This window comes from Impatiens glandulifera, chromosome 5 (assembly GCF_907164915.1).
Source record: "Impatiens glandulifera chromosome 5, dImpGla2.1, whole genome shotgun sequence".
Taxonomy (NCBI): Eukaryota; Viridiplantae; Streptophyta; class Magnoliopsida; order Ericales; family Balsaminaceae; genus Impatiens; species Impatiens glandulifera.
The window spans coordinates 46,443,017-46,587,195 of NC_061866.1; the positions used below are offsets into that span (position 1 = coordinate 46,443,017).

The 144,179-nt window shown below is 30.6% G+C and overlaps 11 protein-coding genes and 3 pseudogenes across 11 annotated transcripts in view; 3 read left to right on the forward strand and 11 right to left on the reverse strand.

The window, feature by feature from the left end:
• Positions 1–10,289: 10,289 nt before the first annotated feature.
• Positions 10,290–11,455, forward strand: LOC124939503 (transcription factor MYB41-like). The gene is made up of 3 exons (XM_047479973.1): positions 10,290–10,471; positions 10,539–10,668; positions 10,756–11,455. The coding sequence occupies exons 1-3, from the start codon at positions 10,348–10,350 to the stop codon at positions 11,453–11,455; spliced, it is 954 nt and encodes a 317-aa protein (XP_047335929.1). The 5' UTR covers positions 10,290–10,347.
• Positions 11,456–13,740: 2,285 nt separating this feature from the next.
• Positions 13,741–14,679, forward strand: LOC124940438. The gene is made up of 2 exons (XM_047480957.1): positions 13,741–14,029; positions 14,109–14,679. The coding sequence occupies exons 1-2, from the start codon at positions 13,799–13,801 to the stop codon at positions 14,577–14,579; spliced, it is 702 nt and encodes a 233-aa protein (XP_047336913.1). The 5' UTR covers positions 13,741–13,798; the 3' UTR covers positions 14,580–14,679.
• A 661-nt stretch (positions 14,680–15,340) lies between these two features.
• On the reverse strand, positions 15,341–17,773 carry LOC124939505 (G-type lectin S-receptor-like serine/threonine-protein kinase At2g19130). Its single transcript, XM_047479974.1, has one exon. The coding sequence runs from the start codon at positions 17,771–17,773 to the stop codon at positions 15,350–15,352; it is 2,424 nt and encodes an 807-aa protein (XP_047335930.1). The 3' UTR covers positions 15,341–15,349.
• A 1,997-nt stretch (positions 17,774–19,770) lies between these two features.
• On the reverse strand, positions 19,771–24,666 carry LOC124939506 (G-type lectin S-receptor-like serine/threonine-protein kinase At2g19130). The gene is made up of 4 exons (XM_047479975.1): positions 22,197–24,666; positions 21,305–21,308; positions 21,060–21,119; positions 19,771–20,185 (listed from the first exon to the last, which is right to left on the reverse strand). Exons 1-4 carry the CDS (start codon positions 24,664–24,666, stop codon positions 19,771–19,773), a joined length of 2,949 nt encoding a protein of 982 aa, XP_047335931.1.
• Positions 24,667–40,338: 15,672 nt separating this feature from the next.
• Positions 40,339–43,668, reverse strand: LOC124939507 (G-type lectin S-receptor-like serine/threonine-protein kinase At2g19130). The gene is made up of 2 exons (XM_047479976.1): positions 43,530–43,668; positions 40,339–42,671 (listed from the first exon to the last, which is right to left on the reverse strand). The coding sequence occupies exons 1-2, from the start codon at positions 43,666–43,668 to the stop codon at positions 40,339–40,341; spliced, it is 2,472 nt and encodes an 823-aa protein (XP_047335932.1).
• Positions 43,669–48,170: 4,502 nt separating this feature from the next.
• Positions 48,171–50,781, reverse strand: LOC124939508 (annotated as a pseudogene).
• An 18,027-nt stretch (positions 50,782–68,808) lies between these two features.
• LOC124940587 (PHD finger-like domain-containing protein 5A) lies at positions 68,809–69,232 on the reverse strand. The gene has a single exon (XM_047481113.1). It carries the CDS (start codon positions 69,205–69,207, stop codon positions 68,875–68,877), a length of 333 nt encoding a protein of 110 aa, XP_047337069.1. The 5' UTR covers positions 69,208–69,232; the 3' UTR covers positions 68,809–68,874.
• Positions 69,233–72,252: 3,020 nt separating this feature from the next.
• Positions 72,253–74,034, forward strand: LOC124939509 (annotated as a pseudogene).
• Positions 74,035–74,658: 624 nt separating this feature from the next.
• On the reverse strand, positions 74,659–77,216 carry LOC124939510 (annotated as a pseudogene).
• Positions 77,217–82,584: 5,368 nt separating this feature from the next.
• Positions 82,585–85,044, reverse strand: LOC124939511 (G-type lectin S-receptor-like serine/threonine-protein kinase At2g19130). The gene has a single exon (XM_047479978.1). It carries the CDS (start codon positions 85,042–85,044, stop codon positions 82,585–82,587), a length of 2,460 nt encoding a protein of 819 aa, XP_047335934.1.
• Positions 85,045–98,995: 13,951 nt separating this feature from the next.
• Positions 98,996–104,996, reverse strand: LOC124939512 (G-type lectin S-receptor-like serine/threonine-protein kinase At2g19130). Its single transcript, XM_047479979.1, has 2 exons — positions 102,553–104,996; positions 98,996–99,089 (listed from the first exon to the last, which is right to left on the reverse strand). The coding sequence occupies exons 1-2, from the start codon at positions 104,994–104,996 to the stop codon at positions 98,996–98,998; spliced, it is 2,538 nt and encodes an 845-aa protein (XP_047335935.1).
• A 21,573-nt stretch (positions 104,997–126,569) lies between these two features.
• Positions 126,570–129,011, reverse strand: LOC124939513 (G-type lectin S-receptor-like serine/threonine-protein kinase At2g19130). Its single transcript, XM_047479980.1, has one exon. The coding sequence runs from the start codon at positions 129,009–129,011 to the stop codon at positions 126,570–126,572; it is 2,442 nt and encodes an 813-aa protein (XP_047335936.1).
• A 6,994-nt stretch (positions 129,012–136,005) lies between these two features.
• LOC124937924 (G-type lectin S-receptor-like serine/threonine-protein kinase At2g19130) lies at positions 136,006–138,703 on the reverse strand. Its single transcript, XM_047478260.1, has one exon. It carries the CDS (start codon positions 138,555–138,557, stop codon positions 136,110–136,112), a length of 2,448 nt encoding a protein of 815 aa, XP_047334216.1. The 5' UTR covers positions 138,558–138,703; the 3' UTR covers positions 136,006–136,109.
• A 5,018-nt stretch (positions 138,704–143,721) lies between these two features.
• The window catches only part of LOC124940082 (5' exonuclease Apollo-like), a 2,940-nt gene continuing 2,482 nt past the window's right edge, over positions 143,722–144,179 (reverse strand). The window contains exon 4 of the mRNA XM_047480564.1: positions 143,722–144,179. This exon is cut by the window's right edge and continues 632 nt beyond it. Coding sequence (XP_047336520.1) covers positions 144,116–144,179 — 64 coding nt within the window. The 3' untranslated portion in view covers positions 143,722–144,115.

Genomic DNA, 144,179 nt, shown 5'->3' on the forward strand with positions numbered 1-144,179 from the left:
AAAAATGACATATATTAATTATTACTAAGGAATCTCAAATTCAAACCACATCTTACCCACCACTTTATTATGTTTAGAGATGACATTTAATTACCCATTTTTTTTTGTCTTTTTCTTTTAATAACAGATCGTCTAACATACGTAACATATGGTACCGTACCGTACCCAAACTCAATATGTATTGAAAAATTCAATATAAGTAAATTAATTTAGTGGTAATGAAGTTGGCTAAATACTTGCCACTTCAAGTTTCATGACAAATATTTACATCTTTAAGTTTCATGATGATGGTCTTAAAAGGGAAGATCAAGTCAAGTGTAGAGAAAATAAAATTGAAAAAGGTTAAATCAAATATAAGTTGCAGAAATTATATAAGATTAACTTAATTAAGTTCATATGTTGGAGTTTTCATACTTGGGTCACTAAGAAATATTCAAAAATTCATAACCTTTCACTTCAACTTAATAAATTATGTGGGTTATTAAACCACTTAAACTAAGTTAATGAGTTTAAACTATCAATATTAAAATATAATTAGTTAAATATAATTAAATAAACATAGTATTAAAAAATATAAAGATTAAAAATTAAGATATTAACCAGAACTCTTAAAAACAATAATCTTCCAATAACTCTAAAAAGACTAGAATATTCTTAATTTTTTTTAATATTAATTTTTGTTGAGAAAATTACTTTATAACAATGGTAAAATAATAGTTTTTTTAATGCCACAATGAGATAATTGAAAAAATCAAATCAAATCTCAAACAATAAAATCAAATACATAATGAGTTATATTAAAATCTTTTCAAACACATTAAAGATACACTAATACAAAGGCATCTGTTAATAGTGGACTATGAAATAAGAAAAATCTCACCGAAGTGAAATAGTATATGAGAATAACTCAAACAAAGATATAGACGAATCATTTGGTAGAGAACGCCAGGATGATTCCTCATATGTGATTCGAGCCAAAATCGATACCGATCTACTATCTAATTGTCTCGCTAAAACTCTAAATATTTAATCATTACTTTTGTTTATGTTCTCAATCTTTCTATTTTTTTATTGAGAAATGATTGAGAGAGGAAATTTGAGGGAGGAAATGACGTGACGCAATTTGATTAGTAAAAAAATAACAAAATTTTTCTCTTTTCTCTCTCCTCACCTTTTATTCTTTTTTTCAACAGTGATGTAATGACATATTATTCCCTCCCTCAAATTCCCTTCCCATGTCACTCCTCTTTTTTATTATTATATATCTATAAAGGACTTCTTCTCTAAATAAGAAATGGCTTTTTACTTTCACCTCATTTTGTCCAAGCCCATATCACATGAGTTAGTCCCAACAATTTTGGGAAATTGGACGAAATGACCCTAAAAATAGGCCTATTTGCCTCCGTGGTCAGGTTTAATAATATTTGATCTGGTGACCACTTAATTTTTTTGGGACGAAATTACCCTTTTCGCGTAACGCGAAGGGACTTCGCGTTTTGCGAAGTGAGACGCTGTGAAAAGTCCAGAATACCCTTACTATATAATAAAATTCGGCCATCTTTTTTTCATTTCTTTTCTTCCCTTCTCTTTCTTCCCTTCCGCTTTTCTCCTCCTTCTCTCTAATCTCGCCGGCGACGGAGTTAAACGACGACACTCAATGAGCTCCACGACGAGCACAAGCACTGTAACAATTGGTAATTTAATGTATTTCAAGTTTATTGTTGTTCATTTATGCATTTTCGAATCACTGTGTTGTTTAGGGTTTCATCTGATGATACTTCCCGTTTCGTTAAGTGCTTCCCGTTTCGCTAAGTGCTTCCCGTTTCGCTAAGTGCATCCCGTTTTGCGAAGTGCTTCCCGTTTCGCGAAGGGTTTCCATTTCACAGTATTAATTATCCCGTTTCCATTTTTTCTTGCAGCCGAAGTTTTCGTTTTTTATAATGGAGAGTGGAAAGCTGATGCTAATGGAATATGGTTTTTTGATGCCTCTTCAATCAAAACATTGGATTTACCCCAAAGTACTCGTTATGCTGAATTAATTGATAAACTCCATTAAAGACTTCAAGTGCAGAAATCTACGTATGATTTAGTGCTGCAAGTGAAGTATGATATTCCGAATATCACAAATCCTAAACCCGTTTTTATTGAAGATGATGAGGATCTGAACATATATTTATCACGCTTGATTTTGGGTCGAACTGTGTCACCATTGTGTGTGTCTGTAGTAGAGAAGTCACAATTTACTAAAGAAAAGATACCACTACTTACCTACCCAACTCAAGAAAGTATTCTCTCACAATTTACTCAGAAAATTGTACCAGAAGCTTTACCCTCGGAGGTCTTTGTTGAAAGTAATGAAGCCGAAGATAACTCTTTGCCTCACATCCCACTTACTCAGGACTTGCATGCATCGATACCTACACCACATAGTGCGAGAAGAGCATCAACGGGTACACCTACTAGTGCAAGAAGATCATCATTGGGTACACCATGTAGTGCAAGAAGATCATCATTTGGTACACCATCGACAGACATATCACCGACAGACATATCACCGACAGACATATCACCGACAGACCCCTCATTTGCGTTGGCGTTAACTACTAAAACCGTATTGGAAGTCGGTGCCTTGTTTGAAAATAAAAAAGAACTACAACTGATGCTATATAAATATGCGATGACTAATCATTTTGAATTCAAGGTGGAGAAGTCAAGAAAACATCTTTGGTATGTGAAATGTTTGGATGAGAAATGCAAGTGGAGATTGCGTGCCGTGAAAGGTAAATTATCTGAGATGTTTGAGATCCGGAAATTCGACCAACAACACTCATGCTCAGTTCTATCGAGGCTAGAGAAAAAAATGCAAACACCAACATGGGTTATTGGGCAGTGCGTGAAGAGTAAGTATATGGACCATCACCATAATCACTTGCCTAAGAAAATAATTGAAGACATGCAGGCAACTTATGGGGTAAATTTGACTTATAATAAGGCTTGGAGGGCTAGGGAAATGGCATTAGTGGCGGTGCGAGGAACGGTTGAGGATTCATATGAAAAATTACCCTCATACCTTTACATGTTGGAGAAGCATAATCCTGGTACCATAACAGACATCCAAACAGACGAGGTCGGGCACTTCAAGTATATGTTCATGTCCTTAGGCCTCTCTATTAGGGGTTTCAAAGCATTTTGTCGTCCCGTATTGTGTGTTGATGCCAGTTTTCTTAAGCACAAGGTGGGAGGTCAACTATTGGTGGCTATTGCATTAGATGCTAATGAACAATTATATCCTGTCGCATTCGGAGTTGTTGATTCAGTTGGACTTATTTTATGCAAAAATTGAGAGAAGCAATTGAATTAGTTGATGATCTCGTCTTCGTATCCGATAGACACCCAAGCATCGCCAATGCCTTATGTGCTGTTTTTCCAGAAGCATACCACGGTGCGTGCACATATCACATAAAGATGAATATCAACGCGAAATTCAAAACTGATAATTGTCATATGGAGTTTGATATGGCTTCTCGTGCGTACACTGTCCACGAATTCAATCGTTTTTTGACAAGATAAGGGTTAAAGATAATAGGATTGCTGCCTATTTGGAAGAAATTGGATTTCAAAGATGGAGTAGAGCATTTTTCCCCGGTAAGCGATACAATCAACTAATAAGCAATTATGCTGAGAGTTTTAATAGTCAGAGCAGGGAAGCCAGAAAGTACCCCATTTCCTCAATGGCCGAGTATTTAAGATTGACAATACAAGGTTGGTTTAATGAGAGAAGAGAAAGAGCGTCCAACCACCGAGAAGTGTTATCTCCAACATATGAAAAGTGGTTACGTGAGGGATTCGAGAAGGCTAGATTCTATACAGTATCATCGCTTAACCGATTCGAGTTTTATGTGCATGACAATCAGTCTCATTTTAAAGTCAATTTGAAAGACATGAACTGCACTTGTAGGGTATTTGAAGTTTCTGGTCTTCCTTGTACTCATGCAATGGCTGCTGCCCGTCACCGCAATTTGGTTTGTTATGACTTTTGTTCAAGGTATTATTCAGCTCACATGTTTAATTTATTTAACCAATTGTTTAATCATTTTATTTTCCATTCTTACAGGTATTACACAACTGAATCTTGGATGAATGCATATGCGGAGACATGTTACCCTGCTGGTGATGAAGACGATTGGGATATTCCCGAAATGATCAAGGAACGCGTATGTCTAAAACCACCTGTCAAGGTTAAGAAAGGGCGCCCACAAACAAAGCGTAGGTCATCTCAAGGTGAGGTACGTAAGGCTCCGAGACGATGCAGCTCATGTGGTGGACTAAGACATAATAGGGCCACATGCAAAGCAGTCATGCCTGCACCATCTACTGCAAAAACATCATCATCTAAGCATCAAGACTCATCTTCTCAACAGCACGAGCCATCATCTCAACAATATGAACCTTTAGATTGATTGGGATAAGTTGTATAAGTGTTTTGGATAAGTTGTATTATGTTTTGGATAAGTTGTATTATGTTTTCGGATAAGTGTTAATCGGATAAGTTGTACTCGGATAAGTTGTACTCGGATAATGTTAATCGGATAAGTTGTAATCTGTATGTTGTATCTAGTTTATCTGTGTACTGAAGGAGTACTTAACGTTTCGTTAAGTACTTATCGTTTCGTTAAGTACTTATCGTTTCGTTAAGTACTTAACGCTTCGTTAAGTTAAACTTGGTTTAAGTTAAAGTGAGTTTAAGTTAGTTACTTGGTATGATTTATGTACATTGATTTATATGTTCAATTCTTTGGTATGTAAATATCAGACTACCAACCAACCAGACTACATTAAAACTACAAATATTTTAACATGAAATGTAACTTAAGTTGAAGTTCTACCCAAAAAGTAATACAAGTTCAGAATACATAAGCACAAGTCAAGTTCTATCCAAAAATCAATAAACGATTACAATACAAACTAAGGTTCTGTAATTTGATGAAATAACCGGACCGCCATCTTTTGTCGAAAAAACTCCATTTCATTGGAAGTCACCTTCTCTACACCTAAACCAACAGTCAAGTATTCCATGTGCATAAGCATAAATACACCACAATCCCCACTTTCTGCTGCTCTAGGGACTTCCCCATATTTGGCGACTGCATTTTTGGCTGGGTGTGGCAACCTTTTATATGTCAGTTTCTGGAAATTGAAATTAGGATACCGTTGTAGCTCAGCATCACTGGCTCCCATTGCATATATTCGTGGAAACATCTCACACAAAGGTCTCAGGTATGGATCGAGATTCCTATAAATACTCGAGTCGCAGTCATAAACGTCAATGTGATTATCTTGTACACGAACGACGCACAGTACCCAATGCTTGTTGCCAATGTTTAAAGGCACGTAAATATCGTCTACTTGTGGCCATTCTGGCATATGTCTATGGTCCGCACCCCAGAAGTACTGAGCAAATACCTCTGATATTGGAAAATTTTCAGGATCTTTTTTAAAGTTCGGGTACTCTCGCCTCATCATATCTGCTAATAAGCAATCCCCTATTGATACTTTACAATGTTTATATGTCTTGGGATATTGCTCAATCCTTTTGCGTAACAAGTGGCAGACTGCGTCGACTTCCTACAAAATGGGGGAAAATGCAGCATATATCAAAAACCTTATTCATAAGTTAAAGAATTAATATGAAATGCAAGACTTACAGGATCTTTAAGCCATGTGCACTTTGTTAGAACTCTAACAAACAACTTCTTTCGTGCTTCGCAAGTAAACACAGTCTTTGTCTCATCATTGGTGGCTACATCTTTCAACCAATTCTGTAATTGAACCAACAACTCATCATCAAATTTTTGAAGGGGATTGATAGTTAATGGATCATTCGTCTTTGGCTGTTTTGACAAAGAAGGGTTGGTGTAGTCTTCATCTTTCTTCTACTTCCTCACTCTTTTTTTGGGAACTACTCCTTTAGGTGGAGTGTTGTATAATTGGAAATCATCATCATCGTTCTCATCCTTCCCATCCCTCGAATCCTTCCCATCTTTCCCATCGTTCTCATCCTTCCCATCCGTGGCATCCTTCTCAACCTTGACTTTCTTCTCAACCTTCCCAACCTTGAGTTTAACCTTCCCATCCTTGGCTTTCTTCTCAACCTTCTCAACCTTGACCTTATCCTTCTTTTTCTCAATTATTTCTTGCATCATATCGGAGAGCAACATCTCCCCACCATCCACCTTCACATCAGTCTCAATCTCCCCAACATGCACCTTCACCTTGACATCATTCTCAATCTCACCACCATCCACCTTGACATCATTCCCAATCTCACCACCATCCACCTTGACATCATTCTCAATCTCACCACCATCCACCTTCACATCAGTCTCAATCTCCCCACCATCCACCTTCACATTATTCTCAGTCTCCTCCACCTTCACCACACTATCCTCCACCTTCCTATCCTGCAAAAATAGAATAACAGTGTGGTCAACGTTTACTTCCCAAAACATTTGACTTTGCTAATCAAAACTTACCTCAGTTTTATCCTCTACCTTCACACTCTCCTCCTCCACCTTCCCATCCTTCATCTCCATCTCATTCGTCTTCATCTCCTCCACCTTCCCATCCTTCATCTCCATCTCATTTGTATTCATCTCTATCTCATTCGTCATCATCTCCTCCACCTTCCCATCCTGCAAAAAGAAAACAATAGTGTGGTCAGCGTTTACTTCCCGAAACAACATTTGACTTCGCTAATCAAAACTTACCTCAGTTATATCCTCCACCTTCTCACTCTCCTCCTCCACCTTCCCATCCTTCATCTCCATGTCATTCGTCTTCATCTCCTCCACATTCCCTTCCTGCAAAAATAAAACAACAGTGTGGTCAGTTATGAACAACAAAAGATAAGTACTTAACGAAGTGTTAAGTACTTAACGAAGCGTTAAGTACTTAACGAAGCGTTAAGTACTTAGCGAAGCGTTAAGTACTTAACGAAGCGTTAAGTACTTAACGAAGCGTTAAGTACTTAACGAAGCGTTAAGTACTTAACGAAACGATTAGTATCTTTATCTTACCTCAGTCTTGCCCTTCTTTTCCAATTTGCTCTTCTTCTTCTTCTTCTTCTTCCTCTCCTCCATACTATCTAATTTGCCTATTAACGTGGCCATCCTTTGGTTGGATTTGGCTAATAACTGTTCGCACATACTAACAACCAACTTTTTCATATAAGCCTTGTGATGTGCTTGAGTTTCTTCGTAAGCTGTTTTCATCTCTTTGAGCTCCTCCTTCACCTCTTTGATGAGCTCCTCCTTCAGCGCTTTTACCTCCTCTTTCAGCTCTTCACATTTACATCCAACAGAAGATGTTGGAGGTAATCCAGGACTAGTAGCGGATGGGGGACTAGGAATGTTGGCAGGACTAGATTCATAAGCAAGCTTCCTCTTCAGGTTTACTGCTTCTTTGAGATTAAGCACAGCCTTTCTCTTCCGGGTGTTTGGTTTGGAAGTAGGTTCTTCTTGATCATCCTCAGGTTCACTTCCCTCCTCTTCATCATCATAATCCTCCTTCACTAACTTCCCTTCTGTAAATCGCTCAAAAAATTCATCAGTTGACTCATCTATTTGTTCAAAGTCCTCACCACTGTATAACCTCTTCTTCATGGAGGACTCTTCCATCTCAGTTAGATCCGTTGTCTCCAGGGCAGACTTTATCTCGATCAAGGTGTTCTTCCTGTTGGAATGATAGACTAACAACCTTGGGCGTAGAGGATCATTAAGCTCATTCTTTCTAGCAAATTTAGGGACAAAACCTTTGATGACCTCATATGTCCACACTTGAAATGCCAGTGCAAACCCATAAATGTTATAAGCAAAAGGAGCATAAGGATCAGTACTCTTTTTCTTCTTCTTATAATATTTGTGACTGAGATGTCTCATGTTCTTGTTCAAACCCTTGAGGGTGGCTCTAAAGGTCACCTTCCCCCAAGGAAATCGGAGGAAACTTTCCTCGTCTTCGACCATGTGGAGGATTTTTGCAAATACCACCCTCCTTGGGTCAAATGAAAATAGGTACTAGCAAATCAGGCATACCAGCCCCATCTTCCAGGCATCTTCCTTATCTCTACATTTCAAAAAAGCAGTCTCCAACTCTTGCATTACTACACTCGTCTTCCCTTTAAAATATTTTACCAACAGAGGTGGACAACCTCGGCATTCTTCTTCGTTCACCTCAGGAAACCTTCCGAAGTTTAGGCCCGTCACCAAGGCGTACTCTTTCATACCAAACACAAGTTGTTGCCCATTGATATTGAAAGTTATCTCCTTGGAGGTTGAGGTTACCCTCCTAAGCAACATGTGATGTACAATAGTTCCTGAGAACTGCAACACTGGCGCAGAGACTATATATCTGAATTGGGTATTGTACACCTTCTCCACAAGATCCATTTCCTCAAACTTCATAACAATCTTCTTCAGGCAGAGGGCGCTTTTCCAAGAAATCCGTCCAGGGAAATCAGGAACGGTGGTTTCTGCCATCTACAAAAGGAACAACAACAAAAATGTAAGATCATATACATAGACCACATCAAACGTTAAGTACTTAACGAAGCGATAAGTACTTAACGAAGCGTTAAGTACTTAACGAAGCGTTAAGTACTTAGCGAAGCGTTAAGTACTTAACGAAGCGTTAAGTACTTAGCGAAGCGTTAAGTACTTAACGAAGCGTTAAGTAATTCGCGAATCCCTAAACCAGAAACAATAACCAACAACCAGAAACAAACATGCAAATATAATGCAATAATCAATAACCAGAAACAAACATTAAACGCTAAACCTAACCAAATAAACTGAAACAGCCAAAACCCTAAAACTAAACATGCAAATATGAAAACCCATAACCAAAAAAAGACATGCAACAACCAAAAAAAACAAACCTGAGATTTATGGGGAATCAATGATAGAGAGAGAGGACACGAGGGGGACGGGCAGATCGGCCTTGTCAAAGTCTTCAGTGAGACGGTTGTAGTAGAGAGAGAGGAATCGAGAGGATTGAAGAGGGAAAATGGAAGAAATGAATGTCGAAATGTTTTATTTTTTAAAATATATGGTATGGCGCGTGCATATACGCGCGCCTCTTCGTCTTCCTACGCGCGCGTGCAGAAACGCTAAGTACTTAACGAAGCGTTAAGTACTTAGCGAAGCGTTAAGTACTTAGCGAAACGTTAAGTACTTAACGCTTCGCTAAGTACTTAACGCTTCGTTAAGTTCTTAACGCTTCGTTTAGTAACTAGCAGAAACGATATCATCTGCAAATATCATCACAGCCAAAAGAACAATCAATAAGATGAACAAACTAATAAACCAATATGAACAAATATGAACATATATGAACAAATATGACCCAATATGAACAAATATGATTCAATATGAACCAATATTAACCAATATCACCAAAAAGAACATATTTAGGGTTAGGGTTTCATTAAGAAATACAAATAAGAACATAAATCTGTTATATAAACATAGATTCGGGGATTAGGTTTCTTATCTTGTAGATTTATACTTTAGGGCTCGCCGTCGCCGGAGTTTACGCCGCCGGCGACAAACTCAGGAGGAAAGAAAGCTTGAGAGAGAAAGAAAATGAGAGAAATGAAAAAATTTGAGTATATATATCAATACTGTTTCACTTCGCGAAACGCGAACTCCCTTCGCGTTACGCGAAAAGGGTAAATTTGTCCAAAAAAAATTAAGTGGTCACCAGATCAAATATTATTAAATCTGACCACGGAGGCAAATAGGCCTATTTTTAGGGTCATTTCGTCCAATTTCCCACAATTTTAAATGTTTTTTCTATTATAAATTAATGACAATTATTAATATTAACTTATTTTGTAATAGTGTGAATAGAACACCTCTGGTAAAACTTGTATCAATTAGAAAAATCTATTTTCTTTATTTGAAAATATGTACAAAATCTTGATAGAACATACATGTTTATTAAAGTTGATATATAATAGAAATCAACCAAATAAGCTTAATTATTTTTTTAAAATGTTTTATCAATTGCATAAAGAAAATAAAAATTATATATATACCAATTTTGACATTGTTCTATATACTCCTCAATATCATCAAATTTTAAAAATAATCCAAACTCAGCTGTATTAAACCAATTAATTATAATAAAGTATTTTCTTAATTTTCAAATCCATAAATAATAATTTATGTATATATATGAGCTATAATCAATACTACCCAACCACTGCTGGTAAACATTGAAGTTTCTAAATTAATTATTCTCCTGCTAGATAGCTAGCTGTTATCCTCATAATTTAAGAATTTGGTAGCTATGGAAAACTCAAGCTCAGGCCTGAAAAAGGGTCCATGGACCCCTGAAGAAGATCAAAAACTCATTCACTACATCCAGATCCATGGTCGTCCTTCCAATTGGCTAGCTTTCCCTAAGTATGCTGGTATGTATTTTAATTCATCATGATTAATAATATCCTACAATATCTAATACAAAAAATCATTTATTAGGTCTTCAAAGATGCGGAAAGAGTTGCAGACTCCGATGGATGAACTACTTAAGACCCGGAATCAAGAGAGGAAGCTTTTCATTAGAGGAAGAAGATGCTATTATCCAGTTACATAGAGCCTTGGGGAACAAGTTAAGGTTTTTTAATTGAAAACACTTTTGGGGCCTTATATTATACAAAACTAAGTTGATTTTGCATGTTTTTATATTATATTATAGGTGGTCTACCATTGCAGCTCGTCTACCGGGGAGAACAGATAACGAAATAAAGAATTTTTGGAATACCCATATTAAGAAAAAGCTTATAAGCATGGGTTTAGACCCGGTTACTCATACTCCTCGACTCGATCTTATGGACTTCACCTCACTCGTTGGCTCAGGTCAGCTTAGTCTTACAAGTTGGCTTGGACTTCAAGCCCTAATAAACCACCCCGAATTGCTACAAATGGCTGCAGCCACTCTCTTGTCAACCGAACCAGTACTACTACCAAGATCTAATGAAGATATTCAAAACATTCAATTAGACAACATGATTGCACCTTCAAATACACAAGTAGCACCCTTGATCACGACCGATCATGATCCTAATTACACGACTACTAATGATTATGTGAATGATCGGTGTTGGAAGGATATTATTAAAGATAATGAATTGAAATTACTTTCTTCTGTTGACCAAAGAAGCAATAATAATGTTTGCATGAATGAATCATCTGATTATGGTTGTAGCACTAGCTATAATAATCCAGTAAGGACAGATACATCTGATAATTTGTTCTTTGGATCGTTGATCAACTCATCATGTGATCATGTTGAACATGCCATCAACCATGATGATCATTATTTTACCAACATGTTGCAGTTTGATAATATTCCACAAAACCAGCAGCAGGACTTTGATGATGATTTCATGATGTGAAAATTGGTCATTGTAATATTGTAATAAGTAATTTGTTGTATTTTTAGACTGTTTAATATAGAATAATATTGTGTAAATAATAAATGACAATAGAATAAATAATTAAACTATTAATTATATATATAGTCACTTTGATGATGAATATTTTAATAACAATATTTACTTGTATGTCTTTTTTTTTGCAAAACATCTAATAATTATAATTATAGTTGTATAATAAGTATTATTTATATTGTTATTAAGATTTCATTTTTTAAAATTTGTTTTGAAATGTCGGTGAAAACAGTGGCAAAGCTAATTACTCTTATCGAGAATCTCGAGAATATACCAACTCGAAAATATATATGTCGCAGCTAAGAGATACTTTATATTTTTTTATTCTTATTTTCATGGATTGTAATTTTTTATTTATTTTTATTATGTACTTAAACCAATCTTATTGTTTTTTATTATACATTTATCATATATATATATATATATATATATATATATATATATATATATATATATATATATATATATATATATATATATATATATATATATATATATATATATATATATATATATAAAGTAAAAGAATGCTAAGATGAAAAAGCCCATTGGACTTGAGCCCATTGGACTTGAGCTTAATTAGGCTGGTATTTCTCTCTATATATATGAATAGAAGAAAAAAAAATGTCTCTTCCAAAGATGAGCCATTATTAATTGACAAGTATTCTAATGATTAAAAAAATATGATAATATCATATGCAAGATCAAAAACTTTGTTTTTATTCTTAAAGACGATGTAAATGGGGGATGACGTTGGTGTAACACTTGCACAAAGCTTTCTGTTTTACCTATATAGTCTATCATCACTTTATTTTTATTTTTAAACACAGAAGGTAATCTCTTTTTTGGGATTTAAAGAGAGCCACAAATGGGAAAAAAAGATATCAAGATTTTGTGATGATGAAAAAGAAGTAATTAAAGAGTGTTAGCTTTAGTGGTATCTTATAATTAGTAACTTTATTATAATATATTCCTATGAATCTTCCTATATATCTAACTTTTTATTATAAAATTTCACATTTTCTATAACATTTTAACACTATATATATGTATATATATTAATAATCTAATGTTATATAATATGTAAAAGTTGTAATAATAAGTGATGCCCTCCATAACATCTATAAAGTGTGTATGTTTCATATATATATCCCACATGCTTAATTTGTTTTGAATATAATATATATATATATATATATATATATATATTTGAAGATTAAATATATCTTTCTCATTTAAAACACATATTAAATTTGAAATGGATATATCAACAATATTTTAAATACTACTTTTATTGTTCTATTTCTTTCTATATAAAAACAAACTCCAGAGAAGTTGAAAGTCAAATTTTATTTAGCATCCTTCAAGGATTTCTTGTATTTTTTCCATGAAACTCAAATTTAAATTAATGTTATGTTTTGTTCGGACCGATATCATGTTTAGTCGAATTTATTTTTTTATCTCTTGATTTTTATAGTTCAAATAATACTCACACTCATTGATGGTCGTTTTTGTTCGTACGCTCCAATTGTGTTAGTGATCATTCATCGAATTGTGTTCGTCCCCTTTTTAGCACCAAATGAGACAAATTAATCGGATTTGAAGTTATTTTTATTTTTTTCAATAAAAAGTTAATTGATTAGATCTCTCATATAGAAAACCTCTTACATATATCCTCCCATAGTCCAATTTTTTTTTTATAGGTTTCTCACTTTTTTTTGCCATGTAAATATTCTATTTTCATTTGACAGAATCTTTTTCAACGTGGTTTATCAATCGTCGGCTAAAAATAGTTTTATTAACGCTCATAATTTTCGGTATAAATTTTTTCGACACCGTTTCATTGACTTTACTTCAATCGTCATTATTCAATAACACAAAATTAGTTCATATATGAATCTTTTATATTAGGAATTTTATTTTTATAAATTATTTATACAATTTGATATATAGATTTATTATTGAGTTTTACATGTTATTTTATATTATTTATTAATTTATTTTTTATTAAATAAATAAATAATTGAAATAGATCACTCTGTATTAAAATATATATATTTGTTTTGTAAATATATGAAATTAATGCGAGTCATTATAATATAATAAATATAAAATTTGATCCTTAATAAAAGTGGATTTTATTATTATCTGAACACGACGAAGATGGGCCCACCAACAACGGTGTATTTAAAGAGGACACAATTTTGACTAAAACAACGAATAGGATTCTAAGCATTCTGCTATTAAACTCTCGACCAGTTTCCCAACGATTTCAAAAAAAGCAAAACCATGAAGAACAAATTGTTGATCTGCTTCAGACCCGTCGCCGCCGAAGAAGAAAACTCCGATGACCCATCTGCCGTTGATCGTTATCGTTCACTTATCCCTCTAAGAAAATCCAAGAGTTTCACCATTACAGACTTTCCCGACAGCAACAGCTTGGCTAAGAAGAAGAAGAAGAAGGAGACGAATCGGTCGATTTCAGGCTCTTTCGAAGCAGCCATGTTTGCGCTTTCATTTGTAAGTTAAAAAGCTTGATTTCTTCACAAAATAATCTCCTGATTTGATTCTATATATTTATATCTGTAATCATGTGCAGTCACAGAGGAAAGATTCAAATGGAAAAGTCGATTTGAGGAGGAACAGATTGACAAGTAAAAGTAGCCGTTTCTCTTCTGAAAATAGATGTTGGAATCCAAGAATCAAGGAGAGTCCATCAGAGGCTTCGTTAAAGTTGGGTTCATGTTTGTTGGATCATGAAGAAGAAAAACAGAGTATTATTAAGAATTCCGATGATGAGGAGAAGAAGAAGAAGAACAGAGTAGTGGTAGTGTCTGATTCGAGTTTGAGATCGAAGTGGGGGGTTTATTTGATTGTTGTGATGAGTGTTTTTATGATTGTTTTTTATGGTCGGGTTTACTCCTTAGTGGTCACATCATGTTTAAGTTTCTGTTTTTTATGTCGCCGGAAAAATTTGAAGATATTGCCGGCGGAGAATCAGAGATTTGTCATGATGAAAAAAGATACTTTGAAGTCGGCAAACCCACCAAAAGGAATAGGCTTCCATTAATGTCGATATTAACTTTATACTTGTGACAAAATCACTTTTCCCGTGCTTCATGTTCAACTTTCTAGAAAGTTACTTCAATGCATTTAAGAACCTTCATGGATAGAAACCACTCTTCTTCATATGCATGAGCCGTGTTTGTTAGGGTATAAATTATAATGCTAAACTTTTTTTTACTTTACTATAAGTCTACATGCAGGTTAATATCATAAGGGTTATTAAAAAAAATGTGGGTATAAAAAAAATATTCGTGTAAAAACTCGAACACATAACCTAGATTATCGTCTTTATTGCATAAAGTAACCTAAGATTCAAAGTGGTTTGAGAGTAGTGGTTGGATTCTCAAATCTAAACCACCAGTCTTGATGCTTATTTGAGAGTAGGTGTAACATTTATTTATTTAATTAATATTAATATAACTTGTCAATAAATAGGTCCACAATGATAACTTTTTTCTATGGGGAATTTCATTGTTAATTCTCAATTTAAAAAAAAAAAAAGGTTAATGGGTCCATCCATGTACACACAATAACTATATAATTATTTAATATTTCAATTTGTGTGCCAATTTTGAAAGTCCATACTTAGAACTTAGAAGTAGTGCATGGCGGCTGAAATAAAGATACTTTTCATTAATCAAAGACAACATGACACATGAAAAGTAACATCTTATTATTATTTTGATACCAAATATGTAATTTCACACTATATTGGACTAGCTTCTTACATTAAAAACAAAATAAGTTTCATAAATGTTGCTTCCAAATAACATATTATATGTGTTCCTGGTTGTTTACAATGTTGGTTTGAAGAGACAGAGGAATTGGAGGGCGGTTGACATCAACAATCCCTTCAAGGATCAAAACCACTTGATTCATTGTCGGCCTATGATCTTCCTCATCTTGTATGCACCAGCAAGCCACCCTACAAATTCTCATAACTTCCACAGGCTCGACGTTATTTCTATCCAATCTATCATCCAATAGGCTAAGAATATCGCCCCCTTCTACTACCAAATTTGCAGCCAAAGTTGGGAAGAACTTAACCATCCCATTTCCAGATGAATCAGAGTTCCTTTTTCCTGAAATTAACTCGAATAGAATCATTCCGTAGCTGTAAACATCGGCTTTTGCTGTTATAGGTACACCTGATATCCATTCGGGAGCAAGATAGCCTCTTGTAATTCCTCTCATTGTCGTGAGCATTCGGCTGAAATCTCGACCAATGAGGTTTGCCAGACCGAAATCAGCCACCTTGGGGATGAACTTGGAATCTAGAAGGATGTTTTCAGGCTTTATATCGCAGTGAATGATGCAGTCGCTACACTTTTCATGTAAGTAAGTCAAGCCACGGGCTATTCCAATGGCAACTTTGTACCTGGTTTTCCAGTCTAAAGATTTGGAATAGTTTTGATTGAAAAGAATAGAATCCAAAGAGCCATATTTCATGTACTCGTAAACTAGCAACTTCTTGTTGCCTTTGGAGCAGAATCCGTGAAGATGGACAAGGTTAACGTGTTGAACGGTCCAGATATTTCGCACTTCAGTTCGGAATTTCTTATCTCCTTGGCTGATGCCGTCGAGCTTCTTAACCGCTATCAGTGTTGAATCAGACAACATTCCTTTAAAAACAGAACCAAATCCTGTTCCTCCTCCAACTCCTAATTTCTCTGAGAAGTTTTTGGTGGCAGTTTGTATGTCCTGGTAGATGAACGTGACTAAAGAGCCTTCCACCACCTTTGATATGCCAAGCAATCTCTTCTTCCTCCTTTTTATTATAATGAAGAAAAGGAGTCCTGAAACAGCTATAATAGCACATACTGAACCTACAATGGCGCCTATGTTTGTTCCGGTTCTTCTACTCTTACCACTGTAAAGATCTTCGGCAGAAAGTCTGATATAAATACTCTTGCCATTACCCTCGTTTTGATCGAGCTGTTGTAGATTGAACAACTCTGCATTCCAAACCAAACATCTGTCATGAATGTTGTAAGAATAAGCAGTGCAAGAGCAGTCATTCAGACAAATAGATGCACAATCCTTCATATCCTCTATTTGAATGGAAAAAGACTTTGGATTCTTCGGCAATCTCATGTTGGTGAACAACATGAATCTGTCTTTATTGCCATTTTCGCATTGCAAATCAAACTTCCTAACACAGCCACCTGAAAAATCATTGAGATCCCAATCAGCCTGTGACTTGGGATGGAACCCATCCAAGCAATTGCAGAATGGAGGAGTGATCTCATTGCAGGCTCCATTTCCTCCACATAAAGCATAAACCTCACACTGTGTTCTTGGCTGGTTCCAGAACAAATTCCATCCAACACCCTGCACCCAAGTTAATACCCTGATTTGCCCCCCTACATCCAAAAAGAATCGAGAAATACCTTTAGGATCATACATCTTAAATATGAAGTAACTCTCGTTCTCGTTGCTAACATAGCTGTAGTTGTAGAGGAAGTCAAGCCTCATCTCGGGCACCAAGCTGAATATCTTCCCATTCCCATTCCACGGGCCGCTAGACCAGTACTGCTCTGATCCATTCCACTGAATAAGATATTGATTGTTAATTCCATCAAGTTCAAACGAAAATAACCCCTTAGAAGGGTCCTCAGAGTTTTTCCAGGATGTGAGGATCTGGCTCGTTTTAGTTCGTTTGTTATATGAAAGCTTTGCACCAGGCAAAAATGTGTGGGTTGGGTAATCAAAGCTCTGCCAAATTGTGGAATTTGAGACGTCTTTTAGCACCAGATTGCCATCATCACCTAGGGTCGCTTCAATCGGAGATGATGAAGAAGAAGATGATGAGATGTTGGTGGACCAGATGGGTGTTTGAGATTCGTTGAGAAGCGCCAAATTGTTGTTTAAGATTCTGAGTTGAGATGAATACCTATCGGAGATTGGGTTATCTCTGTTAGCTACCCAAACCACAGTTTGAGTAACAGGGAGATTGTTATACCATATTCCTATGTAGTTTTTGTTGGAGTCCTTACCTGGTCTGAAGAAGCCAAGTGCGAAGATCCCACCTGCCGACACAATGGTTTGATCTCCGGAAAGCAGCGGTTGATTTGCAGAGATGGTGTTAGCAGCAGCAGCTCCATGGGAAAGCGGATGATTGTTGCTCCAAGAGAAGCTGATCATCATGAGAGATACAAAGAAAAAGACGCTATTTTTATTCTTCATGATGCTCATCATGTACATATACAACAATGACAGAGAACGGAGAAGAAGGAAGATGTTTTAAAATTTAATCTGTTCTTTCTGTCCTGTTATGCCATGAAATTGAAGAGTGTTGTTCTTGGCGGCTTTTCTGCTAAATGCAAGTCAACAAGACCTATGAATAGACAGACCGATCATGCCTTTACTTTTCCACGGCTATCTTTTCAATTAAACATGTTTGACCAATACATCAACTCAAAAAAAGACCACTTATTTTCCATATCCATAATCAACTCTTTGCATTATAAACGGAGTAAATTCGAGTGAATAAGTTGAGTATGAATGTTAGTTTTTTCTTTTTTAATTTTATTTCATTCAGAAATATTAAAATACCCTTAAGCATAATTGTTCAGTATCTTCTTACCAGTTTTCATGTACCAATATCCAAAGTGTTCCCTAGCCTCATCAATCCTCTTAAAGATGTTATTGTTTTATTATTTGAAACACATTGGTATATGAAAATTGGGACAGAAAATTTTATCTCCTCTTTTCATGTATCAAATTAAATCAAATTCATTAAGTAAATATTAAAATATTATTTATTTTAAATTTTTATTTTTTTATTCATATATATATTAATATATATATATATTAATACATCTAAGTCTTTCTACCAAAAATAAATAATCACGTCTTCTTAATTATTACCTATCATTATTTTTCTCAATAAGCCCTTACTTAATTTAAAAAAAAAAAAATTTAATACAAAATAATATTTTAATAATTTAATACTTAAACCAATTTGGGACAAATTCTTGAATTTATCAATAATCAACTAAAATAATTATTTCTTATACATGTGATTGAAATAAAATATTATTATGTTTTTATTATTATTATTATTATTATTATTATGTTTTTAATTTATGAAAAATTATATCAATATATATATTTTTTTTAATTTAAAACATTTTTTTAAAGTATAATCTACATTTTTAATTTGAAGATTATATTTTTAATTTTATAATTAATTTTTTATATCTAAACTATTTTTTGTCTAAAATTTCAGGATAAAAAATAGCAATCAAATATTTACCTTAGAAATTATTAAATTGATCAGATAATTTTATCACCAAAGGACTGGTTCGATTTTGAGTTATTTTAATAACAAAAAAAAATCAAAAATCACTTCATTCTTTGGTTATTCATCAAATCAATCAATTTATTAATCAAAATACTAAAATACAATTTATTTTTTATTTTATTTATATATATATATATATATCAATACACTTTAAATATTTTAAAAAAAAAACATTTTTACCTCCTCAAAATCATTATCCATCCTTTTTTATTCAATTTAGATTATTTCAATAACCCAAAACGAACCAAGCTCAATAGAAAATTTACAATTTGTGCATCACTTCTATTTTAGTTAAAAAAAAAGTATTTTTTCTCGTCATTTTATTTAACAAAATAAATAGCAAGGGGCGGAGCCAGGATGAAAAATTACCTAGGGCTGACTCCAATTTGCACCTCAGATTTAACTTTCTATGCTCCGCTTTTTTTTTTCCTGTAATTGATACAATAAATTAATAAATTCAAACATATAAAATAAAAGATGTATGAACATTTACTTTATGAAATTATAAAACAAAACAGTACATTTAAAACATTTAGCATACACATTATTGAAGTTGTGCCTTTCTATTCTTCTTAGAATAAAATTATTTAATTATTGTATTATTATCAATGTTTTTAGACAACTCTCGTTCAATATAGACGATCATAGAATATGTTAAAAACTTTTCTTCCATCTTGTTACGAAAAGTTGTTTTCACGAGCTTCATAGCTGAAAATGTTCGTTCCGTTGTTGTTGTAGAAACGGGAAGAGTTAAAACAAGACGAATCAACCTGCCAATTAAATAAATATATTACTATAAGTAAACAATATATGTATATTTCATAAATTATAACAAATGATAAAATTACCTATCAATCAAATTGTAGGTTTTTGACTTATTTGTCTCAACTCATCTTCGACATAATTCAAAAATAGTTGATAAATACTGAAATCTTTCATTGACGGGCATGTCAAGCTCATAGTGAGCCAATTGTGTTCTCAAGTGGTGCAAATCTTGGGCATCAAAATCTAGATGATAAAATTTCTCAGCAAGTTGATAGATGTGATCAACATTAAGAAGTTTAAAGTTGTCTTTAGGTTCCAAAGCACCACTGAGCTTAAGAAGTTCGACTGCCTCGTCCTTGAATTTACTATTGAGCTCTTCAATTTGAAAATCTATTCCAGCAATAAATACATCAAATTGATAGTGGTGCTTAACTGTAATCGAATCATTTTGTTGACAAAAACGACTTCTACTAGATTTGTAACGAGCTTCCATCTGAGGTATCTCAATGTCATACTTTTCAGAAACTTCTTCCACGCAACTGAGTAAAATATCAAATATAATGATTATTTTGTTGTTCTTTGAGGACTGTTAATGGATTTTAGACATAGTCACACACTCAAATAATGAAGAACAATTAAATTCCGTACACAAACCAGAGAGTAAACAAACAATAGGAAAATTCCATATACAGAATTTGTGGCATGAGAAGTTGGACACATCAAATGAAATCAAAAGTGCTAGGTGCTTTGATCCGTTTGCGATTGATTGTTGATCAGAATTTAAAATATAACAGAACAGATTACAGATAAAAGAGATTAAGAGAATGAAACTTGTAATGGAGGAGGAGAGTTAAGCCGATCTTGCAATGCGTAACATTACTTCAACTTCCACTTCCTCCGGTAATGATCATCGATCATATGTGCTCGGAAGATTTGATGGATGAAAGAAGTTTGATCATTTGATCAAATGAATAAATGTTTAAAAAGGAAGAGAGATAGTTGTTTATTCACTTTGCCCTATTTATTTTTTTAATTTAATTGGGGCTGGAGCCCACCCTAATCTAAGGATTATTTTAATTTAGGTGGGACTGAAGCCCACCCTAACCCATGCGTGGCTCCGCCCTGTCAATAGCATTTTCAAAATCAAGAACAATCTTATGTTGCAAAATTTATTGTTACAATAAAAGAAAATTACATTTGAAAAATAAAAAAAAATAGTAGCACAATTAGAAAAATTAACAACTTTTCACATATGCCGGAGCGGAGCCAAGATTTGAAACCTAACCGGGCTAATTTTTTATTAAAAAAATTTATCCGGGCTAGTTTTATAGTTTGCTGTCACCAATGCCTTTTAGCGACGGAAAATAACCAATAACGACAGTAATTTACCGTCATTATTAATAAAATACATACAGGCTGTATAAGGCTACTCGGGTTACTGTAGCCCGGGCCGGCTTGTACTTGGCTCCGCCCCTGCACATATGTGTTTCATTAAATAAATAAAGTTCAATCACATTTTACTTTAGATCCAAAACATTACAAATTACTTTTGTTTATAACTTTAAACAGGATTGTTATTGAATTGTTGATGATAAGCAAATATTACTTTTTTTTAAACTCAATTATTTTTTAAAATGGTCTGCTAGACTCAAACTCACAATTCTGCATCATAAACTTTACAATGAATGAAGGTAATTAACCTTACCAAAATGTTAAATTTATTAAATTGCTCATTCTAGATATAGCCACAATTCAATTTATTTATGATGTCCACAATTCAACTTATTTATAATGGATTTATGGTGATGTTTGAATTAATTAAAAAGAATAATATATTTTTTGGATTAAGAGATCGATAGAATTTCACTAGTAATGAAATATGTAACTAGTACCTTACATTTTCCCAATAAATATTAACTCCTTATGATTTTTTTCTTAATTTTTATTACTTCATTTGATCATCAAGTTTTTAGAGATAAATTTTTATTAGGAAGATTTTTACTGCAGATTTATTTTCCAAATTAAGTTTGCACTATCTCCAAAAGTAATGATATGAAACTACATACATTTTATAGCTCTACAAAAGAATGAGTTTACAATAATTTTCAATTAAATCCTATAAACTATAAATAATTATAAAATGAAATAATTAACCAAATAAAATAATAATTAACAGTCTTACAAAATATATATATATAGGGAAATCTACTTGGGACAATGCAATCTTCTGATCACTAATTTTCTTTTATGAATAATGTGTCTAAATCATTTTGTGCATAAGGTGATCATACAATTAAATCACAAAAACAAAACTGCCCATATATATGATTCTTTTGCAAATGAAAAAAAGTGGAAGATTTTGTGAATTGCAATAAATTTGGTAACAATACTTTATCATTAAACAACAGACACTAATAAAAAAAATACAAAACCTTTATAATAATATTTAACATAGAAAATATGGTAGTACAGAGGAATATAGTTAATTAGTGGCATGATCTATTTATTCAAATTAACTTAATCAAACCCTAGACGAATAAACTTAATTACCTTTAGATGAAGAAATGCTCTTGGTATGAGAATGGCCAGAAGAAGTGTCGTGGGCTTGTGCGGTTTTATTTGAAGAAGAAAAAGATATTTCTTCGAAGAAAACTAAGCTTTCATCGTCTTCAACCATGTTTTGGAGAACCCGTGGAACCGGAGGTTGTTCCACGTCTATAACCCCTTCAAGGACCTGAACCACTTGACCCATTGTAGGTCTATGTCCTTCCCAGTCTTGTATGCACCAGCAAGCCACCCTACATACTCTCATCACCTCCTCAGGTTCGGCACTTTCCCTATCCAGTCTAGCATCCAATAGACTCATAATATCTCCCCCTTCTAAGGCCACATTGGCAGCCCAAATGGGGAAGTACTTCATTCTCCCATCTCCAAAGTTCCTTCGTCCTGATATCAACTCGAATAGCATCAGCCCGTAGCTATAAACATCCGCTTTTGCCGTTATAGCTACTCCCGATATCCATTCCGGAGCAAGATACCCTATTGTACCTCTCATACTCGTCAGCACCCGGCTGAAATCTCGACCCATGAGCTTCGCCAGGCCGAAATCTGCCACCTTGGGACAGAACCCGGCATCTAGAAGGATGTTTTCGGGTTTTATATCGCAGTGGACGATGCAGTCGCGACACTTCTCGTGTAGGTAAGCCAAGCCCCGAGCTATTCCAATAGCAATTTGGTACCTGGTTTTCCAGTCCAAAATAGATTTTGAATCGTTTGGACGGAAAAGAATGGAATCCAGGGAGCCGTTTTGCATGTACTCGTAAACGAGCAACTTCTTGATTCCTTGGGAGCAGAACCCGTGAAGACGGACAAGGTTAACATGTTGAACGTTCCCAATCGTGCTCACTTCCGTCCTGAATTGCTTCTCTCCTTGGCTGATACTATCGAGCCTCTTAACCGCGATCAACGTTGAATCAGGCAACGTCCCTTTGAAAACAGAACCAAAACCTCCACCTCCTAGTTTCTCCGAGAAGTTTTTGGTGGCCCGTTGCAAGTCCCGGTACATGAAAGCAACCAAAAAACCTTCCACATTCGACCTCTTTTTCCTCCTCAGTATAAGGAGGATAACGATGCCCAAGACAATTACAACACCAACCGAACCTATAACAACACCGGTAGTCTTTTTGGCGCTTCTCTTGCTACTAGCAAACTCTTCAAATTCTTCGGCAGCAAGTCTGATATAAATACTCCTTCCATCACCCTCGTTTTGAGCGAGCTGTTGTAGATTCAACAACTCTGCATTCCAAACCGAACATAAGTTATTGTGGTAAGAATATGCAGAGCATGAGCAGTCGTTGAGGCAGGAAGATGCACATGTCTTAATATCCATTTGGTCGGGCAGAGACATTGGATTCCCGGGCAATCTCATGTTGGTGAACAGCTTGAACCCGTCTTTACGTTTATTATTATCAATATTTCCACATTGCAAATCGAAGTTCCTAACACAGCCACCCGACAAATCATTGAGATTCCAATCATCCTGTGACTTGGGATGGAACCCCTCCAAGCAATTGCAAAATTGCTGTGTGATCTGATTGCAGACTCCATTTCCTCCACATAAAGCATAAACCTCACACTGTAATGTTGGCTGGTTCCAGTATAAATTCCATCCAACACCATCCACCCAAGTGACGACCCTTAATTGTCCGGTTACATCCATAAATGCTCGACAAATGGTTTTAGGATTGTACATGTTAAACGTGAAGTAACTCTCGTTCTCATTGTTAACATAGCTGTAGTTGAAGAGGAAGCCAAGATTCATCTCGGGCAGCAAGCTGAAGTGCTTACCATTCCACGGGCCGCTATTCCAGTACTTCTCGGATCTATTCCGCCGAATAAAGTATTGATTTTTTTTTTCTTCAATTTCAAACGAAAATAACCCAGTTGAAGGATCCTCAGAGTTTTTCCAGGAGATGAGGCTCTGGCGCGTTTGAGTGCGTTTGTTGTATGAAAGTTTCGCACCAGGCAACCATGTGTGGACTGGATAATCAAAGCTCTGCCAAACTGTCGAATTTGACATGTCCTTTAGCACGAAATTACCATCATCACCTAGGGTCGCTTCAATCGGAGATGATGAAGAAGAAGATGATGAGATGTTGGTGGACCAGATGGGTGTTTGAGATTCGTTGAGAAGCGCCAAATTGTTGTGTAAGATTCTGAGTTGAGATGAATACCTATCGGAGATGGGGTTATCTCTATTTGCTACCCAAACCACAGTTTGAGTAATAGGGAGATTGTTATACCATATTCCTATGTAGTTTTTGTTGGAGTCCTTACCTGGTCTGAAGAAGCCAAGTGCGAAGATCCCACCTGCCGACACAATGGTTTGATCTCCGGAAAGCGTTTGATTTGCAGAGATGGTGTTAGCAGCAGCTCCATGAGAAAGCCCATGTTGGCTACAGAAGAAGAAGCAAATGAGGACATAGAAAAAGAAGCCAATGTTGTTCTTCATGATGTACATCTACAATGAGCGGCCAAAGAAAGAGAGGAGGAGAAGAAGAAGAAGAAGAAGAATGGAGATCTATTATGTGTTCTTCTGTTATCCCTTCATGCCACTTAATTATATAGAGTATTTTTGGCAAGTTTTCTCTTTAATGCAAGGAGTTGTTGTGTAACAAGGATAATTTAAAAAGTTATGATGAACATGATTTTGAAAAATTATAGTTCTTTTTGATACAAAGAATTTAGGGTTATTTTCCTAAGTAGTATGGGTGAACATTGTATGATAATCAACGGAAAAAAAAAACTTAATTAGTTAATAATATTTTAAAAAGTAAATATACCTTGATTATGCAAAGTAAGATATAGAAAAGATAAATATAGGTAGGTTAAATTATAAATTAAGGTACTAATTAAAATATAACATTTAACAAATCACCCCACCATTCACAAAGCTTAACTTCAATTATAAAAAAAATGTATAGTCGAGATGCATAAAAGATTAAATAACAATTTGACCTACATTAAAACTAAAAATATTATACTACATTTTAAGGTAATTATAAATATTAAATTGAATGTAATGTACTTACAATAAGTATATATATATATATATATATGAGATGAATATAGTTATGGATGAGAAGCTTAAAGTACTCAACCATACTATTAAAAACAAAATCATATTATCCAACAAATTAGAATGAATAATGGTTTGGTAAATTAATATAAAAGTTAAAATGATAATATTATATTAGAAGAGCCAAATTTTAGTTTGTACAGTTAATCTTCACAATTAATTCTTTAAGGCACTCAATGTAAAAATATAAAAATCGTTAATATTTGAATGATTCTTTACTATTCATGGATGTTACAAGACTGGAAGCATAAATTCTAAAAATAAAATAATGGAAGAAAAACATAGTTTAACCCGTAATTAATTTTTTCTAGAGTCATAATGACTTTCATGTTGAGAGTAGTAATGATTCTCCTTCTTGTCTTAGAATTTATTAATTCTCATTTTCTCATTTTCTCATTTTCAACTACATTCTAACATTTATAAAATCAAATTCAGATTCATATATATATACCCCTCATGCACTTCAGATTCACTTACACATTTACATATACTATCATCCAGATCATTTATCTCATAAATTCATACTCAACGTTATGACTTGAACTTAAGTCTTAAATTTAAAATTAAAATGTAATCAATTTAATTATTAGACTATTTGTGATTGTTAAATTTAATTTATAATTTTATGGATATATATATTTAATTATTATTGAATAATTGTTTTTAATTAATTATATAAATGATAAATATGTGGAAAGAAGGTATAAAAAATATAATAAATTATTTTGGAAATTTTAATTAGATAATAATGTATTTTTTTTTTAAATTAATTATATAATTATATATTATAAAATAATTAATACAAGTAAAATTATTAATTTATATATAAAATTATTTATCAAAAAATTAGTGAAATAAAAAATTAAGAATAATTATGCATTTAATAAATATGGAGATACATAATTTTTTTTAAACTTAAATAAATAAACATGGGGAAGACAAATATATTATTATAAAATACGAATCAAATAATCAAACAAATTAATTTATTTTTATTTAAATATATGGCCAATTAATTTTTAAATAGGTTGTTATAATTATAAAGATCATAAAATAATATATCTAATAAATATGAAGAAAAGAAAAAATATTAATATAATTGGGAGATAAATAATTATTTTATTTTTATTTAAATATATCATAAATTGAATTTTAAATATGTTGTTATATATATATATAATTATGTAAATTATAAAATATTAATACAAATAAAATTATTAATTTATATATAAATTTTTTTATTAAAAAATATATAAATTAAAAATAAATAGATAATAATTTTTGACATTAGTAATGAATTAAACATTCATTTTTTTTTTATCATTTTTGATTAAATAAAAAAAAATAATAAAAAGACCTTCAGTATTACTTATATAATTAAGTTGCAGGATATTTTTTTTTATCACATCCCTCCTTGTTATCATGTTTTTTCTATCAAAAAAAATTAATATTTTTTTTTTTTTTATGTATATATATCATTTAATGAGTAAAATACACACGAATAAAATCAAATTAATATTTTTTTACATGTAAAGCAATATAATATCTGTCAATATTACCAATTTAGTTTATTCAGCCGATTTTATCGATTTGATTCACTATTTCACTTTGATCGTGACAAAATTTCTTTTTACTCTTGACCCGATTAGTTTAACAAGAATACTTTTCATAACCCAAATCAAAAAAATTATTTAAATAATCATTATACCACTAATAAGTTATTGTCATCGTTAAAGATTAGTTATTTTCTATACCCAAATGATTCACTTATTAAGCTTATTTTATTTTACTCTTTAGTTAATGATTCACTATTAAACTCTTTTTATTTTTTGTTTATTTGAATATGCTGTTTTTATTTTATTTTATCATCAATGAAGTGATTAAATAGATGGTTGAGATAAAATATTATTATGTTTTCAGTTTTGTAGTCATCATTTTATCTCTACTAACTAAGAATTAAGAGCATATGAACTTATGACCTTAGAGTAATGAGTTAGAGTCTTTTATTCCTAACCATTTTCAAAAAAAGGATTACAAGACGGGTCAAGTAACCATGTGTGGACTGTGGATAATCAAAGCACTGCCAAATTTGAGATGGTCTTATCTCTATTTGCTACCCAGACCACAATTTGATTACGAGAGTGTACCATATTTCTATGTAGTTTTTGTTGGGGTCCTTACCTTGTTTGAAGAAGCCAAGTGCGAATATTCCTCCTGCTGACACAATGCATGGTTTCATCTATGAAAGCGTGCATCTTTGACTTAAAGATTAGTTTGATGATCATTCAACTTACAATTTCAATTTTTCACTTCGTACTACTACTAATTATTATCTCTTATACTAATTTTAATTAATAAACTAGCAATTTTATTTTATTATAATCAAACATATTTTAAGTATAAAACATAATTTTCTCTTTAAATTTCTTTTATAAAATTTAAATTTATAATTTCAAAACATTTTTTTTCTCTCTTTATCACCTTTTAATTTTTTTTTTCATTCATTCTCTATCTTCTTATTTTTCCTCATTTCTCTCTCTAATATTTATATATAATTTTATTTAATTACCAATTAATTATATATAAATTTATTGAATTACTTATTTATATAAAATCATAATAATAATAAAATATAAATTATTACATACTTACCCAACTACACTACATTATACATAACAAGAGTACAATTATTCATACCAAAGTTGGTCAAAAACATATTCAAAAATTATTTCTTAATCTTTTGTTTCAATTTGAGACTCATAATTTTTTTTTAAACGGTTAAAACATTTTCATTAAAATCCTAAAAGTGGGAGGGTCAATAATTAAAACTAGATAAATTCTAGTTATGATTAAAGAATAACAATCAAACAACCCTAACGAACATAATTAGTAACAATCAAACATACAAGAAACAAATATTACAAACTATATCAAATTCTAGCTATCTCAATCATGATTGGTTTGTTACGGTGTTTTTGTAACCCGGTGGAAGCATCATGTATACATCCTCTTCTAACTTTTCATGTAGAAAATCATTGTTTATGTGTACGTGGTCTAATTTCCAACCTTTGTAACTAGCTAAAGTTATTAGTATCTATATAGATACTATTTTAGCTACTGGTGCAAAGTTTTTATTAAAGTCAACCCTTTCTATTTGGTGATATCCCTTTGCTACTAGTCGCGCTTTATACTTTTCTATTGAACCATTCGGGTGTATCTTTGTTTTATACACCCATTTACAGCCTAATGACTTTTTTCTTTTTGGTAGTTTTGTTAACTCCCATGTGTTGTTTAGTTCTAAAGCTTCAATTTCTTTATTCATTGCTTCATTCCATTTAAGATGACAACATGCTTCTTTAAAATTGTTTGATTCTTTGTTATCATTTAAATTTGACAAAAAATTTATGTATTCCTTGTCATTAGTTTTAGTTTCAAATGGAAAAGTGCTTGGTGTATAGTTGTCTTTTCCTTTTATATTGGATATATTATTTGCAACATAGTCATTCATCCATCTTGGTATTTTTGTATTTCTGCTACTTTTTCTAGTTCGAATTAAATCATCTTTGTTGGTTATGTTTGTTTTAAGTCTAGAATTAGGTTGGGTTTTCTGTTCTATTGTTTCAAGTATATTTTCTTCTTCATTATTTTCATTATCATTTTGAGTTTGTATTTCTTCATCTTCATAGATGATTTGAGGATTAATGTTATCCTTTGAGTTTTCTGTTATGTCCTTTTTAAAAGGAAATATATGTTCATAGAACTTGACATCTCTTAATTTGAAGACATTAAAATGAATCTTCATAAAAATGACATCTCTTATTTGCAACATGTATCCTTTTCTATTTTGTGGATATCCCATAAAAACAAATTTTCTTTCTCTTGGATCAAACTTGGTTTTATGTGGAGACAAGTTTCAGGCATAACATAAAGTACCAAATATTTTTAACTCTATATAATTAGGTTTTGTTTTATACAACATTTAAAATGAAGAATTCCAATTTAGAATTATTGTAGGCATTCTATTTATCAAATAAGTTGTTGTTAGTAAAGAGAATGGCCAAAATTTTCTAGGTGTATTTGAATAAAACATCAAAGCTCTTACTGTTTCAGCAAGATGTTTGTGTTTTCTTTCGACTACGCCATTTTGTTGTGGTGTGTAGTTACATGTTCTTTGGTGTATGATTCCAAGATTATGTAACATATTCGAACATTTTTTTTTAACAAACTCAGATCCATTATCATATCTTATTATTTTGACATTTCTTTTGAACCGTGTTTCCACAAATTTTAGGAAATTTTTTATTTGTTCATGGACTGTTATCTTATTGATTAACATATACGTCCATGTTGATCATCCACTATAGTTAACATATAAGGTGTGTTTATAATGCATTCTTCTTTGTAAGGTCCCCATAGGTCAATGTGAATTAATTCAAATGGTTCTTTCGCCCTGTTTGTACTGTCTAAAAATGGCAGTCTCTGCATTTTTTTCATTTCACAAATTTCACAATGGGATAAACTTATCTATTTATTCCCAACTATTATTCTCAATACTGTTTCAAATGCATAACCGATTCTAGGATGTAACAAATCAACATCTAATTTGGTTGAAACATTAATAGGAATTGCAGTTTTACATTGATTAATATCAATGTTATCATTACAGACGATAGTATTTTTGGAATTCTAAAAACATGAATTCTTACTGGAATTACACTCATTTGCTAACATGCATTTATTTAACAAAGAGAAATTTTGGTCTTGATTACAATATAGAAGGAACAGATTAATGTTGAGTTCTCTTCCAATTGCAATTGTTTCTCAATCTTTAATATCATGCATTAAGCATTGTTTTTCAAGAAAAGTACAATTTATATTGTTATCCTTTAATAGTATAGAAACTAATAACAAGTTGTATTTAAAATCTGATGCATATAAAACATTATCAATAGTTAGTTTAGATCTTATATTGACCATTCCTACTTGGTTTATTTTTTAATGGACTCATCTAGTAGAAATAAACTATCAGGTTCATTTAATGTTTCTAAATTTACCATCTTTGTTTTATCATGACATATTTGACTACTGGCTCCAGAATCTATTATCCAAAAGGAGACATTTTCATTATTGTTCAATTTGTTTAGACTCATACTATATATTAACTGTTTTGAGTGTAGATTTTAATCTTACCTGCTGAATATTAGAACTAGAGCTGTTCTTCATAGTTTTCCAATATGACTTGAAGAGTTTGAAGTCTTCCATTGAGGGACTGTTGCCTTCAGTATCCATAGAGCATGAACCCATAGAGCATGAACTACTACTTGGGCATGTGCAGTTGGTTGTTGCATATTTTTCTTTTTATGTTTAGGTTTGATCCACCAGTTTAGATAACCAACGAGTTTGAAGCATCCCTCCTTGAGGTGGCCTCTCATGTTTCAATGTTTGCAGTGTAGTTTCTTTTTGTCATTTAGAACCTATTTTGAGTCAATAACACTACAAATTTTCTGGTTTGACTCATTAGTTTCAGCTACATTCATCACAGTATGAGAATTGTGATACAATATATTCAGTTCTCTTTTCTTTTCGATATTCAATACCATGGTGAATGCTTTGTGAGCAGGTGGAAATGAATCAGAATTTAGAATCTGATCCTTAACATGTTCTATGATTCATTTAGTCCTAAGAGAAACTGCAGCAGTTTGCGTTTTCATCAATTAGATGGAACTTTCTAATTGCTTTACAACCTAGACAATTTGCTATGTTTGAACCATCACATTCACATTTGGGCAGAGGACTAATACCATACATTTCTTCCCATAATAACCTAATTTTCGAATAGTATTTTTCGACAGTCAAGTTACCTTGGTTGATGGTTAAAATGTCTTTTGCTAGGCCATATAGAGTCGGTCCATTATTCCCTTTGTAATGTGCCATAAATCTTGAGTTGTGATTGTTCCTTCAAAGTTCGCACGGATCTCCTTAGAAATAGTGTTTAGAATCCATGAGCGAACCATTTCATCCACCACCATCCATTGAGTTGCTCCATCATCGTCCTTTGGTTTTACGCCGCTTCCGTCGAGGAAACCTAGTTTAACCTTGACTTGAAGAGAAAGTTTGATGCTCTTCGTCCAAGAGAAATAATTGACTCCAATTAGAGTTATGGAGCTTAAAATGGTGTTTGGATTGTCGGCGCCATGAAGGCTTAAAGGATCCACATTGTATTTCTTTCTGATTAGAACATCTTTCAAAGTATTGCTTGATCCTGCGACATTTAAGACTTCACTGCTTAATCCATCCATTTTTATTTCCCTAAGCTCTCTTAGTGCTCTGATACCATGAACGGAAGAATCTAGAATTGGAGAGCGAGAGAAGATGCTAGGTTTGAATTAGGGGAAGGACATAATACTTTTATTTTGTTCGGTTTGATTTTATTATATAACTAGTTTAGATACAATGTCACGTGACTCCTTAAACTCTTAGAATATTTACATAACAACCTAAAACTAATTACAATTAAATAAATCATCTTAAATCAAATTAAACTAATTCGATATTCTCATACAATATATAATGTTCTACCCATTAAACCTGCAAAATGACTAAGGGTTTCAAAATTGTATATATGTGTGGGTATATTATAGAGGTTGAATCATATATGTACAGTTTCCTTTGGTTTACTCAATAAGTTCAAGTCTTCAGACTATTTTTCCAACTTCATGCAGTTAGATCCTATATATGTGTGCCAATTTTCTAGAATTTCCTCGATATTAAATTCCTCCTTGAATTTAAGGAAATATAGATCATGGACATTTGCTAAAATCTTCTCTAGTCTTTTTCCTTCGCATTGCTTCAATAATGCCTTTTTAGTCATTGGGAAAGATGTTTTGATTTTTTCTATGTAGTTTCCCATAACTATATTTTCTCATTCCTTTATACATTTTTCATCTACTTCAGTAGACAATTTAAATTCAAATGGAGAATTCAGTACCTCCACTTTTGTTTGTGTATTGCCCAAGTAGATCTTCCCTTTATAGACATGATCTTCTATTTTTTTTTTGCATTGTTGTTCTTTCAGACTTCATTAGTTTTCCATGTCGAGTTGATCTTGATAGTATATGACTTAGATTTGAGAGTCTTAATCAACTCCTTCATTGTAACAATTGACAATTTTCCAATTTTTTCATATTCTTCTTTTTTCAGCAGATTCCAGTATTGATGATTGTGGATGTTGAGTTGAATTGTAATCTGTTGTGCTTTCTCTTTATTAATGACAATTTTTCCCCTTTTGGAATGCATAAGGAGCTTTATAATATAAATCTTGAGACCAAACAAATTAGTTATTTTATTATAGCGTATCTTTCAAACTCCTTCATTATCCTTTGTTTTCCTGCATTATTTTTTACAGGAATTTCCCAGCAGCAGTTGGAGCAGATTGCTTACTTGTGTTGTTATTCTATTGTTCTTTGTTGACTTTTTCAACAATTCTTTCAATTTCTTTGATTGTTGCTTCCTTAATTCTTTTGAACACAAAATCTCTAACTTCTTTAAATTTATTACTTTTGTTCTTCCCTTTTCATGATAGTAGAAACAGAGTAATATAACAGAGTAATTGTAGAAACCTTAAGAGATTATTATAGATAAACCACAATCGAAGAAAAATTCCAGCGGCGCTTACAAATGCACAAGACACCCTAGACTAGCGACGCTTAATGACTGACTTATGGCGCAAGACAATATCGTGTCGTCCGTGCCGATCATGTCATGCCGCCTGTGCCTATCGTGTTGATCGTGCTGTGTTGTCTGTGTTGATCGCGTTTCCTTTAATCAACGGTGATTTCGACACCAATTTAATAACTTACATGTAAGACAATATCAACGGTGTCGCTTGTGTCTATCTTGCCGTGCCGCATGTACCGACTGCGCTTCTTTGATCTAAGGTAATTATGTATAATCTCTACCACTTTTCTCCATCCTTATGCTTCAGATCTCCAGAATTTGTAATTATGATCCACAATTATTTTCAAATTGACTATTATATAGATATATTTAATATAATTTGACCGGTTTATTATACATAACACTATTATTATTATATTTTTTTAAATTTATTTAAACTGAAATCTTTTATTACTACATAATTTATTGACAACATACCTATTTTTATATTTTAAACAAATTCTAAAACACTTAACATTAAACAAGTTTATAGATATTATTTTTGTTTAAATAATATATATTCATTATTAGGTATATTTTTGTTTATAAATATTTTATTTTTATTTATTAATTAATTATTTTTTATTTTAATTAAAATTGAATATTATATATGAAAACATTTAAAAAAAAATAATATATTCATATAATTTATTTTAAAATGAATTAGTTTTTAATTTAAGTAATTTATTAATATTTAGAGTTAAATTAATAAAAAAAAATATTGTGTAAAATTAAAGGATATTAAGCTTATAAATACATAATTAAATAATAATGATTTTTAAATAAAAAAGTAAAGTGATTAATAATTTAATATATATATATAACTTGGCATTTATATATATAACATTGAATAATTTATATATTAGAATAAGCTTAATAAACTTGTGAAATATAATTTAATCTCCTTAGCAAAAAAAATTTTATAAAGAAGTTGTAAAGACATCTTGCTTTTTTTTTTGTATTATTTAATTTTTTATTTATCAAATTTGAGTTAGTGTTGTGTTTTTGTTCGGTACGTCAGTCTATTCAATCCGATCATATTTGTTATTTCGGATTTTTGTAATCCGAATAACACTCTTAATATTTAATGGGTCGTTTGCTACTCATACCCTCAAATCGTTTGATAATCATTTATCGAGTCCGTATTAATATATATTTTTTCAGTAAAGGAGATAATATTATCGGATTTGAAAGTTTTTTTAATTTTTTTTTCTTATAATGAGTTTTTAGAATTTATCTTTTATCTGGAGGCTCTTTGACATTATCTTCTAATGATACGAGTTTCTCGCTATTTTGAGTATATTTGTAGAAAATAAGTTATTATTTTACAAAAAAAACTTTTTTAGTGTTAATTACCAATCCTCGAATAAAGATAAATTTTTCCTGTCGTTCAGAATTATGGGTAGAGATTCTGACGCCTCTTAATTAGTTTACTCGACTTGTTATATTTTATCGCTCATTATTAATGAATTTATCTGGAAAAAAATAGCGTGATTAATGGAAAAGTTTCATTAGAATTTTAATTTTTTTGTATATTTATATTATGTAACATCTATATTTGATTTTTTAAATATTATTTTCTATTATTTATAAATTAATGTTCTATTTGTAATTCCTTTTTTAATTTAATATAAATAATTTCTTATAAAAAAAATAAAAAATTAATTTGAAACCTACTTATAAGAAACTGAGTATAAGTTGAATCAAACTAAAGAGATGATGATGTAATTAGCTTCATTTCTAGTGTTCCCTCCAATTAAGTTTTTCATCATGTCCTAAAAGATATTTAATATTATGAGAAAGCTGTTTATCATTGTTATTAGATGATATAGAATTCACAACATTCTTTATTTTCTTGTTATCCTACCAGTATAGAAAATCAATTAGTCTGTAACACCCTTCTTTCTTTAGAATGACCTTTCATATATTGAAGTGTATTTAAATTTCTTCTTTTGGGGCTGAAAAGCGTAGAAAACTATAAGCCCTACCATCATTTCCTTTGAATCACATTAAACTACCTTTGAAGTCTCTTAGTGTCATGACAGATGGTAGGTTTGATTGTTTATTTTGACAATTTATCAAATTCTTTAATTCAATATTCAAGAACATCTTGAAAGTCTTATATACACTTGGAAAATGATTCACAACTAGAATATTGTTCCTTAAGAATCATCTAAATCCATCAAGAAGAGTAACATATTGTATTTTTCATACCAAGTCAAAACTTGTTTTTCAGTTTGCATTACACACAAGTTTCAACTTGAAATTTATCATAACATACCTGATCTGGTTCAAGATACAACAAACAACTCATCCCAATTTAGATGTACCATAGAATACTCGCCTTAACTTCCTTCCATAACTTTAAAAGATTAGTTGTGTTCCGAAAGTGATTTCTCTTCTTTTTGTCAATTGTGTTCATTATTTATGACTGAACCATTACATCAATCATTTTCCAACGAATAATATCTTAAGGTTCATTAATGATCCATTAATGTAGCGCATCTTTATTTCGTAGTAAGTGTCAATTGCATGTTAGTAATTGCATGTTAGTAGACCATTCAAAGTAGTCCTGGAAGGTTAGAACTGTGTGAGTCAAAATTCCTCATGGAATATCTTCAATATCTTCAAGATGAACATAACGCGGATTTGATCCATCAATCACTCTTTAATAGTGCTATTGGTGGAAAATTTGAACATGAACTTGAAATGGAACTGGACCAGATCAATTAAGTGTTCTTGATGAACTTTAAAATTAGGGTTTAGTTAACGCGTTGACTCGTCAAGGAGATCACCGTTATCAAAATTAAATAGACCATTGCTTTCCAAAGATTCTTTAGGGTGCACAATCATCTCCTGCCTGATATCATGTCAAACTTTAATAAAAAAATCAGAACAATAATGCAAGAAAGGTAAAAATCCATTATATTTCATTAATTAGAAAATGAATCTATTACAATATCCATTTGAGAATAGGGAATAGGAGACATATGATTGATCCTCATATTATAAAATACAAACTAGTCCTTAAATAGTGAAACAGATTAAAAGTGGTGAAAAACTTATATAATGTCTTATTTGAAATTAAAAATAGTTAAATATGTAATTATAAAAAAGTAAAGATAATTAGTATAAACCAATAATTAAATAGATAAATGAACTTATCTTAATATGTTCTCTAAACAAGCACTCAACTAGTCCTCTAATGAGTCGAACTCGAGTAACTCGTGAGCCAAACTAAATACATACAAACTAAAAATATATTACAAAAATAACCCAAATATATGCTAAACTCGAGTGTGGAACTGTTCGACTTGGCTAGGCTAGGCTCGGCTCGGCTAGACTCGACTAGACTCGTTTATTACCATTGACACCCAATTTATCCAACTACATACCAAATATCTATTTTAAGAAATGAATTTTTTATAGATATTTATGATAGATATCTATTTATTTTAGGAAATGAACTATTTTTTAAGATTAGTGCACATCTTTTCAAATTTTAACATTTTTAGCAAAAATATAAAATACATATTATATTATAGGACAAAACTTACCTGAGTAAAGATACAATAGTCAAAATCGAAATTTATTTAAAATTGTTAGTTGATTTTAAACTCATAAAATCGAGAGTTTATTAGAAATTGTAAAAGTTTAATTTTAAAAAATATTATTTATATATAATTAAGTATTTTATACATTAATTTTTTTAAATATATATTTAAATATAAATTAATTAAAAAATAATTATAAATAAATGATACTATAAAAATAAGTTTACAAAATTAATTACATTAAATTATTTGAATAAATAATATTTTTTTAGTTTATAAATATAAATTTATTTATTTTTAATGTAAAATCGTAAAATTGATATATATATATATATATATATATATATATATAATAATGCTTAATTTTCAAAATTTTCGAATTATCAGGTCGAGAGCTGTAGTTAATTTGGATATATATGTGAGAGTAAATAGATATTTGGGTTGGATTTTGGATTGACCCGCCCATAAATTTAAAACGGTTAAAATTAAAAATACTATAAATATGTTTCGAACTTGCAACCTAACAAAAACAAGTACAACCATTTAACCAACTAAGCTAATAAAACTATATATTTTGAATTCAACACCAAATTTGATGAACACGAGACGTTTTAACAATATAAGTTCAATTTTTTAACTAACTAATATATATATATATATATTTATATGATGCTTAATTTTAAAAGTGTCAATGCTATAGGTATGTTTCGAAAATGCAACCTAACAAAATAAGTACAACCATTTAACCAACTATGCTAATAAGGCTTTATATTTTAAATTCAACACCAAATTTGATGATCGCAGAACGTTTAAACAATATAAGTTCAACTTTTTAACTAACTAATTTATATATATATATATATATAATGATTCTTAATTTTCAAAGTGTCTGGAATGTCGGGTCGAGAGCTATGGTTAATTTAGATATATATGTGAGAGTAAATTAAAAATGTTATCATACTTTAAACGTAATTTTTTTCTCGGTTTTCATATCATTACCCGTGCAAATGCAAGTGCTATAGGCTAGTCTATATATATATATATAATTATGCTTAATTTTTAAAGTATCCTGATTGTCGGGTCGAGAGCTGTGGTTAATTTGGATATATATGTGAGAGTAAATGGATACTTGAGTCGGATTGTGGGTTGACCCGCCCATAAACTTAAAACGGTTAAAAATAAAATAAAAAATGCTATAAGTATGGTTCAAACTTGCAACCTAACAAAACAAGTACAACCCTTTAACCAATTAGGCTAATAACACTTTATATTTTAAATTCAACACAAAATTTGATGAACGCGAGACATTTTAACAATATAAGTTCAACTTTTTAACTAACTAATCTATATATATAATGATGATTAATTTTTAAAGTGTCCGGATTGCCGGGTCGAAAGCTGTGGTAAATTTGGATATATATGTGAAAGTAAATTGATACTTGGGTCGAATTGTGGGTTGACCCGCCCATAAACATAAAAGGTTAAAAATCAAATTAAAAATGCTATAGGTATGATTCGAACTTGCAACCTAACAAAACAATTAGTACAACCATTTAACCAACTATGCTAATAAGGCTTTATATTTTAAATTCAACATAAAATTTGATGAACGCGGGACATTTTAACAATATAAGTTCAACTTTTTAACTAACTAATCTATATATTGCCAGGTCGAAAACTGTGGTAAATTTGGATATATATGTGAGAGTAAATGGATACTTGGGTCGAATTGTGGGTTGACTCACCCATAAACTTAAAAGGTTAAAAATCAAATTAAAAATGTTATAGGTATGGTTCAAACTTGCAATCTAACAAAATAAGTACAACCCTTTAACCAAATAAGCTAATAACACTTTATATTTTAAATTCAACACAAAATTTGATGAACACGAGATATTTTAACAATATAAGTTCAACTTTTTAACTAACTAATATATATATATAATGATGCTTAATTTTTAAAGTGTCCGGATTGCCGAGTCGAGAACTGTGGTAAATTTGGATATATATGTGAGAGTAAATGGATAATTGGGTCAAATTGTGGGTTGATACGCCCATAAACTTAAAAGGTTAAAAATTAAATTAAAAATGATATAGGTATGGTTCGAAAAATATGTTAAAGTAAATGGATACTTAGGTCGGATTGTGGGTTGACCCGTCCATAAACATTTTTACCGTAATATTTTTTCACAGTTTTTTATATTATTATTCGTATAAATGTACAGGATATATGCTACTTTCACTAATAATAAAATATGTAACTAGTACCTTATATTTTTTCCAACAAATATTAAGTCCTTATGATTTATTTTCTTAATTTTTATTACATCATTTAATCATCAAGTTTGTAGTGAGAAATTTTTAGTAGGAAGATTTTTACTACAAATTTATTTTCCAAATTAAGTTGCACTATCTCCAAAAGTAATGATATAAAACTACCGGTGCCGGATCTGAGATTTCGAGGCCTAAGGCGAGCACAAAACTTAGTGCCTTCAAAGTTTAATATTCATACATATATTTTTTTATCGATTTAAATATAATAATATTTGTAACATGAATTCTAAAAATAAAATATCATCAAAAATAATATGTCATAAGTAAATACTAAAAAAACAAAAAAGATCCAAACAAAATATAAAATTCATGTTCCGAACTAGTACAAAGTCAATTGAATATTACTCGTCTCGCATTTTTTGAAGCGGATTTATTGATCAAGTTTGCATAATCAACTTTCTCAATAATTTTTTTCTCGATAGATAACATAGCTAACTCATTTAGTCTTTTTGCGACATAGTTGATCGAGGCAATTGCCTCACTTATTACACAGGTTCGGGCCTGGAAACTACATACATTTTATAACTCTACTACAAAAGAATGAGTTTCCAATAATTTTGAGTTAAATCCTAAAGTATAAATAATTATAAAATGAAAAATTAACAAAATAAAATAAAATAATAGTCTTAAAAAAAGATATAGAGTAATCTACTTGTCAGTGTAATCTTCTCATATTATATATATATATATATAATTTTTGTTAGGATAAATTTGGCAGTTAAAGATTCTATCCAAGATTTCGTTATTTGAATTAATCATTATTCATTATATATTTGTCACGAGAATGTTGAATTGACAAATTACTTTCTTTTGCGTTGTTGAATCGACAAAATCACTTTCTTTTGCATTGTGGAGTATCACTGAGATTAATTGAGTGATGTCCGAGTATTTGAGTAGTTGTTGAAAAATTTGGATTGATGTGACTAATATAACATACATAATTGAGTTATCATTCTAATTATTTTTTGGTAAAATATCTGAAGAGAAATCGTCAAACTTTCACTGATCGTAGTTATCCGATGAGTATCATTTATAATGTTGTTATTATAATGTTTTTTGAAATTAATTCTGGAAAGTCGATAAAATCCGTCGGGAGTTAATCGTTCTTCTTAAGGACTTACGAGCTCGAGAACTTATTGAGTAATATTTTTTTATTTTTTATTTTATTTAATTTCTCTTAATGTCATGTTTTTGTCATTATTCTCAAGTAATTTTGACTTTTCAAATCAAACAAATTCACAAAAACAAAACTGCCCAATAGCATGCTCTCTTTTTGCAAATGAAAAAAGTGAAAGATTTGTGAATTGCAATCAATTTGGTAAAATACTTTATCATTAAACAATAGACACTATTTAAAAAAAAATACAAAACCGTTGTAGTAATATTTAACTATAAAATATGGTAGTACGTAGGAATATAATTAATTAGTGGTCTATGTATTCAAACTTAATCAACCTTTGGACCAAGAAATGCTCTTGGTATGAGAATGGCCAGAAGAAGTGTCTTGGGCTTGTGTGGTTTTATTTGAAGAAGAAGAAGATAATTCTTCGAAGAAAACTAAGCTTTCATCGTCCTGATAAAAAATGACTTGGAGAGCCCGTGGAACCTGATACTGTTCCACGTCTATAACCCCTTCAAGGACCTGAACCACTTGACCCATTGTAGGTCTATGCCCTTCCCAGTCTTGTATGCACCAGCAAGCCACCCTACAAACTCTCATCACCTCCTCAGGTTCGGCACTTTCCCTATCCAGTCTAGCATCCAATAGACTCATAATATCTCCCCCTTCTACGGCCAAACTGGCAGCCCAAATGGGGAAGTACTTCATTCTCCCATCTCCAGAGTTCCTTCGTCCTGATATCAACTCGAACAGCAGCATCCCGTAGCTATAAACATCCGCTTTTGCCGTTATAGCTACTCCCGATATCCATTCCGGAGCAAGATACCCTATTGTACCTCTCATACTCGTCAGCACCCGGCTGAAATCTCGACCCATGAGCTTCGCCAGGCCGAAATCTGCCACCTTGGGACAGAACCCGGAATCTAGAAGGATGTTTTCGGGTTTTATATCGCAGTGGACGATGCAGTCGCGACACTTCTCGTGTAGGTAAGCCAAGCCCCGAGCTATTCCAATGGCAATTTGGTACCTGGTTTTCCAGTCCAAAATAGATTTTGAATCGTTTTGACAGAAAAGAATTGAATCCAGAGAGCCGTTTTGCATGTACTCATAAACGAGCAACTTCTTGTTTCCTTGGGAGCAGAACCCGCGAAGACGTACAAGGTTAACATGTTGAACGTTGCCAATCGTGCTCACTTCCGTCCGGAATTGCTTCTCTCCTTGTCTGATACTGTCGAGCCTCTTAACCGCGATCAACGTTGAATCAGGCAACTTCCCTTTGAAAACAGAACCAAACCCCCCACCTCCTAGTTTCTCCGAGAAGTTTTTGGTGGCCTGTTGCAAGTCCCGGTACATGAAAGAAACCAAAAAACCTTCCACATTCGACCTCTTTTTCCTCCTCGGTATAAGGAGGATAACGATGCCCAAGACAATTAGAGCACCAACCGAACCTATAACGACCCCAATAGTCTTTTCGGGGGAGCCACTAGCAAACTCTTCAAATTCATCAGCAGAAAGTCTGATATAAATACTATTTCCATTACCCTCGTTTGGAGCGAGTTGTTTTAGATTCCACAACTCTGCATTCCAAACCAAACATAAGTTGTTGTCGTAAGAATATGCAGAGCACGAGCAGTCATTTAGGCAGCAAGAAGCACATGTCTTAATATCCCTTTGGTCGGGCACAGACTTTGAATTCCCAGGCAATCTCATGTTGGTGAACAGCTTGAACCCGTCTTGACGTTTATTATTATTATTATTAATATTTCCGCATTTCAAATCGATGTTCCTAACACAGCCACCTGAAAATTCATTGAGATCCCAATCATCCTGTGACTTGGGATGGAACCCCTCCAAGCAATTGCAAAAATTTTGTGTGATCTGATTGCAGACTCCATTTCCTCCACATATAGCATAAACCTCACACTGTGATGTTGGCTGAGTCATGATTAAATTCCATCCAGCACCATCCACCCAAGTGACTACCTTTAATTGCCCGGTTACATCGATATATCTTCGAGAAATGGTTGTAGCATTGTACATGTAATACAAAAAGTAACTCTCGTTCTCGTTGTTAACATAGCTGAAGTTGAAGGGGTAGCAGAGGATCTTCATCTCGGGCACCAAGCTGAAGTACTGACCATTCCATGGGCCACTAGTCCAGTACTGCTCGGATCCATTCCGTCTCATAAAATATTGATTGTTAATTCCATCAAGTTCAAGCGAAAATAACCCAGCTGAAGGATCCTCAGAGTTTTTCCAGGAAATGAGGATCTGAGGAGTTTGAGTGCGTTTGTTATATGAAAGTTTTGCACCAGGCAACAATGTGTGGGTTGGGTAATCAAAGCTCTGCCAAATTGTCGAATTTGAGACGTCTTTTAGCACCAGATTGCCATCATCACCTAGGGTCGCTTCAATCGGAGGTGATGATGTAGAAGAAGATGATGAGATGTTGGTGGACCAGATGGGTGTTTGAGATTCGTTGAAAAGCGCCAAATTGTTGTTTAAGATTCTGAGTTGAGATGAATACCTATCGGAGATGGGGTTATCTCTGTTAGCTACCCAAACCACAGTTTGATTAGCTGCAGGGAGATTGTGATACCATATTCCTATGTAGTTTTTGTTGGAGTCCTTACCTGGTCTGAAGAAGCCAAGTGCGAAGATCCTGTTGGAATTTTTAAACTAGTTCTATAAATTCCATTAATGAATGGAAATTAGAATATGGATAATAAAATCAAATCAAATTCACATGAAATTCAAACGTGAATTAAAGGGTGAAATTTGATCCGAATGTATAATTTAAATCAATTAATTTAAATTAATTGATCTAAAATGCCTTGATGACCAATTAACAAAATGTTGTTAATTTGTAGTGTAACTTACATGAATTTGTTATTATTATTATTATTATTATTATTTGTTATGATAATTTATATTATTATTAACAAATTGGAAAACCATGTAATGTTAGTATTAAATTGTAAATGCCTTAATTGTTTTGGCAAACAATTACTCTATAATGAAGAGAAAAACGTTAAGGTAATGAAGAGGCAGACAATGCCAACCGTTGGATCAAATGATGATTTTATTTAATGGTTTAACTTTCAACAATATAAGACCTCTCATCTCTAATCAAAAACAACCTCTACATTTTCATTCTTTCTCACTCTAGAATTCCAAAAGTCTTCTTCCTGTTTTGTGAGTGTTCTTCGAGTTCTGTGTTCGATTTTTCCGTTGAAACCCGGTGATAGTTCAGGTACTTTATCAAGCTCGTTGTGTAGTGATTCCGGTGCTGAATCACTACTAGATTCGTTGTACCCTGGGAGACAGCCATCTGTGATAAGCTCTAGCACACGGGGAGACGGTGGAACTGTTTTAAGGGAAATGTGTCTAACACATGCCTCGAATCAACCATCAAATACGGTGATATTGTTCTTCGTACATCTTATTTTATTTTATTTATTTGTAACATCGTATGTATATATATTTTTCTGTTATTTCAAGACATTATTTCTAACAGATCCCACCTGCTGACACTATGGTTTGATCTCCGAAAAGGGGTTGATTTGCAGAGATGGCGTTAGCAGCAGCTCCATGAGAAAGCCCATGTTGGCTACAGAAGAAGAAGCAAAGGAGGACAAAGACACTAATGCTGTTCTTCATGATTAGCAAATACTACGAGAGATGATCAGAGAAGAAGAAGAATTGAGATCTTTATAATTAATCTGTTTTTCAAGACACTTAATTATAGTGCTCTTGGCGGGTTTTCTACTTAATGTGCGTCAACAAGACTTATGAATAGGTCCATCTTTATTTGAATAAATTATTATTTAAATATATTAATAATATTATATATAAAATAATATTTAATATATATCAAATCAATTAACATATTTTTTATTTCTTTAAATAAAAAACGTTTTTATTCAATATTAGAGTTGGTTGGGAGATGAAAAAATAATGATGTGTGATGATTTTGACTAGATGATTATTTTTAGTAAAATACTTAAAGAGTATTAATATATATAAATAAAATAAAAAATAATAAAAGATATTTTAGTATTTTAGTTAATAATTTGAGTAATATGATAATAATAAAAAAAAAGTGATATTTGATTTTGTATGAGTTTTTTATAACTTAACATTTTATCAATAAATATAATCGCATTCTAATTTTATATATATCAACTCTTTAAATCAAAAGTTTACTTAAAATTATAAAAATTTATACAAGAATTATTATAAAATAAATAAAATATTAAAATTCTGTAATTTAAAATAAAATCAATTAATCTATTCGATATAAAAATGATCAATTCATCTATAACTTTATTTTTCAAATGATTTAGTTGTAGTTATTATGTTTTATCATTCTACTCTGCATTATTAATTAATCCAAATATTAGAAGACTTATATGACCAGAAGTCACAAACCAAGAAATGGTCCTTGAATTTGAAAATGAGGTGACCAATTTGTAAATAGATCTCACAATACGCTAAGATATATTTTTCACCCAAGTTTTTTTTATAGTAAAACTATTAACATTGACAACTTGAAGAAGCTAAATGATCTAGAGTGGAGTTATACGGAATTAAAAAAAAAAAATACATTTTTATTCAATATTAATATATTTTTAATTTATAACTTAACATTTTATCAATATAGTCAAATTCTAATTTTAAATATATCAACTTTTCAATTTTATTTTTAGAATTAATAATATAAACAAAAACTATTTAATTGAATTCTTGAAAAGAAATACTAAAATAATATTATTAATCGAATAAAAAATCTTTAAAATAGTTTATCTATTTATAATATTAATATAGAAGATAACTAATAAGAAAAAATTTAAGAATTAGTTAATATATTGAACCTAATCAATAAAAGATAAATTAATAACTTCTCTCATTTGTTTAATACTTTATCATTTCCTTAAAAAAAATGTGAGACACAAACTGTGAGTTCACTACGTAAAAAAGCAAATCGATGAAAAGTAAGACATTTGATGAAGATATCAACCATTTGATCTTCAATAGAAATGTACTAGATAAGTAGTTGTTTACGAATAATTTTTTCTCGAATAAAGTGAAAATGATTTCAATATGTTTTGTGCGAGCATTAAATATCGGATTTGCTGATAAGATTGCGACACCAATATTATCACACCATAGAACTATGGAAGAAGAAAGTGAAACTTGAAGTTCACTAAGTAGAGATTTTATCCAACAAAGATCTGCATATGTATATGCAAGAGCACGATATTTAGATTCAATACTATAGCGAACAACTACTTGTTGATTTTTAGAATTCCAATAAATGAGGTTGTCACCTAGAAAAATACAAAATCCAGTTGTTGAATGGCGATCATCGAGACATCCAGCCCAATCAGCATCATAGTAGGTAGCAAGAGTGAATTGTGAAATTGGACGAAGAAAGATCTCATGACGAGGAGTATGGCGAATATATCGAAGAATACATTTAACCGCTCCCCAATGAAAATATGTGGGTGTTTGCATGAATAGACAAACTCGATTGAAAATAAATGCTAACTTTGACGAGTGAGTGTAAGATATTGTAGAGCCCCTACTATACTCCGATAGAGAAATAAATTAGATAAAGGATTATCATCATGTTATGGAGGGACTATCACGGGGAGACTCGAGGTTCGATGCATTTCAAACTTGGTTTGCGTGTCAAACATCTTTTAAAATGAAACATTTAATTTTTAAAAGATTTTGAAAATACCTAGAATGGTAAGAAATTAATTATGTAAGAATAATTAATCTTTTGTTCAAAATTTAAATAATCTGGGAGGCTAAATAATAATTTAACCTGAACTCGATTTAAATTAATTAAACATAACCAATTTAAAGATTATTTATTTGAAAATCAGAGTCGCCAATTTTTTTTATAAAAATCAATAAAATGATACGTGTACAAACATATTTATACCTGAGTTTCTAAAAAAGAGGTGGTTCGTTGTCTGTTTACGCTAGGGAAATGACTTTCGCCCTATGTCTTCCACACCTGCCTAATGACGGTTTTTGAAAGTTCTTCTAAAATAAACAAAGTATGACTTATATAAATCTAGTTATAACATTTATTACCTTTAATTAGTAGTTTAGAGATCCTAAGTAAGGATGAACTTTAATAATTGTACAAAATTATTTAAAAGAGGTGTACCTGTTGCACTAGTATTTAGATTTTAACAAAAAACCTAAAAATATCAAAAGAAAATGTTAGAATTTAAAAATAAATTCCAAACAGGGCCTTATCCAAAACATTGATATTAGGAAACATCCCAAAAATATGAAAAAATATCATTTTCTGACTTTTCGGGATTATTTGAAAATGGGTTCAGGTTCCAAAATTACAAAAATAATTTTGGATTTTGAAAAGTGGAACCAAACAGGCTTTAGGACCGGAGTCCTAGAGTCTGAGTTCGTTTGGCCGATCTAGGCTCGGTCGCATGGGTCAAGGGATCGAAGAGCTTGGTCCTAGGCTCGGGAGGCTTAGTTCCAAACTCGGGTGGCTTGGTCGAAGACCAGGGAAGCTCGGTCCCGGGTCAAGTCTACTGGTCTAGATGCTCGGTCCTATGGTTAGGTAACTATCGGTCCTAGGTCTAAGGTTAAGGTCAAGTTTACCGGTCCTAGACTAAATGAGGGCTCGGTCCTAGGGTTATAAACATTAGGTGAAGTGTTAGACAGAGTGAAGCGCGCTTCACTTGAGAACGCGATTCACGTGTATTAAAGCTTAACGCGAAGCGTTAATAAGATAGAGTAAAGTTCACTTCATTTGAGAACACGATTCACTAAACGTTAATAAGATATAGGTGAAATGTGCTTCACTAGAGAACGAGTTTCACATATTACACTTCATATGAAGCGTTAATAATATAAAGGTGAAGCGAGCTTCATTTGAGAACGCGCTTCACATGTATTAATGATTCGTGTGAAGGGTTAATTAAATAGAGGTGAAACGTGTTTTACTTGAGCGCTTCAGGTTGACCCTAATGAAGCGGTCATCTTTTCAGATTTTGATTTTCTTTTACCCGAATGTATTTTAATAATATAATATTAATGTTGTATTTTGATTGGTTAGAAATATGTAACCAAAATTCCGGAAGAAATTTCTTAGAATGTAAGATATTTTATTATTATTATTTTGTATAATATTAATTCAAATTAAATGAAAATCGTTTAAATAGTTGAAGTTATTTTATAAGAGTAATGAAATGTGAGATTTGACACAAATCTTTCTTATTCAACTGTGTTGTTAATTCTTCACCTCTTGTTTTTTTCATTTGAATTTGCAACCAGGGACGGATCTATATAGGAGCTCGGGTGGGCTTAAGCTCCACCTTGAAAGAAAAAAAAATTACGGTTAAAATGTGAAATTACCCCTAATTTTTAAAAAAAAATTCAATAGAATTCACTATTTTATTTATTTAATTATTAAAAAATGGTAAAAGTTACCTTTATTTAATAAAAAAATCGTTATTTATTTAAGTCCACACTATCGTTCAATCCTGGGTCTGGGTCTGGGTCTACTTGCAACTCAATAAATTTAATAAGTATAATATTTGTATCGTAATATTTTTTTAACAAAATGTGTTAGTATAATTTATATTATTAGTTACAACCTTATGTTACATAACTATTTTTTTCAATACCTTAAAAAAAAAAATAGTTTATATGACATACATTATTATTTTTGTGTTAATTGTTTTTTTCTTCTATGGTCTACACAACTCGAGAGGAGACAAAATGATTAAATAGCTGGTACTTAACTATTTTTCTCTAAACATATTACTCTATCCTAGAACTCGATGAGATATGTTAGCTCATCTCATTCTCGTACTCGTGAGTATCTGAAACTCGATCGATATATATTCCTGAAACGTAATTACAACTAGTTAGAAATTTTAAATATCCACCAAACATTTTTTATTTTTTATTACTCAAATAAGTAAGTGTGTTTGTTGTGAAAATAACATAATTTAACTGAATTTTACTTAATTTTTTTTTGCTTTGAAGTATCCATACCTGATCCATCGGGAAATACACATGGATATAGAATTCTCGGTATTCTTTTTATCCATTTCCATTAAAAGAGAAAAGAGATTTATTTTATTTTACTAACAATAATGGAAACCAAAATAGAAGAAATTGAAAATATTCTGCCATTTAAAAATAGCAAGAATTCAAAGTTTTAGAGAGAAATACTTGTAAGTGTTTATTTTATGGGTTTTCATCCCGTTTAGGGTTTACAATCATGTAACAAAGAAGAGAGTTCATGCCTTGGAAGAGCTCGCGGATGAAGAAATGCTTTGAGTCTGTGAGGTTTTATTTGAAGAGGACGAAGAAGATATTTCTTCGCTCTTCTTCGAAGAAAACTAAGCTTTCATCGTCTTCAACCATGTTTTGGAGAACCCGTGGAACCGGATGTTGTTCCACGTCTATAACCCCTTCAAGGACCTGAATCACTTGACCCATTGTAGGTCTATGCCCTTCCCAGTCTTGTATGCACCAGCAAGCCACCCTACAAATTCTCATCACCTCCTCAGGTTCGGCACTTTCCCTATCCAGTCTAGCATCCAATAGACTCATAATATCTCCCCCTTCTACGGCCAAACTGGCAGCCCAAATGGGGAAGTACTTCATTCTCCCATCTCCAGAGTTCCTTCGTCCTGATATCAACTCGAATAGCAGCATCCCGTAGCTATAAACATCCGCTTTTGCCGTTATAGCTACTCCCGATATCCATTCCGGAGCAAGATACCCTATAGTACCTCTCATACTCGTCAGCACCCGGCTGAAATCTCGACCCATGAGCTTCGCCAGGCCGAAATCTGCCACCTTAGGACAAAACCCGGAATCTAGAAGGATGTTTTCGGGTTTTATATCGCAGTGGACGATGCAGTCGCGACACTTCTCGTGTAGGTAAGCCAAGCCCCGAGCTATTCCAATGGCAATTTGGTACCTGGTTTTCCAGTCCAAAATACATTTTGAATCGTTTTGACGGAAAAGAATGGAATCCAGGGAGCCGTTTTGCATGTACTCGTAAACGAGCAACTTCTTGATTCCTTGGGAGCAGAACCCGTGAAGACGGACAAGGTTAACATGTTGAACGTTCCCAATCGTGCTCACTTCCGTCCTGAATTGCTTCTCTCCTTGGCTGATACTATCGAGCCTCTTAACCGCGATCAACGTTGAATCAGGCAACGTCCCTTTGAAAACAGAACCAAAACCCCCACCTCCTAGTTTCTCCGAGAAGTTTTTGGTGGCCCGTTGCAAGTCCCGGTACATGAAAGCAACCAAAAAACCTTCCACATTCGACCTCTTTTTCCTCCTCAGTATAAGGAGGATAACGATGCCGAAGACAATTACAGCACCAACCGAACCTATAACGACACCGATAGTCTTTTTGGCGCTTCTCTTGCTACTAGCAAATTCTTCGGCAGCAAGTCTGATATAAATACTCTTGCCATTACCGTCGTTTTGATCGAGCTGTTGTAGATTGAACAACTCTGCATTCCAAACCGAACATACTTTGTTGTCGTATGAATAAGCAGAGCAGGAGCAGTCATTGAGGCAGGAAGATGCACATGTCTTAACATCCCTTTGGTTGGGAAGAGACTTTGGATTTCCGGGCAATCTCATGTTGGTGAACAGCTTGAACCCGTCTGGACGTTTATTATTAATATTTTGGCATTGCAAATCGATATTTCTAACACAGCCACCTGAAAAATCATTAAGATCCCAATCATGCTGTGAGTTGGGATGGAAACCCTCCAAACAATTGCAAAATTGCTGAGTTATTTCATTGCAGGCGCCATTTCTTCCACATAAATCATAAACCTCACACTGTGTTCTTGGCTGGTTCCAGAATAAATTCCATCCAACACCATCCACCCAACTGACGACCCTGAATTGCCCGGTTACATCCATAAATGCTCGAGAAATAGTCTTAGGATTGTACATGTTAAACGTGAAGTAACTCTCGTTCTCATTGTTAACATAGCTGAAGTTGAAGAGGAAGCTGAGCCTCATCTCGGGCACCAAGCTGAAGATCTTCCCATTCCAGGGGCCACTAGTCCAGTACTGCTCGGATCCATTCCGCTGCATAAGGTATTGATTATTATATTGATCCAGTTGAAATGAAAATAACCCAACGGAAGGGTCTTCCGAGTTTTTCCATGAAGTGAGGGTCCTGTGAGTTTTAGTGCGTTTGTTATATGAAAGCTTTGCGCCAGGCAAACATGTGTGGACAGGGTAATGAAAGCTCTGCCAAACTGTCGAATTTGACATGTCCTTTAGCACGAAATTACCATCATCACCTAGGATCGCCCGAACTGGTCCAACTGGAGACGATGAAGAAGATGAGATGTTGGTGGACCAAATAGGCGTTTGATGAGATTCGTTGAGAAGCAGCACCAAATTACCGTCTAAGAATAAGAGTTGGGAGGAATACCTATCGTAGATGGGTTTATCTCTATTTGCTACCCAAACCACAGTTTGATTGCCAGGGAGACTGTTGTACCATATTCCTATGTAGTTTTTGTTGGATTCCTCGCTTGGTTTGAAGAAGCCAAGTGCGAAGATCCCACCTGCCGACACAATGGTTTGGTCTCCGGAAAGCGTTTGATTTGCAGAGATGGTGTTAGGAGGAACAGCTCCATCGGAAAGACGACATTGATGGGTCAAGGATAGGCAGAGGATCAAGAAAACAATAAAGAGATCAGAGAAGTTCATGTGGTTCTTTCTAATCATATCTACGCATGCATGCAAATGCATGTGCGGCGGCAGAAGGAAGAAGGAAGGAAGGAAGGAGATGTTTGCCAAGAAATTAAACCTATGAATATGAATGCGGGACTATCATGATGATCATATGGGGTCGTGTATAAATAGTTACATAAAAAGTCTTAATTAATTATCACAACTAGTCATGAGTATTCCCTATTCATTATCAGTAATGGGCTCTTTGATTGATTATATAACTTTTTTCTAATTAGTTTTTACTGTTTGCTAAACCTAAAAGGTTCCAATCTAATTCATTAAAAATAAATGGTGTGATATTTAAAGTGTCACATGATGACTTCATCTCTGCAAAATAAAATGTGAATGTATCTCTACAAATATTTTTGTTGGACGGTGGACAAGACATAAAGTTGATTATGAAGGCAATTTCATTTTCCCCCTTCCTTATTTGAAATTGGTATATATAATAATATATTATATATATATTTAAAAACCACGACTCAGCACACTTTTAATGTGAATATGCTGAATAATAATAAAATATGGATTAAAACATATTATTATTATTGTTGTTTTCTTTCCAATAATGGGAAACCTAATATTATTGGTTGGAACATTTCATTATTTACTAATTTATTATTATTATTATTATTATTATTATTATTATGGGAAACCTAATATTATTGGTTGGAACATTTCATTTACTACTTTTTTTTTACTTATATGTAAATATCAATCTACAAAGTGTTAAAGTTTATAATTTATCAATTAATTATCATATTCTAAATATTTTTTATTTTATTTATTTTAACTTGATATCTAAACTCAATCTTTTTGCTCGGGTCTTAATTCTATTATTTGATTGAGATAGATGTCTTTCTACAATTTCATATCCCATCAACATTGTTCTTGTCTCAACCACAAAGTTAGTGTTGTTTACATATTGTTACCTATCAATTCTATATGTCTATCAATCTTCTCTACACTTATCCTTCCTCTCCTCCATCACTATTTTCTATTATTTTTACTACCACTCATTTTGAAATCTCATAAATCCGACCATCTTCCATCATTGCATACTAATGTGTTCGACCACAAAAGTTGAGCACAACTTCAATGTTAAATTATTACCGACTATACAAGTCGAGAAAATCATTATCAATTGTAAAAGTTGATGTCGACTGTTAAAGTTGATGTCGACGGTTAAAAGTCGAGAAAATCATCACGGGCTGTAAAAGTCGATGCTGAAATATAAGTCGATAGAATCATTACTGTGTTAAAATTGTAAAATCGTTTCTTTTTTAGGATCAATATCAGCAATGCAGTTCATCCAACGATAAACCTAATCCGAATTATAGAGATATGACACAATCAAACCCAAACGAACAAAATGTTGAATTAAATCGTACCAGTCTCTACTGGGGGTTATTACTCATTTTTGTACTTGCTGTTTTATTTTCCAATTATTTTTTCAATTAAAAATAATTGATGGCATCTTCTTCTGGAAATCCTAGCTATTCTTAGCATGATATTGGGAAATCTCATAGCTATTACTCAAACAAGCATGAAACGTATGCTTGTAGGCCTTGTTCTCTTTGGATTTTTTAAATAACTCATCCAAAATCAATTTTCTAATCAATCACATCACTCATTTCATTAACCAAAATACTAAAATACCCTATATTTTAAATTATTATTTTTTATTTTATTCATATATATCAATATCATTTAAGTCTTTTTACTAAAAATAATCAACACCTCCTTAAAATCATCACCAATCATTATTTTTTTCCCTCTCTATGTTTTTTTAAAAAGCTCAATCCAAACAAAGCCGTAAAAGTCGATGCCAGCCAATGGTAAAAATCAAAAAAATTATTACTTATTATAAAATAAATCGATGCTGACCGTTAAATTCGATGTCGATTATAAAGTCAAGAAAATTATTACCAAATGTAAAAGTCAATAAAATCATTATCGACTGATCAAATGAAAAGTCGATGACCATCCTGGACTCTTAATTTGTCTCACATCATCATTCGGTTTGTCTAGAATTTCTCGTCATCAAATACATATTTATTGCTAGTTAACATCATCATTAAAGAACTTGATTCAAATCATTTTGTCTGACTACTTAACACACTCACTCTGTTTCACCCAGTTTCATTTGTGAGAAAGTATTAAATATTACAATATCATAATCTTAAATGATTATGGATTAATATCAACACTCATCTCTCAAAACTTTTGAGTATCTCTAAAGACTATTGGATTTCATATACACGTAATCTCAATAGTTCAATATTAAATTTTATTTATTATAATTTATAATTACTATTTTATTTACTATAAATACTCATCAAAATTGCATTGGGTCGTTTAATAATGAAAACAAATTTATTTTCTTAAGGAACTTGTCCACGAAGAATCAAATTTTATTTATTCATTTTTGTACTTCTTCTAAGTGCAAAATAACTTCAAGGAGTTGTGGTTCTACAATATATTTTTTTTTTATTAAAAGTATAGTACAAGTTTATACACTACAATAAGACTAATAGAGAATATGATAGAAAGAAAGAAATGAATCTCTATTTTTTTAAAATAATAAAAAAAAACTCTCAAAAATTAAATCCAATTTTATTACTTCATTTAAAAAAAAAAATCTCTAAATTTAAATTTAGTGAACTCAACAAGAAAAATATTTACATTAAATACCAATTTGCTACTAATATCATTATTTAGAATTTATCATTTATCTTATCATCATATTTTATACTTTCTCCCTCTCTCTCTATATATTTAAAACAAAATACAAAGCAAGAAGTTATTTGTATTGATTCGGGGAAAAATATATAAAAGCCCAATAATGTATGGTTGCTCTAATTGATTTAATTTGTTTTTTTTTTATTTTTTATTTAAATTAATATATTTTATGTTATATTAAAATCATATAATAATTTTAAATTATTATAAATATTATACTATTCATGAATAAGGTGAGCTAATAATAACATAGATTTAATATAATTTGTATTTATTAATTTTGGGAAAATTTTACTATCTCATATTAAGTAGTGTACTATACTTCAAAACTTACTTTATTTTATAATTGTGAATTTCAGTTCCACATTTATATTAGATGTGTAATTTTTTCAGTTTTAAAGTGTGGTATATATATGGGCATGGCTTATAAGACAACAAATTTGCTCCCATTAATTTGAGAAAGAATTGATATATTTGCATCTTTAAAAACAACTATAATTAAAAACATTTATAATGAAAAAAGAAAACAGATAAAAATATACATTTTAGTCCACTGTAAAATAAAATAGACTAAAATATGATAATCAATATCCCATAAAATTACAACCATCTAAACAAATAGATAGTTGACGTTAATCAATGGAAAAATAAATGAATAAATAGTTATGGAGATTAAGTTTAATTTTAATTCAACATTGATAAATGATATATGAGTCTCTCAGTAATTATTGTTGGGAGGTTTGGATCGAGGCGGACCTAAATCGTTGAGTTATTGTCCATGTATCTTTTGGTCTACTATATAGTTTGAAAGAAATCGTTTTTGAATGATTTTATTTTTCATTATTACGATGCTATCTTTCAGTCCCGTAAAATCAGTTTGAAAATTGATTCGCCCTTCATAAATATTTCCGTGCACTTAATCTTTTGATATTTTAGTCTGCAGTCTTTGTTTGTTTCATTTGATTGTCTTTTATAAAAATAATTTATGTCATGTTAAATAAATATATTTAAATGATTCTTATTTTATTATATTAATTTATTAAAGGTTAAGTTTGAATGTGTGAAAAAATAAGAGAATGATTATAAAGAAGCTGAAAACAAGGACTTCATTACTTTTCAAGTTTATTTTATTACATTTTAATGATTTAAATGTAAAGTGGTTTTTGAGCCCATAGTATTATTTTGGTCTATGGATTAAAACAATATTAAACGCGTGAAGAAGAAAAAACACCTACTTATAGACTTATAGTTAAAAAAGCTTCTTTCAATATTTTGCCCACATATTCATGTAACACATTCACATTCATTACAAAGATGATGATTCCATTTGACATGAATATTCCTAATGAATAAGAAAATCACATTAACTAATTAGTTAAATACTTGGGTTCTTTATTATATATGTTTGGATTGTACGTCTTTTTAAACATTTAATATTATATTTAAATTATTATTTTACAAATTTAATTATTGATATTTTAATATATATATATTTACACATTTAAATTATTTAGTGATAACTCATTATTTTTTTTTTTCTTTCAACACATTTACTCTACACCAACATTATCTCTATATATAACGACAAAAAAATAATAATGAGTTATCACTAAATAATTTAAATGTATAAATATATATTAAAATATCAATAATTAAATTTGTAAAATAATAATTTAAATATATCTATATATATCCATATGTGGTTAATTTGGATATATCATATATATATATATATATATATATATGAGAATAAATGGATACTTGAGTCGGATTGTGGGTTGACCTGCCCATAAACTTAAAACGGTTAAAAATAAAATAAAAATTGTTATAGGTATGTTTCAAATTTGCAACCTAACAAAACAAGTACAACTCTTTAACCAACTAGGCTGATAAGACTTTATATTTTAAAATTCAACACCAAATTTGATAAATGCATGACGTTTTAATAATATAAGTTCTAACTTTTAACTAACTAATATATATAAAATGTTAAATATTTTTCAATTTTTTATATCATTAGTCGTGCAAATACACGGATTACATACTAGTTATTATAACGATACAAAATGTTTTTTCTGAAAAATATGTGAATTCATGATTTTATTAAAACTAAATTTTACATGTTAGGTATGTAATTTGTTAATGAATATATTTTTATTTATGTATTTATTATTATTTTTTAAATAATCAATGTCGTTGTATTTAGTAACTAATCAAATATTTGCATTTTTTTTAATGATTTTGTTCATATTGAATTGACATTAATTTTTTAAAAAATAAATATATAATAATAATAATTATAATGTATAAATATATATTAAAATATAAATAATTAAATATATAATAATAATTATGATGTACAAATATTTTTGGACGAGGGACAGACAAGACATAAAGTTGATTATAAAGACAATTTTATTTCCTCCTGCCTCATTTGAAATTGGTTATAAGATAATATATATTTAAAAATCACGACTCAAACAGCTCATTTTAGGCTTTGATTTTCATTATTTAAATAACTATAACTAAAATATATCATATCAATTTCTTTTTCTTCTATTACATCACTCAATTTATTATTTATAATACTTATATATCTCTATTTTGAATTATTATTTTTTATTTATCATTATATATTAATACTCTTTAAATTAATTTTTCAAAAAAATACCTAACTCAAAATCTTTCCCAATCATTTAAAAACCGGATTATATAAATAACCCAATTACAAACAAAGCCCTAATGTGAATATGCTGAATAATAATAAAATATGGATTAAAACATAATGTGAATATGCTCAATAATATAAAATATGCATTACATATTATTGTTTTCTTCCAATTTGAGATATTTATACTTAATTTCCAACGCATGCACGTCTCAGCACTCTGGTTCTCCGAGGTTATTATAATTTTTTCTTTATAAGCTTTTTTTTTCTTTTTCTTTATAAGCTTTTTTTTCTTTCAATTTTGGGTTATTCAAATAACTTAAAAAAAATTAAACATCAATTCACTCTTTTAAATCAATTAATTCATTAATCAAATTATTAAAATATTTTTTATTTTAAATTATTGTTATTATTTATTTAATATATTAATACCTTTTAAATTTTTTTATTAAAAAAATATCTCTACTTACTCAAAATCATCACAAATTGTCAGTTTTTTTCTCTAAATTATTTCTACGAAACAATGCCTAAGATAAAGAAACTTTCATGTATCTCAAATGCAGAGCCACGTCTAACAACTGCCCTTATTTTCTCTTGATCTTGTCGAGTAGATCGATAATGTATCCACATGAAGTGATCGTGCTACCAAACGAATTTCTGCGGAGGTGGTAGCGGAGGCTCTTAAGAATCTACTTAGTCAGCTTGAATTACCAAAGATTATACTATTTCTAATAATTTAATCTTATAAAACAATAAATTACTAATGTGCATAAACTAAAACAATTGGTTACTTAAACAATTGGTTGATCATCCATGTGAGAAACATTAAAAATAAAATAAAAAAGAGTTACCATTTTAAATTTTAGTCACATCCCCAATTTGGGGATAAAACAAGGCAGAGTCAAGATATATTTTTTTGTTTGTTTGTTATTGTGAATTTGACAGGTCTCATATTGAAAACTTTTACAGTTGACTACGTACCCCGCCCACGGTCCCAAGTCAACCTAAATTTCTTAGGATGTGAAATATATATTTATTATTAAAATTTTAAAACATTAATTCAAATTAAATGAAAATCGTTTAAATAGTATAAGGTATTTTATTCTGTAATGATTTGACACAAATCTTTCTTATTAAATTGTGTGCTAATTCTTCCTATTTTCTTTCTTTCAGTTGGATTTTCATCCTCATCTATATAAAGAATCTCACTTTTAGTTGTTTCTTACAATATATTCCTTGAATAAGAACACTACAATTTAAATAATATTTTTTTTATTAAACAATTTTACATTTTGCAACTAATTTTGTAATAAATTTATAATAATCTTGCAACTCAATCTATTTAATAAGTATAATATTTGTATCATAATAAGTAATATTTTTGAATAAAATGTGTTAGTATAAAAATTTTATTAGTTACAAATTTATGTACCATAATTATTCTTTCCAATACTTAAAAAAAAGTGTTAGTTTATATGACATACATTATTATTTGTGTGTTAAGTGTTATTTTTCTTCTATGGTTGACATCTACACAACTATAGATGACAAATGGACGATACCGACTATACTTAACTACAGACTCTAAACTCGATGATAGAAGTTACTAATTGTCTTTTGTTAGAATACTTTGATGAGAGTATTTGAGAGAATGCTATTTTATTATTGTTTTTATACTTTTTAATTTAACAATACAAAGCCTTAGAAAATAACTGAATGTCTTAGGAATCAATATAAAGATTTTATCATTTTGCTCAAATTTGATTAAGATAAAATCTAGAGAATTAATGTAATTGACAATTATAATTCTCTCATAATATCTAATCATTATGGTGAACGTTACATCACAATAATTTTAATACTCCCCTTAATATGGTGTGTTGGATTCCAAATTTAACTCGAAGTTCTTGAAACCTTTCTTTGGAAGTGCTTTTGTAAGAATGTCAGATACATATTCATTAGATCCATAGAACTAAAGTTGAATTTCTTTATCTTCTATCATTTTAAAATGATGTTTGAGTGCTATATCGAGTTTGGTTGTGGTGAATTGGGTTATTAGACATAACAATTGCAAACTTGTTGTCGTAGTACATCATGACTCCTTCATTTTGATGATGACTGAGATCAAATAAAATTCTTTGAGGCCATATTGCTTGTGAAGTGGCTAGTGATGCTGAGACATAAAACGGATAATTGTGTAACAATTTGTTGTTTCTTGGACAATCATGAAAACATCTCTGAAGCAAAAAAAAATAGTATCCCAATGTGTTTTTCATGTCGTCTAAGGATCCACCAAGATCACTATCACAATAACCGACAAGGTTAAGTGCCTGTTCTTTTCTAAAAGCTCATACCGAGGTCATTTGTTCCTTGAACATAGAGTAAGACACGTTTTGTTGCACCGATGTGGAAATGGCTCGGACTCTACATAAATCTTGAGAGTGGGCTTGCATTATACATGAGATCAGGTCGGGTTGCTTAAGATATAGTAGATTATCGATGACGCTGTAGTAATGAGTGACATTTACTACTTCTCCTCCATCTTCTTTCTTCAATTTTTCTTCCATAATGAGTGGTGTAGAGACGGTATTACATCCGAACATGTTGAATTTCTTCAACATCTTTTCTGCATACATCTTTTGGAAGATACATATTTTATCTTCTTCTTGGTGGATCTCCATTCCCAAGAAATGTCGAATTGGACACATATCACTCATTTCATACTATTAAGACATGTCATCTTTGAACTCTTCAATCATCTTTTTTTGTTTCCAGTAAAAGTCAGATCATCAACATAAAGAGTGATTATAAGAATATTGATATCTTTTTCTTTTGACATACAATGTTGCTTCACTCTTACTCTTTCTCTTGAATCATTGATTTTTCATTTCAATGATCGTCTGATTTTTCCTCTCAGTAACACCATTTTGTTGAGGAGTGTACCTTACTATTAGTTGTCGTTCTACTCCTTCGTCTTCACAAACTTATGAAACTTTATAGAATTATATTCTTTGTCTCTATAACTTCGTAGGATTTTGATGATGCATCCATTCTTTTTCAACGAGATTCCTAAACATTTTGAATATTGTAAATATTTCGGACTTTTGTCTCTTTAAATAGACCCAATTCATACGAGTGTGATCATATATGAATATAATAAAATACCTATTTTGAGCATGATAAAGAGAGTTCATCGATCCGCAAATGTCAGTGTTGACATGTTCTATTTATTTAGCTCACCACGATACTCCTTTTGAGAGGGAAGTCGATGTTATTTTCTGAACGCGCATCATTCACATACGTGTTACTTTTTTCTTCTATGTGAGGAAGTCTTTGAACTATACTCTTCTCAGACAACTCCTTGATACTTTGGAAGTTGAGATGATCAAGTCATTGATGCCATAACGTTGTTGTTCGATAATTCGAGATAGAAATTCTGTGAGCTTTTAAATCTACATTGTTGATGTTGAGAGCGAAACTTCAGTTGACCATTTTGATCTTGTTGAACACCTTTGACTTATATTGTCTATCAAAGACAATACGCTCATTGTTATCGAAGCAGAGTTTATACCTATATCCACCAATTATCCGAGGCTGAGTAAATTTTAGCTCAAGTTTGGCACACATATTACATTGTTAATATAGTTTGGTCATTCCTTCATCTTGATATCGATCCTTCCAAGTCCTTTTGATTTCATTTGCTCTCCATTCTCAAATTGAATATGGGCATTGACACTTTTTTCAAGATTAGATTAGATTAGATTTCTGAGCTTAGCATCATGTGGTTTTTACATTCGCTGTCTAAGAACCATTTTCCTCTCTCTTTGTCACTAGTTATGTGACACACATAGAATTTTTTTGTGTCTCTAGGGCTATTTGATTTGCCTCAGCCTAACTTGCTTGATGAGTGTTTCCAATTCAACAATCTTTGGTGAGGTGATCAAATCGATGACATTTATTGCATCTAGATTAACATTTGTACCGACAGTCATTCTTGGAGTGGTTTGTCTTATTTTAGTTATTGCAATTTGATGTGACGTCTTTTCCAATGCCTTTTGAGTTACGTTCATCTCTTCCTCTTGAATATCTTTCAACTTTTGACTAATTAGAACTCGATTTATAATCTCGTTTGTTAATTGTTATTGCTAGTATTGAGCTTTAACTGAAGTGTACTCTCTATTGGTTTTTCAGAGTGTTTAGACAATCGTTGCTCAAATGATTTTAAGGAAGACATCCCTTCTTTGAATGTGAGTGTTGACAAATTCTTTGTTTTTCAGTGACGGCTACGATGTGATCGTATTTCTTAGGAAGACATATGAGAATCTTTTGCACCATTCTCTGGTTTGTGATATCTTCGTCGTGAGATTTCATATGGTTGACTAAATCAAAGTTGTTGGTCGAGAACTCTATGAGGGTCTTTATCTCTTTTTTTTGTATTTTTGAATTTTTTGAGTAGTGATAAGAGCTTAATTGGTCTGACTTTCACATCTCTTTGAAATTCACTAGGCAAGATCTCCCATACCTCTTTGGGTGTATCGGCACACATGATTCTGGGAAAGATTGTTTTAGTGACTGCTTTTGGAGGATTGAAAAAACGTTTGTGTTGGCTTGTTAGGACTACTTTAGTTCATTCAGGTCGGCTTTATTGATGTCATTTTCTTCCTCTAGCTCATTCACTCCATTCTACACAATCTCCCATTGGTTAAGAGAAAGAAAGATAGTCTTCATCTTTACGTACCATAAATCATAGTATTCGTGATTAAACTTTAGAATGAGATGGTTGATATTCGTTGAGGCCATGAATTTGGAAAGATAGGTAGAAGTCTTTGGAGATTGCTAGAATCTCGAGGCTCTGATACCAAATATTAGAATATTTTGAAGAAAGACATTGAGTGAGAATGATATTTTATTATTATTTTTAAACTTTTTAGACTAACATTACAAAACTTTAAAATATAGGCTAGAAAATAACTAAAATATTTTAATAATCAATATGAGGATTCTACCGTTTCGCTCATATTTGATTGAGATAAAATCTAAGGAATTAATATAATTGATTGCTACATTCCTCTGAAAATATCTAATCAACTTGGTGACGTTACATCACTTTAATTTTAATATTTCCATCCGGAATTTGATGGGATCTCGTCTCATTCTCGAACATATGAGTACCAGAAACCCGATGGATATCCGAAACCCAATTACAACTGGTTAGAAATTTTAAATATTCACACAAATATATTTAGATTTTTACTAGAAACTATATATGTTATAACAAAAAAACTGTGACTCAAAGAGATGACCAACAAATAAATGTGGTTGTTGTGTGAAATATTATGATTGAATTTTATTACGATATAGTGAATTTTAATTTTTTTGCAGTGGGTGGTTTGTTACTGTAGTTAAAAGAGGAGTAGGTGGTTTAAGTTATGTGAGCGAAAGAAGAAGACTTTAAGGATCTAGGTCTGGCCTTCCCCGGTTCCATGAGTTTGTCTAGAATTCTATAATTTATGACTTTGAACATTTATATATAATATATACGTGCGGTCCTCACAAATTATAAAGAAATAATATTTTTTTTCTATACAATATTGATTATAATAAATCATAATAATTCCATCTGATATTGATTGTTAATTCCATCAAGTTCAAATGAAAATAACCCAGTTGAAGGATCCTCAGAGTTTTTCTAGGAAAGGAGGATCTAACGCGCGTTGCGTTTGTTGTATAAAAGTTTTGCACCAGGCAACCATGTGTGGGCTGGGTAATCAAAGCTCTGCCAAATTGTGGAATTTGAGATGTGTTTTAGCACCAGATTGCCATCATCACTTAGGGTCGTTCCAATTAGTTATAAATTAGTTAATCCTTATTAAGAATTAAGAATGTATTGTCATCTATGCCTACATATATAAAGTCTTTTTATTGATTCTCTACAATAGTGTTGAAATGAAAATGTAGAGAATAATGTGTAATTTTTTATGAAAATCTTCTAACTCATCGTTTTTTCATTTAGTTAGTTTGAATAAAGTTAAATGTTTTATAGATTAATAAGGTCTAGATATTTGAGATATTGTTTTATGTAATAAGGCGTTTCTATCAAAATAATATAGTATATTAGAGTCATTATTGGTTGGTTCACCAAATGTCTAATTATTTAACTGTGTGTAATATTTGAAGGAGAATTTATTCTATGTGAAAATATTTTCGAGAGCAGTCTAGATTCATTATGGGGGATGATTCTTCAATTAGTCTTCGTCAACTCACTTATTTTTGCATTGTTAATGGTAACTAATATCTTGAGTCTTTTGTGGAGTATTACGGAGATTCATTGGTTGATGTCTGAATCTTTGGATAATTGCAGATAAATTTGAATTAATGCGGCTGAAATGACAAACTTAAATATTTGAATTACATCCCAATTATTTTTTGGTAAACTATTTGGTTGGAGAGAAATCGTCGAACTTTCAATGACCGTAGTCATCCGATGCATATTATTCATAATATTATTATTATGACGTTTTCTAATATTCGTTTTGAAAAGCTGGGAGAGTCCGTGAAGAAGTTAACCGTTTTTCTCGAGAACTTACGAGTTTAATAACTTATTGAGTAATATTTTTTTCATGTCATACTTTGTTATGTTTAAACGATTTTTATAACTTTTAATATATATTAACTAAAATAAAAGATGAGTATATCAAAATGATGGTATAAAAGTTTATTTAAAATATTATTATTTATTAATATAAAATAAATATTTTTAATGTGTTAAGAATTTTTTTTTAAAAAAAATTCACATATCTCTTTTTAAAGCTTTTTTATTTTATTTTATTAATTTAAATAAAGGGTTATATATATAAAAAATTAATTTTAAATAATATAAAATATTATTTAAAAAATTAAATAAAAAATTTATATGTTAAATAGTATGTCAAATTTATACCAATCAAAATTTTAATAGTCCTTCAAACTATGAATTTGTTTAAAAAAAATATTTATATATATATATATATATATATATATATATATATATATATATATATATTTTTTTTTTTTTGTCATCATTAATCTTAAATCTAAAAAATCTCTATCTTTTACTTTCATTTTAAAAAAATCTCTTGCATTTTCTTCAATGTAAGAATGAATAAATGTTCTTAGACTTGTAATTTCAATTCGATATTCTGTTTGACTGATTTTATTTTTAACTCTGAACTTGATTTGTTTAAGTTTTCTGGCTAATAAATTCAAATAAATTCATGAGTTAATTGGATAATTTGACAAGAATGTTTTTGATTAACCCAAATTAAATAAAATTACTTAAATAATGTAATGTTTAATTTAAATAACCTTATCTCAATAAGTTGCCAGATTGAAAGACCAGTTATTTTCTATACCCAAATTATTCAACCTATTAAGCTTAATTTTTCTTTTACTGATAATGACTTTGTAGTTTCATAAGTCTTAATTTTTTGTTTATTTGAATATGTTGTCTTTTTGTTCAAGTTGATTTTAACAATAATGAAGTGAAATAGACGTTTGAAATAAAATATTATTATGTTTTTAACTTTGTAGTCATTTTATCTCTAAACTGATTTTTTATAATATTTCATGATTAAAGTTTGTTTGATTAGTGTATTTTGGATTTTTTTATAATTTTGTTTTTCATCACATAAGTATTATTTTAATCATCAAATCATTTATTTCATCAACTAAAATACTAAAACACATTCATTTTATTTTATTAAATTTAAAATTTAATAAAATATTATTTTAATAATTAAACTAATAAAAAATTAAATAACTTATATTTTTATTAAACATTATTTTTTTTAAATAATCCCAAAAATTTCCTAAAAAATCAAGATCGAACGCGCTTTAAAAGCAACCATCAAATATAACAACCTTACCGCCAATAATTCTACCACCAACTAATAATTCAAAAGACTAATAGATGATAAATTACTCAACCAACTTATTTACGTAACTATATCACATTATTAGTATAAAATTTCAAATAATATATCCAAACAAAAAATCAGCTATACAATTAGAAAAAATGATAAACATATTTTCACTAAATAAAGTTCAATCACATTTTACATTCAAATAGTTAAAAATGACTTTTGTTTCGAAATTCGAAACATGTGATTGAGTTGATGATGTTAACTAAATATTATTAATTTTGAAAAACCCAATTATTATTATTATTATTATTTAAAATGGTCATTAAGCTCAAATTCATAATGTTTAACTATACTAACTGAGCTAATCAATCAACCTTTCCAAAATTCTACAATTCAACTTATTTGTAATATATTTATGGTGATGTTTGAATTAATTAAAAAGATGAATAGACTTTTCTACCACTGAATTGGGCTTGTGGAATTACAATAGATCTTGTCCATTGTGTAACATGCAAATAACACAAACTGGGTCAAGATAGCACAATTGTTATGACTTTGTGGTCTCAAATGGCTGATTTCCTTTTCAATTGAAAACATATATAGCCCCACCAAATTTAATGAAAATTATACCATTTGAAATTTCATCTCAACATATTTTCAACTATTTTTAGCTGGTGTTTTGATAAAAACTTAAAATTTAAATACTTAACACTCTTAATTATTTAAATATCTAGAAAAAAGTTAAATTAATTAAATAAAAATATCTAAAATTTAAATACTTAATATTTGAATTAATTTGATAATATTTAAAATTAAGACTATTATACTCTTATATACTAATTAATAAACTTAATATATTAAATTATATAATTTGATAATATTAAATAAAAAATAATTAAAATAAATACTAATATATTTTTAATTTATATATTATATTATTAATTTATTAACATAATATATATATATATAATATATCATATTTATATTTTCTTGAAATATGTTTTTTTTTAATTAATTTTTAACATTAAAAATCTAATGAATTGTGATTAAAGAGAAGAAGATGGTAAAAATTTAAAATATAATATTTTTAATAAACTTTATATATAATAGTAGGGTCAATAAATATATATATTTAATTTAGTTTTTATTTTATAATTAATTTAGATAGAATCATATTTTTATTTTCTAGATGATGTTTGAAATTAATGTATTTAAAATTAATTTTGTCATATTAAAAATTCAATTGATTGTGATTATAGAGAAAAAGAATAATTTTTTTATACTTGTAACAAGAAATATATATATATATATATATATATATATATATATATATATATATATATATATATATATATATATATATATATATATATATATATATATATATATATATATTTGATTAAATTTAGAGGTGCAAGATGGATTTTAATATTTTTTTAAGTAACATTTCATTTTTAAAATTTAGGACATTTTAATTTTTTATTTTTAATATATTTTCATTAAATTTATAAAAATGTATTATTAAATAGATTTATATTAAATTAAGTCTCTACATTCTATCTTAATCTTTTTCTTATCATATTAAATCATTTTATCTAAGGTCCTTAGGGTCGGTGAATACTAATCCTAAGTTTCTGACCCGTGAAGCGGTAAATTTTACGCCTGATTAAATGGTTAAGTATGTTTGCGGACTACATATTTGATTCGTTTTTTCAAAATTTTTTGTCCCATTTTTTAAAAATTATTTTTTCTATTTTCATACTAAAATAAAACCTCAACTTGCTTGCACATATGTAAAGTTCATCTCTAAACTTATCCAAATTTGTAAATCCAATACTTTATTCCCAAAATAGAAAAAAATAATAATCCAAAAGTCCTAAATAAAAATAAATAAATAAATGTATAAGTTGAATTAGGGCTGCAAATGAGCCGAGTCGAGCTTGAACCAATTTGAGCTCGAGCTGGACTCGATTTAGTATATATCAGCTCGACCCGAACACTATCTCAAACGAGTTTATAAATTTGAGCTCGAGCTCGACTCGAAAAGTTTGAACTAAATAAGAGACCTAATTCCAAAAAAGGCCCACATTTGATAAAGTTGGCAAAAAGGGCCTTTATGTCCTGTGAAATGACCGCAATGCCCCTGATAACCCATTTATTACTAATGTGCGTGAATTACATATGCGAGAATCATGTAATTCTCGCACATCATCATGCGAGCATTACATGATTCTCGTATATGTGATTCTCGCACATCAACGTGCGAGCATTACATGATTCTCGCACTTCGTGTAATACTCGCACATCTGTGTATATATTGAAATTCAGACATTTGTAAAATATATGAAAACGGCTAGGATTTCATATCGGTCTACAATAGGCTACGAAGACGATTGAAGAATCTCTACGACTGAAGGAATAGAAAGAGAGAAATAAAACATGTGGTAGGAATGGTGGTTTCAAACAAGATGCAGAAATCGGTAGTGGTGGCTGTCTTTCATCACAAGCTCTACAATCGTTACATACATCTAAATTCATGGCTCACGACGAGCAGAATCAATATAACATTGGCAATCACGTGAGTTCAAATACACGCACAATCTCATTTCATTTTGAATCAATCAATAGCTAGGGTTTTAAAAAACTAAATCGGTGTGATTTCAGGTCAGATTAGATCAATCTAGGCCGTTGAGCAAACGTAAGAATTGGATTGTTGCTGAAATACTGAAAAAAGATCAAATTTATCGACCTATACCTGTTGGTGGGTCGTAAGGATATTATAGTTTTTTCTCTTACCTGATCTTTGTTATGGTTTTGACTATAATTAAAAAGATGAGTAATAAATGCAGCGTCAGGTAATTGACAAGTGAAATCCAACTTCAATTGATGGTTGGTTGGTTTGTATGGTAATTGATTTTGGGATCCATGTAAGGTTTACATGTTAATGGTTTTGTCGAAGCCTTTATTTCTCAACTTCCTGTAACAGATTCTTATTCTTCGAACTCTGATATTATTGTGAAATTGCTCACTTCGACATATATCTATTTGACAACGATATATCTTTTCATGCTGTATTTTCAATCAACTGAACTACTTTTTCATATGAATATACTACAATCCTTTACAAACTTACAGGGAAAATATTTATAAAGTTTATTTGCTTACGTAGCCAAAAAAATCTAACAAAAAAAGAAACACGTTTATAGCATGTTAGATGTTATCAAAAGAAACATTGATCATTAATACTATGGCTGAGATTCGTTGTGTTTACATAAACAAAGAATGCTTTATGAAGTTGTTAGAGAGCTTAGTTGTTGATCACTTTTTGGAATTACTATTTTCTATTCAATCCTAACTCTTCATGTTTTTCTTTTTCCCGACGTATGGAATTGGAGAAGCATTTTAATTTGACATTTGACAGCAATTGTTTTTTGACAAGCTGACTGAATCATAATGATACACAATAAGTAGTTTTTTACTGTCTTACATAGCATGAATAACGGCATTTGACCCTTGACTTTGTTGTGAGCATTAAAATTCATCATTAACCAATGATATAAGGAAATATAGTTCCTCTTGCAACCTCAATCCTTTTTATCATGTTGTTTAATCAATTTACCTTTAGCCAACTGATGGGTGAATGAACTCAACAATAGCTAACAATTCAATGTTAATTACTGTAGGAAGCTGAAACTTGTAACTTGATTAGTGGAAGATATAACTGCCTTATCAAAGTATGGTCCTCTGATTCTGTGAAGACGTGATGCATAAAAATGGAAACTATCATTGTGAATCAGGTGTTATGGAGGAGACTGGACAAAAAATTCTTGAGTTAGTGCCTCCTAAAATAGGAGAAGATGGGGTGAGATTCATTCTCTATTTGGAACTTCACTTATCATTTGAGTTGTTGATAGCATAATCCTTCTATTTGTTGAACTATCGTTGCATGTGGAAAGTTGATTTTTGTGCCCTATTTTGATTATAATTCTAATCGAAATGAATGATTTTTTAAGTTTTAATTCTATCATTCCAACTTCCAAATTCCCATTCAATGATTTGATTATAATTAGTAAGTCACTTTGATTGATTGGTTGCTTGCTTGCTTAACAGACATACTTGTCCCATGAGGAGTTCCAAGAGAAATTCCAAATGCTAATGAGAGCCTTTTATGGTCTTCCTAAATGGAAACAAAACAAACTAAATATGTCTTTCCAATTATTTTAAGGATTCAAGAACGACGAGGAAGTTTTCGCTTGTTTCCACAAGCTTTGTATTTTTGTTATGGTCACGGGTTTCCAGGCTCCACAATTTTCTTATGTTTGTCTTGTGTGTTTTGTTTAAGGAAGTCAACTTTGTTGTGTACTTCGAACTCCTAAAATCTTATGATTCTATATAAGACTAACAGATTTTCAAGTTGAGATAACCTCTTAAGTTAGTTAAGTTTTTTTATTTTTACAAATCAGAGTGTTCACAAACCTTTTTTAATATCAAATTAATGTCATAAGATATCTTGAAAAGAAATGATTTAAACTTTAGATGATCATAAACTATTATGTACTTTTATGTTCACAAAACTACTCTAGTGAAGTATTATAAAGATTATTGTGTTTATGTACCTATCCATCAGAATTTAGTTAAAGAGGTTAAAATTTTGAAGTTAGGAATAATTTTTTCACAACTCAACATTCAAAATGACTACAAATATTACAAATATAACAAAAATTCAGCCAACCAATCTCAGACAGTAAAAAAAATAATATTGTGAAATTAATAAAATCATCGCTTCTTGAAACCATACTTCTTGCGTTCGTAAAACAGATCAGTTTTAGCACTTCCCAAGTTAACAATTTTTTTGACAATCATCTCTATATTTCTCATGTTGGGTGCATTTTTGCAGTAATAGGCATATGAAATCCCAACTCCTCCACATATGACACAACGCCCCTGAAAAGATCCGTAGTTGCATTCATCGCATACCCTTACAAGGGTGCAAGGCCTAACGTAGGAGTCACAAATTACACATTTTCCATCACATTTCTCGCAAAGTCTTCCAATTGCAATCCCAAGTTGCTTCCTGCACATTATCAAGTCAGGATGATGCTTCGCCATTATTTTTCACCTCCCAAATTTATGCTATTCTGAAATTGATCAACCAATAACTACATTAGTTTAACTAAACTCATTTCATGGAAACCTAATTTTAAATGAAAAATAAATTTCATACCAAAGGTTATCTAGACCTGTAACCAGTATTTCATTGATGGTTTCTTAGTCAAATACAGATCTAGATTCAGACAAGAGTTTCCAATGAGAATGATGGATGGTCATGAAATAAATGTATATATAATTAACTACTAGTGAGGCTTAAGATAGACTCATAAAATAAAGGCTCACAAGAAAAGTTTTGATTACTATGGCCTGCATAGTATGATTAGAACTGAATTGTCCAATTTAAGTGGAATGGCAAATACCTTGTTGCCCAATTTAAGTGGAATGGCAAATACCTTTTTTCATACATTCTAGAATGTGATCAAAACTGAATTGTTCTTCTTCTCCCATTCGTTCAACCATTACTTTCCTATAATCCTCCAACATGAGTGTAGCCAAAACTTTTGTAGGATACTATATTAGAGACAAGTTCACAAAAAATTGAAAATAAAAAGAGCAGATCAGATGTTGACCGGATCCAAATGATTGCAAATTATCATTTGAAAAGTAGTTGCACATGTTAGTCTTCATGTCAACAATTCAACATAAAATTTGAAGGAGAAAATAGATGGTTAGTACAAATGGGTGATGATAATACAGGTCAAAGCACTATCAAAATCGCCAGACTTGGAGATGAGAGAAAAATCAGGATAACAACTGTGATCGAGATGACCCACATGCATGCCACAGTCAAACATGATCCTCCTGTCATTAATGGACACCACCACACACCTCTTCCCAACTTCTTGTCCCGCACCTGAATCACACAAGAGAAACTCTCAGGCAGTTTATTCATTACCTAAAGTGTAGTTAATAGAAAGAGAGATAATAGTATACTTAAAGCGAGACAACTGATAGTCATTTCTTCCTCCACAGGAAAGACGGTGATCACACTAGTTTTTATAAGACAGAGAAATAAAGACATGATTTTTCATAGTTAGAAATACTACTCCTTTTAAACTGTCGTGACAATGATTCTAATAGATACTATTAGATTTAGAAATCAATCTGAAAACAATGAAAAAAATGAGCTATAGACAGCCACCACTACCGATTTCTGCATTTTGTTTGAAACTACCGTTCCTACCATAAGTTTCATTTCTCTCTTTATATTCCTTGTAAAATCGCTGTCGCAGAGATTCTTCAATCGACTTCTTTCGTAGCCTATTGTAGATCGATATGAAACCCTAGCCGTTTTCATATATTTTACAAATGTCTGAATCTCAATATATACTCAGATGTGCGAGCATTTCACGAAGTACGAAAATCGTGTAATGCTCGCATGTTGATGTGCGAGAATCACATATACGAGAATCATGTAATGCTCGCATGGTGATGTGCGAGAATTACATGATTCTCGCATATGTAATTCTCGCATATCAGCAATAAATAGGTTATCGGGGCATTACGGTCATTTCACAGGGCAAAAAGGCCCTTTTTGCAAACTTTATCAAAGGTGGACCTTTTTTGGAATTAAGCCTATTATGAGGGCCATTTCATCAAATTTTCCTATAATTTTCGGTATTCTTTTTATCATTTTCTATTAAAAAAAGGAGATTTATTTTATTTTACTAACAATAATGGAAACCAAAATAGAAGATATTGAAAATAGGGAAGAATGTCAATTTTATTTATAAAGTTGGATGAAGGTGTCAAATTTATTTATTAACTTGTAAAATTTTATTTATGTATACAAACTTGTTAAAAAATGTCAAATTTATTGAACTTAACAGGAATCGTTAACGGTGTTAAAATTCTTTCCAGTTGTTCCTGCCATGTCATATCCACGTCATTATATAAATATATTAACTTTATAATCAAATCATTATTTTCAAATGAACCTATATCTTTAAATAAAAATAAAAAATAATATCTTTGTAATTCTTCTTCTCATCTTCTTCTCCCTCACCAAACTGTTCCACCCCTCTTCTATTTCATTCAATCTATCTGCATAAAGATCCTTATAATATTTTTAGTACTGATCTAAAATCTCTCCCATTTCATTTAATAAATATTATTCTAATACATTTTTCACCATTCTCACTCCACTTGTCACCTACACTCCATCTACTAGAGAGAGAAAGCTCTCTGGTTCGGATTAAAGAAAGAAGATTGATTGACTGAGACCATCCTTATCCATGACCAAATAATGGGTCATGATGTTGGTCATGGATGATCATGTCAATTTATCATGACCAAATATCCATGACCAAAACCAAAACCATGTCATTGGATCTTTGTTTTTGTCAAATTATGACAAAAATCACAACTAAGGTCATCTAATCAAATGCTGCAATTTGTCAGCATCTGATTGGTTACCCAGATTTTCTTTATCTCTTATCTTTAAAACTCGATTTTAATATTATTTATAATTTTTAAAAAAAAATTATATCAAAATTCATAATTTTTCGAGATCTATAACTAGAGACCACTCTTACTATATTTCGGAACACAAAAAAATCACCATTTTCTCCATTTTTACTAATTATCCTCCTTTATTTACAATTATCCATAATTAATACTAAATTATTATGGATAACTACAACAATAATCCAAACACTTCCGCTGATTTTGATCCCGAATATGAAAGTTTTCGACAGTTCAAGCGTAATAATCCAACCGGGTGGAAAAATATGATGTCGTTGGGAGATAATTACGGTATATCTCAGAATTCGTCCCAAAACTTCTATCAAAACTCCCAACAAAATTTCGATACCTACCCACAAAATTACCAGAATTCCGAAGATAGCTATTTCTAGTCATACACCATAGTCCCGGAGACACAAAATTCGTACGACCAATATGACGTAAAAGACGATGCCTCTGACGTTGGTGTTGGCCGAGGAAAGAAAGCTGCAGTGAAAAAAAAACACGGGCAAAAAAGCTACCGGTAAGGAAAAAATTGCATTAGAGAAAACGGAAGATGAAGTGTTCATCGCTTCGTTCATGAAACACAACACTGATGCTATTGCATCGACTAACCAAAAGGCTACCCAACTGTGGAGTAAGGTGCAGAAGTCGTTTGAGGAGGCTCAGAGACAACGACCGTACGAAATCCACGTACAAAATTGGAACATGCTTCGAAGTCGGTGGAGAAGAATTGCTACAGTAGTGACCAAGTGGGTTCCTGCATATGATGTTGCGACTAAGAGAATGAGTAGTGGTCAGAATGAGGGTGATGTGCTAAAAAACGCTATAAAGATATATGAACACTAGCATGGTTCTTGGGATTTTGATCATGCGTGGCGTCTATTGCGGAATTTCAACAAATGGGAAGAACTAGTCAATCCTAGAGAAAAAAACACCGAAAGTGAACAGCCTTCTAGTGGTAGCGGAAAGAGGAAAACATGTCACAATATGAAAACTACTCTCACGAAAATATGTCACAATATGAAAACTACTCTTTTTCATCCGCTAATACATCAATGTACTATTGTTATTCTTCATCCCCTCCACCAAGTTCTTCGGATGACGATGAAGTCAACGAATTGATTGATGAAGCGGTGAATTATACTGTCCATGAATATGTGCCGAAAAATTATCCACAAAACACATCCGAAATCGTAGTAAGGGAAGAAAGTACTATGAACGAGAACGAGAAGTTGGTCACAGATCCCTCATGAAGGACTACTTTGGAGAAAATCCGACCTATCCAGATTATATGTTTCGACGAAGGTTTAGAATGTGCAAAAACTTATTTCTTCGACTAGTGAATGCAGCTAAGGCGCATGATGAATTCTTCCATCAAAACAAAGATGCCATAGGTCGGTTGGGTATGTCATCTTTGCAGAAATGCACGGCAGCAATGCGGATGCTAGCGTATGGCACATGCGCGGATAGTGTCGATGAATATTTAAGAATGAGCGAAAGCACGACAATAATTTCTCTTCAGAAATTCACTGAAGCTGTCATTGACACCTTTGGAAGGCAGTAATTACGCAGGCCTACTCGATTGGATTTAGAAGAACTATTGCACAAAGGGGAGCGGCGTGGATTTCCAGGCATGATTGGGAGTATTATTGCATGCACTAGGAATGGAAAAATTGCCCGACTGCTTGGAAAGGCCAATATCAAGGTCGAAGTGGGAAGACAACACTAATATTAGAAGCGGTTGCATCTGAAGATTTGTGGATTTGGCATGCTTTTTTTGGCATGCTAGGATCATATAACGACATTAACGTCCTTCGTAGATCACCGGTGTTCAATGATGTTCTGGAAGGTCGAATACCAGATTCCAACTTTGTGGTGAATGGTAATCATTATGATAAGGTATATTATCTCACAGATGGTATCTATCCACAATGGGCTACATTCATCCAGTCAATAACCCTTCCCTATACACCAAAAGAAAAATTGTTTACAAAACACCAAGAGGCTGCTAGAAAAGACGTTGAGCGTGCATTTGGGGTGCTTCAAGCTCGATTTGCAATAATTCGTAAGTCATCACTCGCATGGAATCGAGACGTTATTAGCAAAATCATGATGGCTTGTATCATTATGCACAACATGATAGTTGAAGATGAAAGAGACACATATGATGGTTATGATAACCCGCAGGAATTCATAGAAGATAATTCTGCAAACAAACCGTAGAGGCGTGCAAGTAAGACCGGCAGAAGGAAGAAGTTAAGTAGGCTGTATGTTGAACAAGATGGTGATTTTGAGTTCTCGAGTGAACGTATTGTGGATATCAATACGTATTTGGCCAACAAGGACGATGTTGCAGATAAAAACACGCATCTGCTACCAAAATCGGACTTAGTCGAAAATATATGACAATTATATGGAGCGACTGATATGTGAAATATGGTTGTTGGTGTTGTTCTCTTAATTATCGCCGTCTGTTTTAATTTCTACTATATTTAGTTTGTAATTTTCGCTATGTTAACAATATATTTTCATTTCGTGTTTATTATCATTTAAAAATTAATTATTATTTTTAATTTAAAAATTAATTATTATTTTTAAAAATTAAAAACATTATTATGTATAAAAATTAGAAATTCAATATTATTATTATATTTAAAAATTATTTATTATTTATTTAATTTAAAAATAAAAATAATATTTTTTAATTTATGATTAAAATTTGGTTGGTCATGGATAAGCATAATGACCAGAAATCTTGGTCATAAAGTTGTTTTCATGATCATGACCATAACAAAAAAAACAGGTTATGGATAAGGATGCTCAAGAACAAAGAAATAATACAAATTAATTCATTCAGTTAGTTCATTCTCACTGAATCCATTTTCATTCTTTAAACACCCATTAATGAAGAGATTGAAAAGCTACTATTTTCATCTCAAACATCCACAAACAAGGAAATGGATCTTTCCAATATCAATAACATCAATACTCTGTCTTTCTACTCTTTCTCACAACCCTAACTTCCCTAGACGAGAAATGGATCTTCCCAATATCAATAACATCAATATTCTGCCATTTAAAAATAGCAAGAATTCAAAGTTTTAGAGAGAAATACTTGTAAGTGTTTATTTTATGTCCCGTTTAGGGTTTAGGGTTTATAATTATGTAACAAACTCGCGGATAAAGGAATGCTTTGAGTCTGTGAGGTTTTATTTGAAGTGGACGAAGAAGATATTTTTTCGATGAAAACTAAGCTTCCATCGTCTTCAACCATGTTTTGGAGAACCCGTGGAACCGGAGACTGTTCCACGTCTATAACCCCTTCAAGGACCTGAACCACTTGACCCATTGTAGGCCTATGCCCTTCCCAGTCTTGTATGCACCAGCAAGCCACCCTACAAACTCTCATCACCTCCTCAGGTTCGGCACTTTCCCTATCCAGTCTAGCATCACCCCCTTCTACGGCCAAACTGGCCCGTAGCTATAAACATCCGCTTTTGCCATTATAGCTACTCCCGATATCCATTCCGGAGCAAGATACCCTATTGTACCTCTCATACTCGTCAGCACCCGGCTGAAATCTCGACCCATGAGTTTCGCCAGGCCGAAATCTGCCACCTTGGGACAGAACCCGGCATCTAGAAGGATGTTTTCGGGTTTTATATCGCAGTGGAGGATGCAGTCGCGGCACTCCTCGTGTAGGTAAGCCAAGCCCCGAGCTATACCAATGGCAATTTGGTACCTGGTTTTTCAGTCCAAAATAGGTTTTGAATCGTTTTGACGGAAAAGAATGGAATCCAGGGAGCCGTTTTGCATTGCATGTACTCGTAAACGAGCAACTTCTTGATTCCTTGGGAGCAGAACCCAAGAAGACGGACAAGGTTAACATGTTGAACGTTCCCAATCGTGCTCACTTCCGTCCGGAATTGCTTCTCTCCTTGACTGATACTATCGTCGATCGAGCCTCTTAACCGCGATCAACGTTGAATCAGGCAACCTCCCTTTAAAAACAGAACCAAACCCCCCACCTCCTAGTTTCTCCGAGAAGTTTTTGGTGGCCTGTTGCAAGTCCCGGTACATGAAAGCAACCAAAAAACCTTCCACAAACGACCTCTTTTTCCTCCTCAATATAAGGAGGATAACGATGCCCAAAACAACTATAGCAGCAACTGAACCTATAACTACACCAATAGTCTTTTTGGCACTTCTCTTGCTACTAGAAAACTCTTCAAATTCTTCGGCAGCAAGTCTGATATAAATACTCTTGCCATTACCCTCGTTTTGATCGAGCTGTTGTAGATTGAACAACTCTGCATTCCAAACCAAACATCTGTCATGAATGTTGTAAGAATAAGCAGTGCAAGAGCAGTCATTCAGACAAATAGATGCACAATCCTTCATGTCCTCTATTTGAATGGAAAGATACTTTGGATTCTCGGGCCATGTCATGATGGTGAACAACATGAATCCGTCTTTATTGGCCTTTTCGCATTGCAATTCGGATTTCCTCACACAACCACCTGAAAAATCATTGAGACCCCAATCATGGTTTGACTTGGGCTTGAAACCCTTCAAGCAATTGCAGATTGGCAGTTTCATTTGATTGCAGACACCATTTCCTCCACATGAAGTATAAACCTCGCACTGTGTTCTTGGCTGGTTCCAGAACAAAATCCATCCAACACCCGGCACCTAACTTACTGCCCTGATTTGCCCCGCTACATCCATAAAGAATCGAGAAATACCTTTAGGATCATACATCTTAAATATGAAGTAACTCTCGTTCACATTGTTAACATAGCTTAAGTTGAAGAGGAAGTCAGCCCTCATCTACGGCACCAAGCTGAAGATCTTCCCATCCCATGGGCAGCTAGTCCAGTACTGCTTGGATCTATTCCACCGACTAAGTAATTGACTGTTTTTTTCATCCAGTTCAAGGGAAAATAACCCATCAGAAGGATCGTCCCAGTTTTTCCAGGATGTGAGGATCTGGTGCATTTTAGTGAGTTTGTTATATGAAAGCTTTGCACCAGGCAACCATGTGTGGACTGGATAATCAAAGCTCTGCCAAACTGTCGAATTTGACATGTCCTTTAGCACGAAATTACCATCATCACCTAGGATCGCTTCAACTCGAGATGATGATGAGATGTTGGTGGACCAGATGGGTGTTTGAGATTCGTTGAGAAGCGCCAAATTGTTGTGTAAGATTCTGAGTTGAGATGAATACCTATCTGAGATGGGTTATCTCTGTTTGCTACCCAAACCACAGTTTGAGTAACTGGAGAGAGATTGTTGTACCATATTCCTATGTAGTTTTTGTTGGAGTCCTTACCTGGTCTGAAGAAGCCAAGTGCGAAGATCCCACCTGCCGACACAATGGTTTGATCTCCGGAAAGCGGTTGATTTGCAGAGATGGTGTTAGCAGCAGCAGCTCCATGGGAAAGCGGATGATTGTTGCTCCAAGAGAAGCTGATCATCATGAGAGATACAAAGAAAAAGACGCTATTTTGATTCTTCATGATGCTCATCATGTACATATACAGCAATGACAGAGATTCCGGAGAAGAAGGAAGATGTTTTAAATTTTAATCTATTCTTCTGTTCTGTTATGCCATGAAATTGAAGAGTGTTGTTCTTGGCGGCTTTTCTGCTAAATGAAAGTCAACAAGACCTGTGAATAGACAGACAACATCATGCCTTTACTTTTCCGCGGGTCCTTTCAATTAAACATGTTTAACCAACACATCAACTCTAAACACCAAACACCAGTTATTTTTAATTAAGGCTTTTTTTTTTTTTTTTTTTTTTTACATCAATCTTATATATTAAATCAATTAATTTATTCATCAAAATATTAAATATTATTTATTTTAATTTTAATTTTTTTATATACATATCAAAAAAAATTATAATCTTCTCAAATCATCACCAAATATTATTTTTACTATCTCTAAATTATTATAACTAGGAAGATCCTCGTGCGATGCACACGGATAAAAATATATTGTTACAACGTCCCGCGTTCATCAAATTTGGTGTTGAATTACAAATATAAAGTGTTATTAGCCTAGTTGGTTAAAGAGTTGTACTTGTTTTTGTTAGGTTGCGAGTTTGAAACATACCTATAGCATTTTTAATTTTATTTTTAACCGTTTTAAATTTTTTGGCGGGTCAACCCAGAATCCGACCCAAGTATTCATTTACTCTCACATATATATCCAAATTAACCACAACTCTCGACCCGGCAATCCTGAAACTTTCAAAATTAAGCATCATTATATATATATATAGATAGATATAGATAGATAGATAGATAACCCTAACCAAAAAAGGCTTAAGACTATGCGGTAATAAACGTTACATATTAATTTGTTATAGTAATTTTGCAAAATAAATTGGGAAAAATGTCAATTTTATTTATGAAGTTAGATGAAGGTGTCAAATTTATGGTTAAAGTTGTAAAATTTTATCTATTTATATAAACTTGACAAAAAGTGTCAAATTTATTCTTCTTAACAGAATTATTTAACGCCGTTAAATTTGTATTGACGTGTCCATGTCATATTCACTTATTTTTTTACGTAATTATTTTTATAACTCAAATTTATCATTTCAAACCCTATCCCTCTCCTAAATCTTATCTCTCTTCCAAATTTCACAAAACTCTACTGGTTCTCATCAAAATTGAACAAATTAAGTTAAAATTTAGCTAACAACAACTAATTAAATTTTAACTAACTTCATTATTCAGATCAAATTAAGCTCGATCCATCTTAATTAATTTGCTCCAAGCTTACCATCTCGTCGATATCTCCGACAATGGATCCATTAGCTCATTTAAAGCTCACATGAAACAAAGTCAAATTCTTCAAAAACCCAATCTCCCATGGAATACAAGACCTTAAGCCTTGTTCATGAAAATAATCTCATTCAAATTAGACATATTGCCTATAATAGCCAGAAGACATCACTGAATTTATTATCAGCCAAAACGATAACGAAACCTACGAGTTACTGAAATTATCAAGCAATTCGAATTAAAACCTATTGTGATTGATGAAATAGCGTCCAAATCCTTGTTAAATAACTCCCGTGGAGCACTACTTTCGAATTCAATGAACCAGAGATCCACAAACTTCAGAGATGGTAATCAGAGAACTACTCGAGAGAATTTGCCGGCGAAAGGGTTATTACTCAGATCCAGTTCAAAGAAAAGTTTCATATTCTTGAACCGTGTGTGGAATAGGGTCGCAGAAACGATTGGAGTTAATATTAAAGAATTTAATATCTGTAAGTAATTCAAGCTCGTCCGGTAGATAACCGACAATGTTGGTAGTTGAGATCGATTCCGGTGACTGTCATTATGGAAGGATTGTCCGGAGGCGGTGCACAATATACATATGTTGGCTGTGAGATTGAGAGGATATGAGAGAATAGCGAATAAAAGCTGTAACCTGGTCGAAAGGTAAAGCTTTCACAGGAACGTCCATTTGGTTTCAGAACTGAAGTGCACGGTGAAAGAACAAAGAGTTTGAAGATGGTTAAAATTTTTTATTTTGTTTTGTTTTACGAGTATGTTTGAAATTATAAATTTGGGTTATAAAAAATAAGTGAATATGACATGATATTGCCATGTCAATAGAAATTTAACGGCATTAAATAATTATGTTAAGAAGAATAAATTTGACATTTTTTTTCAAATTTATATACACAGATAAAATTTTATAACTTTAATAATGAATTTGACACCTTCATCCCAACTTTATAAATAAAATTGACATTCTTCTCAAAATAAATTATAATTTAAATCCGTTTAAATGCAATTTTTTTTTGTTAAACTTATCCTAAATTATTCAATATTTAACTTATTTTATTTTACTCATTTATTTGAAAATGTTGTTTTAGTTAAGTGTATATATATACTTTGGAGCTCGTATTTTTGTTTTTTTAATTTTATCTGATTTATTATAAATTCTCTTTATCATATCACTATCCTTCTCATTATCAAATTAGTTATTTCATCAAGGAAATATTAAAATACCCTTAAAACTTGTTCCATTTAGGTTATTTAAATAATCTAAACAATTAAAATATCATTTCACTCTATTATCATTCATCAAATTAAATTTATTAATTAAAATACTAAAATATAATTTATTTTAAATTATTATTATTATTTTATTTATTTATATATATATATTAATATATTTAAGTTTTGTTTACTAAAAACAAATAATCACTGTTTTAAAATCATCATCGATTATTTTTTTTTCTCTCCCAATTATTCAAATAACCCCAATTCAAACAAGCCCTTACTTTATCTTTAAAAAAATTAAAATACAAAATAATATTTAATAAATTTAATAAATTAAACCAATTTGGGACAAGTACTTGAATTTATCAATAATCAACTGAAATAACTATTTCTAATACACTGTGATTGAAATAAAATATTAATGTTTTTATTTTTATTTTTTAATTTATGAAAAATTATATCAATATATATATATATATATATTTTAATTTTAAACTTTTTTTGAAGTATAATCAAACATTTTCAATTTAAAGATTATATTTTTGATTTTATAATTAATTTTGTATATCAAAGCTAATATTTGTCTAATATTTCATGATGAAAAATAACAATCAAATATTTACCTTGTTACAATAAAAGAAAATTACATTTGAAAAAATAAATTCAGTAGCACAATTAGAAAAATTGACAACTTTTCACATATGTGTTTCATTAAATAAATAAAGTTCAATCACATTTTACTTTAGATCCAAAACGTTACAAATTACTTTTGTTTATAACTTTAAGCATGATTGATATTGAATTGTTGATGATAACCAAATAATACTTTTTTAAAACTCAATTATTTTAAAAAATGGTCTGTTAAACTCAAACTCACAATTCTGCATCATAAACTTTATAATGAATGAAAGTAAATTAACCTTACCAAAATGGTTAAATTTATTAAATGGTTCATTCTAAATATAGCCACAATTCAAATTATCTATGATATATATATATATATATATATATATATATATATATGATTTGGAGAGGGGATAAGAGAGGGAATGACGTGTCTGGCAATATGATTGGTTAAAAAAATTAAATAATTTCTCTCTCTTCTCTCTTTCCTCATATTTTACCCTTTTTTCAACCAATGAGGTGATGTTAAGTCATTCCCTCTCCTATTTCCTCCCTCAAATTCCCTCCCCTATCACTCCTCATATATATATATATATTATAGGTATGTTTCGAACTTGCAACCTAACAAAACAATTACAACTCTTTAACCAACTAATCTAATAATATTTTATATTTTAAATTCAACACCAAATTTAATTAACGCAAGACATTTTAACAATATAAGTTCAATTTTTTAACTAACTAATATATATATATACGATGCTTAATTTTAAAAGTGTCCGGAGTGTCGGGTCGAGAGTTGTGGTTAATTTGGATATATATGTGAGAGTAAATGGATATTTGAGTCGAATTGTGGGTTGACCCGCCCATAAACTCAAAACAGTTAAAAATAAAATTAAAAATGTTATATGTATGTTTCGAACTTGCAAACTAACAAAAACAAGTACAAATATGAATTAAATATTTAATTGACCAAAGTGTGAGGTCACAATGTTAAATGTTAAAACTATGAATTAAATATTTGATTGACTAAAATGAAAGTGTAAAGTACGAGATGAGAAGTTTATTCGTAAAAAAATATGTGATTAGATATGTGAGAAGATAAATTATTTTACCGAAATGAATAAAACATGGAATGAGAGTGTTCTATTTTTTATTTTAATATATTATTCGTGATTTATTAAGAATTTTAACTATTGAATATATATTATTATTTTTTTTATTCAAATTTATTTTATTTATATTTTTATTCGTTTACATCCATGAATTTTCTTAATTTAACAAATAATGAAATATATAACTAGCAACATTTAATTATCAAGTTTGCAGTGAGGAATTTTTAGTAGGAAGATTTTTACTGCAAATTTATTTTCCAAATTAAGTTGCACCATCTCCAAAAGGTAATGATATGAAACTACATACATTTTATAGCTCTACTACAAGAGAACGAATTTCCAATAATTTTGAGTTAAATCCTAAAGTATAAATAATTATAAAATTAAATAATTAACAAAATAAAATAATAGCGTCCTACAAATAAAATAAAATAAAATAAAATAAAATAGAATAATCTACTTGTCATAGTTGTAATTTTCTCATATTATATATATATATGACTAACAAAAATATATAATTTTGTTGGGATAAACAGTTAAAATCTAATTTTCTCATATTATATATATATATATGACTAACAAAAATATATAATTTTGTTGGGATAAACAGTTAAAGATTTTATTCAATATCTTGTTATTTGGATCCATCGTTATTCATTATATATGTGTCACGAAAATGTTAAATCGACAACTAACTTTTTTTTGCATTGTCGATGAGTGACTAGTATTTGAAGTCTTTTATAGAGTATCACTGAGATTAATTGAGTGATGTCCGAATTTTTAAGTAATTGTTGAGAAATTTAGATTGATACGACTAATATGACAACCTAAATAATTGAAGTATCATACCAATTATTTTTTGATAGACTATATGACTTTTCAAAACAAAAAAAAATTCACAAAAACAAAACTGCCAAATAGCATGCTCTCTTTTTGCAAATGAAAAAAGTGAAAGATTTGTGAATTGCAATCAATTTGGTAAAATACTTTATCATTAAACAAACAGACCCCAGTAAAAAAAAATACAAAACCGTTGTAGTAATATTTAACTAGAAAATATGGTAGTACATAGGAATATAATTAATTAGTGGTCTATTTATTCAAACTTAATCAAACCCTAGACAAATAAACTTAATTACCTTTGGATGAAGAAATGCTCTTGGTATGAGAATGGCCAGAAGAAGTGTCATGGGCTTGTGTGGTTTTGTTTGAAGAAGAAGAAGATAATTCTTCAAATAAAACTAAGCTTTCATCGTCCTGATCAACAATGATTTGGAGAGCCCGTGGAACCGGATACTGTTCCACGTCTATAACCCCATCAAGGACCTGAACCACTTGACCCATTGTAGGCCTATTCCCTTCCAAGTCTTGTATGCACCAGCAAGCCACCCTACAAACTCTCATCACCTCCTCAGGTTCGGCACTTTCCCTATCCAGTCTAGCATCCAATAGACTCATAATATCTCCCCCTTCAACGGCCAAATTGGCAGCCGAAATGGGGAAGTACTTCATTCTCCCATCTCCAGAGTTCCTTCGTCCTGATATCAACTCGAATAGCATCAGCCCGTAGCTATAAACATCCGCTTTTGCCGTTATAGCTACTCCCGATATCCATTCCGGAGCAAGATACCCTATTGTACCTCTCATACTCGTCAGCACCCGGCTGAAATCTCGACCCATGAGCTTCGCCAGGCCGAAATCTGCCACCTTGGGACAGAACCCGGAATCTAGAAGGATGTTTTCGGGTTTTATATCGCAGTGGACGATGCAGTCGCGACACTTCTCGTGTAGGTAAGCCAATCCCCGAGCTATTCCAATGGAAATTTGGTACCTGGTTTTCCAGTCCAAAATAGATTTTGAATCATTTTGGTGAAAAAGAATGGAATCCAAAGAGCCGTTTTGCATGTACTCATAAACGAGCAACTTCTTGTTTCCTTGGGAGCAGAACCCGCGAAGACGTACAAGGTTAACATGTTGAACGTTGCCAATCGTGCTCACTTCCGTCCGGAATTGCTTCTCTCCTTGTCTGATACTGTCGAGCCTCTTAACCGTGATCAACGTTGAATCAGGCAACTTCCCTTTGAAAACAGAACCAAACCCCCCACCTCCTAGTTTCTCCGAGAAGTTTTTGGTGGCCTGTTGCAAGTCCCGGTACATGAAAGAAACCAAAAAACCTTCCATATTCGACCTCTTTTTCCTCCTCGGTATAAGGAGGATAACGATGCCCAAGACAATTAGAGCACCAACCGAACCTATAACGACCCCAATAGTCTTTTCGGGGGAACCACTAGCAAACTCTTCAAATTCATCAGCAGAAAGTCTGATATAAATACTATTGCCATTACCCTCGTTTGGAGCGAGTTGTTTTAGATTCCACAACTCTGCATTCCAAACCAAACATAAGTTGTTGTCGTAAGAATATGCAGAGCACGAGCAGTCATTTAGGCAGGAAGAAGCACATGTCTTAATATCCCTTTTGTCGGGCACAGACTTTGAATTCCCAGGCAATCTCATGTTGGTGAACAGCTTGAACCCGTCTTGACGTTTATTATTATTATTAATATTTCCGCATTTCAAATCGAACTTCCTAACACAGCCACCTGAAAATTCATTGAGATCCCAATCATCCTGTGACTTGGGATGGAACCCCTCCAAGCAATTGCAAAAATTTTGTGTGATCTGATTGCAGGCTCCATTTCCTCCACATATAGCATAAACCTCACACTGTGATGTTGGCTGATTCATGATTAAATTCCATCGAACTCCATCCACCCAGCTGACTACCCTTAATTGCCCGGTTACATCCATATATGCTCGAGAAATGGTTGTAGCGTTAAACAAAAAGTAACTCTCGTTCTCGTTGCTAACATAGCTGAAGTTGAAGAGGAAGCCGAGCTTCATCTCTGGCACCAAGCTGAAGTACTGACCATTCCATGGGCCACTAGTCCAGTACTGCTCGGATTCATTCCGTCTCATAAGAAATTGATTGTTAATTCCATCAAGTTCAAACGAAAATAACCCAGTTGAAGGATCCTCCGAATTTTTCCAGGAAATGACGATCTGGCGCGTTTGAGTGCGTTTGTTATAAGAAAGTTTTGCACCAGGCAACCATGTGTGGGCTGGGTAATCAAAGCTCTGCCAAATTGTGGAATTTGAGACGTCTTTTAGCACAAGATTGCCATCATCACCTAGGGTCGCTTCAATCGGAGACGATGAAGAAGATGATGAGATGTTGGTGGACCAGATGGGTGTTTGAGATTCGTTGAGAAGTGCCAAATTGTTGTTTAAGATTCTGAGTTGAGATGAAAACCTATCGGAGATGGGGTTATCTCTGTTAGCTACCCAAACCACATTTTCAGTACCTCCAGGGAGATTGTTGTACCATATTCCTATGTAGTTTTTGTTGGAGTCTTTACCTGGTCTGAAGAAGCCAAGTGCGAAGATCCCACCTGCCGACACAATGGTTTGATCTCCGGAAAGAGTTTGATTTGCAGAGATGGTGTTAGCAGCAGCTCCATGAGAAAGCCCATGTTGGCTACAGAAGAAGAAGCAAATGAGGACAAAGAAAAAGACACTAATACTGTTCTTCATGATGAACAAATACTATGAGAGATGATCAGGGAAGAAGAAGAAGAATTGAGATCTTTATAATTAATCTGTTTTTCAAGACACTTAATTATAGTACTCTTGGCGGGTTTTCTACTTAATGCGCGTCAACAAGACTTGTGAATAGGGTCCATATTTATTTGAATAAATTATTATTTAAATATATTAATAATATTATATATAAAATAATATTTAATTATAGCTCAAATCAATTAACATATTTTTATTTCTTTTAAAAAAAAAATACGTTTTTATTCGATATTAATATATTTTTATTTTATAACTTAACTTTTTATCAATATAGTCAAATTCTAATTTTATATATATCAACTCTTCAAATCAAAAGTTTACTTAAAATAATAAAAATTTATTTAAGAATTATTATAAAATAAATAAAATATTAAAATTCTGTAATTCAAAATAAAATCAATTCATCTCTAAATTTATTTTTTAAATGATTTAGTTGTAGTTATTATGTTTTATAATTCAACTCTCCACTGTTAATTCATCCAAATATTAGAAGACTTATATGACTAGAAGTCACAAACCATGAAATGGTCCTTGAATTTGAAAATGAATTTGTAACGGATCTCACACGACAGTATATTTTTCACCGTCTTTTTTTATCGAAAAAAAAAAATATTAACATTCACATATGAAAAAAAAATTTAGGCCTGGTTTTATCTTTGGGTTATTGGGATTTTATCCCAAATAATGGATGAAATTATGAAAAAACCAGTTTTTTAATTTTTATTAAAAAAAATACCTCTACCTCTCTTCTCTCTCTCTCTCAATACATTTTAAAAATATATTAATTTAATTTATATTCAAACAAAATTTAAAATATATTATAATAAAATAAATATTAAAAATTATAGATATATTAATATTAACTTTTATTAATAGATCAATTAAAATTTAAATGAACACTAATTTTATAATTATAATTTAAATATTATATAAGATAATATAGTATATTATAATTTTATTTATATTTTGTATTTATTTTTATTTAATATAATAACATAAAATTTTAAATGAAATAAATTTTACAATATAATAATCAAAAATCAAACAAATCTATTATAGTATTTATTTAAAAAGATAATTTAAAGTTAGTTTATACCAAATAATAATAATAATAATAATAATATTTTTTTTATAAATATTTAATTTAAATAAGATATCCGAGCCTTAAATTATAACCGAGCATTTCGAGTTCTTTAATTCAAGAAACGGGTTCTTGATGATCGGGGCCGATGATGGAATTCAACACTCAAGCGCAGCGGACATAGAATGAGAAGAGAATTCGAGGTTAAGGAGAGAAGAGCCGAATGTGAGAAGAGAAATACTACTAGATTACACCTAGTAGTCCAAGATAAGGGTCCAAGACTGGGAGAATAACTTAGAGCACAACTTTCAAAATATTCAATTCATAGCCCCCAAAAGTAGGGTGAGCATCAGCATTTAAAGAGGCTGAATTACCCAAGAGTCGGTTACAAACTTGTTACAACAACTTCCAAAATAACAGAATTCGGTTTTAAAGAAATATAAGAGAAGACAAAAGATGAATTATTAAACAGAACATAAAGCTGGCCCAATTGTTCCATAGGACTGAGGAGGGGACCAAGGAGGGTGCACTTTCTTATTCGTGTATCGTAACATTAATTAATATTTTTTATTTAAATATATTTAACTTTATTTTCTAGTATAATTATTTATTAAAATAAATTTAAATTTTAAATGATATATTAGATAATATAGTTGGTTAGAATTTTATTTATATTTTGAATTTATTTTTATTTAATATAATTAATATATTTTTTTAAATGAAATAATTTATTAATTTAAATTATATGAAAATAAATTTTATAATGTAATAAAATAAATATAATATATATATATATATATTAATATTATTTTTTAATAATATAAAATAAAATATTTAATTAAAGGGTAATTTTGGTATTTTAGTTTATAAAATAATTGATTTGATTTGGGATGTGATGGTTGGGTTTTGGGATAAAACATGGGTTTCATCCTAATAACCCAAAGATCAAACGAGACCTAAATGATCTACGGTAGGGTTATACGGAATTAAAAAAGATACATTTTTATTCAATATTAATATATTTTTATTTTATTACTTAACATTTTATCAATATAATCCAATTCTAATTTTAAATATATCAAATCTTCAGTTTGATTTTTAGAATTAATAATATAAAAAAAAATTGATTGAGTTCTTATAGAGAAAGACTGAAATAATATTATTGATGAAATGCTAAATATTTACAATAATTTATCTATTTATAATAGTAATAATAAAAAAGATAACTACTATGAAAAAAATTATGAATTAGTTAATATATTGAGCCTAATTAACAAGAGATAAATCAATAATTTCTCTCATTTGTTTAATACTTTATCATCCATTTCAAGTAAAAATGTGAGGCACAAACTGAGAGCTTGCTACGTAAAAAAAAATCGATGAGGAGTAAGACATTTGATGAAGATATCAGTCATTTGGTCTTCAATAGGAATGTACTAGATAAGTAATTGTTTACGAATAATTTTTTCTCGAACAAAGTGAATATGATTTCAATATGTTTTGTGCGAGCATTAAATATCGGGTTTGCTGATAAGAATGTGACACCAATATTATCACACCATAGAACTAGGGAAGAAGAAAGTGAAACTCGAAGTTCACTAAGTAGAGATTGAATCTAACAAAAATCTGCAATTGTATATGCAAGAGCACGATATTCATATTCAATACTAAAGCGAGCAACTACTTGTTGATTCTTAGAATTCCAAGAAATGAGGTTGTCACCTAGAAAAATATAAAACTCAGTTGTTGAACGACGATCATCGAGACATTTAGCCCAATCAGCATCAGAGTAGGTAGTAAGAGTGAATTGTAAAATTTGACGAAGAAAGATCTCATGACGAGGAGTATGACGAATATATCAAAGAATACATTTAACCGCTCTCCAATGAGAAAATGTTGAAGTTTGCATGAATAGACAAGCTCGATTGACAGTAAAGGCTAACTTTGGACGAGTGAGTGTAAGATATTGTAGAGCTCCTACTATACTCCGATAGAGAAACAAATCAGATAAATGATTACCATCATGTTATGTAGGGACTATTGCGGGGAGACTCGAGGTTCGATGCATTTCAACCTTGGTTTGCGTGTCAGACATCTTTTAAAATAAAACATGTAGTTTTTTTTAAAATATTTTGAAAGTACCTAGAACGGTAAGAAATTAATTATCTAAGAATTATTAATCTTTTGTTCAAATTTTAAATAATCTGATAGGCTAAATAACAATTTAACCTGAACCCGATTTAAATTAATTAAACATAACCAATTTAAAGATTATTTATTTAAAAATCAGAGTCGCCAAGAGATTTTATGAAAATAAATAAAATGATACGTTTACATACGTATTTATACAAGAGTTTCTAAAAAAGAGGTGGTTCGTTGTCTGTTTACACTAGGGAAAGGGCTTTTGCCTTATGTCTTCCGCGCCCTCCTAATGACGGTTTTTGAAAGTTTTTCTAAAATAAATAAAGTCTGGCTTTTATAAATCTAGTTATAACATTTATTATCTTTAATTAGTAGTTCAGGGATCCTAAGTAAGGATAGAGTTTAAATAATTGTACAAAATTATTTAAAAGAGGTGTGTACCTGTTGCACCGGTGTTCAGATTTAAAAAAATAACCTAAAAATATCAAAAGAGAATGTTAGAATTTAAAAATAAATTACAAACGAGGACTTATCCAAAACATTGATTTTAGGAAACATCCCAAAAATATGAAAAAAATATTATTTTCTGACCTATCGGGATTATTTAAAAATGGGTTTGGGTTCCAAAATTATAAAAATAATTTTGAATTTTAAAAAGTGGAACCAAACAAGCCTTAGGACCAGAGTCCTAGGGACTGGGTTCGGTTTGGCTGATCTAGGCTCAGTCGGGTTCAGTCAAGACCGGAGTGGTCCAGATTAGGGCTTAGTCGCAAGGGTCAAGTCTACCGGTCTAGGTGCTCGGTCCTAGGGTTAGGTAGCTATCCGTCCTAGGTCTAGGGTTAGGGTCAATTTACCAGTTCTAGGCTAAGTGAGGGCTCGATCCTAGGGTTATAAACATCGGTCTTAGGTCTAGGGTTAGGTTCAAGTTTACCGGTCCTATGGTTAGAAACATCGATCTTAAGTTAAGTAAGGGCTCAGTCAAAGGGTTAGAAAACTCGGTTAAGGCTTTGGTCCTAGGGCTATAAAACTCTGTCTTAGTCCTCAGTCCTAGCCGAAGAATATCGGTTCTAATCCTTAGTCCTAGCTGAAGAATAACGGTCATGGTCATCGGTCTTAACTGAAGAACACTGGTCCTAGTTCTCGGTCCTAGCTGAAGAACACCGGTCCTAGGTCAGAAAACTCGATCTTGGGATTCTTGGTACTGGGTGTTTTATTGGTGTTGGGATTCTCGCTCCTAAATTCATTTTCTCGGTCTTGGCTGAAAAACAGGACCGATGATCACCGGTCCTAAGCTAAAAGCTTAGGACCGAGTTTCTTATTTTGGTTTAAAATTTCATAAGTCCATATCTTTTGATTGTGATCATGAAATCATGATTCGTAAGCTACAATAAGTTCATATGATCATGAAGAACAAAATCCCTAACATAAATCGCGATTTTGAAGTCATTACAATGATCAATTTTAAAATACCATTTCTAGGTCAAATTTTGGGATCTTTCAAATTAGACCATTTCAAGACCTGATTTTTGTTCCATTAGCTTTGAAATTACAAATATAGTTGATCTTAACCAAAATAAGAATATCATAACATCATTAAAACATCATTAAAACAGTTTTTGAAAATTAAATCAAAATCCAAAAAATTTCATAAAAAAGATTTTGGTCAAAGTGATAAATTGGTTGCTTGGAATTCATCATAACATAAACATGTATAACAATTATTGGATCAAAAAATCCTGATTAAAAGCAAGAACACTGGATTTTAAAAATAATTTTCAAGTGTTATTTTTCAAAATTTCAGTTTGATCAAACATGATCAAAAAATGATTATGGTTATTTGGAAGTCATTCCAACATGTTAACAAGAATGTATAGAAACTAACTGGATCAAAAAAATCCAGATTAAAACCAAGAACACACAGATTTTAAACATATAGTTTTCAAACTTAAAATTTTCAAATTTTTTTAATCAAGTTGATTTGATCGATTCTCTTTCAACAGAAAGTTCATACATGATATATATAATGATTCTTAACAAAGAAATCACATAATCAATTCTTAGAACAAATCAAACCCGACCAAAGTAGGAAAATTAAAAAAAAATCAATTTTTCAATTACAAAACGAAATACAGGGCTTCTGAATTCATACCAACACTTGGAGAACACTCTTGGAGGTAGGGCTGAAAATGAGTCAAGCTGCTCGTGAGTCACTCGCTAGCCGCTCAGTCAAAGCTCGGCTTGAGCTTGACTTTAACCGAGTTCGAGTTCGAGCTCATATAATGCTTTCTCGGTGGCTTGTCGAGTTTTTTCGATCCTCACAATATATAATATATTTATTTATTTTTTAATATTAAAACTCAAAATTCAAATAATATTTTTTTCATCCCTCTTTTTCTCTTTAAAAACCATATGAAGGCCCATAATCCCTAAAGTAAAATCATAATTCCTAACATAATTACATGACTCTTCATCTAACATAATCTTCTTCATCTAATATAATGTAAGTGCCTCATAATCTAATCTAAGTGTCTCATACGTGCCTCTTCTTCAATTCTTTCATTCTTCCTTCATTTTCCCTTCATTTTCTCTTCATTTTTCACCATTTCTTTCACTCACTTTTCACCATTTCTTTCATTCTTGATATTTTCTTTATTCATTTACACTATTTGTCTAGCTCTTCATCTCTTCTTCTTTAGTCTTTACAATTTCTTTCACTCTTTATCTATTCATTTTCTTCTTTTTTAGTTTTCACATCGATCTCATTTATTCACAAGAGGCTTACAGGTAATTAAAATTTATTTTCACTTTTACAATAACTATTGTTTTTTCTTTTAGATAACTTTGATTTCTTTTTATTTTAAGGAAATCCAATAAAAAAAAAGGAAAAAACTAATTTATTGGTTAACTCATTGGTAAGGTAAGTCTTGTTCATCTTTTTTCATGTATTAAGATAAACTTATGCTTATATATTCTTTTTTCATGTATTAGGAGAAACATATGTTTTGATTATTTTATACGATAAAAAATTTAATAAATTGTATATAATAAAAGTATATTATATATAATATTGAAAGAGATAAAAAAAGGTTAATATATTATATATAATAAAAATAATATATTAAGGATTTAATATTAACAATCCCATTGACTTTAGTGGATTCAGAAGCAACATTTAGTGTTGGAACAAGAGTCATTAATTCTTATCGTTCATCACTATATATGAATACAGTGCAAACTCTACTGTGTGAGGGTGATTGTCTTCGACATATAAATAGAATGAAAAAGAAGGCTAAAGTAAGTTTTCATTATTAAATTCTTATGTTACATACTGAATTTTATCATCCATTTAATTGATTTTTTACTTTTTCAGAAAGAGAAGACATACCAAGAAATTTTGTTGTCGGTATCTACCTCTAAAAGTAAGTTAAATTTTAGTTATTTTTTTTAACATTATTTATATTAATTATTTTTAAAATTAATTATTTTATATTATTAAATACAGGTAGTTGTACGTGTGCTATGATTGAAGAACATGAGTTAAAAAGATTAATATATTGAATGTTCAAACCATTTATATAATTTTATACTTTGATTTTTGAATTTTATGTTTTAGAATTTTAATTAGTAATGGTGATTTAATGTTTTGGATTATCAAGTTTTGGAATTTTGAATAGTCATGATTGTTTCATATTTTAATTTTGAAATATCATGTTTTAAATGTTTAATACAATAGTAAAAAAAAAGCTCAATAACGACGGTAGGGGTCGTCGGTATTGGGATATACACCATAACTAAAAATTATTTGGGACAGTGAAAAAGCAGTCGTCAATCGTCGGCATTGTCCTTGTCGTTATTGCCCAAAAAGACATATACCGACCATTTCAGCACCGTCACCATAAAGCCCTCTATGCCGACAGAATTCACCGTCGCCATAGAATACTGTATGTCGACCACTATTACTGTCGCCCATAAAGGACTCTATTACGACCCATCTTACTATCGTCATAGAGGACTCTATGACGACCACTCTTACCGTCGCCATAGATGACTTTAAGACGACCACTCTTATCGTTAGGGTGGCCAAACCTACGCATCGGATACGATCCGGTATTTCGGATCGGATATCCGATTTTATTTTTTTCAAAAATTGTGATCCGTATCCGATCCGGTATCCGACCACTATCCGATCCGAAAATACCGGATCGGATCGGCCAGCCGGATACCCGCTGATCCGATTTTTTTTATATTTTAATTTTTTTCATATGCTAGAAAATTGAAATTGTTCTATTAAGGATTTTAATTATAAATAATGACGATTTGAGAACAGATCTAAAGGGAAATGAGAAGAAAAACAAATGAAAGAGACATATTTTTGTTTGGGTTTGTAAAGGAAAATGGGAGAAAACATAAGGAAGAGGGAGATTTTGTATTTTTGTTTGAGTTTGTAAAGAGAAGAAAGAAAAGAGAGATTTTTGTTTAGTTTGTAATTGTTTAAGATTATTTTTATTTGAGTTTGTAAAGAGAAACATGAAGGAAAATATAGGAAGAGAGAGATTTTTGGTTGAGTTAGTATTTATTTAATTATATTTATGTTTGGATTTGTTTATTTAATAAATTTTAAAAATGATCGGATCGGCTTCGGATATCCGAAATCTTTTTTGCCTGATCCGTATCCGATCCGGAAATCCGGTAAAAATATCGGATCGGATCGATATCCGAATCCGATCCATCGGATATAGATTTTTTCGGATCGGATCGGCCGGATCAACGGATCGGGTCTTTCAGATCGGATTTTTTGGCCACCCCTACTTATCGTCTCCATAAAGGACTCTACAATGACCACTCTTACCGTCGCCATAGTGGACTCAATGACGACCACTCTTACCGTCGCCATAAAATGTTCTATGACAACCACTTTTACCTTCACCCATGAGTAACCTATTTGTAGTGTCGTTATAAAATATTAAAACAAACTATATAATATTGTTAAAATATAAAATTAACATAAAATATTATACAAAAAATCAGTTTCAAAGTTTTTTTGAACCATTTCCAATAATATGTCATAATTATTTTCTTACTATAAAATGAAAATCGAAATTGCATTATAGTTTTAACAAAATGAGTAATTTCAAGGGAAGTGAGAAAGTTTTCACAGAAAATTTATCTGTTCCACTTCACACTTCAAATAAATCCTCCTTAAATCACACAAACTAGATCTACTTCGTCCACCTGAACCAAAAACAAAAGAGAATTATGCACACATTTTACACAACTATTAGATCATTCTATTTGATCGATTATGAACTACAAATATCAACTATATAATATTCCTTTTAACTATAATGACATATCAAATCCTAATATCAATATATCATTAATGATCATTCTATTTGTTCAATTTTGAACCATAAAGATCAACGATATAATATTTATTTTAAAAATATTAATACATAAATTATCTCAAATCTTAATATCAATATAGCATTCATGATCATTATACTTAATCAATTATGAACCATAAAGATCAACTATATTAAAAATACATCAATGGAGAGAAAAGAGATGTGAAAAAACTTAAGCAATGAGGGCAATACACTCCTAGCAAATCAATCATGTCCCTTCCATTTCGAGTCAATTGGGATTCCTATTATAATTGTGCTCGTATATCAATTTTTATGAAAATGACAATCTTCAAGTTAAAAAAACAAAAGTCTTCAATATTTTTCAAAAATCTCTATCTTTATGAATTTGAAGTACCTATCAATAATAATAATAACTAATTGTTTTTTTTGCAATCAACCAACATAATAGTGAAAACATCACTAAAATTTATATAATAAGTTAAAATCATAATATTATTTTCACGTCAGACTCTTTACAAAAATTTGAATTATTTAAGACAATTCAAATTCAAGTGTTAATGACAACTAACACAAAATTCCGCACGCTTTGTCATGTATGTCAACAATTGTCTATCATATTTATTCATAAATCTATCAAATGAAGATAAGATGATACATGTTTAAACTTGAGATTTGATGAATTAATTATCAACACATGAGAACTCTAAAAAAATTTCAACAACAAGAATGAAGATGAATACCTAAAATACTATTAAGTCATTAGAAAATAAAATAATTAAAAATCACTTATGAATGACAAAACAATGTGGCGTGAACAGAGCAAATGAGCAATGTTTAATCAATAAAAATTTCTAGCGACAAAAATGATGATAAATTCCGTGATTTTCTTCTTCTTTGTGGAATAGGGGCGATAGCCAAACAACCCACCGTTCCATATATCTTTTTCTTATTAACTAAATTCAGCTGAAAGTTTTTACCCACTTCAAAGTATTAAAGCTTTATTCCATTCAATGCTATAACCACTTGAATCCGGTTAACTACATCTTTAATAATTCTCATATTCCTTGAGGTTAACCACTCATCAATTATACTTTGTTGAATAAACTTGCATCAAAATTATGAAATATTCAATAATATATATTTGAACCTTTTGATTCAACTATTCCCACTATACATACTAATGTTTGGCCTAAAGGCTAATTTCATAAAATTAAATTGAAACATAATAACCAAAGATTGAAGTTAGAGATTTTTGAGAAGCTAAGGGATAAAAATGAGAATTTGGAAAGCACCAAAATAATCTGAAATTCATAATTTATATAGTTAATGGAAGTTGGTTTATTAGTTAGTTATGTATTTTTATGCTTTCAAGTGAATTATGTGGTGGACAACTTTATATAAAAAAATCAGATATTACTATTATTTGGTAATATTAGCAGTTTTTAGTCACTTTGAGGATCCAAAATTTATTTATTTTTCTTCAACGGATAAATTAAACACAAATGCAATGACTGACATAAAGAACTAATTAAAAATCAACCATTATATTTGAAAAAGGATATACAGAGAACTAACTTGTGATGATTGTTTCTATATCTTCTCAATACTGTATCTTTGAGTAACGTTATTTAAGGAAATGTTTGATTGTCATGCCATTGATTCTGCAAATGAAAAAACACAGGCATGGTAGAACATGGAAATAAGTGGATTATAGTACTATAGCTCTTCACGAATAAAACCAAAATAAAATTATTGAAGAAGAAACTAAAAGATGTGTTAAAAATGTAAGATCCATGTAATTCCAATAACCTAACTATTAATGAACATTATGTATGATAGTAACTTTGATTGGGATTGTTTAAACATTTAGGTCTTCCTCCCCAAGAGGAGACGACTACAGACAATTTTAATACATTTCTCCTTATTTTTAATTTATTTGTATTGAAATGGCCCACCAACTAAGGATGTAAACATTTGAAGAAAAACAAAAATAATCAAGAGAGGAACAAACATGACAAGAGTGAACATAAAATAAAGAGTGGAACAAGGACCTGTACACTATTTCAACCCTCACTTTTTATATTTCAACCTGCAAATATATGAAAGTGAATTAGTTAAATTTTCACTAAAGAAAAGATATTTTAATATAGAGTTTTAGACTATCAACCTGCAAAGAAGTGTTATAAATCTGTTTAACTACAAAACTATATATAAATATTTCGTAATAAGCAATCTCATACTACAATAATTAGTTAAGTTCTTCAAGATTTTAAAGGTATTTGTGTTGTTACATGAATAATAATGACATTTTAATTAAGTTTTATTAATTATTAAAAGTGATGCTAGTTCATCCATGTTAATATAGAAACACAGTTATATGCCATAGAAATCTTAAAATTGATGTTTCTTTTTGTCTAAATTTCATCTCAATCATTAATTCTAACCACATCATTGCCTAATGGTTTTCAACAATGACCATAACTACAAAAAGAATAAGACCCAATTCACCATGACTAGATTATTCATGCTAGAAAATCTTAGGATTTTGGCAAATGGGATCAATATCCGCCATTTAGAATTCTTATTTCTAAAAATTCCATCAATTCGTCAAATTCAAACTACAAAACGAGAAAACGAGAAACGAGAAGTAAGAATCACCAATTAAGAATCCCTCCAATTTTGAAAGGGTTTCCCTACAAGAAATGTCCTAAGGATTCCTTGGCAGTTTCCTCTAAAATAAACTATTGGCAGTTTCCTCTAAAATAAACTAATTGTATTTGTTCCTTTATTTATATTGATCCTTTTTAATCAGACCAACTAACATGTATCATCATGACTATTGAACATTTAAAGAAATTACCCAATGACCATGGAATTAGTACCACTAGTACTAGCAATGAGGTAATATGGAGTGTTTTTCATGAGATTTATGTTGAGAACGATGTGTTGTAACAAAATGAAATGCAGGATTTGGATTTAGATAATAAAATTCGGCAATGGACAATGGGGAAAAAAGAAATATTCGATCTCTATTGTCAACTCTACAATTTGTGAGAATTTAGTGAATATGTATATTATTCGAATGTATGTTTATATTTCTTTGGAATGGTGGTTTGAAATGTAAGAATATTAGGTGCTTTGGGGGAATAGTGGTTGGAAGTCAATAGCTCTTGTTGACATAATAGAAGGGAATGCTGTAAAAAGAGCATATCAATGAGTTTTACTATATTTACATCCAAATAAGTTACAGCAGAAATGTAGTGCTCCTCATCAAAAGTACATTGCAGAAAAAGTCTTCAAGATTTTACAGGTATTTGTGTTCTTACATGAATAATCATGACATTTTAATCATTTTTGTCAAGAAACAGGGAGCGAGAGCAGTTATAATCGGGGAGCCAGAGCAATGATTAATTGGAAGCATGTTTGAAAAATGATATTATTGGCATAAATCCTTATTAGTATAAGAGTAATAACTTACTAATTCATATATGTGAGTTAAAAGAAGGCAAGTAGAGTAGTTATCTATTCTTTCGGTAGAAAATATATGAACTCATGCAAAAGAACAAATACAATTCGGCATGAACAATGATACAAGTAATAACTTACTAATTCATCTATGAGAATGAAAATAAGGCAAGTAAAGTACTTAATCATTCTTTCAGTAGAAAATAAAGGAACAAATACAATTCGGCATGAACAAAGCTATAAGACATCCATTTAGTCATCGCATCCCATTTCTACATCTAAAGAAAACTCTGGAAAAGAAAATTGACTTTGAACTAGATAATAGTTGGATCTCAGCTCAGAAATTCTCAAATTACGTAAAACCTAAAAATATCAGAAGTAAAACGCAATGACACGCACAAAAACTCACTAGAGACCTGATGGAAATTCCTTGTCCCCTATCTTCTTGACGTCAATGAAGCGGAGGTAGTCATAGAACGCCGGCTTCGAGGAATCAAATGTCAGATTACGGTTCAAGTGTGGCTTCTGAACGATCAAAAGGTCGATGTGGGAGCGAGAGAAGGGAGCTGAAATGAAGGTTATAGGACCTCGAAATTTCTTGTTTTTAATTTTAGGATAAACCGTTTAAATAGGCCCTTGATCTTTTATTAAAATTGAAATTCTTACCTTAAACTTACTGATAAAAAAAATTCAAATGATCCACCTCTTTCATGTAACACCCCACCAATATCGATATCTAAAAAAAAAACTGTTCCATTCAGACGAATTTGAACGAGTAAGAAATTAACAATGATATATTTATTTTGAGTTTGGTTATTAGAGAGAAGAAGATAATTGATTTTCATACCAGTACTAAAATTTAAACAAAAAATTCCAATGTTACACGTTATTTCCTTATTAATAATATTAATCATCATTCAAGTATATTGAAGAAATAAATGATGAAATAAATATTATTACTTACTGAATTAAACTAAGTGTGATTGTTCTTAGTGTTTGCACTAGCAATATTCCATGTTTTGATACTTGTTACTGTAATTAATTGTTTCATTCTCGTTTTAAAAAATAAAATAAAATATTTTTTTGGAAACCATCATCCTAGTAAAAAATATAACAATAAATTGAATCATTTTGAAAAATGATATTTTGATCATTTCAACAATCATACAGATTAAGATTAAATAGTTAAAACTAATTATGTTCACATATAATATAAAATTAAGATTAAAAATAATTAAATAAAAAAAATGTTAATTTTGTCAATTTTTTTAAATAATGTTATCCAAATTCTTCTACATAAGTTATTTTTCTTTGCCGACTAGATTAAAAAGAGAACATGGGATAATATAATTTTATAATATAAATTAATTAATTTAAAATTATAAGCATTTTTATTTTATTTTAATAAATATTATTAATAATGTAAATAAGTTATAATATAGCTTAAATTGTAAAATGAGATAATGTTTAACCAAATTAAAAATTATGTATTAAAGAAATTAATAAATAATTTAAAATATTAAGATAATTCAACAAATTGATATAAATAATTTTAATTTAATAATATCGGATAAATTTAAATTTATTACATTTTATTTAAAATCAAGGAGGTATACCGAGGCTCCAAAATCATTGGTATATTGGTTACAATACCGAGGGTTTTTTTAATTGGTCGCTATAAAGCCCCAAATACCGATAACATTTTAAGTGGTCGCGAATAAACCCCAAATACCTACCATTGTCGTTATGGTCGGCATTGCTATACCATATACCGATGATTTTTATTCCCGTTGGCATTTGTCGTCGCTATAAAAGATTTTTTTACTAGTGATATCTATGAAAGTTTGATATTTTAATTTTGCAAATAAATTTGGTTCTGGTTCGAGTTCAAGCTCGAGTTCGAGTTTGAGCTCGAGCTCGAGCTCGAGTTTGAGTTTGAGTTTGAAATTTAAATTTTTGTTCAAACTTTTCAAGTCGAGTTCGAGCTCAAATTTATAAACTCGTTCGAGCTCGAGTTCGAGTAGAGCTAATAAATACTAAATCGAGTCGATCTCGAGCTCAAGCTAGTTTGAGTCCGGCTCGACTCATTTGCAGCCCTACCTGAAGGTGTTAAAGGTTATTTAGAAGCTTGGATCAAATCTTGGATCACCGAAAGGAGTTTTGACAAAAACTATTCTTGGCTGGAATCTTCAAGGTTTGATTCGGTGTGTAATTCGTTGTTTTTCTTCGATGATTTGCTTCAAAGAGCAATGAGTAGTATTTATACTATAGATAGGTCGGTTGAAGTAAGCCAATTCGAAACGGATTTGACTTCCGACGAGCTTATCTTCAAAATCCTATCCAGCAGCTGACAACTTTATCCATGGTAGGATAAGGCTGGGAGATAAAGATGAAACGTAGGCGTCGATGAGAGGAGCACGTAGCTTAAAAAATCAACAGATTTGATCGTTTGTGGAGGAAGCTAGAGCTTCTGAAGAATCGCGCTGACAACAATTGTAATCCGACAAAGTCGCGATTCCAACGGAAAAGACGAGTCAAACGATGTCGTTTCGAGTGACGGAACGCTGGGTTCCGTTAGGTCCGTTAGCGATTAGACTAATGGGGTTAAGAATCCCCTTAGTTAATCCGATGTGGGCGCGCATGTATGGCTCCGCTACATCCGACTGCGTGGGAGCTTCTGGGCTGTTGGATGAGATCTGGGCACTCATTTGATGGTCTAGAAACCTGCTGCAAAGATTAAAAATTATTTTAGCTACACATGATTATCAAATTTTATTTTTATTTAAAGGACTATTATAATCAATTTTTAATTCCTTTTTAGATTCATTTCTTCACCAAAAATTTCACAAAAAATATTTTTAGAATCATAATAACAATTGTGATTATATTTTATTTTATTTTTGGTATTTTTGGGAATTATGGGATAATTTATTTAACTGTTTTAAGTCATAAATTAAAACATAATTCATGATTAAATCACAATTAAATATTTTTAACCTCTTCTTTGGTCTAACTTGGATAAAATAAATACAATTTTTATACTCAAATTAATTTTGAAATTTTGAACAATTTTTTTAATTAAGATTTAATTATCACAATAATTAATCCTTAATTAGTTTTAATTCTTTTTAAAGTTATTTTGAATATAAAATTCAAATAATTTTATTATTATTAAAAATAATAATATTATTTAAAAATAGGATAAGTCAAGTTTTCATGTTTACGATAGCATTAATACAATTAAACCAAAGAGGGCGCTTTACTCTTTCTTAAAGTTTTAAAAATATTTAAAAAATAAAATAATATTATATATTAAATATAAATATTATTAGCTTATAAATTAACATAAATATAAATAAATTAAAAAATATTTTATTATAAATAAATTAACATAAAAAAATATTATATACTAAATATTTTTTATTTTGATAAAATTAACATAATATTATTTATAAATAAAAATTTTTATTTAAATTTTTAAAAATATCCAAAAAAAAATTAACAAAATTATTATAAAGATATTTTTTTTAATAAATTAAAATAATTATTATCTAATGATAATTTAATCAATAATATATATTAACGCTTTAGGTAAAGTGTTAATAAGATAAAGTGAAGCGCGTTTTATTTGAGAACGCGTTTCGCATGTATTAATGTTTCACGTGAAGCGTTAATAAGATAGAGGTGAAGTGCACTTCATTTGAGAATGCGATTCATTCAGCGTTAATAAGATAGAGGTGAAACGTGCTTCACTCGAGAACACGTTTCACATATTACAATTCACATGAAGCATTAATAACGCGCTTCACATGTATTAATGATTCGTGTGAAGCGTTAATTAGAGAAAGGTGAAACGCGTTTTACTTGAGAACGCGTTTCACCTGTATTTGCGCTAGCTTCATGTTGACCCTGAATAAAGCGGTCAATTTTTTCGGATTTTGATTTTCTTTAACCCGAATGCATTTTAATAATATAATATTAATGTTGTATTTTGATTGGTCCGAAACAAATGCACAAGAAATCAGTAACCAAAGATCTTGGAGAAAATTTCTTAGAATGTGAGATATTTTATTATTATTATTTTGTATAAATTAATTCAAATTAAATGAAAATCGTTTAAATAGTTAAGTTATTTTAAAAGAGTAATGAAATGTGAGATTTGACACAAATCTTTCTTATTCACATGTATTAATTTTCATCGTCTATATATATATATAGAATCTATCACTTGTTAGTTTCTTACAATATATTCCATTAATAAGAACACTACAATTCAAAAAACAACAACAATACTTGCATTTGCAACATATGTTTGCACTATAAAATAGTTTATAACCTTTTTTTAACCAATATTACTATTAAAAATTGGTAAATTAATCTTTCATTTTTTTTTTTTTGCTACATAACTTTTTCTTTAGTTTTTTCTTCTTGAATTTAATAAATAAGTACATCCCACGCTAATAATTCTCTATTTTAATTTAAGACATTTTAGATGAGAATTCCAAATATTATTTTTGTTTTCTTAAATATGGACTCTTACAACTTGACTACTTTACAGATTTTTAGTTGACACATTATTTATAACAATAAAATTTATAATCTTAAATTTATCATATCTATTATAATGCATTTAACTCAGTTAATATATATATATATATAACATTTATTTATTTTTATTAAACAATTTTACATAATTATGAACCTAATTTTGTAATTAAATTTATAATAATCTTGCAACTCAATCTATTTAATAAGTAATATTTGTATCATAATATGTAATATTTTTGAATAAAATGTGTCAGTATAAAAAATATTATTAATTACAACTTTATGTAACATAACTATTTTTTCCAATACCTCAAAAAAAAAAATGTTAGTTTATATGGCATACATTATTATTTTTGTGTTGAGTGTTCTTTTTCTTCTAAACACAACTAAGAGAGAGAGACAAAATGATGGGGATATGTTAGCTCATCTCATTCTCGAACTCGTGAGTATCTGAAACTCGATATATACCGAAACATAATTACAACTAGTTAGAAATTTTAAATGTCCACAAAATATTTTTTATTACTCAAATAATTGTGTTTGTTGTGAAACATAACATAATTTTACTTAATTTTTTTTTCTTTTAAGAATCCATACCTGTTCCCATCGGGAAATACACATGGATATTGAATTTTAGGTATTCTTTTTATCCTTTTCCATTAAAAGAGAAAACAGATTTATTTTATTTTACTAACAATAATGGAAACCAAAATAGAAGATATTGAAAACATTCTGCCATTTAAAAATAGCAAGAATATTTCAAAGCTTTAGAGAGAAATACTTGTAAGTGTTTATTTTATGGTTTTCCTCCGTTTAGGGTTTAGGGTTTACAATCATCTAACAAAGAAGAGAGTTCATGCCTTGGAAGAGCTCGCGGATGAAGAAATGCTTTGAGTCTGTGACGAAGAAGATATTTCTTCGATGAAAACTAAGCTTTCATCGTCTTCCACCATGTTTTGGAGAACCCGTGGAACCGGAGGTTGTTCCACGTCTATAACCCCTTCAAGGACCTGAACCACTTGACCCATTGTAGGCCTATGCTCTTCCCAGTCTTGTATGCACCAGCAAGCCACCCTACAAACTCTCATCACCTCCTCAGGTTCGGCACTTTCCCTATCCAGTCTAGCATCCAATAGACTCATAATATCTCCCCCTTCCACGGCCAAATTGGCAGCCCAAATGGGGAAGTACTTCATTCTCCCATCTCCAGAGTTCCTTCGTCCTGATATCAACTCGAATAGCAGCATCCCGTAGCTATAAACATCCGCTTTTGCCGTTATAGCTACTCCCGATATCCACTCCGGAGCAAGATACCCTATTGTACCTCTCATACTCGTCAGCACCCGGCTGAAATCTCGACCCATGAGCTTCGCCAGGCCGAAATCTGCCACCTTGGGACAGAACCCGGCATCTAGAAGGATGTTTTCGGGTTTTATATCGCAGTGGACGATGCAGTCGCGACACTTCTCGTGTAGGTAAGCCAAGCCCCGAGCTATTCCAATGGCAATTTGGTACCTGGTTTTCCAGTCCAAAATAGATTTTGAATCGTTTTGACGGAAAAGAATGGAATCCAGGGAGCCGTTTTGCATGTACTCGTAAACGAGCAACTTCTTGATTCCTTGGGAGCAGAACCCGTGAAGACGGACAAGGTTAACATGTTGAACGTTCCCAATCGTGCTCACTTCCGTCCGGAATTGCTTCTCTCCTTGGCTGATACTATCGAGCCTCTTAACCGCGATCAACGTTGAATCAGGCAACCTCCCTTTGAAAACAGAACCAAACCCCCCACCTCCTAGTTTCTCCGAGAAGTTTTTGGTGGCCCGTCGCAAGTCCCGGTACATGAAAGCAACCAAAAAACCTTCCACATTTGACGTCTTTTTCCTCCTCAATATAAGGAGGATAACGATGCCCAAGACAATTACAAAACCAACCGAAGCTATAACGACACCGATAGTCATTTTGGCGCTTCTCTTGCTACTAGCAAACTCTTCAAATTCTTCGACAGCAAGTCTGATATAAATACTCTTGCCATTACTGTCGTTTTGATCGAGCTGTTGTAGATTGAACAACTCTGCATTCCAAACCGAACATACTTTGTTGTCGTAAGAATAAGCAGAGCAGGAGCAGTCATTGAGGCAGGAAGATGCACATGTCTTAACATCCCTTTGGTTGGGCAGAGACTTTGGATTTCTGGGCAATCTCATGTTGGTGAACAGCTTGAACCCGTCTGGACGTTTATTATCAATATTTTCGCATTGCAAATCGATATTTCTAACACAGCCACCTGAAAAATCATTGAGATCCCAATCATGCTGTGACTTGGGATGGAACCCCTCCAAGCAACTGCAAAATTGCTGAGTTATCTGATTGCAGGCTCCATTTCTTCCACATAAATCATAAACCTCACACCGTGTAATTGGCTGGTTCCAGAATAAATTCCATCCAACACCATCCACCCAACTGACGACCCTGAGTTGCCCGGTTACATCTATATATGCTCGAGAAAGAGTTTTAGGATTGTACATCCTAAATATAAAGTAACTCTCGTTCTCATTGTTAACATAGCTGAAGTTGAAGAGGAAGCCGCGCTTCATCTCGGGCAACAAGCTGAAGATCTTCCCATTCCAGGGGCCGCTAGTCCAGTACTGCTCGGATCCATTCCGCTGCATAAGGTATTGATTATTATATTGATCCAGTTGAAATGAAAATAACCCAACGGAAGGGTCTTCCGAGTTTTTCCATGAAGTGAGGGTCCTGTGAGTTTTAGTGCGTTTGTTAAAGGAAAGCTTTGCGCCAGGCAAACATGTGTGGACAGGGTAATGAAAGCTCTGCCAAACTGTCGAATTTGACATGTCCTTTAGCACGAAATTACCATCATCACCAAGGATCGCCCGAACTGGAGACGATGATGAAGATGAGACGTTGGTGGACCAAATAGGCGTTTGATGAGATTCGTTGAGAAGCAGCACCAAATTACCGTCTAAGAATAAGAGTTGGGAGGAATACCTATCGTAGATGGGTTTATCTCTATTTGCTACCCAAACCACAGTTTGATTGCCAGGGAGACTGTTGTACCATATTCCTATGTAGTTTTTGTTGGATTCCTCGCTTGGTTTGAAGAAGCCAAGTGCGAAGATCCCACCTGCTGACACAATGGTTTGGTCTCCTGAAAGCGTTTGATTTGCAGAGATAGTGTTAGGAGGAGGAGCTCCATAGGAAAGACAACATTGATGGCTCAAGGATAGGCAGAGGATCAAGAAAACAATAAAGAGATCAGAGAAGTTCATGTGGTTCTTTCTAATCATATCTACGCATGCATGCAAATGCATGTGCGGCGGCAGAAGGCAGAAGGAAGGAAGGAAGGAGATGTTTGCCAAGAAATTAAACCTATGAATATGAATGCGGGACTAACATGATGATCATATGGGGTCGTGTATAAATAGTTACATAAAAAGTCTTAATTAATTATCACAACTAGTCATGAGTATTCCCTTTTCATGAGATAAGTAATGAGCTCTAATTGAGGGTTAAAATCTACTGTTTCTGTTTCGTTATATACTATTTTCATAAAAAATAATTATTTTAAAGAATAAATCAAAAATAATGAAGAGAAAAAAACCCCACATATTTTATACGAAGATGTTACAAAATAAAACATAAATTTTGAAACAAAGTATGCTACTTAATTGATTATATAAACTTTTTTTTCTAAACACTGCTTAATTTCCTTTCATAAGTTTTTACTGTTTGCTAAACCTAAAAGTAAATGGTGTGATATTTAAAGTGTCACTTGATGACTTCATCTCTGCAAAATAAAATGTGAATGTATCTCTACAAATATTTTTGTTGGACGGTGGACATGACATAAAGTTGATTATATATGAAGGCAATTTCATTTTCCCCCTTCCTTATTTGAAATTGGTATATATAATAATATATTATATATATTTAAAAACAACGACTCAGCACACTTCTAATGTGAATATGCTGAATAATAATAAAATATGGATTCAAAACATATTATGATTATTGTTGTTTTCTTCCAATCATGGGAAACCTAATATTATTGGTTGGAACATTTCATTTACTATTTTATTATTATTACTATTATGGGAAACCTAATATTATTGGTTGGAACATTTCATTTACTATTTTATTATTATTACTATTATGGGAAACCTAATATTATTATTGGTTGGAACCTTTTATTTACTATTTTTTTTTTTTACTTATATGTAAATATCAGTGTTAAAGTTTATAATTTATCTTATTATAACCTAATCTAAACATTTTTTATTTTATTTACCTTAACTTGGTATCTAAGTTAAGTTAGTATCAGAACATTCATAAGGGTTAACACCTAAGAACCTATGAAACACTTTCAATCGGATTAAGCATGAACATATATGAGTTTTAGATTCAATACTATATATTTGTGTTCACAAACAAATGAATAAAATTGTGTTGTCGAATGTAAGATTCACCACCACCTAAAATTGATGAAACTCAATCTTCTTACTCATTTCTTAATTCCATTATTTTATTGAGATTATGTCTCAACCACAAAGGTTAGTGTTGTTTAAATATTGTTACCTATCAATTTCATATGCTTTGTAACACTTTTTTTTCCTTTAAAATCACAAAAACTCTATCAATCTTCTCAACACTTATTAAAATCACAAAAATTCCTCTCCTCCACCACTATTTTCTATTATTTTTACTACCACTCATTTTGAAATTTCATAAATCTAACCATCTTCCATCATTTCATACAATTGTGTTCGACCACAAAAGTTGAGCACAACTTCAATGTCAAATTATTACCGACTATACAAGTCGAGAAAATCATTACCAATTGTAAAAGTTGATGCCAACTGTTAAAGTTGACGTCGACCGTTAAAAGTCGAGAAAATTATTACCGACTGTAAAAATCGATGTCGAAATATAAGTCGAGAGAATCATTAATGTGTAAAAATTGTAAAGTTATCACCGACTGTAAATGTCGATGCCAACTGTAAAAGTCGAATAAATGATTACTAAATGTAAAAGTCAATGCCAACCGTTAAATTCGATGTTGATTATAAAGTCGAGAAAATCATTACCGAATGTAAAAGTCGAGAAAATTATTACCAACGGTAAGAGTCGAGAAAAACATTATCAACTGAAAAGTCGATGTCGACCATGGACTCTTGATTTGTCTCACATCATCACTCGATTTGTCTAGAATTTCTCGTCATCAAATACATATACATATACATCATTGAAGTACTTAATTCAAACCATTTTGTCTTATTATTAACAAACTCAAGGTGTGTATCATTCTATTTTATTTTAGGGGAAGTATTAAATACTATGTCAACACTCATCTCTCAAAACTCTTGAGTATCTCAAAAGATTATTGTATTTCATGTACACGTAATATCAATATTTCAATATTAAATTTTATTTATTATAATCTTTAATTTACTATTTTATTTACTATAATCAAATTTTCACTATATTTATTCATTTTTGTACTTCTTATATCCTCAAGGAATTGTGGTTCTACAATAATTTCTTTTTATTAAAAATAGAGTACAGGTTTTTACACTACAATAAGACTAATAGACAATATGATAGAAAAAATAAATGAATCTCTATTTTTTTTAATAATAAAAAAAACTTTCAAAACTAAATCCAATTCTATTATTTCAATTAAAAAAACTCTAAATTTAGTGAACTAAAAAAGAAAAATATTTACATTAAATACCAATTTGCTGCTAATATCATTATCAATGTAACTTTTTAGAATTTAGAATTTATCTTACTATCACATTTTATACTTTCTCTATTATATATATATATATATATATATATATATATATATATATATATATATATATATATATATATATATATATATATATTTACAAGATATATAAAAAAAACAAAATACAAGGCAAGAAGTTATTTGTATTGATTTGGGAAAAAAATAAATATATAAGCCCAATAATGTATGGTTGCTCTAATTGACTTAATTTATTTTTTATTTAAATTAATATATTTTATGTTATATTAAAATCATATAATAATTTTAAATTATTATAAATATTATACTATTCATTAATAAGGTGAGCTAATAATAAAAAGATTTAATATAATGAAAAAAAAAATGGAAAAATACATTTTCAATAATCAAAGTAATGAAACAAGATTTGGGGAAGATTTACTATCTCATCTCATGTAATATGTATTATACTTCAAAACTTAATTTATTTTATAATTAATGTGGATTTAGTTCCTTATTCATATTAGCATAATTTTTCAATTTTAAAGTGTGGTATATATATATGAGCAGACTTGTGAGACAACAAATCTGTCCCCATTAATTTGAGAAAGAGTTGATATATTTACCTCTTAAACACAACTCTAATTAAAAACATTTATAATGCAAAAAGAAAACATATAAAAGTATACTTTTTAGTCCACTGTAAAATTAAATAGACTGAAATATGATAATCAATATCCCATAAAATTAAAACCATCTAAAAACTAGCTAGATATTTGACGTTAATCAATGAAAAAATAAATGAATAAAAAATTATGGAGATTAAGTTTAATTGTAATTCAACTTTGATAAATGATATATGAGTCTCTTAATAGTTATTGTCTGGAGGTTTGGATCGAGACTACCTATATGGCGGACCTAAATCGTTGAGTTATTGTCCATGTATCGTCGAAAGAAATCGCGTTCTTCAATTATTTTATTCCTTCATTATTACGATGTTATCTTTCGGTTTGAAAATTGATCGCCCTTCATAAATATTTTCGTGCACTTAATCTTTAATTTCATATTTTAGTCTGCAGTCTTTGTTTTTTTCATTTGATGGTCTTTTATAAAAAAAAAAATTAGATATTATGAATAGAGTTATATTTAAATGATTCTTATTTTATAATATTTTATTAAGGATTAAGTTTGAAAAGTGGAAAAATAAGAGAATGATTATAAAGAAGCTGAAAACAAGGATTAATGTAAAGTGGTTTTTGAGCACATAGTATTATTTTGGTCTTTGGATTAAAACCATATATATTAAACGCGTGAAGAAGAAAAAACACTATTTATGTTTAAAGCTTCTTTCAATATTTTGCCCACATATTCATGTAACACATTCACATTCATTATAAGGACGGTGATTCCATTTGTCATGAATATTCTTAATGAATAAAAAAACCACATTAACTAATTAGTTAAATACTTGGGTTCTTGATTATGTTTGGATTGCACATGTCTTTTTAAACCTTTAATATTATATTTAAATTATTATTTTAAAATTTAATTATTGATATTGTAATATATATATTTATACATTTAAATTAGGACCATCTTAAAAAAAAATTACACATTTAAATTACTAAGTGATAACTCATTATTATTTTTTGTCATTTTAATAAATTTACTTCACAACAAAGTTATTATTATTAATAAAATTAGTAGGTAGCTCGTGCATTTGCACGAGTAATAATTAGCGAGAAAAAAATTACGATTAAAATGTGATAGTATTTTTAATTTACTCTTACATATATATCTAAATTAACCACAACTCTCGACCAGACAATCCAGACATTATATATATATATATATATATATTAGTTAGTTAACTTATATTGTTAAAACGTCACGCGTTAATCAAATTTGATGTTAAATTTAAAATATAAAGTCTTGTTAGCCTAATTGGTTAAAAGGTTGTACTTGTTATTGTTATGTTGCAAGTTTGAAACATATCTATAACATTATTTATTTTATTTTATCCAAATTAATCACAGCTCTCGACCCGACAATCCGAACACTTTAAAAATTAAGCATCATTATATATATATATATTTCTGAATTAGGTTAAGACTAAATTTTATGTTTGTTAATCAATATTGTTTATTTATGCATTCATTATTATTTTTTAACTAATCAATCTCGCTGTATTTTGTAATTAGTCAAATATTTGCATATTTTAATGATTATGTTCATGTTAAATTTTCAAAAAATAAATATATAATAATAATTATAATGTATAAATATATATTAAAATAGAAATAAAAATAAAATTTTGTAATAATAATTACAATGTACAAATATTTTTGGAGAGACCAGATAAAGTTGATTATAAAGGCAATTTCATTTCTCCTGGCTCATTTGAAATTGGTTATAAGATAATATATATTTAAAAATCACGACTCAAACAGCCCATTTTAGGCCTTGTTTGATTGTCGTTATTTAAATAACTATACCTAAAATATACCACATCACTCCCTCTTTCTTTTATTAAATAATTCATTACGTAAAATACTAAAATATTTTCTATTTTAAATTATTATTTTTTATTTTTTATTATATATTAATACTTTTTAAATTATTTTATCAAAAAAATATCTAACTCAAAATTTTCACCGATCATTTAAGTAACAGGGTTATATAAATAACCCCAAATACAAACAAAACCCTATGTGAATATGCTGAATAATAATAAAATATGGATTAACACATAATGTGAATATGCTCAATAAATAATATAAAATATGCATTCAAAACATATTATTATTACTATTATTGTTTTCTTCCCATTTGAGATATCTTTAATTTAAAGTAGTATTAAATCAATTAATTTATTAATTAAAAATTAAAAATATTTTATATTTTAAATTGTTATTACTTTTTATTTATATATATTAATAAACTTTAAGTTTTTTTTACTAAAAAAAACATTCTATTTACTCAAAATTATCATTAATTATTATTTTTTTCTTTAAATTATTTAAATAAATAAAGAAACTTCCATGAATCTCCAGAGCGGAGCCACATCTATACTGGCCCGGCTGTGTTTCTTTTTTATAAATCTAGGCCCTTAGTGTAAGGGTATAACAATATTGTTATATTATAAATTATACAGATATTGTTTTTATATAGTTTTTGTTAGGATTTTATTATTGTTTATATAAATTTATACCTCATATTTGATATAAAATTATAACTGTACTCTCTATATAATACATTTCTAATATCATGTAAATTTTAATTTATCATTATACCCTTTATTAATATTATATATAACTTATTATTATATAATATATTAAATATATTTTATTTAGTTTTAATATTATTATTATACATAATTATATTTAATATATTTTTTTAAATAATTCAATATTTTAATTAAAAAATATATATTTATTTTTATAACGTAATTTTATTAATTATTTTTTATATATTTACTTATTATAAATAATATTGTTTTATTTTATATATTAATTTTATTTTTAAGTTTATTTTATTAAATTTATTAATAATATTCAAATTAAATAAATATAATTTACAGTTTATATTATAATTATTTTTTTATAATTTAATTAAAATTTGTATTAATTATTAAATAATAACAATATAATAATTTATAATTATAAGCAATATTATTTTTAATATAAATTATAATTATTATTATTTTAAATTCATATTTATACAATTTATACTATATTTTATATACCAAACACAAAATTATAAACCAACATACAATTTATATCTCTTCTTATAATTCATAACAAACATTAAAAATCTATACAACTTATACTACCATATATAATTTATACTTCTATATAACTTATACCTCTATACAACTTCAACCCTATATAATTTGTACCACGTACCAAACACTACCCTATCCTATAATAATTGATAAGTTTGAGTATGCATAATTTATTATTCATTTTTAAATAATTTTATTTTTAGTCCAATTTTCTAAAATAACATACTTTATCATTTAAACTCAGTTTTTTTAAAAAATAAATAAATTAATTTATATTTAAATATATTATTAAATATATATATTTAAATTATTATTTTTATTAAAATATTTAAATTAATATTATTATAAATTTAATTATTTATATTTTGATATATATTTAAATTATTATTTATTTATAAATTTGAGTATTTTAATTTTAATATATATATATATATATTTAAATTATTATTTTTATAAATTTAATTATTTAAATTATTATTTTTATAAATTTAATTATTTATATTTTAATATATATATTTACATTTGGATTATTATTTATATAATATAATAAATATTTACTATACATTTTTAATAAATAATTGATAAATATTAATAAATTTAAAATATCCTAAACATAACAATATAATAATTTAATAATTTGTAAAAATAATTAAAATCATTATTCTCTATATTGCTTTGACATCGTTGTTTTTTTTTATCGAATTTTTTTAAGCGTTTCTGAAATTGTTATTACTAGATTTTAGATTATGTTTGTTCATTATTAAACATTTGTGGCTTATTTTTTTTTATTGTTTTTAAATGCTTAATCTTATTATGCTTTTTGTTTTAGACATTTTGAACGATCATGTTTTTTAATATTTTTGTCATTATATTTAAACGATTTCATTTATATAATATTGAATAAAATTTAAAAAAAAATACATAAAATAATAATTGAAATATAAATATATATTAAAATATAAATAATATATATATATATATATATATATATATATATATATATATATATATATATATATATAATGAGTTGAACGATTTATGAGTTCAGTTCCATAATTAGATCGAGTACATCCGGGTGTAGAAATATTTGTATATAGAAATATTTGTATATATAAAAAGAGTACAGAATAATTTATTATATAATTTATGTACAAGCGTTTATATAATTTATTATATAACAATAAAAGAGATGGAAGGGAGGGATATTTAATATTAATATTTCATTATCCCTGAATATTCCGATTGAATTTGAATTCATATAATTCGATTTTTGAATTGAATTTTAAACCTATTCAAATTAAAATATGGTTTTCGGTTTGATTTTTTGAGTTAGAAAAATTGAATTTATTTTTTATTATTTATTTTATTACATATACTTAAATAATTAAATATTTTATTAAATATTAAATTAAATTATTCTTCAAAATCAATACGAACTTTTAAAATTAGTTGATAGTGAAGGTAAAAAATAAGTGCAAGTACAATTATGTAAATGCGTTTCATATTTGGTCTGAGCCGAATGTTCGATCGTTAATTCGAATTAACTCAATTCGAATTTCTCGAACAAGTGAACATCTCTTCTTGTGGCCCACCATTAACAATTATATATTTATTATATAATAAAAGAATTCGGCAACCACTCAAATGTATATAATTTTCCTAATTAAAAATATTTAATCTATTAATCTTAATAGATGGCCTAATTTGAAATTTTGAAAGTCATTCTCTAAAAGAATACCTATAATCTCTAGTGCTAACATAGAATGTCATATTTTGTAGGTTATAAATTGAGATGCATTCTCTTCTATTATTTAGGTTCTAAATTAAAATTTATTATTTCACTAGATTTGTATAATTTTAGGATTTGAGTTTTTATCCGTCATTTTATTAGTATTGACATTGTTATAACAATTTGTGTATAAGTGAATTATTTTTATACTATTAATATTTTGATGACAATTTTTTTAGTATTTAATATATACATATTGTGAATCTTGAATTTAACAACTTTTTTAATGTCAAATTCAGAGTGAAATATAAAAATAATATTTTATATTTTTTACTATAAAGAATTGCATGATAAACTCAGATTAAATATGGATGAATATTAAACTTAAAAAACTCTTATATCCCAACTTTAATGGTAAAAATGTGCATGCTGAGATTTTAATATTATGTTATACTTATTTTTATAAAAAATATTAGTCTGAGTTGATTTTTAATTCTAGTGGATATTTCTCCCTCATTCAATTTTTTTTCCTGAATAATAAAATATAAAAATAATAAAAACAATTCAAGATCATATAAGCTCTGCAAAATGTACAAGTGTTATTGACATGCTAATTTTTGTGATAAGGTTACACAATCTCGATCAGTATGTTCAAATAATCAAATGTTACCTTCCTTCTAAAAAATTGAATACAAATATTTATGGGGATAATAAATCTAGTATTTTTAAAATTTATAAAAGTTTAATGGCTTTTTGATAAATGTAACTAGAAGTGAGTATTTAAATTGATTTGATTTTTCATTTGTTATATCACCCAATTTGAATATAAAATTATTTCGGTAAGTTATTATATATATTTTGAGAATTTAGAAGAGAGAATGAGAGAAAAAAGAAATTATTATATATATATATATGAGGAGTGATAGCGATAAAAAAATTTGGAAGAAAGAAGGAGAGAAAGAATGACGTGACATCATTTCATTGGTTAGAAAAATGAAAAAATATGAGAATTTTTTTTAATTTTTCTAACAATGAAGTGATGTCATGTCATTCTCTTATCCCATCATTTCTCTATAATATATAGGATCAAATGTCGGAACTTTATTGAGCATATCTGAAGTAAAATAATCACTAATACGATCTTATTTATAATTTAACTTTTTCAACTCAATTTTTCCATATATATATATATATTTAAATTATTCTTTTTATAAATGTTAATTATTTATATTTTAATATATATTTTATAAATTTATTTATTGATATTATAATATATTTTTATACATTTAAAGCACACATAACAAAAGTACTTGTTTTCTCTTGGAAAAAAAAACCAAAAAATCTTAATAGAAAAACACACACTAGGAACACGAAAAGAAATAAAATCAAGTACACATATCGACTATCCTTATTTTCTCTTGATCTTGTGGAGTCGATTGATAATGTATCCACCTGAAGTAATCGTGCTACCCAAACGAATTTCTGTCGATGTTTTTAGAGGCTCTTAAGAATCTAATTAGTCAACTTGAATTACCAAAGATTATATTGTTTCTAATACTTTAATCTTATAAAAAAAATTACTAATGTTCATAAACTACTTAAACAATTGGTTGATCATCCCTGTGAGAAATATTTAAAAAAAACAGAGTTACCATTTTAAATTTTAGTCACATCCCCAATTTGCAAATAAAACAAGGCAGGGTCAAGATATCATTTTTTTTTTTTATTATTGTGACTTTGACAGTCTCATATTGAAAACTTTTACAGATGACTACCCCGCCCACGGTCCCAAGTCAACCTAAATTTCTTAGGATGTGAAATATATTTTTATTATTAATTTTTTTTAAACTTAATTCAAATTAAATGAAAATCGTTTAAATAGTATAAGGTATTTTATTCTGTAATGATTTGACACAAATCTTTCTTATTAATTTGTGTTGCTAATTCTTCAATTTTCATCATCATCTATATAAAGAATCTATCACTTTTAGTTGTCAGTTTATTTACTATATTCTTTGAATAAGAACACTATAATTTTAAAAAAAAAAATAACAATACTTGCATTTGTAACATATTTTTGCACTATAAAAATAGTTTAATAACTTTCTTTTAGCCAATAACACTGTTACAAATTTGAAACTTATTTTTTTATTTTTGTTGCTACATTTTATTTTCTTTAATTTTGTCAAATAGTTCTTTACTTTAATTAAGACATTTTAATTGAGAATTTATCATGTGATTTTGATCTCTTAAGTATCGATTTTACAACTTAACTTTCTTCATGATTTATTATTGACACATTGTTTGTAAAAATACAAATTTATGTCAACAATGGAACATCATGTTTTAAGAAGTCACAAAAGTATCGTTGTTTAAGACGAGATGATGTAATTATTGTTTGCTTGTTATTTTTTTTATTCTTGTTTGTAAGATTGTTGTATGTCATGCTTGTTAAAGTGGTATGTTGTATGCTTTTTATTTTTTCAAAATTAAGATAAGTTTAGTCTTAATTCATAAAACTGATGTAATCTTTTCTTTTTTTTGCTTTTAATTAAATGATAATAAGTTATTTTTCAAAAAATATCTATAATATTAAATTTATCATTTTATTATAATGCATTTAACTCGGTTAATTTATATATATATATAACATTTTTTATTAAACAATTTACATTTTGCAACTAATTTTATAATTAAATTTATAATTCCTTGAGCAGTGATCGGAGTTTAATTGGTCTGACTTTCAGATCTCTTTGAAATTCACTCGGTAAGATCTCCCATACCTCTTTTGTACCAGCACACATGATTTTTGAAAAGATTGTTTTAGTAACTGATTTGGGAGGATTGAAAAAGCGTTTGTATTGGCTTGTTGGGACTACTTTAATTAGTTCCTTCAGGTCGGCTTTATTGATATCATTTTCTTCCTCTAGCTCATTCGCTCAATTCTTCACAATCTCTCATTGATTAAGAGATAGAAAGATAGTCTTCATCTTTACGTCCCATAAATCATAGTCTTCGTCATTAAACATTGGAATGAGATAGTTGATATTTGTTGAGGCCATAAATTTGGATAGATAGGTAGAAGTCTTTGGAGATTGGTAGAACCTGGAGACTCTGATATCAAATGTTAGAATATTTTGAAAAGAGACGTCGTTGAGTGAGAATGCTATTTTATTATTATTTTTAAACTTTTTAGACTAGCATTGCAAAACCTTAATATTTTAGTAATCAATACGAGGATTCTACCGTTTCGCTCATATTTGATTGGGATAAAATCTAAGGAATTAATATAATTCGATTCATCGTTACAATTCTCTCATAATATATAATCAATATGGTGACATTACACCACATTAATTTTAACATCTCCATCCGAAATTCGATGGGATATGTTAGCTCATCTCGTCTCATTCTCGAACATGTGAGTACCCAAAACCCGATGGATACCCGAAACCCAATTACAACTGGTTAGAAATTTTAAATATTCACAAAAATATTTTTAGATTTATACTAGAAACGATATATGTTGTAACAAAAAATTGTGACTCAAAGAGATGACCAACAAATAGATGTGGTTGTGAAATATTATGATTGAATTTTATTACTATATATTGAATTTTAAAATTTTGGTAGATGGTTGGTTTGTTACCGTAGTTAAAAGAGGAGTAGGTGGTTTAATTAAGTTATGTGAGCGAAAGAAGAAGACTTTAAGGATCTAGGTCTGACCTTCCCCGGTTCCATGAGTTTGTCTAGTTTCTATCATTTATGACTTTGAATATTTTTTCAAATTTGTCATTTATATATAATATATACCTGCGTTCCTCACAGACTATAAAGAAATAGTATTTTTTTCTATACAATATTGATTATAATAAATCATAATAATACCATCCAATATTGATTGTTAATTCCATCAAGTTCAAATGAAAATAACCCAGTTGAAGGATCCTCGGAGTTTTCTAGGAAAGGAGGATCTAACGCGTTTGAGTGCGTTTGTTATATAAAAGTTTTGCAACATGCAACCGTGTGTGGGCTGGGTAATCAAAGCTCTGCCAAATTGTGGAATTTAAAATGTCTTTTAGCACCAGATTGCCATTATCAGGGTCGTTTCAATAGGAGGGAATGAGTTGGTTAATCCTTATTAAGAGTGTTGTTATCTATGCCCACATATATAATGTCTACAAAAGTTAAATTTCATTCTCTACAAAAGTGCTGCGGTGAAAATGTAAAAAATAATGTGTAAATTTCTATGAAGATCTTACAACCCATCGTTTTTTCGTTTAGTTAATTTGGATAAAGTTAAATATTTTACAAATTAAAGAGATCTAGATATTTTAGATATTTTTTTCTTTAATAAGCGCTTTTATCAAAATAATGTAGTTTATTATGGTCGTTATTGGTCTAGTTGGTTCACAAAATGTCTAATTATCTAACGAGTATGTAGTATTTAAAGGAGAATTTATTCTATTTGACAATATTTTTGTGAGCGTTCATTATGGGGGATGGTTCTTCAATTTGTCTTCACCAACTCACTTATTTTTGCATTTTAATGGTGACTAGTATTTAGAGTCTTTTGTGAAGTATTACGGAGATTCATTTGGTGATGTCCGAATCTTTGGATAATTGCTGAGAAGTTTAGATTAATGTGGTTGATATTACAAGTCTACATATTTGGATTACATCCCAATTATTTTTTTGGTGAACTATCTGGTTGGAGAGAAATCGTCGAACTTTCAATGACTGTAGTCGTTCGATGTATATTATTCATAATATTATTATTACGACGTTTTCTAAGATTCGTTTTGAAAAGTCGGTAGAGTCTGTCAAGAAGTTAATCGTTCTTTTCGAGAACTTATAAGCTCGATAACCTAGTGAGTAACTTTTTTTTTCATGACATGCTTTGTTATTGTATTTAAACAATTTTTTTTAATCATTTTTAATATAATGAACTTTAAAAAAATGGTGTATATTAAAATGATGTTATAAAAGTTTATTTAAAAGATTATTATTTATTAAATTATTTATAAATATAAAATAAACATTTTTAATGTGTTAAGCATTTTTTTTTAAATTCACACATCTCTTTTTAAAGATTTTTTATTTTATTTTATTAATTTAAATAAAGGGTTGTATATAAAAAAATTAATTTTAAATAATATTTAAAAAATTAAATAAAAATTAATATGTTAAATAGTATGTCAATAGAGTCCTTCTAACTATGAATTTGTTTACAAAAATAAATAAAAATATATATATATATATATATATATATATATATATATATATATATATATATATATATATATTCTTTTTATTTATATTTTATCATCATTAACCCTAAATTTTAAAAATCTCTATCTTTTACTATCATTTTAAAAAAATCTCTTGCATTTTCTTCAATGCAAGAATGAATAAATGTTCCTAGACTTGTAATTTCAATTCTTTATTTTTAACTCTTAATTTGATTTGTTTAAGTTTTCTTGCTAATAAACTCAAATTAATTCATGAGTTAATTTGACAAGAATGTTTTTGATTAACCCAAATTAAATAAAATTGTTTAAATAATCTAATGTTTAATTTAAATAACCTTATCTCAATAAGTTATTGCCAGCTTGAAAGACCAGCTATTTTCTATACCCAAATTATTCAACCTATTAAGCTTAATTTTTCTTTTACTGATAATGACTTTGTAGTTTCATAAGTCTTAATTTTTTGTTTATTTGAATATGTTGTCTTTTTGTTCAAGTTGATTTTAACAATAATGAAGTGAAATAGACGTTTGAAATAAAATATTAGTATGTTTTTAACTTTGTAGTCATTTTATCTCTAAACTGATTTTTGTATAATGTTTCATGGTTAAAGTTTGTTTGATTAGTGTATTTTGGATTTTTTTTATAAATTCGTTTTTCATATTATTTTAATCATTAAATTATTTATTTCATCAACTAAAATATTATAACACATTCATTTTATTTTATTAAATTTAAAATTTAATAAAAAGTTATTTTAATAATTAAACTAATAAAAAATTAAATAACTTATATTTTTATTTAACATTATTTCTTTTAAATAGTCCCAAAAATTTCCTAAAATATCATGTGATTGCGTTGATGATGTTAACTAAATATTATTAATTTTGAGAAACCCAATTATTATTATTATTATTATTTAAAATGGTCATTAAGCTCAAATTCATAATGTTTAACTATACTAACTGAGCTAATCAATCAACCTTTCCAAAATTCCACAATTCAACTTATTTGTAATATATTTATGGTGATGTTTGAATTAATTAAAAAGATGAATAGACTTTTCTACCACTGAATTGGGCTTGTGGAATTACAATAGATCTTGTCCATTGTGTAACATGCAAATAACACAAGTGGGTCAAGATAGCACAATTGTTATGACTTTGTGGTCTCAAATGGCCGATTTCCTTTTCAATTGAAAACATATATAGCCCCACAAAATTTGATGAAAATTATACCATTTGAAATTTCATCTCAACATATTTTCAACTATTTTTAGCTGGTGTTTTGATAAAAACTTAAAATTTAAATACTTTTAACATTTTAATTATTTAAATATCTAGAAAAAAGTTAAATTAATTAAATAAAAATATCTAAATTTTAAATACTTAATATTTGAATTAATTTGATAATATTTAAAATTAATTTCTGAAAAAATAAATCAACACTATTATATTCTTATATATTTATTAATAAATTTAATATATTAAGTTATATAATTTGATAGTATTAAATAAAAAATAATTAAAATAAATACTAATATATTTTTAATTTATATATTAAATTATTAATTTATAATTTATTAACTTAATATATATATATATATATATATAATAAATCAAATTTATATTTTCTTGAAATATTTTAAAAAAAAAAAAATTTTTAACATTAAAAATCTAATGAATTATGATTAAAGAGAAGAAGATGGCAGAAAATTAAACTATAATATTTTTAATAAACTTTATATATAATAGTAGGGTCAATAAATATATATATATATATATATATATATATATATTTAATTTAGTTTTTATTTTATAATTAGTTTAAATAGAATCATATTTTTATTTTTTAGTTTTAAATAGATTTATATTAAATTATACATTCTCTTGGGTTCGAACCCGTGAGACGGCGAATTCTACTCCTGGTTAAATGGTTAAGTATGTTTGCGGGCTATATACTTAATTCGTTCGTTGTCCCATTTTTTAAAAATCATTTTATCTATTTTCATACTAAAATAAAACCTCAACTTGCACATATGTAAAGTTCATTTCTAAACTTATCAAAATTTGTAAATTCAATATTTTTTTTTTGTCAAAATAGAAAAAAAAAATTAATCCAAAAGTCCTAAATAAAATTAAATAAATAAATGTATAAGTTGAATGGTGTAGGTGACAAGTTGAGGTCGATAATTTGATACCAAATAGAGTAGGAAGAATAATTTTAAATTTTGAACAAATTAAAATAGGAAGCAAAATCTATTTTTTAAAGGTTTCTATCTTCAAATTACAAATCCATTTTCAAACCCAAAATAAAGTAAACATTATATCAAACACTAATTCATCTCCAACTCAAAAAAATATTTTTAAAATATTCATTTCTTACAATAACTTTTTAACCTTATTAATATTATCTATATATTTATCAACTTTATATATTTAATCCCAATCTTTTCTAATTCATACACAACAAAAACTAATTCAATAATATATTTAAATAAACAATATAACGTAAAATAAAAAATAAAAAAGATAAAATTTCAAGTATAATATAATTTAATAATTTTATTATACATTTTTAAAATATTATAACTTTTTGTTTTAAAATTAAAAATTAAAAAACTAAATTAAATGTTGTAAATAATTTATAAACAAATTTAATATTTAAATTAAAGATTTTATATATTTCTAAGGACTGATTTAAAAATTTATAAAAGTTTTTGTGAAATGAATATTAAATACGCAAATATGCATTTTATTTTTTTAAAAAGAGAATAAAACCCATTTTGTTGTTGCGTTTGATGGCCGGTTGGAAGAAAATATAGGTATGAATTTGCGTATAAGGTTAGTTGGAGATGCCCTAAGGAACCAACTAAGTTTGTCTAAAACTGGTAGGATAGTTTAACTGAATTGTTCGAGGAGTTATAGCCATTTGTGCATCCCATATTTAGTTGGAATCCTGATTTGATATATCTTTATTTATTTATTTATTTATTTATTTATAGTCACATACCAAAAGGGGAAATTTTCCTAGAGATGGATACATATATAACTATTTTCTTTAGGAAAGTAAGATTAAATACATTATCCAAAACAATAATATCCCCCAAAAGATATTATTATTCTTTATGTATGTAACACTAACAATAATGAAACAAAAATGGACAAATAGAAAAGGAAGAAGAAATGCTTTGGGTTTGTGAGATTTTATTTGAAGAGGAAGAAGAAGATGATTCTGTGAATAAAACTATGTTTTCCTCGTTTTCCACTATGACCTGAAGAGTTCCACGTCTAAAACCCCTTCAAGGATCTGGACCACATGACCCATTGTAGGCCTATGCCCTTCCTCATCTTGTATACCCAGGTCGAGAGACCCTCAAAATTTAAATTCTTAGTATATAATATTATTAATTATATAATATATTTCTTAGTAAATAATATTATTAATTATATATTATAAAACATCTATTATTTTATTTTATTTCCTTATAATATGACTAACCTTTTCTCCCTATATAATATATATTTTTTCTCATTTAATATTATATAATAATATATATTATTTATTTCTCTTTATATTATATATAATATTATAATATATTAATTTTTTTCTTTCTCCATATTATATTTAATATAATAATAATTTTTTTCTCTTTCTCTGTAACCTTTTTATAGCACTAACTATTTATCTCTTATATCATAAATCCTAGTTATATTTTTATATTATAACCGTTTTTTCATCTCTAATATTTTAAATTTCTTTTATCAATTAATTCAAACCTAACCTAATTGTGAAAATCATCTTTTAGGTTACATTTTAATGTTTTTAAATTTTTTTTATTATTTATTTTTAATCTTATATTTATCTTCCTAATCTCTTCTTATTTTAAAATATTATCACATTTTTTCATTATAGAAACATTATACACAATATATCACAAATATTATCGAAAGAGGCTTCAAAAAAGCATATCAATACCCACAAGTATTTTTTTTTCTTTTTTTGAAATCAATAATCTAGCTATATATTTAATATGTTTTTGATAAATATACAACTATTATATTTATTTTCATTTTGAGTGATCACAAAATTTGAATTTGCATTGGGTCTCCCAACTATGAGGGTCGGCCCTAAAGCCACCCTACAAATTCTCAGCAATGTTGGTCGGATATCTTGTCTTTAAGTTAATATATATATATATATATATATATATGCTTCGAATCAACCACTTATTCGGTGATATCGTTCTTCATATATATTGTATTTAATTATTTCTTTATAAAATCACACATATATATATATATGTGTGTGTGTGATTTTATAAAGAAATAATTAAATACAATATATATGAAGAACGATATCACCGAATAAGTGGTTGATTCGAAGCTCACATTTTTCCTTAACAGTTCAATCGTCTCTCGTTTCTACTGGAGCTTATCGTAGATGACTGTCTTTAAGGTACAACGAATCTAGTAATGATTCTGCACTGGAATCACCATGCATCGAACTTGACCAACGTACATGAACTATCATCGGGTTTCAACAGAAAATGTCGAGCGAAGAACTCGAATATCACTCACAAAATAAGGAGAGGACTTTTGGAATTCTAGAGTGAGAAATGATAAAATGATGTGTTGGTTTGAGATTAAAGACAGAGTTTTTATATTGTAAAAGATACTTTCATAAAAAAAAAAAATCAACCATTAATCTTTGATCTAACGGCTCACCTTAATTGCCTCTTCATTGCCATTTGTATTTTCTCTTCATTAGAAAAAACACTTTACATGATTTTTTAAATTAATAGTAAATTGATAGCAATAATCTCATGAAGGTTACAATGACAATTAATAAAATTAAATATATTTAATTTGATAATTGTTATTTAAACCATTAAATATTAATTACATAATTAAAAATTTTAAATTAATTAATTTAAATTATATATTTGGATCAAATTTCACCTTTTAATTCACGTTTGAATTTCGTGTGAATTTCGTTTGAATTTCATTTGATTTTATCTACTTAAATTCTCATTTTCATTCATTAATGGAATTTATGAATTAGTTTAAAATTCCAACAATTCTCCACATCAATGGAAATTAAAATATTAATTCGGTAAAAAATTCAAAAGTTGAATCCTACATAGGATATGTATGTGTAACCTTTTGAACATTCCCTTATAAAATCATATAACTTACTAGCTGATTAGTAGACTCGATGTCCTTGAACTATTCTATATTTTTAGTAAATAATTAAACGTTTTTACATAGAATTTTTCTAATAAATGTCAAACTCTTATTTCATGAAACATGCGTCTAGTTCTGTGAGAGGGTCTAGAATTGTGTCGTGCAATTCTTTCGAAGCGGCCCCACTTCTCCCTCACATAAGTGATTTCTTTTCTCACAAAATATAATTAAAAGCGATATGCTTATCCTCGTCAAAATATATATTTTTTCGTTATAAGATTAATCCTTAACAATAATCTTTCAAGTCAGTACAATTAGATTGTCTTAATAAACCTAGTTCTTGGGATCTACAGTCTGCATAAGTTTGATTTACTTTCATACCAACTTATAGTAGGCTAATGTCTTAAAAAGATTTCAAACTAACTCTATATTCAATAATTTGGTTAGTGGATCCACAATGTTATCTTTGATTAACATAGTTAAATTTGATAACTTCATTAGAGAGTATAGTCATTTGACATTATTTTTAAGACGTGTATGTTTAGAATTGTCATTGACTCTAAGTTTGTCAAATTTCAAATTACTATCACAATAATTAGAAATTTTTGTTGGTACATTTTAGATAATCTTGGAACATTTTCTAATAAAAAACATAGTCATTCGTACATGATTACTGTTTAAACATTTTTATTTTTATGAAAATATTATTTACTTGGCTAACTAGTAAACAAAATATTTTTGAACTATTCTGTATTCGTGTAAATAATTACATATTTTTTCATAGAAATATTTTATTTTTCGATATAAGTCAAAATTATATATTATAACGTTTAATTTATTAATCGTAATTTCTTAGAAAATTTTCATATGTAGATTGCACTTCCAAGTATAAACATATTCACTTGTAGACGTAAAGTTTTTCATTTAATAATATCAATATATCATTTGGTATCAACATGATATTTCGTGTAGTCATATCCTTAGTGAATTTAATCATTTTTATCTTAATTTTCAATTTAAAAAATATCACTTTCGCTCCCTCTAGTCGTCTCTCCCGTTGGCTACCTAACATAACAGTCGGGAAATCGGGGTTTTTTCTCCGAATCAGTGTTGTGGCCATACAGAAGACACGTAAATTCAAGGACGGATCTATGTAAGGACTCGGCCCACCCCAAATTTTTTTATGGTTAAAATGTGACATTACCTTCTAATTTTATAAAAATTAATTAGAATTCAATATTTTGTTTATTTAATTATTAAAAAAATGGTAAAACTTACATTTATTTACGCGTTTTATCTAAAATTTTCTCGTTATTTATTTTAGTCCACCCCACCACCAAATTCTGGGTCCTTCCCTACCATAATTAAATAATTTTCATTGTCTTCATAATATATATAATTGTCATAATCACTTTTAGTCAAAGTATGATCAAATATTCATATCATTCTTATAAGATTTATTATAAGTCATACAAAAATTTTATAAACTTTCTTTCTCATCTATTTCATAAAATCATTTTGAAGACATTGGTTCTTTAAATTTTTATGAAAGTGATGTTACAGAAATGACATTTTTCTTGATTTCAAAATCGTCAAATTTAAAATATCAATTTGAACACTAACTTAACAAATATAAACAAGATATTTTTTTGTTATTTATTTCTTTTTTGTAAAGTTACGCAACTTTATCTTTTGTATAGAATATATATATTTCTCTAACAATAAATTATATTTTTATTTATCATAATATACACAATAATTTTTGTGTTATTATTAATAAAAATATTTGTCTCCACATTTGTGTCGGTATCCTTTTAAATCACACATATGGGTGAATTAAATCAATAATTTTCTAATCAAAAGATTGTCACACAATTCTATTGTAATGGATAAACTATTCAACATAATTTCTATACAAATTATTCATATAAATCATTATTTACACACCCTTTACATAAGAAATTAAAATATTTATTTTAACACTTAATTTTTATAAAAGAAAATAGAATATTTAATCAAATAAATATACATCATATATCACATAATTTATACAAAAGAAATCATAACATTTCAAACATCTTTGACCGAAGTCATAATTTATATTTTTTTTAGAGAGAGAGAAAAACAACCTTATATAACACCTTCACATAGTATATACCTCTTCGTTATTAAAGATTTGACTAATCTAAATTCCTTTCAACTTTTCATTCTTTAATTTAATTACCTCCAAAAATAAATATAGGCACGATATACATATAATATATAATCAATAACTTATAAACATAATCGAATAAATAATATGTCATATATTATTAAACAAATATATATACAATTTCATATATCATTAAAAATACCTTTATAAAATACATAATAATTAATTAAAATATTAATTATTATAATTAATTAAAATATTAACCATCTATCTTTAATCAGATATAACTAACTAATTATATAAATATAAATAGTTATTTATCTTAACAATTATTCATTTCTTAATTAAGTAGATTATTTTAACTTTCTATAAAAAAAAAATTCTATCAATTAAAAGACACATAATTTTATGACAAATTTCAAAATTATCTATTAAAACATAATAGATATACAATAAATCTGATTATATATGTATACAAACGGTTAGATAATCATACTTATTATGAATGAACATCAATCAACTAATATAGGTGATATATATAAATAATCACTTAGTAACATAATCAAATAAAATATAATTATAAATGTATTTCATGTCTTAATTAAAGTACTTATATAAATATTGCCATGTTTTGAACTATTTTCCTCCATCATAGAACTCGATAAGAATATGTTAACTCATCTCATTTCATTCCCGAACTCATGAGTATCTTAAAATCGATAGATACCCAAAACTTAATTACAACTATTTAGAAATTTTAAATATTTACAAAACATTTTTAAATTTATATTAAAATGGTAGCAGGATCAACCAATAAGTGTGTTTGTTGTGAAATATAATAGAACAAAAATTTACTTCAATTTTTTGGCTTTGAACTATCCGATCCCATAGGGAAATATCCACCGGTATAAAATTTTTGGTATTATTTTTATCCTTTTCCTCAAAATGAGAAGAGATTTTGGGTTTTCCTCCCATTTAGGGTGTACAATCATGTAACAAACAAGAGAAACTTCATTCCTTGGAAAAACTCGCGGATGAAGAAATGCTTTGAGTCTGTGAGGTTTTATTTGAAGAGGATGAAGAAGATATTTTATCTAAGAAAACTAAGCTTTCATCGTCCTCAACAATGACTTGGAGAGCCCGTGGAACCGGATACTGTTCCACGTCTATAACCCCTTCAAGGACCTGAACCACTTGACCCATTGTAGGTCTATGCCCTTCCCAGTCTTGTATGCACCAGCAAGCCACCCTACAAATTCTCATCACCTCCTCAGGTTCGGCACTTTCCCTATCCAGTCTAGAATCCAATAGACTCATAATATCTCCCCCTTCCACGGCCAGACTGGCAGCCCAAATGGGGAAGTACTTCATTCTCCCATCTCCAGAGTTCCTTCGTCCTGATATCAACTCGAATAGCAGCATCCCGTAGCTATAAACATCCGCTTTTGCCGTTATAGCTACTCCCGATATCCACTCCGGAGCAAGATACCCTATTGTACCTCTCATACTCGTCAGCACCCGGCTGAAATCTCGACCCATGAGCTTCGCCAGGCCGAAATCTGCCACCTTGGGACAGAACCCGGAATCTAGAAGGATGTTTTCGGGTTTTATATCGCAGTGGACGATGCAGTCGCGACACTTCTCGTGTAGGTAAGCCAAGCCCCGAGCTATTCCAATGGCAATTTGGTACCTGGTTTTCCAGTCCAAAATAGATTTTGAATCGTTTTGACGGAAAAGAATGGAATCCAGGGAGCCGTTTTGCATGTACTCGTAAACGAGCAACTTCTTGATTCCTTGGGAGCAGAACCCGTGAAGACGGACAAGGTTAACATGTTGAACGTTCCCAATCGTGCTCACTTCCGTCCTGAATTGCTTCTCTCCTTGGCTGATACTATCGAGCCTCTTAACCGCGATCAACGTTGAATCAGGCAACCTCCCTTTGAAAACAGAACCAAACCCCCCACCTCCTAGTTTCTCTGAGAAGTTTTTGGTGGCCCGTTGCAAGTCCCGGTACATGAAAGCAACCAAAAAACCTTCCACATCCGACCTCTTTTTCCTCCTCAGTATAAGGAGGATAACGATGCCCAAGACAATTACAACACCAACCGAACCTATAACGACACCGATAGTCTTTTTGGCGCTTCTCTTGCTACTAGCAAACTCTTCAAATTCTTCGGCAGCAAGTCTGATATAAATACTCCTGCCATCACCCTCGTTTTGAGCGAGCTGTTGTAGATTCAACAACTCTGCATTCCAAACCAAGCATAAGTTGTTGTCGTAAGAATATGCAGAGCACGAGCAGTCATTTAGGCAAGAAGAAGCGCATGTCTTAATATCCCTTTGGTCGGGCACAAATTTTGAATTCCCAGGCAATCTCATGTTGGTGAACAGCTTGAACCCGTCTTGATGTTTATTATTATTATTAATATTTCCGCATTTCAAATCGAACTTCCTAACACAGCCACCTGAAAATTCATTGAGATCCCAATCATCCTGTGACTTGGGATTGAACCCCTCCAAGCAATTGCAAAATTGCTGTGTCATCTGATTGCAGGCTCCATTTCCTCCACATATAGCATAAACCTCACACTGTGATGTTGGTTGATTCATGATTAAATTCCATCCAGCACCATCCACCCAACTGACTATCTTTAATTGCCCGGTTACATCCATATATGCTCGAGAAATGGTTGCAGCATTGTACATTTTAACCGAAAAGTAACTCTCGTTCTCGTTGTTAACATAGCTGAAGTTGAAGAGAAAACTGTGCTTCATCTCGGGCAGCAAACTGAAGTACTGACCATTCCATGGGCCACTAGTCCAGTACTGCTCGGATCCATTCCGTCTAATAAGATATTGATTGTTAATTCCATCAAGTTCTAACGAAAATAACCCGGTTGAAGGATCCTCAGAGTTTTTCCAGGAAATGAGGATCTGGCGCGTTTGAGTGCGTTTGTTATATGAAAGTTTTGCACCAGGCAACAATGTGTGGGTTGGGTAATCAAAGCTCTGCCAAACTGTCGAGTTTGAGACGTCTTTTAGCACCAGATTGCCATCATCACCTAGGGTCGCTTCAATCGGAGATGATGAGATGTTGGTGGACCAGATGGGTGTTTGAGATTCGTTGAAAAGCGCCAAATTGTTGTTTAAGATTCTGAGTTGAGATGAATACCTATCGGAGATGGGGTTATCTCTGTTAGCTACCCAAACCACAGTTTGATTAGCTGCAGGGAGATTGTTATACCATATTCCTATGTAGTTTTTGTTGGAGTCCTTACTTGATCTGAAGAATCCAAGTGCGAAGATCCCACCTGCTGACACTATGGTTTGATCTCCGGAAAGCGGTTGATTTGCAGAGATGGCGTTAGCAGCAGCAGCTCCATGAGAAAGCCCATGTTGGCTACAGAAGAAGAAGAAGCAAAGGAGGACAAAGACACTAATGCTGTTCTTCATGATGAACAAATACTATCAGAGATGATCAGAGAAAGAGAGAAGAAGAAGAACTGAGATCTTTTAATTAATCTGTTCTTCATGCCACTTAATTATAGGGCTCTTTGACGGCTTTTATACTTAATACACGACTTATGAATAGACCATCTTTATTTGAATAAATTATTATTTAAATATTAAGAAATAGTGGGCACAATTTCTAAGAAATGATAATATTATGGTGTAGTTGGTAGTTGAGAATAGGGGCGAGCATAATTTGGGTCCTAATCCAAACTCAAAATATTAATTCGGGTCGGTTAATTTGAGTTGGGTTGAGTATGAGTTGGGTTGAGTATGAGTTGGGTTGAGTATGAGTTGGGTTGAGTATGGGTTGGATTTAATTTGGGTTGGGTTAGGGTTACCCAAATAATCCAAATTATATAAATTTAATTTAATTCTCTATTATTAATCCAATATAAACTAATAATCTTCCAACTTTAAGTCGAACACGTTTTTCACACGTTTAACACATTTAACACGTTTTTCACACGTTTTTAATATTTGTTACACGTTTTCACACTTATAACACGTTTTTCACTTGTTTAACACGTTTCACGTTTTTGACACGTTTTCACGTTTTTGGCACGTTTAACACGTTTTTGGCACGTTTTCACGTTTTGGCACGTTTTCACGTTATTGGCATGTTTAACACGTTTTTGACATGTTTAACACGTTTTCACACTAATAACGCATTTTCACGTTTTTGTCACGTTTAACATGTTTTTGACATGTTTAATACGTTTAACACGTTTTTAACAAGTTTAACACGTTTTTCACGTTTTGGCACATTTAACACGTTTTTGACATATTTAATGCGTTAACACGTTTTTAATAAGTTTAACACAGTTTTCACGTTTTTGGCACGTTAACACGGTTTTCACGTTTTTGGCACGTTTAACACTTTTATGACATTTTAATACGTTTAACACGTTTTTGATATGTTTAACACGTTTTTCATACGTTTAATAGGTTTTTCACACGTTTAACGCGTTTAACATGTTTTTCACGTTTTTGGTATTATTAACACGTTTTTGACATATTTGACACGTTTTTCACGTGTTAATATGTTCTTCCTATTTTTGGCACGTTTAACACGTTTTTGACATGTTAAACATGTTTAATAAGTTTTTGGCTCATTTAACATATTTTTAGCACATTTAACATGTTTTGGTACAATTAACATGTTTTCACGTTTTTGCACGTTTTTTGCACGTTTAATACGTTTTGGGCGCGTTTAACACGTTTTTGACATTTTAGCACGTTTAACACGTGTTTGCACATTAAACATATTTTGTCATGTTTAACATGATTTTTGCACATTAACACGTTTTGACAAGTTTTAACACGTTTTTGGCACGTTTAACACATTTTTGACATGTTTAACACATTTTCACATTTTTGGCACATTTAACACATTTTCACGTTTTTGGCACGTTTAACACGTTTTTCACATTTGGCACATTAAATATGTAAAAAAATGTATTAAATGTGTCAAAAATGTGAAAAACATGTTCAACGTGTCAAAAACGTGTTAAACGTGTCAAAATGTGTTAAACGTGCCAAAACGTGAAAACCGTGTGAAAATGTGTTAGGAATGTTAAAAACGTGTTAAACATGTCAAAAATGTAAAAAAAAATGTAAAAAACATGTTAAACATGTTAAACGTGCTAAAACGTGAAAAATATGTCAAAATATGTTAAACGTGCCAAAAATGAAAAAAACGTGAAAAACGTGTGAAAATGTGTTAGAAATGTTAAAAACGTGTTAAACGTGTCAAAAATATGAAAAATGTGAAAAACATGTCAAATGTGTCAAAACGTGCTAAAAACGTGAAAAACATGTCAAAATATGTTAAATGTGTCATCATCGTGAAAAACATGTCAAAATGTGTTAATTGTGTTAAACATACCAAAAATATAAAAAAAAACGTGTCAAAAATGTGTTAAACGTGACAAAAACGTGTCAAAAATGTGTTAAACGTGTCAAAAACGTGTTAAACGTGTGGAAAATGTATTAAACGTGTCAAAAACGTAAGAAAAAAATGTGTTAAACATGTCCAAAATATGTTAAACGTGCCAAAAACGTGTTAAACGTGTCAAAATGTGTTAAACGTGTCAAAAACGTATTAAACGTGTGAAAAACGTATTAAACGTGTCAAAAACGTAAAAAAATGTGTTAAACGTGTCAAAAACGTGAAAAATGTGAAAAACGTGTTAAAATGTCAAAACGTATTAAATGGATTAAAATGTGTTAAATGAGTCAAATACATATTAAATAAAAAATAAAAAAATAATAATTTGGGTTACCCAACCCATACCCAACCCAACCCATACCCAACCCATATTAGTAAATAATATAGGTTGAGTTATGGGTTGGATAAATTTAATTTGGGTTGAATATGGGTTGGGTAATACGGGTTGGGTTTACCCGTTTGCTCACCCCTAGTTGAGAACAAAAGAAATATTTGTCCATGTAAGATTAAAATTAAATTGCACAAATTAAGTTTCTTATACAAATTTTCCTTCTTAAAATACATAAAGATTGTCCTCTTAATTTTACAAAATTTCACCTAGTCATTTTACAGCAATAAATTCATATTCAACCACTCAAAAAAATGTTAAACTCAAAGCCAATTGATGAAATTAGAAATTCAATTAATCAATTTCTTTTAGAAGACATTAATGAAGGGAAACCTCGAAGGATCAAGTTTAAAAAGGCAACTTCAAAATTTGGATACAGTTGACAAGTAATCAGTGCTATCTGGGAAGTGACAAGGTAGTATGCCCATACATGTAATCAATAAGAAAAGGAAAATAAGAAAAGGAAAAGAATTACAACAAGAAAATTTGATATTGCAAAACTACAATTTATTGATTTAGCCAAAAGAGGAACATATAGAGAAGCATTGTTAAGGAAATGAAGGTTAGTAAATTTTCAGTTGGGAGATGATTTAAAAAGAAACTGATTAAGGCTCATTCAAATGCAATAAAATCATCATTAACATATGCAAACAGGATCAGTAGAATCAAGTTTAGCCTTGAATCATTATCAGTTGACTACTCACAGAATGTAATCAAATTCAAGAGCATGGAGAATACCATTCATATCGATGAAAAGTGGTTCAACCTTACAAAAACAAATAAGAGATATTATTTGTGTCCAAGTGAGCCTGATCCATATATAAGTCAGAGCAAAATGTTCATAACTAAGGTTATGTTCCTTTGTTCAATAACAAGGCTCATGTATACATCAAATGCCGAGTGTTTATTTGATGGGAAAATTGGGATTTTCCCTTTTACACATAAAGTTCCAGCAAAAAGAAAATTAAAGAATAGGGCAGCAAGTACTTTAGAGGTAAAAGTTTTGGATTCAATCACAAGACAGGTCACAAAGGATTGCTTGATCAATCATGTATTATAAATTACACTCTAGAAGTTAAGTTGACCAAGTTTTGCCTCTAAGGATATCATAATCCAACAAGATAATGCTAGACCCCATATAGGGGATGATGATCCGAATTTTAGGGTTGCTTCAAGCATTAAATGATTCAATATTCACATTGTATTTTAACCACCAAATAGTCTTGACACTAACATTAATGATTTGGGATGGTTTAGAACATTACAATCATTGCAGGTACAAACATCAGCCTACACAATTGATTAGATGCTTATAGTAGTTGAAACAACATTTAATGAACTATCACATACTACCCTCAATAATGTGTTTCTAAGTTTACAAGCTTGCATGGTGGAAATCATCAAAACAAAGGGCCATAACACTACAAGCTCTAAACATCAAAAAAACATTCATAACTTAGGGCATGCATGCTTCCACATGCCCTAAAAGTGGATCTACACTTAGTAAAGGAATGTATGGACTATTTGATGGAAGCAAATGAGATAGATGGATTGAAAGATCTTATCACAGATATGGATCAGATAGAGGGTGCACTCTAAGGAGGGTACATGTCAGTTTTATGAAGGTAGATTAGTTTTTTTTAAAGGAATGGCAGTAACAATGAAGGTAAGTCAGTTTTTATGAATGTAGAATAATTTTTGTATGTTTACAAGTACAAAATATCTCTAAATAATGGAGTATGTTTTAGTTGTAAACATAACGATGATATAAATATTTTCACAGTTTTCAGTCATAAACTCACCAACCCAACGTGTATAACTCATCCAAAAATTCTCACATATTTCAGTCATAAACATGTATAAGGCATCACATATTTCACAATAAATAATTTCAATCAGATATCACCTGAGCATATTTTGGTATCAACAAAATGGTAGAACAATAAATATCCAAAATTTTCACAGTTAACCTAGTCTCTCCATTGCATCGATGTCTATTACCATGGCCAAAGAGTCTGATTCAACCACCATCGGCGAAGGGGAGACTGATTTAATAGATATCGAAGCCCAAGTCTCTAATTCAACCACCATCGATGAAATACTTCTATATTCGGAGAATAAAGTGGGTTGAACCCACTAGGCGTCGAATCTGGCCATGTATGTAACTCTCAGGGACCCATGAATCGAGTAAGAGAGAGGGGAGTGGTGATGAGTAAGTAGTTTGGTTAAGGTTTTTAATTGTGTGTATTAATTGTTTAATTGAGTGGCAATTTTTATAATAAAGAAAAAAATATGGATAGTTTCTTTTTAGAACGCTGGGTTCCGCTGCTTCTATGGAGTGCGACTAATCCCCGTGGGTTAAGTACATAGCCCGTAAACACACTTAACCATTTAACCAGGCACAAAATTTGTCGCCTGACGGGCTCGAACCTAGGACCTCATGAAGGCCTGGAGGATATCCACCTCTTGTTGTCGCTAGACTAGAAGAGAGAATAAAAAAAATATGGATAGTTATGTAGGGGTATATGTTGACTAAATTGACTAATAAAGAAAATGTAAAGTTATGGTGGAAAAAAAAGAAAAGAAATGTAAAACTTATGAAGGGAGTAATAATAAATAAAATTTTATTTTATTTTAATTAATTAGTTATGTGATATAATTAATAATATTATCTATATAATAATATTTAATTATAGGTCAAATCATTAACTTACCAAATAATTCTTGTGGCATGGAACGAAGACATGTATGAGAAAATAGATGTTCATTTGGGTAGATATTCGGTTAACGTTCAATTAAGAAATTCGGGAAGATAATTTATAATGAGAAATTTATGCGGTCTATGAACTGGTTTTTCACAATTTAAAATAGAGTGCTTTAATGAGATGAAAATATGGCTAGTCTCTTGGACTTATCAATTGTTTTTACGGGCGACATTAAGTTAGATCTTTGTCTCAAAGAAAAGTGGTCAATAGGTTTCGTAGCTTAATGTGCAAGTTCTTAGAGAACATTAAAGACCTTAAACTTATCGACTTGTCTTTGAAAGGTGGTCAATTCAACTTTAGGAGAGGTAATGTCAATAGAGGTCATATTCATTCCGGTATCGATAGATTTCTAATTAGGGAATCAATTTTTCAAGGGTTCCTAATATATTTCAAAATGTCATTCAATGGAATTGTTCAAATCACCGACCGATCTTGATAGAACGTCGAGTGATAGTGAGAACATATCGACCATTTAGATTCGAAAATAAATAGTTCATCAAGGAAGAATTTATCCCGCATGTGCAATCATGGTGGGTGAGTTAGACATCGGTTTGTTCTCCGTCGAATAACCTCTTTGTAAACTTAAGGAATTTGCGTAAGTTTTTTAAATGCTGGTTCATGGGAGATCGTGCTATATTTTATGCTAAAATCAATAATATAATAAAATTAATGTCATTGACAGGGCTGAGTAGATTCGTGAAAAGATCATTTAAGGGAGCGGTAATGAAGTAAAGCTCCCTTAAATGGGTAAGGAGGAAGAAATTAGAACACACTAATGAAGTAGAGCTACATGGTTAAGAATTAGGTATAGAAACACCAAATTTTTCTAAGGGATCTCTTATGCGTAAACAAGAAATAATGTGATTAATTTGATCTCGATATAGGGAAAATTCATTATAGTGAACCATAAATCTCTACAAGTATTATCAAATTCTATAAGGGTTTGTTTGAGGATCCATTTAAGGTCAAATCTAAATTGAATGATATTACTTTTTATTCAATTAGTACAACGCAAAATGATATGTTGGAGGTTCGTTTTTGACAAAGGAGATTGAAAAGATCATTTAAGGGAGCGAAAGTGATAAAGCGTCGGGATGCGATGGATTTATTTTGATTTTTTTAAGAAGGACCATTCCTTAAGACTGAAATTTTGGAAATAATTGATATTTATATCATTTTTCATCATTTGACAAGAGTTGAAACTCTATTTTGATATGTCACATTCATAAAGCTCCAAGAATTATTGATCACCAACGCTAGTCAAAAAATCAAATAAGGCCATCTTTAAGGCCATCTCGTCAAATTTCCCTTTCTACTTATCATATTAAATTGTTTTTATCTATTTTCATACTAAAATAGAACCTCAACTTGCACAGTATGTATTATGTAAAGTTCATCTCTAAACTTATCAAAATTTGTTAATCCAATATTTTTTCCCAAAATAGAACAAAAAAAACTTTTAATCCAAAAGTAAGTTGAATGGTGTAAGTGACAAGTTGAGGTCGATAATTTGATACCAAATGAAGTAGGATGAATAATTTCAATATCCCGTAAAAGTTATGGAATTTGACCAAAATTAAAATAGTGAGAGTAAAAGAAGCACCAGAATCTCTTTTTTAAAGGGTTTTGACTTTTGAGGAACCTTAACTAAGTTAGTCTAAAACTGATAGGTAGTTTGTGCATCCCATATTTAGCTGGAATCCTAATTTGATACATCTTTATTTATTTATAGTCACATACCAAAAAGGGGATTTTTCCTAGGAATGGATACATATCTATTTTCTTTAGGAAATACATTATCCAAAACAATAAGATATTGTTATTCTATATGTATGTAACACTAACCATAATGAAACAAAAATGGACATATAGAAAACATTCTACCAATTATTTATTGGGTTTACAAACAAGAGAGTTCATTCTCAGTGTCCAATGTTTCAGGACTTGGAAGCAGCACTCACGGATGAAGAAATGCTTTGGATTTGTGAGGTTTTATTTGAAGAGGACGAAGAAGATGATTCTGTGAAGAAAACTATGTTTTCCTCGTTTTCCACTATGACTTGAAGAGCCCGTGGAACAGGACACGGTTCCACGTCTAAGACCCCTTCAAGGATCTGGACCACTTGACCCATTGTAGGCCTGTGCCCTTCCTCATCTTGTATGCACCAGCAAGCCACCCTACAAATTCTCATCACCTCCTCTGCCTCCGCGCTCTCTCTATCAAGTCTAGGATCCAACAGGCTTAGAATATCCCCCCCTTCTATAGCCAAATTGGCAGCCCATGTCGGGAAGAATTTTACTTTCCCATCTTCAGACGGGTCAGAATTCCTTCTCCCTGATATCAACTCGAATAGCATCATCCCGTAGCTATAGACATCAGCTTTTGCTGTTATGGCTACTCCCGATATCCATTCTGGAGCAAGATAGCCTCGTGTACCTCTCAGTGTCGTCAGCACTCTGCTGAAATCTCGGCCTATGAGCTTTGCCAGGCCAAAATCTGCCACCTTGGGACAGAACCCGGAGTCTAGAAGGATGTTTTCGGGTTTTATATCGCAGTGGACAATGCAGTCGCGACACTTCTCGTGTAAGTAAGACAATCCCCGAGCCATTCCAATGGCAACTTGGTACCTGGTTTTCCAGTCCAAACCAGATTTTGAATCCTTTGGGTGGAAAAGAATGGAATCCAGAGAGCCATTTGGCATGTACTCATAAACGAGCAACTTCTCTTTGCCTTCTGAGCAGAACCCTCGAAGCCGGACTAGGTTAACATGTTGAACGGTCCCAATGGTACTCACTTCAGTCCGGAATTGCTTCTCTCCTTGGCTGATACTATCCAGCTTCTTAACCGCTATCAATGTTGAATCGGGCAACGTCCCTTTGAAAACGGAACCAAACCCTCCACCTCCTAGTTTCTCTGAGAAGTTTTTGGTGGCATTTTGCAAGTCCCGATAGACAAACGAGATCAAGGAGCCTTCCACCTTTGACATGCCAACTGACCTCTTTTTCTTGCACCACACGATGACTGAAACAAGTATAACAGCAGCTACTGAGCCCACAACAGCACCAATAATTGTTCCAAAGCTTCTCTTGCCACTGGAAAACTCTTGGGCAGAAAGTCTGATATAAATACTCCTGCCATTACCGTTGTTTTGAGCGAGCGTTTGTAGATTCAACAACTCTGTATTCCAAACCGAACATACGTTGTTGTCGAGAGCATAAGCAGTGCAGGAACAGTCATTGAGGCAGGAAGATGCACATGTCCCAATATCCGTTTCATTGGACAAAGACCTTGGATTCTCAGGCAATCTCATGTTGGTGAACAGCTTGAACCCATCTTTACGTTTATTATTAATATTTCCGCATTGCAAATCAAACTTCCTAACACAGCCACCTGAAAAATCATTGAGATCCCAATCATCCTGTGACTTGGGATGGAACCCATCCAAGCAATTGCAGAATGGAGGAGTGATCTCATTGCAGGCTCCATTTCCTCCACATAAAGCATAAACCTCACACTGTGTTCTTGGCTGGTTCCAGAACAAATTCCATCCAACACCCTGCACCCAACTTACTACCCTGATTTGCCCCGCTACATCCATAAAGAATCGAGAAATACCTTTAGGATCATACATCTTAAATGTGAAGTAACTCTCGTTCACATTGTTAACATAGCTGAAATTGAAGAGGAAGTCAGCCCTCATCTCCGGCACCAAGCTGAAGATCTTCCCATCCCATGGGCCGCTAGTCCAGTACTGCTTGGATCTATTCCACCGACTAAGATATTGACTGTTTTTTTCATCCAGTTCAAGGGAAAATAACCCATCAGAAGGATCCTCCGAGTTTTTCCAGGAAGTGAGGATCTGGTGCGTTTTAGTGAGTTTGTTATATGAAAGCTTTGAACCAGGCAACCATGTGTGGACTGGATAATCAAAGCTCTGCCAAACTGTCGAATTTGACATGTCCTTTAGCGCAAAATTACCATCATCACCTAGGATCGCTTCAACTGGAGATGATGAAGAAGATGAGATGTTGGTGGACCAGATAGATGTTTGAGATTCGTTGAGAAGCACCAAATTACCATTTAAGATTCTGAGTTGCGAGGAATATCTATCTGAGATGGGATTATCTTTATTTGCTACCCAAACCACAGTTTGAGTAATAGGGAGATTGTTATACCATATTCCTATGTAGTTTTTGTTGGAGTCCTTACCTGGTCTGAAGAAGCCAAGTGCGAATATTCCACCTGCTGACACAATGGTTTGATCTCCGGAAAGCGTTTGATTTACAGAGAGTGTGTGATTAGCTCCATGGGAAAGCCGATATTGGCTACAGAAGAAGCAAAGGAGGACAAAGAAAAAGAAGCTGTGATTCTTCCTGATACACATGCCTGCACAGAATCAGAAATGAGATACAGAAAAGAGAGAGAGAGAGATTTTATCATTTATCCATCCCCTAATGAACTAAAGGTTGTGTTTTTCCCAGAATACAAGTCAACAAGACCGACATCAAAGCATGCTCGTCTCCAACCAGCCTGTCTATCTTTTAAAATCACTGGTTAAGAATTATGAGGATCCCATTATCTCTAATTCTATATCCAACTAACACCATTAATACTCTGGTCAATAATCCACTAAGCTCTTCAAATGATGAATCCTACTAACACTCCACGACATCGTTTTATTAATAACAAAACAAAGTACTAGTATCAGCCATCGTTATCATACTTATGAGATGAATGAACATCACTAATTAGTACAATTAATGATATTCATTAAATTTACAATAATAATAATAATAGTAATAGCATTTTATATGATAACAAAAACAAAATATGTTTTTATATTAAAGTATTATGTGTACACGTTCATGTTGACTATTCTAAGGTTCATAAACTAGTTGAAGAAGATAACCCATCCCTGTCATAAACAATTAAAGAAATACGAAGATCTAAATTTTATTCCATATTTAGGGCTAGTTTGATACCCAAAAAAAATATAATAAATAACTTAATTAAATAATCAACACTGAGTTTTTTTTATATGTTTAATTGTTACATATTATCTATTCTATCAACTTATTATGCAAATTATAGACTAAATCAAAGTCTGTCATTTACTATGGCTGAGTGGAGCTGTTGACTCAAGGTAGATGCCAATTGCAAGTTTGCAACTTGCAAATAACGCAAGGCTTTTTTCTTTTTTTACTGATGTGACAATGACAGGTCTGAAAATGGGATTGAAATTTATGTCAATATTTTACTGCTGACTAGCATTTGGACAATTTATTGAAAATGATAGGACTTGAAATTTGGAACATTTTCCCATTATAATTTCAACTATTGAATTATTAAACCGTGAGACACGTGGATATAATTAAGTTATCATCCTTAACTTAATCCAGATATTTAAATTAGTCATTTCACTTATTTTCATGCTGATTTAAAACCTCAACTTGCACCGTAGATAATGTTCATCTTTCAACTTCTAAAAATTGTTAATCCAAAGTTTTTTGTTTTTTTTTACAGAAATAAAACAAAAGATGTTAAACTTTTAGTCCATTTATTTCGGAGAGAAACTATCATTCATGCTCGTTACAACTTACCAGCTTTATCTCTTTTCTCTTTTTTATTACTCCTACTATTAAGTTGTCAATTCAACCTTTTTCATTCGAAAATTAACATATTTTGTCCACAAGATCCCAAATTGAAAGAAACAAAATAATCATATGAATGTTTGACATGACATTTTGTGCAAGTTGAGGTCCTAGTTACTAGTTAGATATCAACACAAGTAGAATGACTAACTTTAATATTCCGTGGAAGTTGAACGAGAATTTAAAATTTTAAAAAACCTAACCAAAATAGTGAAAAACTAAGAACAAGCAGAATATGTTTTAAAGGGTTTCTGAGGTCCCTAAGAGTTTGTCTAAAACTGATAAGTGTTTTAACTGAATTATTGAGTAAGAGAAAGTAAAGATTGTCCATATTTGTGCATCCATTTATCACACTGGAATCCTGATTTGTTAGGTCTTTATAACTACATTACCAAACAGAGAAAATACCTTAGGGATAGTCGGATAGATGTCTATTTATTTTAGGAAATGACACTTTTTTAAGATTAAAAACAACATCCTCAAAATAATAAGGTGCACATCTATTTAAATTTCACCATTTCTTAACAAATAAAAAACATATATATTGTATTGTAATGCAACCTGTAGAGATATTGAGTTCAAAAGACATGTCTTTAGGGAGATAAAGAAAAAAATTCACAGTTTCACAACACGTAATTCTGAAAAAGCAAATATAATTCCAACACCTTCCATCGGTCCAATTCAGAACTTGGGCTAATTTCTGTTTTTTGTTTTTATATTCTGTTTTGTATTACTGTTCTGTTTTCCAAACCAAATTCTGTTAGTTGTTGTAACTGAATATTCAAGGGCAAGACAACATCTATATAAGACTGACCCCTCTCCCAAGGACCTATGGAATAATTAATATTTGAAATCTCTTGTGAAAGTTCTTCACCTCTATTTTATTTTAGGTTTTAAACCTTTGTTTTGAACTGTTTAGTATAGACTATCAGTATTCTTTTCTCACTCTTGATTCTTCTTTTCCCCTCATCTCAAAATCTCTACTAAAAAACTCTTCCGCTACCCTTTGATTATATAATTCCCCACTCAATCACAGCGATCAAGAACTCAATTCTTGAAATAAAGAACTCAGAAAGTTAAATTATAATTCATGCCTTAACATATTGGTATCAGAGTTGGGCGATTCTCCAAATGGTAGAAACCGCCAGCAGACGAAAATGGAGGCGCTAAAGTTCCTAATCGATGGTTTGTCCCAACAATCAGCAGCTAAACATGCCATTTTGCACCAACACATGACTGAATCGGCTGCTATGAACGCTGCTCTTAAACAGCAGATGACCGAATTAAGCAATAACATGGACAGAAGATTCAATACCGCTGAAGAAAGACTTGCAGCAATAAAAAGTGGTGCGTCTGGAAATGACCAAGATCCCCGCACCGGCCCCTATGATGACGAGCCTTCTTGCCACGGTCCTCCATATCGACCCCAACACCTTGACAAGAACCGCGACCAACACTATGTTCTTCCAACCCGGCTAACTAAGGTTGACTTTCCTCGATTCGATGGGTCCGATGTGGAGGGCTAACTCATATCTGTCGAGCAATTCTTTAGGGCGGACATGACGAATGATGTCACGAAACTGTACATTGCCCCCATTCACTTTTCAAAAGAAGCAAGAATGTGGTATGGCTCATATTTGCAGAACTGCAACCTTAGAGAAGCCTTGTCGTGGGATGTATTCAAGAGAAATCTCTTGCTGCGATTCGGTCCTTCCACACACGACACCCCAATGAGACAACGGATGAACTTGAAGCAGGTCAGCACTGCCCAAGAAACAACATACGCGTCTCTAATGAGCAACAGACCCTTGTACAGCGTTGAACCGTCGTTGTTGCCCATTACATCCAATGTTAACACAACCTGGTTATGCAGCAAATCCAAATTATTCATTGACTCGGCTAATCATCAAGACGTCCAAGAACCCACTCAAAACCAGTTTGTGATGATCCATCGATGCAGCTTGAGGCAGACAGCGAACCTGCCATTTCTTTGCATTCATGGACCCTTTCTTATGAGAACCAAGACAAAGTTACGGTCTTGCAGAATATGTCTCGAGCGCATGTCAACATGGTACAAGAAAACCAACTAGACAAGACCTTGGAAAATTATAGTGTTGCTGCCATGGTGCAAGTAAAAAGTAAGCACGAAGGCCGAATTGTTTCACTCGCGGCAACGACATTGGAAGACACCCCTGAAGATCTCCAGCACAGAATCGAAGGCGTTAATACTCTATTCCAGCAACCTAAAAACCGACCACCAGCCAAGAAAGTAATTAGAAAGGCATAGTTGTTTGGCTGCCCCTGTGCTGATGGTTCGGAAAAAGGACTGAGCTTGGATATTTGATGATACTTTAGAGTATAATCGGAAGAAGAATGACTATTTTGCTGCACCTGGGGTGCTGGGCCGAAAGAAGGTCTGGTTTGGATATTTGATATCATCATAGTGTATAGGCGGAGCTGAAAAAAGTTATTTTTATATCTGCTGCACTAGGACCCGACCAGCTCCACTATTGAAATGATGCTGCCGAAAGTTTTTTAAGGATTGCGGTCCTAGACCCCGACACTTTGTAGACCTGCTGAAAATCCGACCGAACAGCAAGAGAATTGAGTTCTCTTTGAAACTTGGATGATGCAAATTAGAGGCTGACCAAGCCACGGTCTTTTCGTCAAGAGCGACGAATTTTGAAGGAGGAGATAATGTTACGGTCTAGAAATAAAGTCTGCATTACAAATATAATTTCAGCACCCTCCATCAGTCCAATTCAACACTTGGGCTAATTTCTATTTTTTGTTTTTATATTCTATTTTGTATTACTGTTCTGTTTTTCCAAACCGAATTTTATTAGTTGTTGTAACTGAATATTCAAGGGCAAGACATCACCTATATAAGGCTGATCCCTCTCCCAAGGACCTATGGAATAATGAATATTTGAAATCTTTTGTGAAAGTTCTTCACCTCTATTTTATTTTAGGTTTTGAACCTTTGGTATAAACCAACAATATTTTTTTCTCACCATTGATTCTTCTTTTCCCCTCATCTCAAATTCTCTACTACAAAACTCTTCCGCTGCCCTTTGATTATAGAATTCCCCACTCGGTCACAACGATCAAGAACTAAATTCTTGAAATAAAGAACTCGGAAAACTAAGTTATAATTCATGCCTTAACATATTGTAATGCAAGGACTTACCCGAGTGCGGGCATGTAGAGATATCGAGTTCAAAAGACATGTCTTTAGTGAAATAATAAAAAAAACTCGCATTGACAGGACCATCACAGTTTCACAACACGTAATTCTGGAAAAACAAAATAAACACAAAATTTACTATTACTACCCAAAATGCAAAAATACAAGTTAATTATTGTAATACAAGTATTTGTAAATATTTGGTTATGTCAGAAGGCCAATTTCTCTAAATAAAAATTCTAAAAAGTCAACCAACAATGATGCCAACTCCAACAAATCATAAGGCAACAAATGTTCTGGACTGGGTAAAAAGGCATCTAGGCAGACTAATATGACAAGTTTGCAGGTATCTAACCTTAGAAGGAAAAACAAAGAAGTTCAAAAAAGACTATAAAGATGACACCCAAAGTAAACTTAATTTGTTATAACTTGAAGTAAGTACTCTAATGTCAAAGTCCATATGAACTTCAAATTATCAGGTCATGAACTACACCTTCTAGAACTTCCAATATTATTGGCATTCAACTTGACTGGTGATAAGAGTTATTAAACCTTTTTGTTAAGTAATGTAAAGGATAACATGCATGATGCTTATATTATCAACAGAAAACAATATCTAGTGAATAGCCTAGCCTAGCCTGCATAAATATTTTGCAGGATGCATAATCATGACTTGTACGTCTTAGGAAGTTTGTTTTCCTGATCAAACATGCCTGTTATAAAACTGAGTGGAGAAAGAGACCGATCATAACGTAAAAAATACCTTTACAACTTGATGTCGAAGCCCTTAAATGAACCTCCTCCTTCAAGCAAAGGGAAGGACAAAAGCAGAGAAGATTGCTACGAAGAAATTGAGAAGTGCAATTCAGTTAGTTCAGGAGAATAGGAGATATTGCTCACTCTCTTAGTATGAGATATGCAATGATCCCTTTGAACCATCATCCAACAGTGTACTTCAGCGTAGTTTATTGTGCCATTCAGTAACCATTAACAGATACAGACAGAATTTTTAGAACACTGGACCATAAAATTTTTGCATTCTTTAAATAATTCTGAGCTGTACATAATCTCAAATCCTTCCCTCATCTTGACAAAGCATAAAATTTACACATCAGTTTCCACTATTTTTGCACCGCTTTGTGATCTTCTCAATAAGCTCACTCTTCTA

Bases quoted from the DNA above. Each gene is read 5' to 3' on its own strand.
- LOC124939503 (XM_047479973.1), top strand. From the start codon at position 10,348: ATGGAAAACTCAAGCTCAGGCCTGAAAAAGGGTCCATGGACCCCTGAA. The intron at 10,472-10,538 runs GTATGTATTTTA...ATCATTTATTAG, and splicing joins AGCTTTCCCTAAGTATGCTG to GTCTTCAAAGATGCGGAAAG. The intron at 10,669-10,755 runs GTTAAGGTTTTT...ATTATATTATAG, and splicing joins CATAGAGCCTTGGGGAACAA to GTGGTCTACCATTGCAGCTC.
- LOC124937924 (XM_047478260.1), bottom strand. From the start codon at position 138,557: ATGTGTATCAGGAAGAATCACAGCTTCTTTTTCTTTGTCCTCCTTTGC.
- LOC124939507 (XM_047479976.1), bottom strand. From the start codon at position 43,668: ATGAAGAACAGCATTAGTGTCTTTGTCCTCCTTTGCTTCTTCTTCTGT. The intron at 42,672-43,529 runs GGATCTGTTAGA...AAAATTCCAACA, and splicing joins AACCATAGTGTCAGCAGGTG to GGATCTTCGCACTTGGCTTC.
- LOC124939511 (XM_047479978.1), bottom strand. From the start codon at position 85,044: ATGAAGAACAGTATTAGTGTCTTTTTCTTTGTCCTCATTTGCTTCTTC.
- LOC124939513 (XM_047479980.1), bottom strand. From the start codon at position 129,011: ATGAAGAACAGCATTAGTGTCTTTGTCCTCCTTTGCTTCTTCTTCTTC.
- LOC124940438 (XM_047480957.1), top strand. From the start codon at position 13,799: ATGAAGAACAAATTGTTGATCTGCTTCAGACCCGTCGCCGCCGAAGAA. The intron at 14,030-14,108 runs GTAAGTTAAAAA...AATCATGTGCAG, and splicing joins CCATGTTTGCGCTTTCATTT to TCACAGAGGAAAGATTCAAA.
- LOC124939512 (XM_047479979.1), bottom strand. From the start codon at position 104,996: ATGATTAGAAAGAACCACATGAACTTCTCTGATCTCTTTATTGTTTTC. The intron at 99,090-102,552 runs GGCATGAACTCT...AAAAATTTAAAT, and splicing joins TCATCCGCGAGCTCTTCCAA to TTCAAACTCAAACTCAAACT.
- LOC124940587 (XM_047481113.1), bottom strand. From the start codon at position 69,207: ATGGCGAAGCATCATCCTGACTTGATAATGTGCAGGAAGCAACTTGGG.
- LOC124939505 (XM_047479974.1), bottom strand. From the start codon at position 17,773: ATGATGAGCATCATGAAGAATAAAAATAGCGTCTTTTTCTTTGTATCT.
- LOC124939506 (XM_047479975.1), bottom strand. From the start codon at position 24,666: ATGTACATCATGAAGAACAACATTGGCTTCTTTTTCTATGTCCTCATT. The intron at 20,186-21,059 runs GTATGTATTTTA...TATTTTACTCAG, and splicing joins CGAGTAGCCTTATACAGCCT to TTGCGTGGAAGAAGTTTCTG.